The sequence below is a fragment of the Oncorhynchus gorbuscha genome, linkage group LG07, assembly GCF_021184085.1.
Source record: "Oncorhynchus gorbuscha isolate QuinsamMale2020 ecotype Even-year linkage group LG07, OgorEven_v1.0, whole genome shotgun sequence".
In the NCBI taxonomy this organism is placed as follows: Eukaryota; Metazoa; Chordata; class Actinopteri; order Salmoniformes; family Salmonidae; genus Oncorhynchus; species Oncorhynchus gorbuscha.
In genome coordinates, this window is record NC_060179.1 from 88,437,711 (window position 1) to 88,581,889 (window position 144,179).

General features: G+C 47.0%; 1 protein-coding gene and 1 pseudogene across 2 annotated transcripts in view; both read left to right on the forward strand.

Moving 5' to 3' along the window:
• Positions 1 to 251: 251 nt before the first annotated feature.
• Positions 252 to 112,427, forward strand: LOC124040459 (annotated as a pseudogene).
• Positions 112,428 to 125,791: 13,364 nt separating this feature from the next.
• LOC124039404 (zinc transporter ZIP9-like) overlaps positions 125,792 to 144,179 on the forward strand; it is an 18,769-nt gene continuing 381 nt past the window's right edge. Inside the window, exons 1-7 of one of the 2 annotated variants that reach the window (XM_046355369.1) lie at positions 125,800 to 126,317; positions 129,249 to 129,354; positions 133,115 to 133,306; positions 140,547 to 140,615; positions 141,840 to 141,925; positions 143,014 to 143,148; positions 143,478 to 144,179. The exon at positions 143,478 to 144,179 is cut by the window's right edge and continues 381 nt beyond it. In XM_046355369.1, coding sequence (XP_046211325.1) covers positions 126,222 to 126,317; positions 129,249 to 129,354; positions 133,115 to 133,306; positions 140,547 to 140,615; positions 141,840 to 141,925; positions 143,014 to 143,148; positions 143,478 to 144,179 — 1,386 coding nt within the window. In that variant the 5' untranslated portion in view covers positions 125,800 to 126,221. Of the gene's footprint in view, positions 126,318 to 129,248; positions 129,355 to 133,114; positions 133,307 to 140,546; positions 140,616 to 141,839; positions 141,926 to 143,013; positions 143,149 to 143,477 lie in introns of both variants that reach the window. The other variant, XM_046355370.1, reaches the window with a different exon arrangement.

Sequence of the window (144,179 nt, forward strand, 5' to 3'; positions counted from 1 at the left end):
TCAAAAAGCGACCCCAATGATTAGCAAACATATTTTAGGACCAAATGCGCACCGAAATGTATGCATTTAAATAAATAAAAATCTGATAAGAGCGTGTACGTTCGTTGATTGATTACTCAACTAAAAAAGGGGATATTTGTCATAAAACGGCCTGGTTTGAGAGGAACATACGTCTATGTATCTGTTCTATGTCTCCTATTTCTATGCTCTTGGTACGCCCTGTTCATTTCGACGGGTACTCCCCTCGCATCATCCGATCCGACGCCACTGCTTAGCTCCTGCTGCCCTGATTGTCTCCAGGGCTGCTTAACTCCTATTTATCCTGTTGTTTTGGGGTTTTTGTTTTGCTTTGAAGGGACTATTTCATTGTCTGGGATTTTATTCAAGACCTGGATATAATACGAAGTGTTTTTGTTCGTTTTGGATCGAGGTGTGTGTGTGTGTGTGTGGAGCTCGCCTGTCTTCTTGGTTGGCTTGGGAAAAGCCACTGCGTATCAAATAGCAGGTAAACCATCGCTATGCTACCCCAACTAGTTAGGTATCGTACTTAGCTAGTAAACAAAACGATTTAGTTAACTAACACGACGTAGCTAAACTGTCATTTAAAAAAATAAAACGTCATTTAAAAAAAATAGCTAACGTTAGCATGCTAACTGGCTAACTGCTATTGTCGGTTCAACTGGACAGACGTTAGCATGCTAACTGGCTAACTGCTATTGTCGGTTCAACTGGACAGACGTTAGCATGCTAACTGGCTAACTGCTATTGTCGGTTCAACTAGACAGACGTTAGCATGCTAACGTTTTAGTGTCTTTAGATGAACGGCTCAATTTTATCGAGAGTTACACTACTTAGCTAGCTTATTTATTATTATTATGTTCACTAACGTTACTTTTGAGAGAAATAGGCAGGACTGCTCATGATTTAATGTCATGTGCAGTAAATCGGTGTAATTTCTTTAGCTGTGCTCAACAACCCAAATCCTATAGGATTCATTTTTTTTAGTGGGGGGAAATGGATCATCCACATATTAGTGATGATGATAAGAGCTGGCTTGACCTACTCCTTATGTTCGGACATCGGTTTCATCGTGTGCTGCAACCACAATGCGTTTCATTAATCATTGCATAGGGCCTATTCTGCAGTTTTCTGTGACAGTTTCGTAAGTGTTTCCCCTACAGTGAAAGAGAAATCGCCAGGCTGCTGCTCATGCTATGGGAATGCTCTCTGGTTAAGGAGGGCTTGCTGGGGACTGGGAGTAGTTTAGTAGTACACTTCATAAATGAAACCAATGGCTCTGGTCCAGTGCGTCTTGATAATGCTGAGCATTAATTTCACTAACGCCAGAGCTACTGAAAGCACTGCTCCTTTGAAACGTCCAGTGACAATGACAGCGCTCCTTATACAGAGAGGATGAATATGAGATGGCCTCTGTCTGGGGTTTGGTGACTGGCTTTGGTCAAATATTGATGGGACACAAAAGTGCGTACACACACACACACACACACACACACACACACACACACACACACACACACACACACACACACACACACACACACACACACTGTGGCTGTTAGTGAAAGTAGATTATATACACCAAGCGTATCTTTTAAGACGGCCTAGCTTGGTCTCTAGTTGATCAAAACACTCAATTCTGTACAGAACACCGAGTTTATGGTTAATTTTCCAAATGGTGCCCAATGCAATGTTCTCCAGGGCTCTGGTGAGTAGTATTATACTAAATAGGGCCACACTGGTTGACACTAGTAGTCACTTGTTAGTTGTGGACTGTCCCTCCTGACTCCTTTACCACCAGTGGCTGCATCAGGAGCAGGCCGGCTGTTGCTAAGATACCTTTGGTGCAAAGATCCATTCATAAAGACCCAGTCGTCGTCATTTATCAACCGTTTTGGCATAACTGGAGATTGTAGGATTTGTGTGCGCCGCATATGGGATTTATCAAACTGATGTACGGAACGCGTGTGCAATGTTTTCATTGATAAATCAGGGCCATATTATATTTGTGCTCTCCTGAATGAGTGCTGCACCCCTGCTTAGTAAACAGCATCCATTCACCTTTTTATGGTAACAGAAACGCCCTCGTTTGCTGTATGATTTGGAAATGTTGAAACTGGGCTATAAAAGAGAGATGGCCCATTTGATAAGATTTCTGTAAAGGTGTGGGCGGACTCTTGTCTGCAGTGACAGCCCACCGCCTATAACGAGTGCCAAACACTGGCCGTGCATTCTGCAAGATCGATCGTCTATTGAAAAAAACATGTTGAAGTAAATGCAGTCTACAGCCCACAGTTCTATGCAAAAGACAAATGGTTTAATATTTTATCAATACAGGATTGTTTCTCGTGCCTTGGCCCTGAGGTGAAATGGGTTATGTCTAGAGCCCGACCGATTTGTGATTTTATTTTTTTGTTTATTCTGATTTTAGTGTAGAAACATTTAAATTATTTGTATTATTATAGCTGAAATTTAGAAATAATAACTTGGTGAAATAATAATTACACTCAAATGAAAGTTTCTTAGATCTTTCCAGACCTAAAAAAGAATCCCCTGATTTGTTTTAATGCATTGTTGTGAGAAAATCCAGCATTTTTTTAAAATTTATTTTAGTAGTGTGAAACCTGGGGGAAATTCAGAACTTGGAAAAACTAAACCAAAACTGAATTTTTGTGTAAAAAAAAAAAAGTAAAACGTGTAAACTGATTTTTAAATGCCCCTAACATTATTTTTGGCTGTGCATGACTGCACTATACCGTGTCATCCTGCAGCACAGCATTTTGGGGAAAGTTGAGGTCAAGTCCAATATTGACTATGCATCCAAGAGGGAAAGAGGTTGTGGCATCCTATAAATGTTTTAGTGAAATATAATACATCACATTTTAGCAGACGCTTTTATCCAAAGTGACTTAGTCATGTGTGAATGCGTTTTTAATTATGGATGGTCCTAGGATTCAAACCCCAATATCCTGGCGTTGTAATGCTCTATCAAGATGCATGATGGGTTATAAATGCTTTGTGAAGCCTCCATGTTCAATGTGATTTATAAGGCCTTTATTAAGCCACACTTGTCGCTAATAAAACACAGGTTTGTCACATTTGACATAGTCGTTTATGTCACATTTATGAACCCTTTATAAAGCATGACATACAGTTTATAGATTTGTAACACATTTATCTAGTGTTTGTGAAGCCGTTTTATAAGATGCACGTCCATTTAAAGCGAGACATTAACTTCCAAGTGCTAATCATAGTAGGCTACACTTTAGGTAAAACCTTAAAACACAAAGGTTTAGGTGAAAACACTGTTTCGGCCTATATCATTGGATCCTTTGAGGAACTTTGGTTCAGGTTATGATATGAACAAAGGAATCTCGCCCGAGAGCATATTTCTGTCCTGCCCTTTGAAGCAGGACATGTAATGTCCGAGGCCTTTTCATTGTTTGGTTATGTCCAGTCCGGGGGATGGCTTTCACCTCTCTGGGAGGAAGGACGTCAGCATTGCTCAGCAGCTGAAACCTGGTTCCATCAGAGTGAAAGCAGGGTGGTATGCTGCTGGCCTTCTCTAGAGTTGAACCAAGTGCTTAGCCTGTGATGTTAAGCCACATTATCCTGCCTCCATGCACCTAGTCTAGAGTTGAACTAAGGCTGAGCCTGTGATGTTCAGCCTCATTATCCTGCCTCCATGCACCTAGTCTAGAGTTGAACTAAGGCTTAGCCTGTGATGTTCAACCTCATTATCCTGCCTCCATGCACCTAGTCTAGAGTTGAACCAAGTGCTAAGTCTGTGATGTTCAACCTCATTATCCTGCCTCCATGCACCTAGTCTAGAGTTGAACCAAGTGCTAAGTCTGTGATGTTCAGCCTCATTATCCTGCCTCCATGCACCTAGTCTAGAGTTGAACTAAGGCTGAGCCTGTGATGTTCAGCCTCATTCCGCCTTCTGTTTGTTTTGTTTGGTGTGACGGAACCGTGGTGTCCTAGCAACCGGCTGCATCAGGGGGATAGGTGACGGTAGCTCAGTTAGTGTCCCGACCTAGCCTACAGTACAGAAACTGTTTGTATAGAGATACACTGACTGACTGACTGAAGACTGCTCATGTCTAGGAGGGTGACTGTGTTTAGTTGAGGTGAAGTAAATAGTCAGGGTGTTCATACAGAACCATTCGGAATGGGGAGGTCCGGTTCGGACAACCTGAGTGAAAACATGACACACGTAGAAGCAGTAGGCCTACATGCTATTGTAACAGTATAACTTTAGACCGTCCCCTCGCCCATACCCGGGCGCGAACCAGGGACCCTCTGCACACATCAACAACAGTCACCCTCGAAGCATCGTTACCCATCGCTCCACAAAATCCGCGGCCCTTGCAGAGCAAGGGGAACCCCTACTTCAAGGTCTCAGAGCAAAGTGACGTCACTGATTGAAACGCTATTTAGCGTGCACCACCGCTAACTAAGCTAGCCGTTTCACATCCGTCACACTATGCCTGAGCTGCATTGTGTGCCTCCTGAGTAAATCTGACCATCCTGGTGTCATAGACCAAGATGGAACGTAGTAAACGTAAATTCTGGGACACTCAAATTAGTGTGATATGTTACGTTTGGTTATATAAGACAACAAAAAAAACACATTTAAGCTGGTTGGTCGGGGTGGATGAGGACGTATTGATTTGGAACTGGGCTTACCTCCTGGGTGGATGAGGACGTATTGATTAGGAACTGGGCTTACCTCCCGGGTGGATGAGGACGTATTGATTAGGAACTGGGCTTACCTTCCGGGTGGATGAGGGCGTATTTATTTGGAACTGGGCTTACCTCCCGGGTGGATGAGGACGTATTGATTAGGAACTGGGCTTACCTCCCGGGTGGATGAGGGCGTATTGATTTGGAACTGGGCGTGCCTCCCGGGTCTGACCGTGAATTCGGCTCAAAACACAAAATGACTTAATTAAGCACGTGTATTTTTGGTCTTTATTTGGTTCCCTGTTCAGGATCAGCTACTTTTCCTGGGGTCCACACCAAACATACGTTTAAAACGACACACAGCCTGATTAGTAGGAAGACCTAGTCCTTAACCGTGTCTGAACCACACTGTCTTTGGGGCGGCAGGTAGCCTAGTGGTTAGAGGAGGCAGGTAGCCTAGTGGTTAGAGGAGGCAGGTAGCCTAGTGGTTAGAGGAGGCAGGTAGCCTAGTGGTTAGAGGAGGCAGGTAGCCTAGTGGTTAGAGGAGGCAGGTAGCCTAGTGGTTAGAGGAGGCAGGTAGCCTAGTGGTTAGAGGAGGCAGGTAGCCTAGTGGTTAGAGGAGGCAGGTAGCCTAGTGGTTAGAGGAGGCAGGTAGCCTAGTGGTTAGAGGAGGCAGGTAGCCTAGTGGTTAGAGGAGGCAGGTAGCCTAGTGGTTAGAGGAGGCAGGTAGCCTAGTGGTTAGAGGAGGCAGGTAGCCTAGTGGTTAGAGGAGGCAGGTAGCCTAGTGGTTAGAGGAGGCAGGTAGCCTAGTGGTTAGAGGAGGCAGGTAGCCTAGTGGTTAGAGGAGGCAGGTAGCCTAGTGGTTAGAGGCGGCAGGTAGCCTAGTGGTTAGAGGCGGCAGGTAGCCTAGTGGTTAGAGGCGGCAGGTAGCCTAGTGGTTAGAGGCGGCAGGTAGCCTAGTGGTTAGAGGCGGCAGGTAGCCTAGTGGTTAGAGGCGGCAGGTAGCCTAGTGGTTAGAGGCGGCAGGTAGCCTAGTGGTTAGAGGCGGCAGGTAGCCTAGTGGTTAGAGGCGGCAGGTAGCCTAGTGGTTAGAGCATTGGAATAGTAACCGAAAGGTTGCAAGATCAAATCCCAGAGCTGACAAAGGTAAAAAAAAAACAGCTTGGAAAATTCCAGAAAAGGATGTCATGGCTTTAGAAGCTTCTGATTGGCTAATTGACATCATTTGAGTCAATTGGAGGTGTACCTGTGGATGTATTTCAAGGCCTACCTTCAAACTCAGTGCCTCTTTGCTTGACATCATGGGAAAATCAAAATAAATCAGCCAAGACCTCAGAAAAACATTGTAGACCTCCACAAGTCTGGTTCATCCTTGGGAGCAATTTCTAAATGTCTGAAGGTACCACGTTCATCTGTACAAACAATAGTATGCAAGTATAAACTCCATGGGACCACGCAGCCATTATACCGCTCAGGAAGGAGACACATTCTGTCTCCTAGAGATGAACGTACTTTGGTGCAAAAAGTGCAAATCAATCCCAGAACAACAGCAAAGGACCTTGTGAAGATGCTGGAGGAAACAGGTACAAAAGTATCTATATCCACAGTAGAACGAGTCCTATATCGACATAACCTGAAAGGCCGCTCAACAAGGAAGAAGCCACTGCTCCAAAACCATCATAAAACATCCAGACTACGGTTTGCAACTGCACATGGGGACAAATATCATACTTTTTGGAGAATTGTCCTCTGGTCTGATGAAACAAAATAGAACTGTTTGGCCATAATGACCATTGTTATGTTTGGAGGAGAAAGGGGGAGGCTTGCAAGCCGAAGAACACCATCCCAACCGTGAAGCACGAGGGGTGGCAGCATCATGTTGTGGGGGTGCTTTCCTGCAGGAGGGTCTGGTGCACTTCACAAAATAGATGGCTTCATGAGGCAGGAAAATTATGTGGATATATTGAAGCAACATCTCAAGACATCAGTCAGGAAGTTAAAGCTTGGCTGCAAATGGGTTTTCCAAATGGACAATTACCCCAAGCATACTTCCAAAGTTGTGGCAAAATGGCTTACGGACAACAAAGTCAAGGTATTGGAGTGGCCATCACAAAGCCCTGACCTCAATCCTATAGAACATTTGTGGACAGAAGTGAAATAGCATGTGTGAGCAAGGAGGCCTACAAACCTGACTCCATTACACCCAACTGATTGTGGAAAGCTTTTGGAAGGCTAGCCGACACGTTTGACCCAAGTTAAACAATTTAAAGGCAACGCTACCGAATACTAATTGAGTTTATGTAAACTTCTGACCCACTGGGAATGTGATGAAAGAAATAAAACCTGAAATAAATAATTCTCTCTACTATTATTCTGACATTTCACATTCTTAAAATAAAGTGGTGATCCTAACTGACCTTAAACAGGGAATACGAGGATTACATGTCAGGAATTGTGAAACTGAGTTTTTAAACATATTTGGCTAAGTCGGAAGTTTACATAGGTGGCTGACCTTGACCGAATCCTTGGCTTGTAGGTGCTGGAACTGCTCACAGGACAGGACCCAGAGCCTGTTTCTGGAGGCTGAGGCTGTTTCTGGAGGCTGAGGCTTGTTTCTGGAGGCTGGGCCTGTTTCTGGAGGCTGAGGCTGTTTCTGGAGGCTGGGCCTGTTTCTGGAGGCTGGGCCTGTTTCTGGAGGCTGGGCCTGTTTCTGGAGGCTGGGCCTGTTTCTGGAGGCTGGGCCTGTTTCTGGAGGCTGGGCCTGTTTCTGGAGGCTGGGCCTGTTTCTGAAGGCTGGGCCTGTTTCTGAAGGCTGGGCCTGTTTCTGAAGGCTGTTTCTGAAGGCTGGGCCTGTTTCTGAAGGCTGTTTCTGAAGGCTAGAGGCTGTTTCTGAAGGCTAGAGGCTGTTTCTGAAGGCTAGAGGCTGTTTCTGAGGGCAGAGGCTGGAAGCAGAGGCTGAGGCTGTTTCTGAAGGCTGTTTCTGAAGGCTAGAGGCTGTTTCTGAAGGCTAGAGGCTGTTTCTGAAGGCAGAGGAAGAGCCAGGAGATTATGTGATGTTGCGTTATCATATTATGTATTTTATCTGTCGTTTTTGTTTCCTGTTTGGACCCCAGGAAGAGTAGTGGAGATCCCAATAAATACTACTAATGTTGCTGATCCTCAATACAACAAAAAATACTTAAATGAGTCCATTTGAATTGAAATGCTGTAGAATTCCTATGGAGGACTGCTTCTTCTGGTTAGTGCCAGTATGGCCGACCTGTGGCTTCAAAGCCTCTCATTGGCCAATACATAGCATCATCAACCCAGGGTTTCTATACATCTCTAATTACAGCTGGTACTGTCATGTAGTCAGTACAGTGCTGCCCCTGTGTTCATTTAGCATGACTACCTTTTTTGGGGGGGGGTAAATTTAACCGACTAAAACGAGATATAAAGTATGGAAAAAAGATCATGGAGATCCTCTGGAAAACTGAGTCAGTGTGGAAGTTGTGCATCCGATACTGTAGTGTAGGTTGGACAGTCGGCTGATACTGCTGTGTTTTCTCTCTGACTTAGACACAGTTTTTTTGTGTGTGTTTTTTTGACTGTTTTGAGTCAAGGTTACCACACACTAAACCCTGAGCTATGCTCTCCGTACGCTCTGTGTGTGGACTAGAGTGACAGCCATCCATTTGACGGTCGAAGTGCAGACCGAAGGTTTGTTTGTTCTAAGAAGTCCCCTAGATGGGAATATGGGAAAATCTAACCAGTCCCAAATGGGACCCTATGTCCTACATAGTGCACTACTTCTGACCAGAACCTTATGGGCCCTAGTGCACTATGTAGGGAATAGGGTGCCATTTTGGAACATCCTAGACTGATAATGACTCGTCAGTTCTGATAAGCATGTGTAAGTATGCTTGTTTTTCTTCATGTGAGTCATTGATTTCTTAGGAAAGTATGCTGTTGCTTCCATTCAGTTCTGTAGATGGGTCTGAACTTGCAGAGTTAACCTGTTCTATAGTTCAGGAGGAAGATGTAGGCTAGATGATGTGTCAAACTCAAGACTGGCCCGTTCAGACTGGCCCGTGAGCCCGTTCAGACTGGCCCGTGAGCCCGCTCAGTATGGCCCGCGGGTGGTTCGAGTTGGTTTAAAAAAAAAAAAAAAAAAACTCAAGCAACATTGAAATGATTAATAATTAAATCTAACCTGTGAAGAAATGATCTATAGTCTGTTCACCCTTTCCAGTCATCTATAGTCTGTCCAGTCATCTATAGTCTGTCCACCCTGTCCAGTCATCTATAGTCTGTCCAGTCATCTATAGTTGGTTCACCCTGTCCAGTCATCTATAGTCTGTCCAGTCATCTATAGTCTGTCCACCCTGTCCAGTCATCTATAGTCTGTCCAGTCATCTATAGTTGGTTCACCCTGTCCAGTCATCTATAGTCTGTCCAGTCATCTATAGTCTGTCCACCCTGTCCAGTCATCTATAGTTGGTTCACCCTGTCCAGACATCTATAGTCTGGCCAGTCATCTATAGTTGGTTCACCCTGTCCAGACATCTATAGTCTGTCCAGTCATCTATAGTCTGTCCAGTCATCTATAGTCTGTCCACCCTGTCCAGTCATCTATAGTCTGTCCAGTCATCTATAGTTGGTTCACCCTGTCCAGACATCTATAGTCTGTCCAGTCATCTATAGTCTGTCCAGTCATCTATAGTCTGTCCAGTCATCTATAGTCTGTCCAGTCATCTATAGTCTGTCCAGTCATCTATAGTCTGTCCAGTCATCTATAGTCTGTCCAGTCATCTATAGTCTGTCCAGTCATCTATAGTCTGTCCAGTCATCTATAGTCTGTCCAGTCATCTATAGTCTGTCCAGTCGTCTATAGTCTGTTCACCCTGTCCAGTCATCTATAGTCTGTCCAGTCATCTATAGTCTGTCCAGTCATCTATAGTCTGTCCAGTCATCTATAGTCTGTCCAGTCATCTATAGTCTGTCCAGTCATCTATAGTCTGTCCAGTCATCTATAGTCTGTCCAGTCATCTATAGTCTGTCCATCCTGTCCAGTCATCTATAGTCTGTCCAGTCATCTATAGTCTGTCCAGTCATCTATAGTCTGTCCAGTCATCTATAGTCTGTCCAGTCATCTATAGTCTGTCCAGTCATCTATAGTCTGTCCAGTCATCTATAGTCTGTCCAGTCATCTATAGTCTGTTCACCCTGTCCAGTCATCTATAGTCTGTCCAGTCATCTATAGTCTGTCCAGTCATCTATAGCCTGTCCACCCTGTCCAGTCATCTATAGTCTGTCCAGTCATCTATAGTCTGTCCACCCTGTCCAGTCATCTATAGTCTGTCCAGTCATCTATAGTCTGTCCAGTCATCTATAGTCTGTCCAGTCATCTATAGTCTGTCCAGTCATCTATAGTCTGTTCACTCTGTCCAGTCATCTATAGTCTGTCCAGTCATCTATAGTCTGTTCACTCTGTCCAGTCATCTATAGTCTGTCCACCCTTTCCAGTCATCTATAGTCTGTCCACCCTGTCCAGTCATCTATAGTCTGTCCAGTCATCTATAGTCTGTCCAGTCATCTATAGCCTGTCCACCCTGTCCAGTCATCTATAGTCTGTCCAGTCATCTATAGTCTGTCCAGTCATCTATAGTCTGTCCAGTCATCTATAGTCTGTCCAGTCATCTATAGTCTGACCACCCTGTCCAGTCATCTATAGTCTGTCCAGTCATCTATAGTCTGTCCAGTCATCTATAGTCTGTCCACCCTGTCCAGTCATCTATAGTCTGTTCACCCTGTCCAGTCATCTATAGTCTGTCCAGTCATCTATAGTCTGTCCAGTCATCTATAGTCTGTCCAGTCATCTATAGTCTGTCCACCCTGTCCAGTCATCTATAGTTGGTTCACCCTGTCCAGACATCTATAGTCTGGCCAGTCATCTATAGTTGGTTCACCCTGTCCAGACATCTATAGTCTGTCCAGTCATCTATAGTCTGTCCAGTCATCTATAGTCTGTCCAGTCATCTATAGTCTGTCCAGTCATCTATAGTCTGTCCACCCTGTCCAGTCATCTATAGTCTGTCCAGTCATCTATAGTTGGTTCACCCTGTCCAGACATCTATAGTCTGTCCAGTCATCTATAGTCTGTCCAGTCATCTATAGTCTGTCCACCCTGTCCAGTCATCTATAGTCTGTCCAGTCATCTATAGTCTGTCCAGACATCTATAGTCTGTCCAGTCATCTATAGTCTGTCCAGTCATCTATAGTCTGTCCACCCTGTCCAGTCATCTATAGTCTGTTCACCCTGTCCAGTCATCTATAGTCTGTCCAGTCATCTATAGTCTGTCCAGTCATCTATAGTCTGTCCAGTCATCTATAGTCTGTCCAGTCATCTATAGTCTGTCCACCCTGTCCAGTCATCTATAGTTGGTTCACCCTGTCCAGACATCTATAGTCTGGCCAGTCATCTATAGTTGGTTCACCCTGTCCAGACATCTATAGTCTGTCCAGTCATCTATAGTCTGTCCAGTCATCTATAGTCTGTCCAGTCATCTATAGTCTGTCCAGTCATCTATAGTCTGTCCACCCTGTCCAGTCATCTATAGTCTGTCCAGTCATCTATAGTTGGTTCACCCTGTCCAGACATCTATAGTCTGTCCAGTCATCTATAGTCTGTCCAGTCATCTATAGTCTGTCCACCCTGTCCAGTCATCTATAGTCTGTCCAGTCATCTATAGTCTGTCCAGTCATCTATAGTCTGTCCAGTCATCTATAGTCTGTCCAGACATCTATAGTCTGTCCACCCTGTCCAGTCATCTATAGTCTGTCCAGTCATCTATAGTCTGTCCACCCTGTCCAGTCATCTATAGTCTGTCCAGTCATCTATAGTCTGTCCAGTCATCTATAGTCTGTCCAGTCATCTATAGTCTGTCCAGTCATCTATAGTCTGTCCAGTCATCTATAGTTGGTTCACCCTGTCCAGACATCTATAGTCTGTCCAGTCATCTATAATCTGTCCAGTCATCTATAATCTGTCCAGTCATCTATAGTCTGTCCACCCTGTCCAGTCATCTATAGTCTGTCCAGTCATCTATAGTCTGTCCAGTCATCTATAGTTGGTTCACCCTGTCCAGACATCTATAGTCTGTCCAGTCATCTATAGTCTGTCCAGTCATCTATAGTCTGTCCAGTCATCTATAGTCTGTCCAGTCATCTATAGTCTGTCCAGTCATCTATAGTCTGTCCACCCTGTCCAGTCATCTATAGTCTGTCCAGTCATCTATAGTTGGTTCACCCTGTCCAGACATCTATAGTCTGTCCAGTCATCTATAGTCTGTCCACCCTGTCCAGTCATCTATAGTCTGTCCAGTCATCTATAGTCTGTCCAGTCATCTATAGTTGGTTCACCCTGTCCAGACATCTATAGTCTGTCCAGTCATCTATAATCTGTCCAGTCATCTATAATCTGTCCAGTCATCTATAGTCTGTCCACCCTGTCCAGTCATCTATAGTCTGTCCAGTCATCTATAGTCTGTCCAGTCATCTATAGTCTGTCCAGTCATCTATAGTCTGTCCAGTCATCTATAGTTTGTCCAGTCATCTATAGTCTGTCCAGTCATCTATAGTCTGTCCACCCTGTCCAGTCATCTATAGTCTGTCTAGTCATCTATAGTTGGTTCACCCTGTCCAGACATCTATAGTCTGTCCAGTCATCTATAGTCTGTCCAGTCATCTATAGTCTGTCCAGTCATCTATAGTCTGTCCACCCTGTCCAGTCATCTATAGTCTGTCCAGTCATCTATAGTCTGTCCAGTCATCTATAGTCTGTCCAGTCATCTATAGTCTGTCCAGTCATCTATAGTCTGTCCACCCTGTCCAGTCATCTATAGTCTGTCCAGTCATCTATAGTTGGTTCACCCTGTCCAGACATCTATAGTCTGTCCAGTCATCTATAGTCTGTCCAGTCATCTATAGTCTGTCCAGTCATCTATAGTCTGTCCAGTCATCTATAGTCTGTCCACCCTGTCCAGTCATCTATAGTCTGTCCAGTCATCTATAGTCTGTCCAGTCATCTATAGTCTGTCCAGTCATCTATAGTCTGTCCAGTCATCTATAGTTGGTTCACCCTGTCCAGACATCTATAGTCTGTCCAGACATCTATAGTCTGTCCAGACATCTATAGTCTGTCCAGACATCTATAGTCTGTCCAGTCATCTATAATCTGTCCAGTCATCTATAGTCTGTCCACCCTGTCCAGTCATCTATAGTCTGTCCAGTCATCTATAGTCTGTCCAGTCATCTATAGTCTGTCCAGTCATCTATAGTCTGTCCAGTCATCTATAGTCTGTCCAGTCATAATATATAATAATAATAATAATATATGCCATTTAGCAGACGCTTTTATCCAAAGCGACTTACAGTCATGTGTGCATACATTCTACGTATGGGTGGTCCCGGGGATCGAACGCACTACCCTGGCGTTACAAGCGCCATGCTCTACCAACTGAGCTACAGAAGGACAGTCATCTATAGTCTGTCCAGTCATCTATAGTCTGTCCAGTCATCTATAGTCTGTCCAGTCATCTATAGTCTGTCCAGTCATCTATAGTCTGTCCAGTCATCTATAGTCTGTCCAGTCATCTATAGTCTGTCCAGTCATCTATAGTCTGTCCAGTCATCTATAGTCTGTCCAGTCATCTATAGTCTGTCCAGTCATCTATAGTCTGTCCAGTCATCTATAGTCTGTCCACCCTGTCCAGTCATCTATAGCCTGTCCACCCTGTCCAGTCATCTATAGTCTGTCCAGTCATCTATAGTCTGTCCAGTCATCTATAGTCTGTTCACTCTGTCCAGTCATCTATAGTCTGTCCAGTCATCTATAGCCTGTCCACCCTGTCCAGTCATCTATAGTCTGTTCACCCTGTCCAGTCATCTATAGTCTGTCCACCCTGTCCAGTCATCTATAGTCTGTCCACCCTGTCCAGTCATCTATAGTCTGTCCAGTCATCTATAGTCTGTCCACCCTGTCCAGTCATCTATAGTCTGTCCAGTCATCTATAGTCTGTCCAGTCATCTATAGCCTGTCCACCCTGTCCAGTCATCTATAGTCTGTCCAGTCATCTATAGTCTGTCCAGTCATCTATAGTCTGTTCACTCTGTCCAGTCATCTATAGTCTGTCCAGTCATCTATAGCCTGTCCACCCTGTCCAGTCATCTATAGTCTGTCCAGTCATCTATAGTCTGTCCAGTCATCTATAGTCTGTTCACCCTGTCCACTCATCTATAGTCTGTCCAGTCATCTATAGTCTGTCCACTCATCTATAGTCTGTCCAGTCATCTATAGTCTGTCCAGTCATCTATAGTCTGTCCAGTCATCTATAGTCTGTCCAGTCATCTATAGTCTGTCCAGTCATCTATAGTCTGTCCAGTCATCTATAGTCTGTCCAGTCATCTATAGTCTGTCCAGTCATCTATAGTCTGTCCAGTCATCTATAGTCTGTCCAGTCATCTATAGTCTGTCCAGTCATCTATAGTCTGTCCAGTCATCTATAGTCTGTCCAGACATCTATAGTCTGTCCAGACATCTATAGTCGGTTCACCCTGTCCAGTCATCTATAGTCTGTCCAGTCATCTATAGTCTGTCCAGTCATCTATAGTCTGTCCAGTCATCTATAGTCTGTCCAGTCATCTATAGTCTGTCCAGACATCTATAGTCTGTTCACCCTGTCCAGTCATCTATAGTCTGTCCAGTCATCTATAGTCTGTCCAGTCATCTATAGTCTGTCCAGTCATCTATAGTCTGTCCAGTCATCTATAGTCTGTCCAGACATCTATAGTCTGTTCACCCTGTCCAGTCATCTATAGTCTGTCCAGTCATCTATAGTCTGTCCAGTCATCTATAGTCTGTCCAGTCATCTATAGTCTGTCCACCCTGTCCAGTCATCTATAGTCTGTCCAGTCACCTATAGTCTGTCCAGTCACCTATAGTCTGTCCAGTCATCTATAGTCTGTCCAGTCATCTATAGTCTGTCCAGTCATCTATAGTCTGTCCAGTCATCTATAGTCTGTCCAGTCATCTATAGTCTGTCCAGTCATCTATAGTCTGTCCAGTCATCTATAGTCTGTCCAGTCATCTATAGTCTGTCCAGACATCTATAGTCTGTTCACCCTGTCCAGTCATCTAGTCTGTCCAGTCATCTATAGTCTGTCCAGTCATCTATAGTCTGTCCAGTCATCTATAGTCTGTCCAGTCATCTATAGTCTGTCCAGTCATCTATAGTCTGTCCACCCTGTCCAGTCATCTATAGTCTGTCCAGTCACCTATAGTCTGTCCAGTCACCTATAGTCTGTCCAGTCATCTATAGTCTGTCCAGTCATCTATAGTCTGTCCAGTCATCTATAGTCTGTCCAGTCATCTATAGTCTGTCCAGACATCTATAGTCTGTTCACCCTGTCCAGTCATCTAGTCTGTCCAGTCATCTATAGTCTGTCCAGTCATCTATAGTCTGTCCAGTCATCTATAGTCTGTCCAGTCATCTATAGTCTGTCCACCCTGTCCAGTCATCTATAGTCTGTCCAGTCACCTATAGTCTGTCCAGTCACCTATAGTCTGTCCAGTCATCTATAGTCTGTCCAGTCATCTATAGTCTGTTCACCCTGTCCAGACATCTATAGTCTGTCCAGTCATCTATAGTCTGTCCAGACATCTATAGTCTGTCCAGACATCTATAGTCTGTCCAGACATCTATAGTCTGTTCACCCTGTCCAGTCATCTATAGTCTGTCCAGTCATCTATAGTCTGTCCAGTCATCTATAGTCTGTCCAGTCATCTATAGTCTGTCCACCCTGTCCAGTCATCTATAGTCTGTCCAGTCACCTATAGTCTGTCCAGTCACCTATAGTCTGTCCAGTCACCTATAGTCTGTCCAGTCATCTATAGTCTGTCCAGTCATCTATAGTCTGTCCAGTCACCTATAGTCTGTCCAGTCATCTATAGTCTGTCCAGTCATCTATAGTCTGTTCACCCTGTCCAGACATCTATAGTCTGTCCAGTCATCTATAGTCTGTTCACCCTGTCCAGTCACCTATAGTCTGTCCAGTCACCTATAGTCTGTCCAGTCACCTATAGTCTGTCCAGTCACCTATAGTCTGTCCAGTCATCTATAGTCTGTCCAGTCATCTATAGTCTGTCCAGTCATCTATAGTCTGTCCACCCTGTCCAGTCATCTATAGTTGGTTCACCCTGTCCAGACATCTATAGTCTGTCCATTCATCTATAGTCTGTCCAGTCATCTATAGTCTGTCCACCCTGTCCAGTCATCTATAGTTGGTTCACCCTGTCCAGACATCTATAGTCTGTCCAGTCATCTATAGTCTGTCCAGTCATCTATAGTCTGTCCAGTCATCTATAGTTGGTTCACCCTGTCCAGACATCTATAGTCTGTCCAGTCATCTATAGTCTGTCCAGTCATCTATAGTCTGTCCACCCTGTCCAGTCATCTATAGTTGGTTCACCCTGTCCAGACATCTATAGTCTGTCCAGTCACCTATAGTCTGTCCAGTCACCTATAGTCTGTCCAGTCACCTATAGTCTGTCCAGTCACCTATAGTCTGTCCAGTCATCTATAGTCTGTCCAGTCATCTATAGTCTGTCCAGTCATCTATAGTCTGTCCAGTCATCTATAGTCTGTCCAGTCATCTATAGTCTGTCCAGTCATCTATAGTCTGTCCAGTCATCTATAGTCTGTCCAGTCATCTATAGTCTGTCCAGTCATCTATAGTCTGTCCAGTCATCTATAGTCTGTCCAGTCATCTATAGTCTGTCCAGTCATCTATAGTCTGTTCACCCTGTCCAGACATCTATAGTCTGTCCAGTCATCTATAGTCTGTCCAGACATCTATAGTCTGTCCAGACATCTATAGTCTGTCCAGACATCTATAGTCTGTTCACCCTGTCCAGTCATCTATAGTCTGTCCAGTCATCTATAGTCTGTCCAGTCATCTATAGTCTGTCCAGTCATCTATAGTCTGTCCACCCTGTCCAGTCATCTATAGTCTGTCCAGTCACCTATAGTCTGTCCAGTCACCTATAGTCTGTCCAGTCATCTATAGTCTGTCCAGTCACCTATAGTCTGTCCAGTCACCTATAGTCTGTCCAGTCATCTATAGTCTGTCCAGTCATCTATAGTCTGTTCACCCTGTCCAGACATCTATAGTCTGTCCAGTCATCTATAGTCTGTTCACCCTGTCCAGTCACCTATAGTCTGTCCAGTCACCTATAGTCTGTCCAGTCACCTATAGTCTGTCCAGTCATCTATAGTCTGTCCAGTCATCTATAGTCTGTCCAGTCATCTATAGTCTGTCCACCCTGTCCAGTCATCTATAGTTGGTTCACCCTGTCCAGACATCTATAGTCTGTCCAGTCATCTATAGTCTGTCCAGTCATCTATAGTCTGTCCACCCTGTCCAGTCATCTATAGTTGGTTCACCCTGTCCAGACATCTATAGTCTGTCCAGTCATCTATAGTCTGTCCAGTCATCTATAGTCTGTCCAGTCATCTATAGTTGGTTCACCCTGTCCAGACATCTATAGTCTGTCCAGTCATCTATAGTCTGTCCAGTCATCTATAGTCTGTCCACCCTGTCCAGTCATCTATAGTTGGTTCACCCTGTCCAGACATCTATAGTCTGTCCAGTCACCTATAGTCTGTCCAGTCACCTATAGTCTGTCCAGTCACCTATAGTCTGTCCAGTCATCTATAGTCTGTCCAGTCATCTATAGTCTGTCCAGTCATCTATAGTCTGTCCAGTCATCTATAGTCTGTCCAGTCATCTATAGTCTGTCCAGTCATCTATAGTCTGTCCAGTCATCTATAGTCTGTCCAGTCATCTATAGTCTGTCCAGTCATCTATAGTCTGTTCACCTTCACCTTTGAATAGTAGGTTATACTGACAAATGGCTAGTTGACTTAACCATCATTTATTAGTCAAAGCAAATTTGGTATCAGTTAAGATATCTTGAAATCTAAAGTTGATGACAGTTTTTGATAAAGGCCATGCAACTTTGAGTTTTGAGAAGATTTGAAAATAGGACACTGCCTCTTTTTTTAAGACAAATGTGCCAACAGGGAGATGGACACTGCTACAGTAGGCTAGCTACGCTGAATCAACTGTCTCCGCCATATTGGTAGTATGTTCATTATTAAAGGTTGCTACAGTAGGCTAGCTACGCTGAATCAACTGTCGCCGCCATATTGGTAGTATGTTCATTATTAAAGGTTTACTTTTGTAAATCACTTTGACTTAAATAAATAAGCTCAGCGAGTAGAGTTGTGTTGCTCTGGACAGCTCGTGTGTGTTTTTACCTGCCCCCAGTGGCCATTGTTAATGTCTTACCCTGCACACAAGAGAAAATACATGTGCCCAGATAACAATAGACTGTGGATATCGACTCATCGTTACCACATTATATGGGACATTAGATTCATGCTCTCTGCCTTGGTGTAGAAATTTGACTGCAACACACACAGCAGACTGTCAAACCAGCAGTGTTTCTTGTGTCCCCTCGATTAAAAAGTTGAACAACCCCTGGGGTGGCGTAGGGGATAGTTGTGGTAATGCCCCCAGCAGGCTTGGAAGCTATTCTCAGACTAGGTTAAGAGGTGTTTCGCAAACTAGGCTACGAGGCGTTTCTCAGTCTAGGCTAAAAGGCGTTTCCCAGACTAGGCTAATGGGCTAAAAGGCGTTTCTCAGACTAGGCTAATGGGCTAAGAGGCGTTTCTCAGACTAGGCTAACGGGCTAAGAGGCGTTTCTCAGACTAGGCTAACGGGCTAAGAGGCGTTTCTCAGACTAGGCTAACGGGCCAAGAGGCGTTTCTCAGACTAGGCTAACGGGCTAAGAGGCGTTTCTCAAAATAGGCTAATGGGCTAAGAGGCGTTTCTCAGACTAGGCTAATGGGCTAAGAGGCGTTTCTCAGACTAGGCTAATGGGCTAAGAGGCGTTTCTCAGACTAGGCTAATGGGCTAAGAGGCGTTTCTCAGACTAGGCTAAGAGGCGTTTCTCAGACTAGGCTAAGAGGCGTTTCTCAGACTAGGCTAACGAGCTAAGAGGCGTTTCTCAGACTAGGTTAATGGGCTAAGAGGCGTTTCTCAGACTAGGCTAATGGGCTAAGAGGCGTTTCTCAGACTAGGCTAAGAGGCGTTTCTCAGACTAGGCTAACGAGCTAAGAGGCGTTTCTCAGACTAGGTTAATGGGCTAAGAGGCGTTTCTCAGACTAGGCTAAGAGGCGTTTCTCAGACTAGGCTAATGGGCTAAGAGGCGTTTCTCAGACTAGGCTAATGGGCTAAGAGGCGTTTCTCAGACTAGGCTAATGGGCTAAGAGGCGTTTCTCAGACTAGGCTAATGGGCTAAGAGGCGTTTCTCAGACTAGGCTAATGGGCTAAGAGGCGTTTCTCAGACTAGGCTAATGGGCTAAGAGGCGTTTCTCAGACTAGGCTAATGGGCTAAGAGGCGTTTCTCAGACTAGGCTAATGGGCTAAGAGGCGTTTCTCAGACTAGGCTAATGGGCTAAGAGGCGTTTCTCAGACTAGGCTAATGGGCTAAGAGGCGTTTCTCAGACTAGGCTAATGGGCTAAGAGGCGTTTCTCAGACTAGGCTAATGGGCTAAGAGGCGTTTCTCAGACTAGGCTAAGAGGCGTCTCTCAGACTAGGCTAACGAGCTAAGAGGCGTCTCTCAGACTAGGCTAACGAGCTAAGAGGCGTCTCTCAGACTAGGCTAACGAGCTAAGAGGCGTCTCTCAGACTAGGCTAACGAGCTAAGAGGCGTTTCTCAGACTAGGGTAACGGGCTAAGAGGCGTTTCTCAGACTAGGCTAACGGGCTAAGAGGCGTTTCTCAGACTAGGCTAACGGGCTAAGAGGCGTTTCTCAGACTAGGCTAATGGGCTAAGAGGCGTTTCTCAGACTAGGCTAATGGGCTAAGAGGCGTTTCTCAGACTAGGCTAATGGGCTAAGAGGCGTTTCTCAGACTAGGCTAATGGGCTAAGAGGCGTTTCTCAGACTAGGCTAATGGGCTAAGAGGCGTTTCTCAGACTAGGCTAATGGGCTAAGAGGCGTTTCTCAGACTAGGCTAATGGGCTAAGAGGCGTTTCTCAGACTAGGCTAATGGGCTAAGAGGCGTTTCTCAGACTAGGCTAATGGGCTAAGAGGCGTTTCTCAGACTAGGCTAATGGGCTAAGAGGCGTTTCTCAGACTAGGCTAATGGGCTAAGAGGCGTTTCTCAGACTAGGCTAAGAGGCGTCTCTCAGACTAGGCTAACGAGCTAAGAGGCGTTTCTCAGACTAGGTTAACGGGCTAAGAGGCGTTTCTCAGACTAGGTTAACGGGCTAAGAGGCGTTTCTCAGACTAGGTTAACGGGCTAAGAGGCGTTTCTCAGACTAGGCTAATGGGCGTTTCTCAGACTAGGCTAATGGGCGTTTCTCAGACTAGGCTAATGGGCGTTTCTCAGACTGGCTAATGGGCTAAGAGGCGTTTCTCAGACTAGGCTAATGGGCTAAGGGCGTTTCTCAGACTAGGCTAATGGGCTAAGAGGCGTTTCTCAGACTAGGCTAATGGGCTAAGAGGCGTTTCTCAGACTAGGCTAATGGGCTAAGAGGCGTTTCTCAGACTAGGCTAAGAGGCGTCTCTCAGACTAGGCTAACGAGCTAAGAGGCGTTTCTCAGACTAGGTTAATGGGCTAAGAGGCGTTTCTCAGACTAGGCTAATGGGCGTTTCTCAGACTAGGCTAATGGGCTAAGAGCGTTTCTCAGACTAGGCTAATGGGCTAAGGGCGTTTCTCAGACTAGGCTAATGGGCTAAGAGGCGTTTCTCAGACTAGGCTAATGGGCTAAGAGGCGTTTCTCAGACTAGGCTAATGGGCTAAGAGGCGTTTCTCAGACTAGACTAATGGGCTAAGAGGCGTTTCTCAGACTAGGCTAATGGGCTAAGAGGCGTTTCTCAGACTAGGCTAATGGGCTAAGAGGCGTTTCTCAGACTAGGCTAATGGGCTAAGAGGCGTTTCTCAGACTAGGCTAATGGGCTAAGAGGCGTTTCTCAGACTAGGCTAATGGGCTAAGGGGCGTTTCTCAGACTAGGCTAATGGGCTAAGAGGCGTTTCTCAGACTAGGCTAATGGGCTAAGAGGCGTTTCTCAGACTAGGCTAATGGGCTAAGAGGCGTTTCTCAGACTAGGCTAATGGGCTAAGAGGCGTTTCTCAGACTAGGCTAATGGGCTAAGAGGCGTTTCTCAGACTAGGCTAATGGGCTAAGAGGCGTTTCTCAGACTAGGCTAATGGGCTAAGAGGCGTTTCTCAGACTAGGCTAATGGGCTAAGAGGCGTTTCTCAGACTAGGCTAATGGGCTAAGAGGCGTTTCTCAGACTAGGCTAATGGGCTAAGAGGCGTTTCTCAGACTAGGCTAATGGGCTAAGAGGCGTTTCTCAGACTAGGCTAATGGGCTAAGAGGCGTTTCTCAGACTAGGCTAATGGGCTAAGAGGCGTTTCTCAGACTAGGCTAATGGGCTAAGAGGCGTTTCTCAGACTAGGCTAATGGGTTTCTCAGACTAGGCTAATGGGCGTTTCTCAGACTAGGCTAATGGGCTAAGAGGCGTTTCTCAGACTAGGCTAATGGGCTAAGAGGCGTTTCTCAGACTAGGCTAATGGGCTAAGAGGCGTTTCTCAGACTAGGCTAATGGGCTAAGAGGCGTTTCTCAGACTAGGCTAATGGGCTAAGAGGCGTTTCTCAGACTAGGCTAATGGGCTAAGAGGCGTTTCTCAGACTAGGCTAATGGGCTAAGAGGCGTTTCTCAGACTAGGCTAATGGGCTAAGAGGCGTTTCTCAGACTAGGCTAATGGGCTAAGAGGCGTTTCTCAGACTAGGCTAATGGGCTAAGAGGCGTTTCTCAGACTAGGCTAATGGGCTAAGAGGCGTTTCTCAGACTAGGCTAAGAGGCGTTTCTCAGACTAGGCTAATGGGCGTTTCTCAGACTAGGCTAATGGGCTAAGAGGCGTTTCTCAGACTAGGCTAATGGGCTAAGAGGCTAACAAGCAATCTGATGTGTGTACTGCAAAAAAACTGTTATTTTTCTCTGCCTCTTTGCCCTTCGACCTACTAACACCAACATTACCCCACACACACACATTACCAGCGCTGTTCTGCTCATCTGTCCCAACACTAACCCATTAATACTCCTCCTGGAATGCTGTGACATCACGCTGACAGAGAGAGTGGCCGGGAGTTGAGAGAGCAAGGAACGGAGAAGGAGGGAGAGAGGTGAAAGGTCAAGGAATGGCGAGAGGGACAGAGGACAGAGGGAGGCTGCTAGAGAACAATAGATTAATAGAGGGTATAGACACCACATTCTCAACCCTGAGACGAGACCCCACCGTCTCAACCCGGAGAGGAGACGAGACCCCACCGTCTCAACCCGGAGAGGAGACCCCACCGTCTCAACCCGGAGAGGAGACGAGACCCCACCGTCTCAACCCGGAGAGGAGACGAGACCCCACCGTCTCAACCCGGAGAGGAGACGAGACCCCACCGTCTCAACCCGGAGAGGAGACGAGACCCCACCGTCTCAACCCGGAGAGGAGACGAGACCCCACCGTCTCAACCCGGAGAGGAGACGAGACCCCACCGTCTCAACCCGGAGAGGAGACGAGACCCCACCGTCTCAACCCGGAGAGGAGACGAGACCCCACCGTCTCAACCCGGAGAGGAGACGAGACCCACGGTCTCAACCCGGAGAGGAGAGGAGTCTCAACCCGGAGAGACATCCCGAGAGGAGATTTAGACACCGTCTCAACCCGGAGAGGAGACGAGACCCCACCGTCTCAACCCGGAATGGCACCCTATTCTCAATAGAGCGAGTTTCTCACCAGAGGCCCCCACCGTCTCAACCCGGAGAGGAGACACTAGTTTTGACCCGGAGAGGAGACCCCCATGGGTCAACCCGGAGAGGAGACGAGTTTTGTCTCAGGCCTAGAGGAGACGAGTGCACTAGTTCAACCCGGAGAGGCCTATGTCTCAACCCGGAGAGGAGACGACTAGGAGAGGAGACGAGACCCCCACCGTTTGACCAGAGGAGACGAGACCCCACCGTCTCAACCCGGAGAGGAGACGAGACCCCACCGTCTCAACCCGGAGAGGAGACCCCCACCGTCTCATGGAGAGGAGACGTACCGTCTCAACCCGGAGAGGAGACGAGACCCCACCGTCTCAACCCGGAGAGGAGACGAGACCCCACCGTCTCAACCCGGAGAGGAGACGAGACCCCACCGTCTCAACCCGGAGAGGAGACAGACCCCACCGTCTCAACCCGGAGAGGCCCCCACCGTCTCAACCCGGAGAGGAGACGTGACCCCAGTTTCAACCAGAGGAGACCTCTCAACCCGGAGAGGAGTCTCACGGAGACCCCACCGTCTCAACCCGGAGAGGAGACACCCCAGTCTCAACCAGAGGCCCCCACCGTCTCAACCCGGTAGACGTAGTGCACCCCAGTCTTAACCAGAGGAGACATGTTCTCTTCTTAAGACACACCATTCACCGGAGCCTTTGACCCATTTCAACCCGGGAGAGGAGACGAGACCCCACCGTCTCACCAGAGTATAAACCCCACCGTCTCAAACAGATCTGCAAGACTGCTTGTCTCAACCCGGAGAGGAGTCTTCCCTCATCTTTTTGACCGTCTCAACCCGGAGAGGAGACGAGACCCCACCGTCTCAACCCGGAGAGGAGACGAGACCCCACCGTCTCAACCCGGAGAGGAGACGCCCCACCGTCTCAACCCGAGACGAGACCCCACCGACCTGATCCCACTGTTCAGATGAGAAGACGTCTCAACCCGGAGAGGAGACGAGACATCTCAACCCGGAGAGCTAGACCCCACCGTTCAACCCGGAGAGGAGATAACCCCACCGTCTCATAACAGAGAGACAATACCACCGTTCAACCCGGAGAGGAGACGTTCTGTCTCAACCCGGAGAGGAGACGATTCCCCACCGTCTCAACCCGGAGAGGAGACATTACCGTCTCAACCCGGAGAGGAGACGTGACCCCTGTCTCAACCCGGAGAGAGACGAAAACCGTCTCAACCCGGAGACATGCCCCACCGTCTCAACCCGGAGAGGAGACGAGACCCCACCGTCTCAACCCGGAGAGGAGACGAGACCCACCGTCTCAACCCGGAGAGGAGACGAGACCCCACCGTCTCAACCCGGAGAGGAGACGAGACCCCACCCGTCTCAACCCGGAGAGGTGTTGAGACCCCACCGTCTCAACCCGGAGAGGAGACGAGGCCCCATCTAAGTCCCGGAATGACCTGGTCTCACCCGGAGAGGCTCCCCACCGTCTCAACCCCATCCCCAGGTCTCAACCCGGAGAGGGCTGGTACCGTCTCAACCCGGAGAGGAGACTATTGTCCCCCACCGTCTCATCCCGGAGAGGAGACGAACCCCACCTGGTCAACCCGGAGGGCGAGACCCCATTGTCCCTCCGGATCAGGTCCAAATGGCCCCCACCGTCTCACCCGGAGAGGAGACGAGACCCCACCGTCTCAACCCAGAGGAGACGAGACCCCACCGTCTCAACCCGGAGAGGAGACGAGACCCCACCGTCTCAACCCGGAGAGACGGACCCCACCGTCTCAACCCGGAGAGGAGACCCCCACCGTCCATCGGAGAGGAGACCTCTCAACCGGCCTGGTCTCAACCCGGGAGGAGACGATTGTCCACCGTCTCAACCCGGAGGTCCTCAACCGAGAGGAGACCCCCACCGTCTCAGGGCCCGGAGAGGAGACGAGACCCCACCGTCTCAACCTGGGAGAGGAGACCCCCATCTCAGGTCGGAGAGGAGACGGCCTGGTCTCAACCCGGAGAGGCTCTAGACCCTCCATCAGGGAGGACCCCACCTAACCCGGAGAGGAGAGGAGACCCCACCGTCTCAACCCGGAGGGCCCTACCGTCCCTCCATCGGAGGTCCTCAACCCGGAGAGGAGAGGACCCCACCGTCTCAACCCGGAGAGGAGAGGGTCTCAACCCGGAGAGGAGACGAGACCCCACCGTCTCAACCCGGAGAGGAGACAGGTCTCAACCCGGAGAGGAGACGAGACCCCACCGTCTCAACCCGGAGAGGAGACGAGACCCCACCGTCTCAACCCGGAGAGGAGAGGTCCCCACCGTCTCAACCCGGAGAGGAGACGAGACCCCACCGTCTCAACCCGGAGAGGAGACGAGACCCCACCGTCTCAACCCGGAGAGGAGACGAGACCCTCTCAACCCGGAGGGAGACGAGACCCCACCGTCTCACCTGAGAGGAGACGGGCCCCACCGTCTCAACCCGGAGAGGAGACGAGACATCACGGTCTCAACCCGGAGAGGGGCTCACGGTCTCAACCCGGAGAGGAGACGAGACTGGGTCCCAAATGGCACCCTATTCTCTATATAGCTAGTTTTGACCAGAGGCCTATGGGTAACTCTAGTGCACTAGTTTTGACCAGAGGCCTATGGGTAACGTTTGCACTAGTTTTGACCAGAGGCCTATGGGTAACGTCAGTGCACTAGTTTTGACCAGAGGCCTATGGGTAACGTAGTGCACTAGTTTTGACCAGAGGCCTATGGGTAACGTAGTGCACTAGTTTTGACCAGAGGCCTATGGGTTTCACTGTTTTGACCAGAGGCCTATGGGTTTAGTGCTAGTTTTGACCAGAGGCCTATGGGTAACGTAGGCACTAGTTTTGACCAGAGGCCTATGGGTTTGCACTAGTTTTGACCAGAGGCCTAGGGTAACGTAGTGCACTAGTTTTGACCAGAGGTCTATGGGTGTTTGCACTAGTTTTAACCACATGTTCTCTTCTTAAACCACACCATTACCGGAGCCTTTGACCCATTTACCATGTATAAACTATCCCTCAAACAATCTGCAAGACCGCTTGTTCAGCTACTGTAGTCTTCCCTCATCTTTTTGACCCCTTCCCCAACGTTAATACAAAGGCTTTTGTTTTTAGACGACCTGATCTGACTGTTCAGATGAGAAGCGTGACGCAGACATCATAACCATGCTATTAATATAGTAATAACATCTGACTTTAATAACAGAACACAATACCATTTTAGCTCATCGTGTTCTGTACCAGATTAGATTATTCATGTTTTCAGTTTAGTATTCATTATGTTACAACAGTTGTGTCCTCTGTTAAGAGGAGTTGAAAACCTTAATGGATACATGCCTGTCTGCTGAGATGACCGTTTACCGCCACTTCTGCAGTCATGAGACATGACCACAATGTTTACGGTAATCTCATTTTATGCACCCTGGACATGTGTTGGTAGTATCCAACTAGCAAACGGTTCTAAGTCCTAATGACTTGGTACTCAGGGCTCTATTGTCCCTCCATCAGGTCCTAATGACCTGGTACTCAGGGCTGTCCCTCCATCAGGTCCTAATGGCCTGGTACTCAGGGCTCTGAGTCCCTCCATCAGGTCCTAATGACCTGGTACTCAGGGCTCTATTGTCCCTCCATCAGGTCCTAATGGGCTGGGCTACTCAGGGCTCTATTATTGTCCCTCCATCAGGTCCTAATGGGCTGGTACTCAGGTCCTAATGACTCTATTGTCCCTCCATCAGGTCCTAATGGCCTGGTACTCAGGGCTCTATTGTCCCTCCATCAGGTCCTAATGGCCTGGTACTTTATTGTCCCTCCATCAGGTCCTAATGGGCTGGTACTCAGGGCTCTATTGTCCCTCCATCAGGTCCTAATGGCCTGGTACTCAGGGCTCTATTTGTTTCTCCATCAGGTCCTAATGAGATGTTTTCAGACTGTTTCTGAGAGGAGATGTTTTCAGACTGTTTCTGAGAGCAGGTGTTTTGTTTCAGACTTTTCAGAGCAGGTGTTTTCAGAGCCAGACTGTTTCTGAGAGCAGCTGTTTTCAGACTGTTTCTGAGAGCAGGTTTTTCAGACTGTTTCTGAGAGCAGGTGTTTTCAGACTGTTTCTGAGAGCAGGTGTTTTCAGACTGTTTCTGAGAGCAGGTGTTTTCAGACTGTTTCTGAGAGCAGGTGTTTTCAGACTGTTTCTGAGAGCAGGTGTTTTCAGACTGTTTCTGAGAGCAGGTGTTTTCAGACTGTTTCTGAGAGCAGGTGTTTTCAGACTGTTTCTGAGAGGAGATGCTTTCAGACATCTATAACATAGAGCCATTCACGTCTGTTTATTTACATAGAGCCATTCACGTCTGTTTATTTACATAGAGCCATTCACGTCTGTTTATTTACATAGGAGCCATTCACGTGTTTATTTAAATAGGAGCCAATCACGTCTGTTTATTTAAATAGGAGCACAATGGGTAAAACGGGAGCTTCTTGAGGTCAGTTATTCCTGCGGCCAACTTTAGTGAGGTGGCCAAGTATGAAATTCACTCATTTTTGACAGCTATATATCTTAACTATTAAGTTAAGTTGTGGCTTATTGCATTTTCTTTAGCTGGGTTTTTGCTAATGTTAGCAAAGTGGCTTTGCAAGATCTAGCTTCTTGGTAACAGCAGCAGACACAATCCCCTGTCAGATACCTGCTGCCTAATATTTGTTTGTTTTTTGCGTGCTGCAAACTTTGTTTTCAGTTACTTGCATGTCCTAGTAATACATAATTTATCATGTGCTCCTTAGCATTTACCTAGCATTTACTATGGGAATTCCTTAGTACTTGTTAGCATTTTGTTAGCATTTTGTTAGCATTCTGTTAAGTAAACGTAATAAAAAAATTAAAATAATTGTCCCTGGATGACACAGGCATGGTATGGAAGTCTAGATAACACCCAACCGTTTTATAACCGGTGTTTCTGATACCCTCCTTAGCAGAAGCGTCCAATTATACAAGGCACTCCTGTACATGTGTGAAATTGGACTAATATCATTCCCTACCTCTGAATTGCCTAAATTCCCTGCTCTTCTCTCCTCCAGGTGGTAAAGATGCTGCAGTGAGTTCGGAGCTGAATCTTAACTGAAGCCTCAGCATGTCTATACTGCTGATGGTGGGTGTGGTGATGTGGGGGGCCCAAGGGGGGGTCCATGGGGCCATGTGTCCCGGAGGGGTCCTTGGTAACTGCCCCACCCAGCAGAGCAACACCTCTGGTGGGGGTGAGACCTCCAGGGACTACTGCTACACCGCCCGTATCCGATCCACCGTGCTCCAGGGCCTGCCCTTCGGAGGGGTGCCCACTGTGCTCGCACTCGACTTCATGTGCTTCCTGGTGAGTCAAAACGCAAGAGTTCAAAGGTCAAACAGAGATGAGTATACAGTATAACACAACTTTATTTTTCACCTGATACATCAGATAGGTTTCTTCAGCCCCACACACACACACACACACACACACACCTCACACACACACACGCACACCTCACACACACCACACGCACACCTCACACACACACACGCGCACACCTCACACACACACACACACACACGCACACCTCACACATGCATACCTCACACACACACACACACACACACACACACGCACACACACGCACACATGCATACCTCACACACAAACACACACGCATACCACACACGCACATGTCAGATGTTTTCCTCATGTACACAAAGCTGTGATTGTTAGATCTGATGTTTTCCTTCATGTAGCTGATGTGATTGGTTAGATCTGATGTTTTCCTTCATGTAGACGGAGCTGTGATTGGTTAGATCTGATGTTTTCCTTCATGTAGACGGAGCTGTGATTGGTTAGATCTGATGTTTTCCTTCATGTAGACGGAGCTGTGATTGGTTAGATCTGATGTTTTCCTTCATGTAGACGGAGCTGTGATTGGTTAGATCTGACATAAATCAACCCCTGAAGGTATTTCACTTCCCTAAAGTAACATGCTTGGGAAGGCAGCCTGCCCCCCTCTGTGTACATTGGGAAGGCAGCCTGCCCCCTCTGTGTACATTGGGAAGGCAGCCTGCCCCCCCCCTCTGTGTACATTGGGAAGGCAGCCTGCCTAATGTATGGTGAGGCTCCTACCCCCCCCCTCTGTGTACATTGGGAAGGCAGCCTGCCTAATGTATGGTGAGGCTCCTACCCCCCCTGTGTACATTGGGAAGGCAGCCTGCCTAATGTATGGTGAGGCTCCTACCCCCCCCTCTCTCTGTGTACATTGGGAAGGCAGCCCCCTCTCTCTCTCTGTGTACATTGGGAAGGCAGCCTGCCTAATGTATGGTGAGGCTCCTACCCCCCTCTCTGTGTACATTGGGAAGGCAGCCTGCCTAATGTATGGTGAGGCTCCTACACCCCCCTCTGTGTACATTGGGAAGGCAGCCTGCCTAATGTATGGTGAGGCTCCTACCCCCCCCCTGTGTCATTGGGAAGGCAGCCTGCCTGTATGGTGAAGGCAGCCCCCCCTGTCTCTCTGTGTACATTGGGAAGGCAGCCCCCCTCTCTCTGGTGTGTACATTGGGAAGGCAGCCCCCCCTCTCTCTCTGTGTACATTGGGAAGGCAGCCTGCCTAATGTATGGTGAGGCTCCTACCCCCCCTCTCTGTGTACATTGGGAAGGCAGCCTGCCTAATGTATGGTGAGGCTCCTACCCCCCCCCCCCCCCTCTGTGTACATTGGGAAGGCAGCCTGCCTAATGTATGGTGAGGCTCCTACCCCCCCCCTGTGTACATTGGGAAGGCAGCCTGCCTAATGTATGGTGAGGCTCCTACCCCCCCCCCCTCTCTCTCTGTGTACATTGGGAAGGCAGCCCCCTAATGTATGGTGAGGCTCCTCCTCTGTGTACATTGGTGAGGCAGCACCCCCCTCTGTGTACATTGGGAAGGCAGCCTGCCTAATGTATGGTGAGGCTCCTACCCCCCCTCTCTGTGTACATTGGGAAGGCAGCCTGCCTAATGTATGGTGAGGCTCCCACCCCCCCTCTCTCTGTGTACATTGGGAAGGCAGCCTGCCTAATGTATGGTGAGGCTCCCACCCCCCCCCTCTCTGTGTACATTGGGAAGGCAGCCTGCCTAATGTATGGTGAGGCTCCTACCCCCCCCTCTCTGTGTACATTGGGAAGGCAGCCTGCCTAATGTATGGTGAGGCTCCTACCCCCTGTGTACATTGGGACCTCTCCCTCCCTATGTGAAGATTGGGAAGGATGACCTTTTGACAAGTGGTGAGTTTGTGTGTTTTAACGTGGGAAGGCAGCCTTCCTAGTTATCCTGTTTTAACGTATGGTGAGGCCTCCTAGTTATCCTGTTTTAACGTGTGTGTGTGGCCTTCCTGGTTATCCTGTTTTGATGTGTGTGTGTGTGTGGCCTACCTAGTTATCCTGTTTTAACGTTGGGAAGGCAGTGGCCTACCTAGTTATCCTGTTTTAACGTGTCTGTGTGTGTTGGGAAGTTAGCCTGTTTTGATGTGTGGTGAGGCTCCTAGTTATCCTGTTTTAACTGTGTGTGTTGGGGCCTACCTAGCAGCCTGTTTTAACGTGTGTGGTGAGGCCTACCTAGTCTGTTTTAACATTGGGAATGCAACCTGGCCTACCTAATCCTGTTTTGATGGTGAGGCTCCCACCACCCCCTTTTGTGTACATTGGGAAGGCAGCCTGTTTTGATGTATGGTGAGTGTGGCCTACCTGGTTATCCTGTTTTACATTGGGAAGGCAGCCTGCCTGTGTGTGTGTGTGGCCTTCCTAGTTATCCTGTTTTGATTGGGAAGGCAGCCTGCTTTAACGTGTGTGTGTGGTGAGGCTCCTAGGTACCCCCCTCTCTGTGTTCTCCATTGGGAAGGCAGCCTGCCTGGGTATGGTGAGGCTCCTACGCCCCCCCCCTGGTCACTCTGTGTACAGGGAAGGCAGCTGCCTAATGTATGGTGAGACACCCCCTCTGTGTACATTGGGAATGTTTAGTATTTGATCCCTGTTGGTGAGGCCCCACCACCTTTGTGCCACACAGTACTCTTAGGCAGCCTGGCTGATGAGGAGGAGGAGGAGGAGGAGGAGTGTGGGAGAGTGGAACAGAAGGCAGCCAACACTGACAGAAGGATTGCTCATACCCCCCAGTTCAGTAGATTGGGAAGGCAGCCTGCCACAGTAATGGTGACTGAACAGTAGACTACCACAGTAATGGTGACTGAACAGGCAGCCTACCCAGTAATGTGACTGGTGAGTAGACTACCCCAGTAATACATTGGGGTGACTGAACAGTAGACTGCCAATGTATGGTGAGGCTGAACAGTGACTAATGTAATACATAGGTGAGGCTCCTACCACCCCCCAGTGTACATTGGGAAGACTGCAGCCTACCACAGTAATGTATGGTGAGGCTCCCACCCCCACAGTCTGTGTACATTGAAAGGCAGCCTGCCTAATGTATGGTGACTGAACAGCAGACTCTCAGTGTACATTGGGAAGGCAGCAGACTACCACAGTAATACATGGGAGGACTGAACAGTAGACTACCCCTGTACATGGGGAACAGCAGACTGCCTAATACATGGTGAGGACTGAACAGCAGACTACCACTGTAATACATTGGGACTGAACTCCCTCCCAGTAATGAAGATGAAGGATGACCTTTTGACAAGTGGTCGGTTTGTGTTTGTTTTAACGTGTAATGTGTGGCCTTCCAGTAGTTATCCTGTTTTAACGTGTGTGTGTGACTTCCTAGTTATCCTGTTTTAACGTAGGTGGTGACCTTCCTAGTTATCCTGTTTTGATGTGTGACTGTGTGTACCTACCTAGTTATCCTGTTTTAACGTGACTACCACAGTAATGGTGACCTACCTAGTTATCCTGTTTTAACGTGTGTGTGTGTGTTGTCACTACCTAGTTATCCTGTTTTGATGTGTGTGTGTTGGCCTTCCTAGTTATCCTGTTTGTGCAGTGATAACCAACAAGTAATCTAACTGACTTAAATGTAAATGTAAATGTAACTGTCTTATACACAGTGTGTGGCCTAAGGTTATCCTGTTTTAACGTATATGAATGTGTGATGGTACAGGCCTACCTAGTTATCCTGTTTTATACGTATGAGATGAGTGTGTGGACAAAGTTAACCTGTTTTGATGTTAAAGTGGCTGGATACCTGTGTTATCCTGTTTTGATGTGTGTGTGTAGGCCTACCTAGTTATCCTGTTTTGATGTGAATAATGTGTGTGTAACCTATATGGTTATCCTGTTTTAACGTGTGTGATGTGTGTGTGTGTGGCCTTCCTAGTTATCCTGTTTTGATGTGTTTACCTTCCTAGTTGTCCTGCTTTAAAATGTGTGTGTGTGTCAATGACAGTGTTTGGCAGGTACTCCTGTTTGTGTTCTCCATCTTGAGGAAGGTGGCGTGGGACTACGAAGCTGGCGCTGGTCACTGATGCAGACAGGTAACCAACTGAGACACACAGGCTGAGACACCCCGGGAAAGAACACAGACATGTTTAGTGGTTGATCCCTGTTGGAATTGAACCCACAGCTTTGATGCCACACAGTACTCTTAACGCCACCTAGGCTGAGGAGGAGGGCAGGAGGAGGAGGAGGAGGAGTGGGGGAGAGTGGAAAGGGCTTCTCTTGTAACAGAAGGAGATCAACACTGACAGAAGGATTGACATACGACCACAGTTCAGTAGAGCCTCTGGGACAGTAGACTACCACAGTAATGGTGACTGAACAGTTCAGACTCCTGAGTAATGGTGACTGAACAGTAGACTACCACGTAATGGTGACTGAACAGTAGACTACCACAGTAATACATAGGGGTGACTGAACAGTAGACTACCACAGTAATGGTGACTGAACAGTGACTACCACAGTAATACATAGGGGTGACTGACTGAACAGTAGACTACCACAGTAATACATAGGGCCCTGAACAGCAGACTACCCAGTAATACATAGGGGTGACTGAACAGTAGACTACCACTGTAATGGTGACTGAACAGTAGACTACCACAGTATTGAGTAGGGGTGACTGAACAGCAGACTAACAGTAATACATAGGGGTGACTGAACAGCAGACTACCACAGTAATACATCAGGGGTGACTGAACAGTAGACTACCACAGTAATGGTGACTGAACAGTAGACTACCACAGTAATACATAGGGGTGACTGAACAGCAGACTACCACAGTAATACATAGGGGGGTGACTGAACAGTAGACTACCACAGTAATGGTGACTGAACAGTAGACTCCACAGGTAATCCATAGGGGGACTGAACAGTAGACTACCACAGTAATGGTGACTGAACAGTAGACTACCACAGTAATACATAGGGGTGACTGAACAGCAGACTACCAGGTAATACATAGGGGTGACTGAACAGTAGACTACCACAGTAATGGTGACTGAACAGTACACTACCACAGTAATACATAGGGGTGACTGAACAGTAGACTACCAACAGGAAATGGTGACTGAACAGTAGAACTAGCAGAGTAATACATAGGGGTGACTGAACAGCAGACTACCACAGTAATACATAGGGGTGACTGAACAGTAGACTACCACAGTAATACATAGGGGTGACTGAACAGTAGACTACCACAGTAATACATAGGGGTGACTGAACAGCAGACTACCACAGTAATACATAGGGGTGACTGAACAGTAGACTACCACAGTAATGGTGACTGAACAGCAGACTACCACAGTAATACATAGGGCATTACCACTAGACCAGTCAGGGCATTACCACTAGACCAGTCAATGGGCATTACCACTAGACCAGTCAGGGCATTACCACTAGACCAGTCAGGGCATTACCACTAGACCAGTCAGGGCATTACCACTAGACCAGTCAGGGCATTACCACTAGACCAGTCAGGGCATTACCACTAGACCAGTCAGGGCATTACCACTAGACCAGTCAGGGCATTACCACTAGACCAGCCAGGGCATTAACCACTAGACCAGCCAGGGCATTACCACTAGACCAGTCAGGGCATTACCACTAGACCAGCCAGGGCATTACCACTAGACCAGCCAGGGCATTACCACTAGACCAGCCAGGGCATTACCACTAGACCAGCCAGGGCATTACCACTAGACCAGCCAGGGCATTACCACTAGACCAGCCAGGGCATTACCACTAGACCAGCCAGGGCATTACCACTAGACCAGCCAGGGCATTACCACTAGACCAGCCAGGGCATTACCACTAGACCAGCCAGGGCATTACCACTAGACCAGCCAGGGCATTACCACTAGACCAGCCAGGGCATTACCACTAGACCAGCCAGGGCATTACCACTAGACCAGCCAGGGCATTACCACTAGACCAGTCAGGGCATTACCACTAGACCAGCCAGGGCATTACCACTAGACCAGTCAGGGCATTACCACTAGACCAGTCAGGGCATTACCACTAGACCAGCCAGGGCATTACCACTAGACCAGCCAGGGCATTACCACTCGACCAGCCAGGGCATTATTACCATGTAAGTCTACGGAAGGTGGCGAGAAGCACGAGCCTCCTACGTTTTGTATTGAAGTCAATGTACCAAGAGGAGGATGGAAGCTATCTGTCCTCCGGGCTACACCATGGTGCTACAGTGTGCTGTTGAGGCTACTGTAGAGCTTCTTTGCAAAACGGTGTGTTTTTTTTTTGTCAGGTATTGTTTTGACGTGAATATATTTATAATAGTTTTATCTAAAAAAAACCTTTTTTATTTTTCTGGAATTGATTGAGTAGGAATGTCCTCCCCCGTCTTCCTCTGAGGAGCCTCCACTGGTAGATGTAGTAGCTAAGATAACTGTGCTGTATTGAGTGGCTAGGACAGAGCCAGGGTCATGGTCCATGGATAGGCACATTGTTTTCCCCTGCTGCATGCCTGTAATACTTGTAAGTCATCTCATATCCAGATAGTGATTCCCCTTTGACTTAACATCTAGGTCTACTGTAGATCTGTGTTTGATGCTTTTTTAAAAAATTCAGTATGAACCAAACATAAGCAGCCATTTTATGGATTTGTGGTCTTCAAGGTGCTGTTTATTATATAGACAATACTCAAGACTACATCATGTGTACTCTCGTCAAAGCTCGTGACCCTCTTTAGCTCAGTTTGGTAGAGCGTGACGTCTGAAACCCCGGAACGGTGGGTTCAATTCCCAGGACCACCCATACGTAGAAACTGTGTGCATGTATGAGTTGAGTGGCTTTGGTTAAAGGAATTTGCTAATGGTCTGTATATTAATCTGTTTGGAAATGTTTGTAATATATCCACTATGTATAACCCCAGCAGAGGCCCTCTGTCGCTGTAGAGACAACTGAACTGTGATTGGCCCTGAGTAACTGCATCACTAGTTTCTCCTCCAGGACTCTACCAAGCTGACCCCCTGCCACGTTGTTTCTTCTGTTTTTGTTTTCTCTCTGAAGACGGAGTCAGCGATACAGCCGTCTGGACGAACAGGAATAGTATGTAATGTTACCGCGTCACCCTGCTTCTCTTCCTCTTTCGTACCCCTCTTATCTTCTAGGAGTAACTCTCTTCCTTTCCTACCTAGGCTGGTGTGGGTTGGGTCGGCCTCTCTCTCTCTCTCTCTCTCTCTCTCTCTCTCTCTCTCTCTCTCTCTCTCTCTCTCTCTCTCTCTCTCTCTCTCTCTCTCTCTCTCTCTCTCTCTCTCTCTCTCTCTCTCTCTCTGTGGGTTGGTCTGTCTCTCTCTCTCTCTCTCTCTCTCTCTCTGTCTCTGTCTCTCTCTGTCTCTCTCTGTCTCTGTCTCTCTCTGTCTCTCTCTCTCTGTGTGGGTTGGTCTCTTTCCTTCTCTCCTCCAGGCTTTCTTCTTCTCCATGCCATCATCCTGTTTTTAAAAACTCTCCTCTGTCTGTCTGTTTCACCTCCTCTCTCTCCCTAACTAATCAGCTCTATATGCTAATCTGTTTCGTTGTTAAACTCTCTGACAAGCAGCATGCCTTTCCTGTCCTCCTGTGTGAGCGCAGCCCTTGAGGCGCCCAGCAGGCAGGATGTTTACAGGGTGGAGAGGTATGGTAACTAGTAACTACACACCTCACCTGACTGGTTACCCCTACCTACTAGCCACCTCTTCCTACCAATCAGCTGTGTGTCTGTGGTGGTTCTGTACTACCTACTAGCCACCTCTTCCTACCAATCAGCTGTGTGTCTGTGGTGGTTCTGTACTACCTACTAGCCACCTCTTCCTACCAATCAGCTGTGTTTCTGTGGTGGTTCTGTACTACCTACTAGCCACCTCTTCCTACCAATCAGCTGTGTGTCTGTGGTGGTTCTGTACTACCTACTAGCCACCTCTTCCTACCAATCAGCTGTGTGTCTGTGGTGGTTCTGTACTACCTACTAGCCACCTCTTCCTACCAATCAGCTGTGTTTCTGTGGTGGTTCTGTACTACCTACTAGCCACCTCTTCCTACCAATCAGCTGTGTGTCTGTGGTGGTTCTGTACTACCTACTAGCCACCTCTTCCTACCAATCAGCTGTGTGTCTGTGGTGGTTCTGTACTACCTACTAGCCACCTCTTCCTACCAATCAGCTGTGTGTCTGTGGTGGTTCTGTACTACCTACTAGCCACCTCTTCCTACCAATCAGCTGTGTGTCTGTGGTGGTTCTGTACTACCTACTAGCCACCTCTTCCTACCAATCAGCTGTGTGTCTGTGGTGGTTCTGTACTACCTACTAGCCACCTCTTCCTACCAATCAGCTGTGTGTCTGTGGTGGTTCTGTACTACCTACTAGCCACCTCTTCCTACCAATCAGCTGTGTGTCTGTGGTGGTTCTGTACTACCTACTAGCCACCTCTTCCTACCAATCAGCTGTGTGTCTGTGGTGGTTCTGTACTACCTACTAGCCACCTCTTCCTACCAATCAGCTGTGTGTCTGTGGTGGTTCTGTACTACCTACTAGCCACCTCTTCCTACCAATCAGCTGTGTGTTTGTGATGGTTCTGTACTACCTACTAGCCACCTCTTCCTACCAATCAGCTGTGTGTCTGTGATGGTTCTGTACTACCTACTAGCCACCTCTTCCTACCAATCAGCTGTGTGTCTGTGATGGTTCTGTACTACCTACTAGCCACCTCTTCCTACCAATCAGCTGTGTGTCTGTGGTGGTTCTGTACTACCTACTAGCCACCTCTTCCTACCAATCAGCTGTGTGTCTGTGGTTGTTCTGTATTTCTGTACTAGATATGACTCTGAGGTAATCCCCCAAGTCCCTCTGGGTGAATTCATCCTTTAATGTTGTTGTACGCTTGGCATTTAGTAGAGCAGAGGTTACCCATTTCTTCCAGTACTCTAAATCATTAAAGGGTCTGATAGCCTGGTCTCAGATCTGTTTGTGCGGACTTGTTTAACGTTTACAGCTTCTTTGGCAAGATTGTACAAACAGTTCTGTGACCAGGCTGTAATTCAGATGATTGATCCCAGTAGTAATTGAGATCCCAATATTCATTGTGATCTGAAAGGGTTCATTATCCTGGATTAACATCCCCCTGTCAGCGTTTCTGTGGTGGTTCTGGGTCATATTTGATTAGTTGCATCAGCTGTGTTAGTGCCAGGGGTCAGGGGTCAGAAATAAAAAGGGACATCCCTTTGGGTGCATAGGACCAGGATTGAGAAACACTGCTCTCAGTCTGCGTATTAATGACTACACACTGGTGTTATGTTGTCTCTGTGAATACCCTTGTCTGTGAATAACCTTCTCTCTCTAGCTAGCATCTGTCATCTTAATCAGGCCCATTTCAGTCAAAAATGAGATTTTCCTGTGTTTTCTATATATTTCCACACTGATGTTGGAATAACACTGTGAAATGGTGAACATTTTGACAATGTCCTTTTTGTGTAAGAGCTGTTTGAAAAGACCGGGTGAAATTTCTGCCTAATGTGTGTGTCTGTGGTGGTTCTGTAATGTCTTGGTGGGATGTAGTTAGGGCCTTCCATGGTGACATCACCATGCAGTCATTAAAAATAGACCAATAAGAAAGATGATTCCAAACCACTCTGCCTAACATTTTCAGTTTTCCCCACCCCGCTCTGATCACTCCATCCTTTGCATTCTGCCTTTTAACAGGCTGGGGGGCTCTGACAGAGAGAGACCGTTTGTGTATCTCTAGAATCCTCAAACTGCATGGAATGGAATGGGGCTGTAGAGGTTTGTTCTGGATCATTGTTGTCTCACTGATGGGGGGGCAAGGGTTGGGGGGGGGGGCAAACAGTTCTACCTAGATTATTTTTATGAGTGACAGAGTAAAATAATGGGTGACTTTTTCAAATTCAAGCTCCCTCTGAAGAGTGAAAGTGAGATTTTATTTGAACACAAAGTAGAACGGTTAGGCTATATCCAGATGTCCGTTTCTGTGTACGGTATTACCTGGAAGTGAATTCAAGGTCAAGGCTTTGAGTAACCTGGCCGTCGGGTCATATTTGATTAGTTGCATGGTGAAAAGGAGTCAGGCGCAGGAGAGTTGAGATGCGTGGACAAGGTATTTAATACACACAATAAACACCGGTATAGAAACAATACAACTGGTGTTAAATATACCACTGTAAATATACCCTTGTCTAAATAACCTTAAATACACCGCTACTAAATCTGTCATCTAAATACACCCATTAAATACACCGCGAAAATACATTTTCCTGTGTTTTCTAAATACACACTGATGTAAATAACACTGACTAAATACACCGTGAAAATTTTGACAAATCACCGCGACTAAATACACCGCTGACTAAATACACCGCGACTAAATACACTGCCTAAATACACCGGGACTAAATACACCGACTAAATACACCGACTAAATACACCATGACTAAATACACCGCGACTAAATACACCACTAAATACACCGACTAAATACACCGACTAAATACACCGCGACTAAATACACCGCGACTAAATACACCGCGACTAAACGGGAGTAAATATACCACGCTAAATATACCACGACCAAATATACCACGACTAAACGGGAGTAAATATACTAGAATCCTCAAACTGCCTAAATATAATGGGGCTAAATATACCACTGACCAAATATACCTCACTAAACGGGGTAAATATACCACGACTAAATATACTACAACCAAATATTTTTATGAGTAAACGGAGTAAATATAATGGGTAAATATACCAACCAAATATACCACGACCAAATATCCCTCTGAAGGGACTAAATATACCAGATTTTATATGAACACAAATATAACGGTTAGGGAGTAAATATACCAGATGTAAATATACTGTGACCAAATATACCACGACCAAATATACCAGGTCTAAACGGGACTAAATATACCACGACCAAATATACAGGACCAAATATACCATGACTAAACGGGACTAAATATACCACAACCAAATATACCACGACCATATATACCACTACTAAACGGGAGTAAATATACCACGACTAAATATACCACGACTAAACGGGACTAAATATACCACGACCAAATATACCACGACCAAATATACCACGACTAAACGGGACTAAATATACCACGACCAAATATACCACGACCAAATATACCACGACTAAACGGGACTAAATATACCACAACCAAATATACCACGACCATATATACCACGAAAAACGGGAGTAAATATACCGCGACTAAATATACCACAACCAAATATACCACGACCAAATATACCGCGACTAAACGGGACTAAATATACCACGACCAAATATACCACGACCATATATACCACGACCATATATACCACGACCAAATATACCACGACCAAATATACCACGACCAAATATACCACGACCATATATACCACGACTAATATACCACGACCATATATACCACGACCAAATATACCGACTAAATATACCACGACCAAATATACCTAACCATATATACACGACCATACCTATATACCACGACCATATATACCACGACCAAATATACCACGACCAATATACCACGACCAAATATACCACGACCAAATATACCACGACCATATATACCACGACCATATATACCACGACCAAATATACCACGACTAAATAAATATACCACGACCAAATATACCAAACGACCAAATATACCACGACTAAACGGGACTAAATATACCACAACCAAATATACCACGACCATATATACCACGACTAAACGGGAGTAAATATACCACGACTAAATATACCACAACCAAATATACCACGACCAAATATACCACGACTAAACGGGACTAAATATACCACGACCAAATATACCACGACCAATATACCACGACCATATATACCACGACCAAATATACCACGACCAAATATACCACGACCAAATATACCACGACCATATATACCACGACCATATATACCACGACCATATATACCACGACCAAATATACCACGACCAAATATACCACGACCAAATATACCACGACCATATATACCACGACCAAATATACCAAACGGGACCAAATATACCACGACCAAATATACCACGACCATATATACCACGACCAAATATACCACGACCAAATATACCACCAATATACCACAACCATATATACCACGACCATATATACCACGACCAAATATACGGGACTAAATATACCACGACCAAATATACCACAAATATACCGCCAAATATACCACGACCAAATACACCACGACTAAATACACCGGACTAAATATACCACAACTAAATACACCACGACTAAATACACCGCGACTAAACGGGAGTAAATATACCACGACTAAATAGTAAATATACCACGACCAAATATACCAAACCAAATATACCACGACCAAATATACCACGACTAAACGGGACTAAATATACCACAACCAAATATACCACGACCATATATACCACGACTAAACGGGAGTAAATATACCACGACTAAATATACCACAACCAAATATACCACGACCAAATATACCACGACTAAACGGGACTAAATATACCACGACCAAATATACCACGACCATATATACCACGACCATATATACCACGACCAAATATACCACGACCAAATATACCACGACCAAATATACCACGACCAAATATACCACGACCATATATACCACGACCATATATACCACGACCATATATACCACGACCAAATATACCACGACCAAATATACCACGACCAAATATACCACGACCATATATACCACGACCATATATACCACGACCATATATACCACGACCAAATATACCACGACCAAATATACCACGACCAAATATACCGCGACCAAATATACCGCGACCAAATATACCGCGACCAAATACACCGCGACTAAATACACCGCGACTAAATACACCGCGACTAAATACACCGCGACTAAATATACCGCGACTAAATACACCACGACTAAATATACCACGACTAAATACACCACGACTAAATACACCGCGACTAAACGGGAGTAAATATACCACGACTAAACGGGAGTAAATATACCACGACCAAATATACCACGACCAAATATACCACGACCAAATATACCACGACTAAACGGGACTAAATATACCACAACCAAATATACCACGACCATATATACCACGACTAAACGGGAGTAAATATACCACGACTAAATATACCACAACCAAATATACCACGACCAAATATACCACGACTAAACGGGACTAAATATACCACGACCAAATATACCACGACCATATATACCACGACCATATATACCACGACCAAATATACCACGACCAAATATACCACCCATATATACCACCACCATATATACCACGACCATATATACCACGACCAAATATACCACGACCAAATATACCACGAAATATACAAATATACCACGACCATATATACCACGACCATATATACCACGACCATATATACCATATATACCACGACCAAATATACCACGACCAAATATACCACGACCAAATATACCGCGACCAAATATACCGCGACCAAATACACCGCGACTAAATACACCGCGACTAAATACACCGCGACTAAATACACCGCGACTAAATATACCACGACTAAATACACCACGACTAAATACACCGCGACTAAACGGGAGTAAATATACCACGACTAAACGGGAGTAAATATACCACGACCAAATATACCACGACCAAATATACCACGACCAAATACACCGCGACTAAACGGGAGTAAATATACCACGACTAAACGCGCCTAAATATACCACGACTAAATATACAACGACCAGATATACCACGACTAAATATACAACGACCAAATATACCACGACTAAACAGGAGTAAATATACCACGACTAAACGCGCCTAAATATACCACGACTAAACGGGACTAAATATACCACGACCAAATATACCACGACTAAACGGGAGTAAATATACCACGACCAAATATACCACGACTAAACGGGAGTAAATATACCACGACCAAATATACCACGACCAAATATACCACGACTAAACGGGAGTAAATATACCACGACCAAATATACCAAAACTAAATATACCACGACTAAATATACCACGACTAAACGGGAGTAAATATACCACGACTAAATATACCACGACTAGACGGGAGTAAATATACCACGACTAGACGGGAGTAAATATACCACGACTAAATATACCACGACTAAACGGGAGTAAATATACCACGACTAGACGGGAGTAAATATACCACGACTAAACGGGAGTAAATATACCACGACTAAATATACCACGACTAAATATACCACGACTAAACGGGAGTAAATATACCACGACTAAATATACCACGACTAAATATACCACGACTAAACGGGATTAAATATACCACGACTAAACGGGAGTAAATATACCACGACTAAATATACCACGACTAAATATACCACGACTAAATATACCACGACTAAATATACCACGACTAAATATACCACGACTAAATATACCACGACTAAATATACCACGACTAAATATACCACGACTAAATATACCACGACTAAATATACCACGACTAAATATACCACGACTAAATATAACGGGACTAAATATACCACGACTAAATATACCACGACTAAATATACCACGACTAAACATACCACGACTAAACATACCACGACTAAACGGGACTAAATATACCACGACTAAATATACCACAACCAAATATACCACGACTAAATACACCACGACTAAATATACCACGACTAAACGGGAGTAAATATACCACGACTAAATATACCACGACTAAATATACCACGACTAAATATACCACGACTAAACGGGACTAAATATACCACGACTAAATATACCACGACTAAATATACCACGACTAAACGGGAGTAAATATACCACGACTAAATATACCACGACTAAACGGGAGTAAATATACCACGACCAAATATACCACGACCAAATATACCACGACCAAATATACCACGATTAAATATACCACAACTAAATATACCACGCCCCACTAAAACCTCAACTCTGTCTCCGGTCAATTACATTCAATTCTGTCAATTCAGGAAATGAACTGAAATTCCAGAATTGTAATGTAAGTGGTGCAACCGTGTGAACACAGCCCAGGACCAGCCTCTCCAGACCATTTCAGAGCCATGTGTGGCCAGTGAACTAACTACTCTGTAAATAAATACACCATTGATACTGTACTACAATGGTGATATCAAAGCCTAACTTTTTTGGTATTGTGCTATGCTAATGCTTGGCTAAAGCGATCTCCATCAGGTTTGTTTTTGGGGGAGCGCTAGGCTAATGCTAAGCTAATACTAATGGTATCCTTTTAACATTGTGTGTGTGTGTACGCAGTGTGGCGTCTGCCATAACGTCAGAGCTTCCCGATCGCTACGAACGCCTGACCTCTGTCTCCAGCTCAGTGGACTTTGAGCAGAGAGACAACGTAAGTACTACTTCCTGTTTTTACTGGGGTCATGGGGTGTGGAGCGTCTACGCTAGAGCATCGGTTTCCAACCTTGTCGGTTCCGGAGACCACCAAATCACCGTTAAAAGCTCTTGAGGAACACCATCGAAGACTCACAAACCATTTGCATTGTGAAAAGTAATGTGATCTTTAAAAAATAAAAATACATCTTTATAACCTTTATTTAACCAGGCAAGTCAGTTAATTAAGAACAAATTCTTATTTTCAATGGTGGCCTAGGAACAGTGGGTTAACTACCTTGTTCAGGGGCAGAATTAACCATTTTTACATTGTCAGTTCGGGGATTTGAACTTGCAACCTTTTCGGTTATTAATCCATCACTCCAACCACTAGGCTACCTGACGCCCCAGACCTAACCTAACCTTCTGCAGAACTAACCTAACCTTCTGCAGATCTAACCTAACCTTCTGCAGATCTAACCTAACCTTCTGCAGACCTAACCTAACCTTCTGCAGATCTAACCTAACCTTCTGCAGATCTAACTTGACCTTCTGCAGATCTAACCTAACCTTCTGCAGATCTAACCTAACCTTCTGCAGATCTAACCTAACCTTCTGCAGATCTAACCTAACCTTCTGCAGATCTAACCTAACCTTCTGCAGATCTAACCTAACCTTCTGCAGATCTAACCTAACCTTCTGCAGATCTAACCTAACCTTCTGCAGATCTAACCTAACCTACGGCAGATCTACTCTAACCTACGGCAGATCTACTCTAACCTACGGCAGATCTACTCTAACCTACGGCAGATCTACTCTAACCTACGGCAGATCTACTCTAACCTACGGCAGATCTACTCTAACCTACGGCAGATCTAACCTAACCTAACCTAACCTATGGCAGATTTAATAAATCTAATCTATGACACATCTAACCTCATCTAATCTACAGCAGGTCTAACCTAATCTCTTCTCTCTCTAGGGCTTCTGCTCCTGGTTAACAGCCATCTTCCGCATAAAGTGAGTCTCCCATACAGTGGATTGTGTGTGTGTGTGTGTGAGTGTGTGTTAGAGAGAGAACGACCGATAATCAGCTGAGCCAATATATCGGGCTGATATTGGCCATCAGCCTTTGATAGTCCCTTTACTTAGCAAAACTGCTGCTCTGCCAGCCACCACTCACTGAGGAATGTCTAGCTGGGAAAATCCACAGCAAACTAGCTCATTCTCCAACCCGAAAGATGCACTATTGAGAAACAGATTAATTGACACAGTGATCAAAATCGATCTCTTGTTGCAAATATTAGTTTAGTGTAATTAATTCACTACTAATACGGCTTGTTGTGGACGTGCTAGCTAAACAGACAGCTATGTGACCTGTTAGCAAAGATTACGATAACAAAGCCTTTCATCTGTGATGTTAGGTAGCTAGCCATATTATCTACTATGCTAGCTAGCTGGCTAGATAAACATATCAGTTAGGAGCTTATGGCCAATGTAGCTAGCCATATTATCTACTATGCTAGCTAGCTGGCTAGATAAACATATCAGTTAGGAGCTTATGGCCAATATAGCTAGCCATATTATCTACTATGCTAGCTAGCTGGCTAGATAAACATATCAGTTAGGAGCTTAAGGCCAATGTAGCTAGCTAACGTTAGCAGGTCATTATTTTGAACATGCACCATTTTGGAGCAACGAGCCATCTGATTTGCGTGTTGTAACATTAACTATTTACTGTTGTGCTGATCTGACCAGCCACAATCAAATCCGAAAAATTAACCGTTGATAGTCAGGTTAGATGATAGGAGAAATAGGAAGCGTTTTAAAAACGCAATAAAAACGCTACCTAAGATAGACCCAAGAAAGCTGAAGATCAGTGTGAGTATCACACTCCTCAAAACGACGGAAAGATTTGAGTCATTCAGACAGAACAATGTTTAAAATGATTTCCTATCCTCACTCTCCATGTTCGATATTATTATGCACATTTAAAGATTGGTAGCAAATGTCTTTGCCATTTGAGCTAGTTATCATAGTAGCAGTAAACGGTAGCAAGTATGAGCGGAGTTGCAGCCTCGCACGATCCAATCGCAGTAGTCTGATACAAGTTACAACCCTCCCATTTCTTGACAGATAGCTGAACCAGCCAATTGAGTTGTTTGGAATTTCATCCTGACAGCTGAACAATAGTTTTTTTCTCCCATCACGGAAAATGACAAATTAATATACTGAACAAAAATATAATCACAACATGCAACAATTTGAAAAGATTATATCAAATCAAATTGATTTATATAGCCCTTCGTACATCAGCTGATATCTCAAAGTGCTGTACAGAAACCCAGCCTAAAACCCCAAACAGCAAGCAATGCAGGTGTAGAAGCACGGTGGCTAGGAAAAACTCCCTAGAAAGGCCAAAACCTAGGAAGAAATCTAGAGAGGAACCAGGCTATGTGGGGTGGCCAGTCCTCTTCTGGCTGTGCCGGGTGGAGATTATAACAGAACATGGCCAAGATGTTCACATGTTCATAAATGACCAGCATGGTCAAATAATAGTAAGGCAGAACAGTTGAAACTGGAGCAGCAGCATGGCCAGGTGGACTGGGGACAGCAAGGAGTCATCATGTCAGGTAGTCCTGGGGCATGGTCCTAGGGCTCAGGTCCTCCGATTGAGAAAGAAAGAAGGAGAGAATTAGAGAACGCACACTTAGATTCCGACAGGACACCGAATAGGACAGAAGTACTCCAGATATAACAAACTGACCCTAGCCCCCCGACACATAAACTACTGCAAGCATAAATACTGGAGGCTGAGACAGGAGGGGTCAGGAGACACTGTGGCCCCATCTGATGATACCCCCGGACAGGGCCAAACAGGCAGGATATAACCCCACCCACTTTGCCAAAGCACAGCGCCCACACCACTAGAGGGATATCTTCAACCACCAACTTACCATCCTGAGACAAGGCTGAGTATAGCCCACAAAGATCTCCGCCACGGCACAACCCAAGGGGGGGGCGCCAACCCAGACAGGATGACCACAACAGTGAATCAACCCACTCAGGTGACGCATCCTACAACAGAGTTACAGTTAATCAATTAGGTCCTAATCTATGGATTACACATGACTGGGAATACAGATATACATCTATTGGTCACAGATACCTTAAATAAAAAGGTAGGGGCTTGGATCAGAACACCAGTCAGTATCTGGTGTGGATCAGAGAACCAGTCAGTATCTGGTGTGGATCAGAAAACCAGTCAGTATCTGGTGTGGATCAGAAAACCAGTCAGTATCTGGTGTGGATCAGAAAACCAGTCAGTATCTGGTGTGGATCAGAAAACCAGTCAGTATCTGGTGTGGATCAGAAAACCAGTCAGTATCTGGTGTGGATCAGAAAACCAGTCAGTATCTGGTGTGGATCAGAAAACCAGTCAGTATCTGGTGTGGATCAGAAAACCAGTCAGTATCTGGTGTGGATCAGAAAACCAGTCAGTATCTGGCGTGGATCAGAAAACCAGTCAGTATCTGGCGGGATCAGAAAACCAGTCAGAAAACCAGTCAGTATCTGGCGTGGATCAGAGAACCAGTCAAGTATCTGGCGTGGATCAGAGAACCAGTCAGTATCTGGCGTGGATCAGAGAAATCCAGTCAGTATCTGGCGTGGATCAGATCAGATCTGGCGTGGAACCAGTCAGTATCTGGCGTGGATCAGAGAACCAGTCAGTATCTGGTGTGGATCAGAAAACCAGTCAGTATCTGGTGTGGATCAGAGAACCAGTCAGTATCAGTATCTGGCGTGGATCAGAGAACCAGTCAGTATCTGGCGTGGATCAGAGAACCAGTCAGTATCTGGCGTGGATCAGAGAACCAGTCAGTATCTGGCGTGGATCAGAGAACCAGTCAGTATCTGGCGTGGATCAGAGAACCAGTCAGTATCTCAGTATCTGGCGTGGATCAGAGAACCAGTCAGTATCTGGCGTGGATCAGAGAACCAGTCAGTATCTGGCGTGGATCAGAGAACCAGTCAGTATCTGGCGTGGATCAGAGAACCAGTCAGTATCTGGTGTGACCATTTACCTCATGCAGCACAACACATCTCTTTCACATAGAGTTGATCAGGCTGTTGATTGTGGCCTGTTGTCCCACTCCTCTTCAATGGCTGTGTGAAGTTGCTGGATATTGGCGGGAACTGGAACACGCTGCCGTACACGTCGATCCAGAGCATCCCAAACATGCTCAATGGGTGACATGTCTGGTGAGTATGCAGGCCATGGAAGAACTGGGACATTTTCAGCTTCCAGGAATTGTGTACAGGTCCTTGCGACATGGGGTTGTGCATTATCATGCTGAAACATGAGGTGGTGGTGGTGGATGAATGACACAACAATGGTCCTCAGGGTCTCGTAATTGTCTCTGTGCATTCAAATTGCCATCGATAAAATCAATTGTGTTCATTGTCCGATGCCTGCCCAAACCATAACCCCACCTCCACCATGGGGCCCTCTGTTCATAACCCCCCCACCATGGGGCTCTCTGTTCACAACGTTGACATCAGTAAACACCATACCATAACCCCCCCACCATGGGGCCCTCTGTTCACAACGTTGACATCAGTAAACACCATACCATAACCCCCCCACCATGGGGCCCTCTGTTCACAACGTTGACATCAGTAAACACCATACCATAACCCCCCCACCATGGGGCCCTCTGTTCACAACACCATTGACATCAGTAAACACCATACCATAACCCCCCACCATGGGGCCCTCTGTTCACAACGTTGACATCAGTAAACACCATCCAGCAAACACCATACCATACCATAAACCCCCCCACCATGGGGCCCTCTGTTCACAACGTTGACATCAGTAAACACCATACCATAACCCCCCCCACCATGGGGCCCTCTGTTCACAACGTTGACATCAGTAAACACCATACCATAACCCCCCCCCTCTCTGTTCATAACCCCCCCCCCACCATGGGGCCCTCTGTTCACAACGTTGACATCAGTAAACACCATACCATAACCCCACCTCCACCATGGGGCACTCTGTTTACAACGTTGACATCAGCAAACCGCTCCCCCACGCAACGCAATACACGTGGTCTGCTGTTGTGAGGCCGGTTGGACGTACTGCCAATTTATCTAATACAACCTTGGAGGCGGCTTATGGTAGAGAAATTAACATTTAATTCTCTGGCAACAGCTCTGGCGGACCTTCCTGCAGTCAGCATGCCAATTGCTGCTCCCTCAACTTGAGACATCTGTGACAACTGCACATTTTAGAACGGCCTTTTATTGTCCCCAGCACAAGGTGCACCTATGTAATGACAATGCTGTTTAATCAGCTTCTTGATATGCCACACCTCTCAGGTAGATGGATTATCTTGGCAGAGGAGAAATTCTCACTAACAGGGATGTAAACATATTTGAGAGAAATGAGCTTTTTGTGCGTATGAAACATTTCTGGGATCTTTTATTTCAGCTCATAGACCAATGGGACCAACACTTTACATGTTGCATTTATATTTTTGTTCAGTTTTGTTCCCTGGATCACAAAATCGTGACGTTACGTTGAACCTATGTGCATTGGATAGATGTTATTTTATATTCTCTTAACAGCAGTGAATATTTGAAAAACGGCCATTGATTTGACGATTGCTGCGTTAATGCAGACATTACTGTCTTTGGGAAATGGTGGCATCAACATTTACATATTGAATATCGGCCTAAAATATCATGACCATCGATCCGCCTCCTTGACCCCCCAAAATCATTATATCAGTCGTTCTCAAGGTTGTGTGTGTGTGGGGTGTGGGGGGGGGGGGGGGGGTCAGCAAGAGTTAAAATTAGTCTTTTGTGAGTTTAACTGTCAGTGACTGTGTTCACTGCACGGCTGGACCCTGGTTAGTATCTCTGACTGTGTTCACTGCACGGCTGGACCCTGGTTAGTATCTCTGACTGTGTTCACTGCACGGCTGGACCCTGGTTAGTATCTCTGACTGTGTTCACTGCACGGCTGGACCCTGGTTAGTATCTCTGACTGTGTTCACTGCACGGCTGGACCCTGGTTAGTATCTCTGACTGTGTTCACTGCACGGCTGGACCCTGGTTAGTATCTCTGACTGTGTTCACTGCACGGCTGGACCCTGGTTAGTATCTCTGACTGTGTTCACTGCACGGCTGGACCCTGGTTAGTATCTCTGACTGTGTTCTTGTATAACACTACATTTAAGTCATTTAGCAGACGCTCTTATCCAGAGCGACTTACAAATTGGTGCATTCACCTTATGACATCCAGTGGAACAGTCACTTTACAATAGTGCAACTAAATCTTAAAGGGGGGGGGGTGAGAGGGATTACTTATCCTATCCTAGGTATTCCTTATAAAATACTCTGTCTCAGTGACTCATGGTTAAATAAAGATTAAATTAAAAAAAAAATACATGCTCTGTCTCTCTCTGTCTCTGTCTCTCTCTGTCTCTGTCTCTCTCTGTCTCTCTGTCTCTGTCTCTCTGTCTCTCTCTCTCTCTGTCTCTCTGTCTCTTTCTCTCTCTCTCTCTCTCTGTCTCTGTCTCTCTCTCTCTCTGTCTCTCTGTCTCTCTGTCTCTTTCTCTGTCTCTCTCTGTCTCTGTCTCTCTGTCTCTGTCTCTCTCTGTCTCTCTGTCTCTCTGTCTCTGTCTGTCTCTGTCTCTCTCTCTGTCTCTCTCTGTGTCTCTCTCTGTGTCGCTCTCTCTGTCTGTCTCTCTCTGTCTCTGTCTGTCTCTCTCTCTCTGTCTCTCTCTGTCTCTGTCGCTCTCTCTCTAGGGATGAGGAGATCAGGGAGAAGTGTGGGGAGGATGCTGTGCACTACCTCTCCTTCCAGAGGCACATCATTGGTCTGCTGGTGGTGGTGGGCGTGCTCTCAGTGGCCATTGTGCTGCCCGTCAACTTCTCAGGAAATCTATTGGGTGAGTGGGATTTAGGGGACGGGACTTCAGGAAAGACTTGAGAGACAAAACACTGGGATGGTGACCATGGCGACATCATAAATAAAAAACTTGAGAAGTTGTTTAGTTCAGATCTGTTGGGTGTACAGGACTTTGAGGTTGTAGTTATAGTTTGAATTGTATCTATTTATTGTTGTACTTTCCATCTACAAGCATTTCGCTACACTCACATTAAACATCTGCTAACCGTGTGTATGTGACCAATAACATTTGATTTGATCTTGTCAAGTCGAAGTGAGTCAGACTCCTGTCCTGTGGGCTCACATATCTCCTGTTTCTGTAGTGGGACAGCTTGATGTACAGGACACCCCCTGGACAGGACGCCCCCTGGACAGGACACTAGTCTAGGTCCTCAGTACACCCCCTGGACAGGACACTAGTCTAGCTCCTCAGTACACCCCCTGGACAGGACACTAGTCTAGCTCCTGTTTCTGTAGTGGGACAGCTTGATGTACAGGACACCCCCTGGACAGGACACTAGTCTAGCTCCTGTTTCTGTAGTGGGACAGCTTGATGTACAGGACACCCCCTGGACAGGACACTAGTCTAGCTCCTCAGTACACCCCCTGGACAGGACACTAGTCTAGCTCCTCAGTACGCCCCCTGGACAGGACACTAGTCTAGCTCCTCAGTACACCCCCTGGACAGGACACTAGAATAGCTCCTCAGTACGCCCCCTGGACAGGACACTAGTCTAGCTCCTCAGTACGCCCCCTGGACAGGACACTAGAATATCTCCTCAGTACACCCCCTGGACAGGACACTATAATAGCTCCTCAGTACACCCCCTGGACAGGACACTAGTCTAGCTCCTCAGTACACCCCCTGGACAGGACACTAGTCTATCTTAGGGCCGTACCCCCAATCCATCTCCTTTCATGCCAAGCAGAGGAGCATCGGGTCCCATTTGTCTTTTTTTCAGTCTTTGTTAAGACTCGACCGGGGATTGAACCCCCAACCTTCCAATCTCAGGGTGGACACTAACCACAAGGCCCTTGTGTTAATAAGATAAAGACCTAGAGGTAATTCTAGAAGTGGTGTTATTAGATTATAGACAAGCCACCATTAATTACTATCAATGTTCTCCTGTGGTCATGCAGGGTAGATTGGACTGAAGCCATTTTAGATACACAGAATATATCACATGAATTGAATCAGCTCCTTGTGGATTCATTTCCTCACTTTCATATAAAAATCAGACCACCACCTCATCTGAAGACAAAGATAGAAATATAATGAACTAGAACGTACAGTACATTCAATAACCCACCCATAGAAATATAATGAACTAGAACGTACATTCACATTCAATAACCCACCCATAGAAATATAATGAACTAGAACGTACATTCACATTCAATAACCCACCCATAGAAATATAATGAACTAGAACGTACATTCACATTCAATAACCCACCCATAGAAATATAATGAACTAGAACGTACATTCACATTCAATAACCCACCCATAGAAATATAATGAACTAGAACGTACATTCACATTCAATAACCCACCCATAGAAATATAATGAACTAGAACGTACAGTACATTCAATAACCCACCCATAGAAATATAATGAACTAGAACATACAGTACATTCCCATTCAATAACCCACCCATAGAAATATAATGAACTAGAACGTACAGTACATTCAATAACCCACCCATAGAAATATAATGAACTAGAACGTACATTCCCATTTAATAACCCACCCATAGAAATATAATGAACTAGAACGTACAGTACATTCACATTCAATAACCCACCCATAGAAATATAATGAACTAGAACCTACATTCCCATTTAATAACCCACCCATAGAAATATAATGAACTAGAACGTACATTCCCATTTAATAACCCACCCATAGAAATATAATGAACTAGAACGTACATTCAACAGCGTAATGTCCCGTTATTCTCCTGTTTCTACGCGTAATGTCCCGTTATTCTCCTGTTTCTACGCGTAATGTCCCGTTATTCTCCTGTTTCTACGCGTAATGTCCCGTTATTCTCCTGTTTCTACGCGTAATGTCCCGTTATTCTCCTGTTTCTACGCGTAATGTCCCGTTATTCTCCTGTTTCTACGCGTAATGTCTCGTTATTCTCCTGTTTCTACGCGTAATGTCTCGTTATTCTCCTGTTTCTACGCGTAATGTCCCGTTATTCTCCTGTTTCTATGCGTAATGTCCCGTTATTCTCCTGTTTCTACGCGTAATGTCCCGTTATTCTCCTGTTTCTACGCGTAATGTCCCGTTATTCTCCTGTTTCTACGCGTAATGTCTCGTTATTCTCCTGTTTCTACGCGTAATGTCCCGTTATTCTCCTGTTTCTACGCGTAATGTCCCGTTATTCTCCTGTTTCTACGCGTAATGTCCCGTTATTCTCCTGTTTCTACGCGTAATGTCCCGTTATTCTCCTGTTTCTACGCGTAATGTCCCGTTATTCTCCTGTTTCTACGCGTAATGTCCCGTTATTCTCCTGTTACTACGCGTAATGTCCCGTTATTCCCGTTATTCTCCTGTTTCTACGCGTAATGTCCCGTTATTCTCCTGTTTCTACGCGTAATGTCCCGTTATTCTCCTGTTTCTACGCGTAATGTCCCGTTATTCTCCTGTTTCTACGCGTAATGTCCCGTTATTCTCCTGTTTCTACGCGTAATGTCCCGTTATTCTCCTGTTTCTACGCGTAATGTCCCGTTATTCTCCTGTTTCTACGCGTAATGTCCCGTTATTCTCCTGTTTCTACCCTCTGACCTCACCATTTTCCCCACACAGAGAATGATGCCTACAGTTTTGTTTCTACGCGTAATGTCACTTTAGCCAATCTGGATGCCAAGTGAGTGATTCTCCATTAGTGCTTTGTCTCGGTTCCAATTACAGAAGGAATGGTTGGTGTCTGTCTTTCTGCCTGCCTGTCTGTCTGTCTGTCTTTCTGCCTGCCTGTCTGTCTCTGTCTGTCTGACTGACTGCCTAACTGTCTGACTGTCTGACTGTCTGTCTGTCTGTCTGCTTGCCTGTCTGACTGTCTGTCTGACTGCCTAACTGTCTGTCTGACTGTCTGTCTGTCTGACTGCCTAACTGTCTGTCTGACTGTCTGTCTGACTGCCTAACTGTCTGTCTGACTGTCTGTCTGACTGCCTGTCTGACTAACTGTCTGTCTTTCTGCTTGCCTGACTGACTAACTGTCTGTGTGTCTGTTTCTGCCCCCCCCCCTCACAGTAACATGCTCCTGTGGCTCCACACCACCTTTGCGTTCCTCTACCTGTTGCTGACCGTGTACAGCATGAGACGACACACCTCCAAGATGCACTACAGAGAGGACGATCTGGTGGGTGATATGAACACACACACACACACACACACACACACACACACACACACACACACACACACACACACACACACACACACACACACACACACACACACTGTTTCACACACACACACCACACACACACACCTGTTTCACACACACACACTCCAAGATGCACTACAGAGAGGATGATCTGGTGGGTGGTATGAACACTACACACACACACACACACACACACACACACACACACACACACACACACACACACACACACACACACACACACACACACACACACACACACACACACACACACACACACACATCACCATTTCCTAAATATCCCTCCGGGCTGTAGATGTACCAGGTCGATGTGAAACACTATCTTCATTTGTTTGCTCTTTTTGTCTTTTTAGGTGAAACTGTCTTTATTTGTCAACGGGATCTCCAAGTATGCAGAGGAGAAGCACATCAAGCAACACTTTGAGTAAGTGCTGTCTGTTCCCTGTATCTGGCAACACTGAGTAAGTGCTGTCTGTTCCTGTATCTGGCAACACTTTGAGTAAGTGCTGTCTGTTCCCTGTATCTGGCAACACTGACTAAGTGCTGTCTTTTCCCTGTATCTGGCAACACTGACTAAGTGCTGTCTGTTCCCTGTATCTGGCAACACTGAGTAAGTGCTGTCTGTTCCCTGTATCTGGCAACACTGAGTAAGTGCTGTCTGTTCCCTGTATCTGGCAACACTGAGTAAGTGCTGTCTGTTCCTGTATCTGGCAACACTGAGTAAGTGCTGTCTGTTCCCTGTATCTGGCAACACTGAGTAAGTGCTGTCTGTTCCCTGTATCTGGCAACACTGAGTAAGTGCTGTCTGTTCCCTGTATCTGGCAACACTGAGTAAGTGCTGTCTGTTCCCTGTATCTGGCAACACTGAGTAAGTGCTGTCTGTTCCCCGTATCTGGCAACACTGAGTAAGTGCTGTCTGTTCCCTGTATCTGGCAACACTGAGTAAGTGCTGTCTGTTCCTGTATCTGGCAACACTTTGAGTAAGTGCTGTCTGTTCCCTGTATCTGGCAACACTGAGTAAGTGCTGTCTGTTCCTGTATCTGGCAACACTTTGAGTAAGTGCTGTCTGTTCCCTGTATCTGGCAACACTGAGTAAGTGCTGTCTGTTCCTGTATCTGGCAACACTTTGAGTAAGTGCTGTCTGTTCCCTGTATCTGGCAACACTGAGTAAGTGCTGTCTGTTCCTGTATCTGGCAACACTTTGAGTAAGTGCTGTCTGTTCCCTGTATCTGGCAACACTGAGTAAGTGCTGTCTGTTCCCTGTATCTGGCAACACTGAGTAAGTGCTGTCTGTTCCCTGTATCTGGCAACACTGAGTAAGTGCTGTCTGTTCCCTGTATCTGGCAACACTGAGTAAGTGCTGTCTGTTCCCTGTATCTGGCAACACTGAGTAAGTGCTGTCTGTTCCCTGTATCTGGCAACACTGAGTAAGTGCTGTCTGTTCCCTGTATCTGGCAACACTGAGTAAGTGCTGTCTGTTCCCTGTATCTGGCAACACTGAGTAAGTGCTGTCTGTTCCCTGTATCTGGCAACACTGAGTAAGTGCTGTCTGTTCCCTGTATCTGGCAACACTGAGTAAGTGCTGTCTGTTCCCCGTATCTGGCAACACTGAGTAAGTGCTGTCTGTTCCCTGTATCTGGCAACACTGAGTAAGTGCTGTCTGTTCCCTGTATCTGGCAACACTGAGTAAGTGCTGTCTGTTCCCTGTATCTGGCAACACTGATTTCACGTCTTAAGTTTCAGAATGATTTCTTTCAGAATTTATCCCTTGGGGAAAAAAACTATACTAATTACATTAATGTAGTCTCTGAGAGTAGTCTGTCAACAGGGCTACATTAATGTAGTCTCAGAGTAGTCTGTCAACAGGGCTACATTAATGTAGTCTCAGAGTAGTCTGTCAACAGGGCTACATTAATGTAGTCTCTCTGAGTGTAGTCTGTCAACAGGGCTACATTAATGTAGTCTCTCTGAGAGTAGTCTGTCAACAGGGCTACATTAATGTAGTCTCTCAACAGGGCTACATTAATGTAGTCTCTCAACAGGGCTACATTAATGTAGTCTCTGAGAGTAGTCTGTCAACAGGGCTACATTAATGTAGTCTCTCAACAGGGCTACATTAATGTAGTCTCTGAGAGTAGTCTGTCAATAGGGCTACATTAATGTAGTCTCAGAGTAGTCTGTCAACAGGGCTACATTAATGTAGTCTGTTCTGAGTGTAGTCTGTCAACAGGGCTACATTAATGTAGTCTCTTCTGAGTGTAGTCTGTCAACAGGGCTACATTAATGTAGTCTCTGAGAGTAGTCTGTCAACAGGGCTACATTAATGTAGTCTCTGAGAGTAGTCTGTCAACAGGGCTACATTAATGTAGTCTGTTCTGAGAGTAGTCTGTCAACAGGGCTACATTAATGTAGTCTCTCTGTATCTGGGCTACATTAATGTAGTCTCTCTCAACAGGGCTACATTAATGTAGTCTCTCTGGCAACAGGGCTACATTAATGTAGTCTCTCTCAACAGGGCTACATTAATGTAGTCTCTCTCAACAGGGCTACATTAATGTAGTCTCTCTCAACAGGGCTACATTAATGTAGTCTCTCTGAGGGCTACATTAATGTAGTCTCTCAACAGGGCTACATTAATGTAGTCTCTCTCAACAGGGCTACATTAATGTAGTCTCTCTCTCTCAACAGGGCTACATTAATGTAGTCTCTCTCAACAGGGCTACATTAATGTAGTCTCTCTCAACAGGGCTACATTAATGTAGTCTCTCTCAACAGGGCTACATTAATGTAGTCTCTCTGAGGTAGTCTGTCAACAGGGCTACATTAATGTAGTCTCTCTGAGGTAGTGTCAACAGGGTCCATGAGTCCCGTCCTCAGCAGGCTATCTGTGTGATTGCTCCTCAAAAAAGCCTAGGGCTGAATCATTAGTGTGTTAGGCTGTAGGAGGGTCTGGGGGACAACAGGAACTGGGTCATTAGGCTGTAGGAGGGGCTGGGGGACACACACTGGGAGGAACTGGGTTAATGTGTTAGGCTGTAGGAGGGGCTGGGGGACACACACTGGGAGGAACTGGAGTAGTCTGTGTTAGGCTGTAGGAGGGCTGGGGACACACACTGGGAGGAACTGGGTCGTGTGTTAGGCTGTCAGGAGGGCTGGGGGACATTACACTGGGAGGATCTGGGTCGTGTGTTAGGCTGTAGGAGGGCTGGGGGACATTAATGGGAGGAACTGGGTGTGTGTTAGGCTGTAGGAGGGGCTGGGGGACATTAATGGGAGTCTGGGTCGTGTGTTAGGCTGTAGGAGGGCTGGGGGACACACACTGGGAGGAACTGGGTCGTGTGTTAGGCTGTCAGGAGGGCTGGGGGACACACACTGGGAGGAACTGGGTAGTCTGTTAGGCTGTAGGAGGGCTGGGGGACACACACTGGGAGGAACTGGGTAGTGTGTTAGGCTGTAGGAGGGCTGGGGGACACACACTGGGAGGAACTGGGTCTGTGTTAGGCTGTAGGAGGGGCTGGGGGACAACACTGGGAGGAACTGGGTAATGTGTTAGGCTGTAGGAGGGCTGGGGGACACACACTGGGAGGATCTCTCTCAACAGGCTGTGTTAGGCTGTAGGAGGGGCTGGGGGACACACACTGGGAGGAACTGGGTCGTGTGTTAGGCTGTAGGAGGGCTGGGGGACACACACTGGGAGGAACTGGGCTACATTAGGCTGTAGTCTCTGGGGGACAACACTGGGAGGAACTGGGTAATGTGTTAGGCTGTAGGAGGGGCTGGGGGACACACACTGGGAGGAACTGGGTTAATGTTAGGCTGTAGGAGGGGCTGGGGGACACACACTGGGAGGAACTGGGTCATTGTTATGTAGGAGGGGCTGGGGGACACAACAGGAACTGGGTCATTGTTAGGCTGTAGGAGGGGCTGGGGGACACACACTGGGAGGAACTGGGTCGTGTGTTAGGCTGTCAACAGGGCTGGGGGACAATGGGAGGAACTGGGTCGTGTGTTAGTGTGTAGGAGGGGCTGGGGGACACACACTGGGAGGATCTGGGTCGTGTGTTAGGCTGTAGGAGGGGCTGGGGACACACACTGGGAGGAACTGGGTCGTGTGTTAGGCTGTAGGAGCTGGGGGACACACACTGGGAGGAACTGGGTCGTGTGTTAGGCTGTAGGAGGGGCTGGGGGACACACACTGGGAGGAACTGGGTAGTGTGTTAGGCTGTAGGAGGGGCTGGGGGACACACACTGGGAGGAACTGGGTCGTGTGTTAGGCTGTAGGAGGGGCTGGGGGACACACACTGGGAGGAACTGGGTCGTGTGTTAGGCTGTAGGAGGGGCTGGGGGACACACACTGGGAGGAACTGGGTCGTGTGTTAGGCTGTAGGAGGGGCTGGGGGACACACACTGGGAGGAACTGGGTCGTGTGTTAGGCTGTAGGAGGGGCTGGGGGACACACACTGGGAGGAACTGGGTCGTGTGTTAGGCTGTAGGAGGGGCTGGGGGACACACACTGGGAGGAACTGGGTCGTGTGTTAGGCTGTAGGAGGGGCTGGGGGACACACACTGGGAGGAACTGGGTCATGGCCTGATCACCAAATAGTATTACACAAAATCTAATGTTGTTCACCACTGGCAGACGACCGGCTCTTCCGGTGTTCCAGAAATACCTCTTTCTCCTGCAGCCTCGTCTGTCTCTTCACATTTAAAGGAGTGAAGACCCATACTTGTGAGACAGAGAAATGTCAGAGAGAGACTTCAGCCAGTGGGTGGGTGGGAGGGAGGGGGACAGGCTTCAGCCGGTGGGAGAGAGAGGGTGAGAGAGAGAGGGTGAGAGAGAGAGAGGGTGAGAGAGAGGGGGTGAGAGAGAGAGGGTGAGAGAGAGAGAGGGTGAGAGAGAGAGAGGGTGAGAGAGAGAGAGGGTGAGAGAGAGCGAGGGTGAGAGAGAGCGAGGGTGAGAGAGAGAGAGGGTGAGAGAGAGGGAGGGTGAGAGAGAGGGAGGGTGAGAGAGAGGGAGGGTGTGAGAGAGGGAGGGTGAGAGAGAGGGAGGGTGAGAGAGAGGGAGGGTGTGAGAGAGGGAGGGTGTGAGAGAGGGAGGGTGTGAGGGGGAGGGTGTGAGAGAGGGAGGGTGTGAGAGGGGAGGGTGAGAGAGGGAGGGTGTGAGAGAGGGAGGGTGTGAGAGAGGGAGGGTGTGAGAGAGGGAGGGTGTGAGAGAGGGAGGGTGGAGGGGAGGGTGTGAGAGAGGGAGGGTGTGAGAGAGGGAGGGTGTGAGAGAGGGAGGGTGTGAGAGAGGGAGGGTGTGAGAGGGGAGGGTGTGAGAGAGGGAGGGTGTGAGAGAGGGAGGGTGTGAGAGAGGGAGGGTGTGAGGAGGGAGGGTGTGAGAGAGGGAGGGTGTGAGGGTGGGAGAGAGGGAGGGTGGGAGAGAGGGAGGGTGGGAGAGAGGGAGGGTGGGAGAGAGGGAGGGTGGGAGAGAGGGGGGGTGTGGAGAGAGAGGGAGGGTGGGAGAGAGGGGAGGGTGGGAGAGAGAGGGGAGGGTGTGAGAGAGAGGGAGGGTGGGAGAGAGGGAGGGTGGGAGAGAGGGAGGGTGGGAGAGAGGGAGGGTGGAGAGAGAGGGAGGGTGGGAGAGAGAGAGGGAGGGAGAGAGAGAGAGAGGAGGGTGGGAGAGAGAGAGAGAGGAGGGAGGGAGAGAGAGAGAGAGAGAGAGAGAGAGAGAGAGAGAGAGACTTCAGCCAGTGAGAGAGAGAGAGAGACTTCAGCCAGTGAGAGAGAGAGAGAGACTTCAGCCAGTGAGAGAGAGAGAGAGACTTCAGCCAGTGAGAGAGAGAGAGAGACTTCAGCCAGTGAGAGAGAGAGAGAGACTTCAGCCAGTGAGAGAGAGAGAGAGAGAGAGACCATGATTATCATTGAGAGAGAGAGAGAGAGAGAGAGAGAGAGACTTCAGCCAGTGAGAGAGAGAGAGAGAGAGAGAGAGAGACTTCAGCCAGTGAGAGAGAGAGAGAGAGAGAGAGAGAGACTTCAGCCAGTGAGAGAGAGAGAGAGAGACTTCAGCCAGTGAGAGAGAGAGAGAGACTTCAGCCAGTGAGAGAGAGAGAGAGAGAGCCAGTGAGAGAGAGAGAGAGAGAGAGAGACTTCAGCCAGTGAGAGAGAGAGAGAGAGAGAGAGAGAGATGATTATCATTGAGAGAGAGAGAGAGAGAGAGAGAGAGAGAGAGACTTCAGCCAGTGAGAGAGAGAGAGAGAGAGAGAGAGAGAGAGAGAGACTTCAGCCAGTGAGAGAGAGAGAGAGAGAGAGAGACCATGATTATCATTGAGAGACTTCAGCCAGTGAGAGAGAGAGAGAGAGACTTCAGCCAGTGAGAGAGAGAGAGAGACTTCAGCCAGTGAGAGAGAGAGAGAGAGAGAGAGAGACTTCAGCCAGTGAGAGAGAGAGAGAGAGAGAGAGAGAGACTTCAGCCAGTGAGAGAGAGAGAGACTTCAGCCAGTGAGAGAGAGAGAGAGAGAGAGAGAGAGACTTCAGCCAGTGAGAGAGAGAGAGAGAGAGACCATGATTATCATTGAGAGAGAGAGAGAGAGAGAGAGAGAGAGAGAGAGAGAGACTTCAGCCAGTGAGAGAGAGAGAGAGAGAGACGAGAGAGACTTCAGCCAGTGAGAGAGAGAGAGAGAGAGAGAGAGAGACTTCAGCCAGTGAGAGAGAGAGAGAGACCAGCCAGTGAGGTTTGGCCGGTAGCCAGTGAGAGAGAGAGAGAGAGAGAGAGAGAGAGAGAGACCAGCCAGTGAGGTTTGGCCGAGAGTCTAGAGAGAGAGACCCACGTGAGGTTTGGCCGGTAGTTCAGCCAGTGGGAGAGAGAGAGACCCACGTGAGGTTTGGCCGGTAGTCTAGAGAGAGAGACCCACGTGAGGTTTGGCCGGTAGTCTAGAGAGAGAGACCCACGTGAGGTTTGGCCGGTAGTCTAGAGAGAGAGAGACCCACGTGAGGTTTGGCCGGTAGTCTAGAGAGACCCACGTGTAATTCATCATATTGAATGACTTCAGCCAGTGGGAATAGAATGTCATTGAGGTTTGGCAGTCCTGTAATAGTGAAGATGAGGAAGCCCATCATTTGTCCTCAATTTGACAGAGCCATGTGAGACATGTGAATCTAATCCACTTCTCTGTCATCCTGTACAGTTTAGTGGCTGTGGTCACTGTGACCATAGAAACAGAATGACTAGAACAGACATCGCCTTTCACATTAAAGGGCAACTCCACCACTTCTCAACCTCCTGTCTCATTATCTCAGCACCAAACCAGAGTCTATATATGAACACAGGGTGGGATTAAGCATTTCAAAAACTGATTTTTCAAAACCAGCAACGGATTTCTAGTCCAAGGGAGGGTATTTCCTGTCTCTCCCCACGGTACTGCCAATCTCATGGTGTGTTTAACTTCTAGTCCAAGGTTTCCTGTCTCTCCCCACGGTACTGCCAATCTCATGGTGTGTTTAACTTCTTGTCCAAGGTTTCCTGTCTCTCCCCACGGTACTGCCAATCTCATGGTGTGTTTAACTTCTAGTCCAAGGGAGGGTATTTCCTGTCTCTCCCCACGGTACTGCCAATCTCATGGTGTGTTTAACTTCTAGTCCAAGGGAGGGTATTTCCTGTCTCTCCCCACGGTACTGCCAATCTCATGGTGTGTTTAACTTCTAGTCCAAGGGAGGGTATTTCCTGTCTCTCCCCACGGTACTGCCAATCTCATGGTGTGTTTAACTTCTAGTCCAAGGGAGGGTATTTCCTGTCTCTCCCCACAGTACTGCCAATCTCATGGTGTGTTTAACTTCTAGTCCAAGATTTCCTGTCTCTCCCCACGGTACTGCCAATCTCATGGTGTGTTTAACTTCTAGTCCAAGGTTTCCTGTCTCTCCCCACAGTACTGCCAATCTCATGGTGTGTTTAACTTCTAGTCCAAGGGAGGGTATTTCCTGTCTCTCCCCACGGTACTGCCAATCTCATGGTGTGTTTAACTTCTAGTCCAAGGGAGGGTATTTCCTGTCTCTCCCCAACTGCCAATCTCATGGTGTGTTTAACTTCTAGTCCAAGGTTTCCTGTCTCTCCCCACAGTACTGCCAATCTCATGGTGTGTTTAACTTCTAGTCCAAGGGAGGGTAACTTTCCAAGGTTTCCTGTCTCTCCCCACGGTACTGCCAATCTCATGGTGTGTTTAACTTCTAGTCCAAGGGAGGGTATTTCCTGTCTCTCCCCACGGTACTGCCAATCTCATGGTGTGTTTAACTTCTAGTCCAAGGGAGGGTATTTCCTGTCTCTCCCCACGGTACTGCCAATCTCATGGTGTGTTTAACTTCTAGTCCAAGGTTTCCTGTCTCTCCCCACGGTACTGCCAATCTCATGGTGTGTTTAACTTCTAGTCCAAGGTTTCCTGTCTCTCCCCACGGTACTGCCAATCTCATGGTGTGTTTAACTTTTTGCCGATGTCATCAGGTAGAGATTTTGAACTTCATATTTGTTTCCCTACAAAACATAGAAATGTTCCGTTTCTGTTGACACTGTTGGAGATAATGAGGTTGGAAAGTGGTGGAGTTTAACCTTTAACCTCCAGTGCTGGGCGGCCCTGTGTCCGAATTGAGTGTGCCTATGCGCGTACTCTCTAAATTCAGTGGTCTGAGACCTCTGGGTTATGGGCTAGAGGTTGGACACCTCCTCCATTCTAGTCATTCTATTTCTACTGCGTCTGTGATACACGTGTTCCTCAGTTGGTAGAGCATGGTGCTTGCAAACGTCAAGGGTCGTGGGTTCAATTCCGCAGGCGCAAACCACATGGGGGGGGAGATTATTGACGTGTGAGTAAGGTGCTTTGGATAAAAGCGTCTGTTCAATGGCAATATATTATAGTACTGAGACATCAGAGAGACTTTAGCCAGCGAGGGCTCCGAAAGACCTGCTGTCGACTTCTACATACAGATTTCTCCGTTTCTATAACTTTAATCTTTCCCGTCTCTTCTGTGTCTCTTCCGTCTGTCTTTCTCTCTCTCTCTCTCCGTACAGACAGGCCTATGAAAACTGCTGTGTTCTCGAGGCTCGTATCTGCTACGATGTGGCCAAGCTGATGTCGCTCAACTCAGAAAGGTAAGTCGTTTCTCTGCTTGACTGTGTCACTGTCTGTAGCAATACCATATAATATAGTAATATAATAATAATATAATATATAGGACTCAACTTGGATATAACCTGTTTTTTTTTGCATGGGCATTGTCATTTGAGGGATTCCACCATTTTAAAGTAGTCAACTTGGGTGGGGATTCCTATAGGTTGGGAACGGTCAGCCAATGATCAGATATTCTTTTGTTTTTCAAATTGGGTACTATGGTTTGTAAATGGCTTTAAGCCTTATCGCTGCCATCTAGTGGCCACAATATATAAATGACACAAGATTTGTTTCAGCACTTCAGCACTGCAAGTGGTGGTAAATCATCAATGGTAACGTTACACTTTTATAGACCAAAGAACAATACAAAAATGGACTACTTTAAAATGGAGATGCCCGTGCTGTGTCACCGACGCCATAATGGCACAGATTCAAAGATGAGACAATCTTGTGTATTTGGTCATGTGATATGATCATTGCGTGCTGTCATGTGACATGTGTTCTGTAAACAGGAAGAAGACCGCGCGTAGCAAGAAGTTCTTTACAGACCTACAGTCCAAGGAGCACATCCCCACCATGATCAACCCCAAACCTTGTGGTCATCTCTGCTGTTGCATCATCAAGGGCTGTGAGCAGGTGGGACGTCTCATGATATGTGTCCAACCCCTAGCCCATACCCCAGAGATCTGAGAGTCTATATGTGTCCAACCCCTAGCCCATACCCCAGAGATCTGAGAGTCTATATGTGTCCAACCCCTAGCCCATACCCCAGAGATCTGAGAGTCTATATGTGTCCAACCCCTAACCCATACCCCAGAGATCTGAGAGTCTATATGTGTCCAACCCCTAACCCATACCCCAGAGATCTGAGAGTCTATGTGTCCAACCCCTAGCCCATACCCCAGAGATCTGAGAGTCTATATGTGTCCAACCCCTAACCCATACCCCAGAGATCTGAGAGTCTATATGTGTCCAACCCCTAACCCATACCCCAGAGATCTGAGAGTCTATATGTGTCCAACCCCTAACCCATACCCCAGAGATCTGAGAGTCTATATGTGTCCAACCCCTAACCCATACCCCAGAGATCTGAGAGTCTATATGTGTCCAACCCCTAACCCATACCCCAGAGATCTGAGAGTCTATATGTGTCCAACCCCTAACCCATACCCCAGAGATCTGAGAGTCTATATGTGTCCAACCCCTAACCCATACCCCAGAGATCTGAGAGTCTATATGTGTCCAACCCCTAACCCATACCCCAGAGATCTGAGAGTCTATATGTGCCCAACCCCTGAGATCTGAGAGTCATATGTGTCCAACCCCTAACCCATACCCCCGAGATCTGAGACTTTATATGTGTCCAACCCCTAGCCCATACCCCAGAGATCTGAGAGTCTATATGTGTCCAACCCCTAACCCATACCCCCGAGATCTGAGACTTTATATGTGTCCAACCCCTAGCCCATACCCCAGAGATCTGAGAGTCTAGAACCCCTAGCCCATACCCCAGAGATCTGAGAGTCTATATGTCCAACCCCTAACCCATACCCCAGAGATCTGAGAGTCTATATGTGCCCAACCCCTACCCCATACCCCAGAGATCTGAGAGTCTATATGTGTCCAACCCCTAACCCATAACCCAGACGTCTAGGTGTCCAGCCCGTAACCCAGAGGTCTAGGTGTCCAGCCCGTAACCCAGAGGTCTAGGTGTCCAGCCCGTAACCCAGAGGTCTAGGTGTCCAGCCCGTAACCCAGAGGTCTAGGTGTCCAGCCCGTAACCCAGAGGTCTAGGTGTCCAGCCCGTAACCCAGAGGTCTAGGTGTCCAGCCCGTAACCCAGAGGTCTAGGTGTCCAGCCCGTAACCCAGAGGTCTAGGTGTCCAGCCCGTAACCCAGGTGTCCAGGTCTAGAGGTCTAGGTGTCCAGCCCGTAACCCAGAGGTCTAGGTGTCCAGCCCGTAACCCAGAGGTCTAGGTGTCCAGCCCGTAACCCAGAGGTCTAGGTGTCCAGCCCGTAACCCAGAGGTCTAGGTGTCCAGCCCGTAACCCAGAGGTCTAGGTGTCCAGCCCGTAACCCAGAGGTCTAGGTGTCCAGCCCGTAACCCAGAGGTCTAGGTGTCCAGCCCGTAACCCAGAGGTCTAGGTGTCCAGCCCGTAACCCAGAGGTCTAGGTGTCCAGCCCGTAACCCAGAGGTCTAGGTGTCCAGCCCGTAACCCAGAGGTCTAGGTGTCCAGCCCGTAACCCAGAGGTCTAGGTGTCCAGCCCGTAACCCAGAGGTCTAGGTGTCCAGCCCGTAACCCAGAGGTCTAGGTGTCCAGCCCGTAACCCAGAGGTCTAGGTGTCCAGCCCGTAACTCATATTCTACAGGAGGAGGCAGTGAGTTACTACACCAAGCTAGAAGCCCCCAAACTAACCGTCTCTATTCTACAGGAGGAGGCAGTGAGTTACTACACCAAGTGAGTTATTCTACAGGAGGAGGCAGTGAGTTACTACACCAAGCTAGAAGCCCCCAAACTAACTGTCTCTATTCTATAGGAGGAGGCAGTGAGTTACTACACCAAGCTGGAGTCCAAGCTGAAGGAGGAGTACAGGAAGGAGAAAGAGAAGGTCAACAGTAAACCGCTGGGAATGGCCTTCGTTACCTTCCAGAACGAAGCCATGACTGCCATGTAAGAGAGAGTGTTAGTGGGAATGGGAGTGTTAGTGGGAATGGGAGTGTTGGTGGGAATGGGAGTGTTGGTGGGAATGGGAGTGTTGGTGGGAATGGGAGTGTTGGTGGGAATGGGAGTGTTGGTGGGAATGGGAATGGGAGTGTTGGTGGGAATGGGAGTGTTGGTGGGAATGGGAGTGTTGGTGGGAATGGGAGTGTTGGTGGGAATGGGAGTGTTGGTGGGAATGGGAGTGTTGGTGGGAATGGGAGTGTTGGTGGGAATGGGAGTGTTAGTGGGAATGGGAGTGTTAGTGGGAATGGGAGTGTTAGTGGGAATGGGAGTGTTGGTGGGAATGGGAGTGTTGGTGGGAATGGGAGTGTTGGTGGGAATGGGAGTGTTGGTGGGAATGGGAGTGTTGGTGGGAATGGGAGTGTTGGTGGGAATGGGAGTGGTAGTGGGAATGGGAGTGGGAATGGGAATGGGAATGGTTAGTGGGAATGGTAGTGGGAGTGTTAGTGTTATTGGGAATTGCGTTTTGTTACCATTGATCAAGGCATCTTTGTAAATGTTTCCCTGTTCAGTATCCTGAAGGACTACAATGCGTGTAAGTGTCAGGGCTGCCACTGTCGGAGGGAACCCAGGTCTTCGTCCTTCAGCCAGCACCTTCACACATATTCCTGGACGGTCGGCTACGCACCAGACCCACAGAACGTCTACTGGTGAGAACACACAGAGGATGGGATCCTCCCAAATCATTCTGGTTCCTGGATCCTTTCACAGCAATATAAGGCTGCGTTGAGACAATGACTTATCAATGACCCAGGTCCAGCTCAGTTAAACCCTACCGTCGTCTTAATGCTTCAGTACATCTACATTATCCCAGGGGGGCGTTGGTAGACACAATGTAAGTAACCTCATTTATGGCCCTGAATGCCTCTGCTGATCCTACAGCTGTTGTCTGCAGTCATCATGTGCCTATGAACCAGAGTTATACTGTTAGCACTGAGGGGGTGTGTCCTAGTAGGAAGACCACTGAGGGGGTGTGTCCTAGTAGGAAGACCACTGAGGGGGTGTGTCCTAGTAGGAAGACCACTGAGGGGGTGTGTCCTAGTAGGAAGACCACTGAGGGGGTGTGTCCTAGTAGGAAGACCACTGAGGGGGTGTGTCCTAGTAGGAAGACCACTGAGGGGTGTGTCCTAGTAGGAAGACCACTGAGGGGTGTGTCCTAGTAGGAAGACCACTGAGGGGGTGTGTCCTAGTAGGAAGACCACTGAGGGGGTGTGTCCTAGTAGGAAGACCACTGAGGGGTGTGTCCTAGTAGGAAGACCACTGAGGGGGTGTGTCCTAGTAGGAAGACCACTGAGGGGTGTGTCCTAGTAGGAAGACCACTGAGGGGGTGTGTCCTAGTAGGAAGACCACTGAGGGGGTGTGTCCTAGTAGGAAGACCACTGAGGGGGTGTGTCCTAGTAGGAAGACCACTGAGGGGGTGTGTCCTAGTAGGAAGACCACTGAGGGGGTGTGTCCTAGTAGGAAGACCACTGAGGGGGTGTGTCCTAGTAGGAAGACCACTGAGGGGGTGTGTCCTAGTAGGAAGACCACTGAGGGGGTGTGTCCTAGTAGGAAGACCACTGAGGGGGTGTGTCCTAGTAGGAAGACCACTGAGGGGGTGTGTCCTAGTAGGAAGACCACTGAGGGGGTGTGTCCTAGTAGGAAGACCACATCTACTACTGAAAACAATCAAGCATCCCAGAAAAGTGCTAGAAATGGCCCACATTAACATATGTAGCTTAAACAAGGTTCATGAAGGCAATAACTTGCTTGTAACAGATGACATTCATTTGCTGATCTCTGAAACTCACTTAGATAATACCTTTGATACAGTGGTAGCAATACAAGGTTATAACATCCACAGAAAGGTAGAGAGATGTTGCCATTTATATTCCTGTGAAGCTTGGAGACGATCTCGTGTTAAATACTGTTGAAGTAATATGGCTACAGGTTCATCTGTATATAGCAGTCAGTATCTGGGTAACGTGTGAAATGCTTGATAATTTTTTATTTTATTTTACCTTTATTTAACTAGGCAAGTCAGTTAACAAATTCTTATTTTCAATGGCGGCCTAGGAACAGTGGGTTAACTGCCTGTTCAGGAGCAGAACAACAAATTTTGACCTTGTCAGCTCAGGGATTCGATCTTGCAACCTTCCGGTTACTAGACCAACGTTCTAACCACTAGGCTACCTGCCCCCACTCTAACCACTAGGCTACCTGCCATATGTAGCTCTAACCACTAGGCTACCCTGCCCCTCAATAACTCTAACCACTGGCTACCTTTGCCCCCCTCTAAACCACTAGGCTACCTGCCAGTGGTCTACAAGGTTATAAACCACAGAAAGGCTACCTGCCTCCTTATATTCTAACCACTTGGCTACCCTGCCCCTTAAATACTGTAACCAATAGGCTACCCTTCCTCTGTACACTCTAACCACTCTGGGCTACCCTGCCTCCTCTAATGCTTGAAACTTTTTATTTTATTTTACCTCCTTATTCTAACCACTAGGCTACCTGCAAATCTACAATCTAACCACTTAACTACCTGCCACCTCTACAAATCTAACCACTAGGCTACCTGCCACCTCTACAATCTAACCACTAGGCTACCTGCCACCTCTACAATCTAACCACTAGGCTACCTGCCACCTCTACAATCTAACCACTAGGCTACCTGCCACCTCTACAATCTAACCACTAGGCTACCTGCCACCTCTACACTCTAACCACTAGGCTACCTGCCTCCCCTCTAACCACTAGGCTACCTGCCACCTCTACACTCTAACCACTAGGCTACCTGCCACCTCTACACTCTAACCACTAGGCTACCCTGCCTCCTCTACACTCTAACCACTAGGCTACCTGCCACCTCTACACTCTAACCACTAGGCTACCTGCCACCTCTACACTCTAACCACTAGGCTACCCTGCCGCCTCTACACTCTAACCACTAGGCTACCCTGCCACCTCTACACTCTAACCACTAGGCTACCTGCCACCTCTACACTCTAACCACTAGGCTACCCTGCCACCTCTACAATCTAACCACTAGGCTACCCTGCCACCTCTACACTCTAACCACTAGGCTACCTGCCTCCCCCTCTAACCACTAGGCTACCTGCCACCTCTACACTCTAACCACTAGGCTACCTGCCACCTCTACACTCTAACCACTAGGCTACCCTGCCTCCTCTACACTCTAACCACTAGGCTACCTGCCACCTCTACACTCTAACCACTAGGCTACCTGCCTCCTCTACACTCTAACCACTAGGCTACCCTGCCCCTCTACACTCTAACCACTAGGCTACCCTGCCTCCTCTACACTCTAACCACTAGGCTACCCTGCCTCCTCTACACTCTAACCACTAGGCTCCCTGCCTCCTCTACACTCTAACCACTAGGCTACCTGCCACCTCTACAATCTAACCACTAGGCTACCTGCCACCTCTACAATCTAACCACTAGGCTACCTGCCACCTCTACAATCTAACCACTAGGCTACCTGCCACCTCTACAATCTAACCACTAGGCTACCTGCCACCTCTACAATCTAACCACTAGGCTACCTGCCACCTCTACAATCTAACCACTAGGCTACCTGCCACCTCTACACTCTAACCACTAGGCTACCTGCCTCCCCTCTAACCACTAGGCTACCTGCCACCTCTACACTCTAACCACTAGGCTACCTGCCACCTCTACACTCTAACCACTAGGCTACCATACCAACCACTACTACCTGCCACCTAACCACTACCTCTACCCTAACCACCTCCCTACACTCTAACCACTAGGCTACCTGCCACCTCTACACTCTAACCACTAGGCTACCTGCCACCTCTACACTCTAACCACTAGGCTACCCTGCCTCCTCTACACTCTAACCACTAGACTACCTACCACCTCTACACAATCTAACCACTAGGCTACCTGCCTCCCCAAATGGGTAATATATGTGGTGTCAACAGAAAGGTATATTTTCTGGGTGATTTAAATATTCATCAAGCCGCCCACTCTAGAGAAGCTTCAAACTGTAACCAGTGCCTTCAACCTGGCTCAGGTTATCAGCCAACCTACCAGGGTCGTTACAAACAGCACAGGAATGACATCATCAACATGTATTGGTCACATCTTTACTAATGCTGCAGACATCTGCTCTAAAGCCGTATCCAGATCCATAGGATGAAGTGATCAGTATATAATATCCATATCGAGGAAAACCACAGTTCCAAAGGATGGGCTGAATATAGTGTATAAGAGGTCAGGCTGGGCTGAATATAGTGTATAAGAGGTCAGGCTGGGCTGAATATAGTGTATAAGAGGTCAGGCTGGGCTGAATATAGTGTATAAGAGGTCAGGCTGGGCTGAATATAGTGTATAAGAGGTCAGGCTGGGCTGAATATAGTGTATAAGAGGTCAGGCTGGGCTGAATATAGTGTATAAGAGGTCAGGCTGGGCCGAATATAGTGTATAAGAGGTCAGGCTGGGCCGAATATAGTGTATAAGAGGTCAGGCTGGGCCGAATATAGTGTATAAGAGGTCAGGCTGGGCCGAATATAGTGTATAAGAGGTCAGGCTGGGCCGAATATAGTGTATAAGAGGTCAGGCTGGGCCGAATATAGTGTATAAGAGGTCAGGCTGGGCCGAATATAGTGTATAAGAGGTCAGGCTGGGCCGAATATAGTGTATAAGAGGTCAGGCTGGGCCGAATATAGTGTATAAGAGGTCAGGCTGGGCCGAATATAGTGTATAAGAGGTCAGGCTGGGCCGAATATAGTGTATAAGAGGTCAGGCTGGGCCGAATATAGTGTATAAGAGGTCAGGCTGGGCCGAATATAGTGTATAAGAGGTCAGGCTGGGCCGAATATAGTGTATAAGAGGTCAGGCTGGGCCTAATATAGTGTATAAGAGGTCATACAGTAAGTTTTGTAGTGATTCCTATGTTGATGATGTAAAGCATGCCAGATGCCAACCAGACGCTGCTGGTCTGTGGTGTGTAATGAGAACCAACCAGACGCTGCTGTTCTGTGGTGAGTAATGAGGAGCAGCCAGACGCTGCTGGTCTGTGGTGAGTAATGAGGAGCAGCCAGACGCTGCTTGTCTGTGGTGTGTGTAATGAGGAGCAACCAGACGCTGCTGGTCTGTGGTGAGTAATGAGGAGCAGCCAGACGCTGCTGGTCCGTGGTGTCATTGAAAATAAGAATTTGTTCTTAACTGACTTGCCTAGTAAAATAGGTAAAATAAAATATAAGGTATCACATGATAGCAACGAACGCTGACACGACACATCCAAGTATATCTGAAATGTATTTTTAAAAGACAAGCATTGTAGTTTTGAATACCGTAAAGTGAGTGTAGAAGAGGTTGTCTATCGTTAATGACAAGCCACCAGGGTCTGACAATCTGGATGGTAAATTACTGAGGATGAGAGCACACAATATTGCCACTCCTATTTGCCATATTGTCAATTTAAGCCTACGAGAAAGTGTGTTCCCTCAGGTCTGGAGGGAAGCTAAAGTCATTATGCTACCTAAGAATAGTAAAGCCCCCTTTACTGGCTCAAATAGCCGACCAATCAGCCTGTTACCAATTCTTAGTAAACTTCTGGGAGAAAAATTGATGTTTGACCAGATATGGTTATTTCACAGTAAACAAATTGACAACAGACTTTCAGCACACTTATAGAGAAGGACATTCAACAAGCACAGCACTTACACACATGACTGATGATTGGCTGAGAGAAATGCATGATAGAAATATTTTCACGCCTACTTTATTAGACTTTAATGTGGCTTTAGACATTATCGCTTATAGTCTGCTGCTGGAAAAACATATGTGTTATGGCTTTACACCCTCTGCTATATTGTGGATAGAGAGTGACCTGTCTAACAGAACACAGAGGGTGTTATGGCTTTACACCCCCTGCTATACTATGGATAAAGAGTTACCCGTCTAACAGACCACAGAGGGTGTTCTTTAATGGAAGCCTCTCCAACATAATCCAGTTAGAATCTGGAATTCCCCAGGGCAGCTGTCTAGGCCCCTTACTTTTTTCAATCTTTACTAACGACATGCCACTGGCTTTCAGTAAAGCCAGTGTGTCTATGTATGCAGATGACTCAACACTATACACGTCAGCTACCACAGCGACTGAAATGACTGCAACACTTAAACAAAGAGCTGCAGTTGGTTTCGTAATGGGTGGCAAGGATTAAGTTAGTCCTAAATATTTTAAAAGCTGTTTTTGGGACAAATCATTCACTAAACCCTAAACCTCAACAAATTGTGTAATGAATAATGTGGACATTGAGCAAATTGAGGTGACTAAAACTGCATGGAGTAACCCTGGATTGTAAACTGTCCTGGTCTAAACATATCGATACAACAGTAGCTAAGATGGGGAGAAGTCTGTCCATAATAAAGCGCTGCTCTGCCTTCTTAATAGCACTATCTACACGGCAGGTTCTACAGGTCCTAGTTTTGTTGCACCTGGACTACTGTTCAGTCGTGTGGTCAGGTGCCAGAGGGGGACTTAGGAAAATTGCAATCGGCTCAGAACAGGGCAGCACGGCTGGCCCTTGGATGTACACAGGTCCCATGACTGGAACTCATCCACGCAGTAAAATTTGATTCAAAAAACAGATACAAATACACCCTATTGAACATCGGGGATAGAGACACAAACACAGGCCCAGACCCATGCATACACACACTAGACACACGTACACATGGATTTTATATTGTAGCTTAGTGGTGGAGTGGCCTGTATAGTAATGTTTTAAAATTCTATAACTGCCTTCATTTTGCTGCAACCCAGGAAGAGTAGCTGCTGCCTTGGCAGGAACTTTTTTATTTTTTAAAATTTTATTTCACCTTTATTTAGGCTAGTTGAGAACAGGTTCTCATTTGCAACTGCGACCTGGCCAAGATAAAGCATAGCAGTGTGAACAGACAACACAGAGTTACACATGGAGTAAATAATTAACAAGTCAGTAACACAGAGAAAAAAGGGGAGTCTATATACAATGTGTGCAAAAGGCATGAGGAGGTAGGCGAATAATTACAATATTGCAGATTAACACTGGAGTGATAAATGATCAGATGATCATGTACAGGTAGAGATATTGGTGTGCAAAAGAGCAGAAAAGTAAATAAATAAAAACTGTGGGGATGAGGTAGGTGAAAATGGGTGGGCTATTTACCAATAGATTATGTACAGCTGCTGCTCAGATAGCAGATGTTTGAAGTTGGTGAGGGAGATAAGTCTCCAACTTCAGCGATTTTTGCAATTCGTTCCAGTCACAGGCAGCAGAGTACTGGAACGAAAGGCAGCCAAATGAGGTGTTGGCTTTAGGGATGATCAGTGAGATACACCTGCTGGAGCACGTGCTACGGATGGGTGTTGCCATCGTGACCAGTGAGCTGAGATAAGGCGGAGCTTTGCCTAGCATGGACTTGTAGATGACCTGGAGCCAGTGGGTCTGGCGGCGAATATGTAGCGAGGGCCAGCCGACTAGAGCATACAAGTCGCAGTGGTGGGTGGTATAAGGTGCTTTAGTGACAAAACGGATGGCACTGTGATAAACTGCATCCAGTTTGCTGAGTAGAGTGTTGGAAGCAATTTTGTAGATGACATCGCCGAAGTCGAGGATCGGTAGGATAGTCAGTTTTACGAGGGTATGTTTGGCAGCATGAGTGAGGGTTGCTTTGTTGCGGAATAGAAAGCCGATTCTTGATTTGATTATCGATTGGAGATGTTTGATATGGGTCTGGAAGGAGAGTTTGCAGTCTAGCCAGACACCTAGGTACTTATAGGTGTCCACATATCCAAGGTCGGAACCATCCAGTGTGGTGATGCTAGTCGGGCATGCGGGTGCAGGCAGCGATCGGTTGAAAAGCATGCATTTGGTTTTACTAGCGTTTAAGAACTAATGGGGATCCATAATAAACCCCAGGAAGAGTAGCTGCTGCCTTGACAGGAACTAATGGGGATCCATAATAAACCCCAGGAAGAGTAGCTGCTGCCTTGGCAGGAACTAATGGGGATCCATAATAAACCCCAGGAAGAGTAGCTGCTGCCTTGGCAGGAACTAATGGAGATCCATAATAAACCCCAGGAAGAGTAGCTGCTGCCTTGGCAGGAACTAATGGAGATCCATAACAAATGCAGATAACAGCACAGATTATTGTACTCAGTTTCCTCTATGGGGAGTTCAGTGTGTAATGATGTCACCACCAGACTGTGGACTGTGTAATGATGTCACCACCAGACTGTGGACTGTGTAATGATGTCACCACCAGACTGTGGAGTGTGTAATGATGTCACCACCAGACTGTGGAGTGTGCAATGATGTCACCACCAGACTGTGGACTGTGTAATGATGTCACCACCGGACTGCGGAGTGTGTCATGATGTCACCACCAGACTGTGGACTGTGTAATGATGTCACCACCAGACTGTGGAGTGTGTCATGATGTCACCACCAGACTGTGGAGTGTGTCATGATGTCACCACCAGACTGTGGAGTGTGTCATGATGTCACCACCAGACTGTGGAGTGTGTAATGATGTCACCACCAGACTGTGGAGTGTGTAATGATGTCACCACCAGACTGTGGAGTGTGTAATGATGTCACCACCAGACTGTGGACTGTGTAATGATGTCACCACCAGATTGTGGACTGTGTAATGATGTCACCACCAGACTGTGGACTGTGTAATGATGTCACCACCAGACTGTGGAGTGTGTAATGATGTCACCACCAGACTGTGGAGTGTGTAATGATGTCACCACCAGACTGTGTAATGATGTCACCACCAGACTGTGTAATGATGTCACCACCAGACTGTGTAATGATGTCACCACCAGACTGTGTAATGATGTCACCACCAGACTGTGTAATGATGTCACCACCAGACTGTGGAGTGTGTAATGATGTCACCACCAGACTGTGGAGTGTGTAATGATGTCACCACCGGACTGTGGAGTGTGTAATGATGTCACCACCAGACTGTGGACTGTGATGTCAATGATGTCACTACCAGACTGTGGAGTGTGTAATGATGTCACCACCAGACTGTGTAATGATGTCACCACCAGACTGTGGAGTGTGTAATGATGTCACCACCAGACTGTGGAGTGTGTAATGATGTCACCACCAGACTGTGGAGTGTGTAATGATGTCACCACCAGACTGTGGAGTGTGTAATGATGTCACCACCAGACTGTGTAATGATGTCACTACCAGACTGTGGAGTGTGTAATGATGTCACTACCAGACTGTGGAGTGTGTAATAATGTCACCACCAGACTGTGGAGTGTGTAATGATGTCACTACCAGACTGTGGAGTGTGTAATGATGTCACTACCAGACTGTGGAGTGTGTAATGATGTCACTACCAGACTGTGGAGTGTGTAATGATGTCACCACCAGACTGTGTAATGATGTCACCACCAGACTGTGTAATGATGTCACTACCAGACTGTGGAGTGTGTAATGATGTCACTACCAGACTGTGGACTGTGTTCTGGTTGGAACAGCTCTTAACTCAGTGAGTGTGTCAGGATGACATCACCTATGCCAGATGTTAATAGTTTACCCGTGGGAATCTATTTGACTTTGATACATGTAGAGAATAACTCTAAGAGCTAAGGGGTAATTCAATTTCCATCCACTTTAGAGCAACCGTCTCGCTCTCCCCTCTCGATGATTATCTAACTGCTGAGTGCCGGTATCAAGTTACCTCACAGGCTGAGGCGGTAATCTGGCACCATCACCAGGTGGCAGTCCTGAATGTATGTGAAGTATTGTTGGGCGATATATCACATTTAATATGATTTTCCAAAGGCCTTTATTGGAAGAATGGTTTTAGTTTTTAGGTTTTATGTCCGTTTGTTCTCGTGTTGTCGTTTTGGGTCTCGTCTCCCTTTGTCTTAATGTGCTGCGTGCTTCTTCCCATTTTATGTCCGTTTGTTCTCGTGTTGTCGTTTTGGGTCTAGTCTCCCTTTGTCTTTATGTGCTGCGTGCTTCTTCCCATTTACACCAGAGATCTGTTTATTACCGCGCAGAAAGTATTCAGACCCCTTGACTTGTTTCCACATTTTGTTAGGTTACAGCATTATTCTAAGATTTATTAAATAAAAACAATTTCTCGTCAATCTACACAATATCCCTTAATGTCAAAGTGAAAACAGGTTTTTAGACATTTTTGCAAATGTATACAAAAATTCAATACAGAAATACATTATTTACATAAGTATTCAGACTCTTTGCAATGAGACTCGATATTGAGGTCAGGTGCTTCCTGTTTCCATTGATCATCCTTGAGAAGTTTCTACAACTTGATTGGAGTCCACCTGTGGTAAATTCAATTGATCGGACATGATTTGGAAAGGCACACACCGGTCTATACAAGGTCCCACAGTTGACAGTGCATGTCAGAGCAAAAACCAAGCCACGAGGTCAAAGGAATTGTCCATAGAGCTCCGAGACTGGATTGAGTCGAGGCACAGATCTGGGGAAGTGTACCAAAACATTTCTGCAGCATTGAAGGTCCCCAAGAACACAGTGACCTCCATCATTTTTAAATGTAAGAAGTTTGTAATCACCAAGACTCTTCCTAGAGCTGGCCGCCCTGCCAAACTGAGCAATCGAGGGAGAAGGGCCGTGGTCAGGGAGGTGACCAAGAACCCGATGGTCACTCTGACAGAGCTCCAGAATTCCTCTGTGGAGATGGGAGAGCCCTCCAGAAGGAAACTCCACCAATCAGGCCTTCATGGTAGAGTGGCCACTCCTCCGTAAAAGGTGCATGACAACCCAATCTAACGTCTCTGGAGAGACCTGAAAATGACTGTGCAGCAACGCTCCCCATCCAACCTGACAGAGCTTGAGAGGATCTGCAGAGAAGAATGGGACAAACTCCCCAAATACAGGTGTGCCAAACTTGTAGCGTCATACCCAAGAAGACTTGAGACTGTAATTTCTGCCAAAGGCTTCAACAAAGTACTGAGTAAAGGTTCTGAATACTTATGTAAAATTGTGATTTTTTAAAATATTTTTTTATATAACTTTGCAGCCCACCTATATAACTTGTTATGTGTTGATTGATGAAAAAAAAAATATATAATACAGTTTAGAATAATGCTGTAATTTAGAACAAAATGTGGAAAAAGTCAAGTGGTCTGAATAGTTTCCTAAATGCACTGTATGACGAGATGCTCATGTGTCCACCATGGGAGTTGTTGGAAAAGCATTCCAGGTGACTACGTCATGAAGCTGGTTGACAGAATGCCAAGAGTGTGCAAAGCTGTCATCAAGGCAAAGTGTGGCTACTTTGAAGAATCTCAAATATAAAATATTTGTTTCACACTTTTTTGGTTTCTACATGATTCCATATGTGCTATTTCATAGTTTTGATGTTGGGGTGTAGAAAATAGTTTTAAAAAAGAATGAAAAACCCTTGAATGAGCAGGTGTGTCTTAAGTTTTGAATGGTAGATGTGGTCAGATGTTACTATGGATACTGAAGTATAATCACAAGCATTTCATAAGTGTCAAAGGCTTTTATTGACAATTACATGAAGTTGGTGCAAAGAGTCAATATTTGCAGTGTTGACCCTTCTTTTTCAAGACCTCTCTAATCCGCCCTGGCACGCTGTCAATTAACTCCTGGGACACATCCTGACTGATGGCATGCTGTCAATTAACTCCTGGGACACATCCTGACTGATGGCATGCTGTCAATTAACTCCTGGGACACATCCTGACTGATGGCATGCTGTCAATTAACTCCTGGGACACATCCTGACTGATGGCATGCTGTCAATTAACTCCTGATGGCATGCTGTCAATGGGACACATCCTGACTGATGGCATGCTGTCAATTAACTCCTGGGACACATCCTGACTGATGGCATGCTGTCAATTAACTCCTGGGACACATCCTGACTGATGGCATGCTGTCAATTAACTCCTGGGACACATCCTGACTGATGGCATGCTGTCAATTAACTCCTGGGACACATCCTGACTGATGGCATGCTGTCAATTAACTCCTGGGACACATCCTGACTGATGGCATGCTGTCAATTAACTCCTGGGACACATCCTGACTGATGGCATGCTGTCAATTAACTCCTGGGACACATCCTGACTGATGGCATGCTGTCAATTAACTCCTGGGACACATCCTGACTGATGGCATGCTGTCAATTAACTCCTGGGACACATCCTGACTGATGGCATGCTGTCAATTAACTCCTGGGACACATCCTGACTGATGGCATGCTGTCAATTAACTCCTGGACCACTGATGGCAGCCCATTCTATTCTTGCATAATCAGAATTTGTGAGGTGCTGTTTGTCCCACCCGCCTCTTGAGGATTGACCATAACTTCTCCATTAGATTAAGGTCTGGGGAGTTTCCTGGCCATGGACCCAAAATATTTATCTTTTGTTCCCTGTGCCACTTAGTTATCACTTTTGCCTTTTGGCAAGGTGCTCCATCATGCTGGAAAAGGCATTGTTCGTCATCAAAGGAGAAGTGGCTCTCTGAGGATGAGTTGGTACCATTCTTTATTCATGGCTGTGTTCTTAGGCAAAATTGTGAGTGAGCCCACTCCCTTGGCTGAGAAGCAACCCAACACATGAATGTTCTCAGGATGCTTTACTGTTGGCATGACACAGGACTGATGGTAGCGCTCACCTTGTCTTCTCCGGACAAGCTTTTTTCCGGATGCCTCAAACAATCGGAAAGGGGATTCATCAGAGAAAATTACTTTTCCCCAATCCTCAGCAGTCCAATCCCTGTACCTTTTGCAGAATATCAGTCTGTCCCTGATAGTTTTCCTGGAGAGAAGTGGCTTCTTTGCTGCCCTTCTTGACACCAGGCCATCCTCCAAAAGTCTTCGCCTCACTGTGCGTGCAGATGCACTCACACCTGCCTGCTGCCATTCCTGAGCAAGCTCTGTACTGGTGGTGCCCCGATCCCGCAGCTGAATTAACTTTAGGAGACGGTCCTGACGCTTGCTGGACTTTTTTGGGCACCCTGAAGCCTTCTTCACAACAATTGAACCGCTCTCCTTGAAGTTCTTGATGAGCCGATATGTGGTTGATTTAGGTGCAATCTTACTGGCAGCAATATCCTTGTCTGTGAAGCCCTTTTTGTGCAAAGCAATGACGGCACGTGTTTCCTTGCAGGTAACCATGGTTGACAGAGGAAGAACAATGATTCCAAGCACCACCTTCCTTTTGAAGCTTCCAGTCTGTTATTGGAACTCAATCAGCATGACAGAGTGATCTCCAGCCTTGTCCTCATCAACACTCACACCTGTGTTAACGAGAGAATCACGAGAGAATCACTGACATGTCAGCTGGTCCTTTTGTGGCAGGGCTGAAATGCAGTGGAAATGTTTTTGGGGAATCAGTTAATTGCATGGCAAAGAGGGACTTTCAATTAATTCCAATTCCTCTGATCACTCTTTATAACATTCTGGAGTACATGCAAATTGCCATCATACAAACTGAGGCAGCAGACTTTGAAAATTAATATTTGTGTCATTCTCAAAACATTTGGTCACGACTGTATACTTCTCCAACTATTAAGATCGCAGTATTTGGAGAGATACGTTTCTCTGCCTCCACAAAGCCCAGGAATGATATTCTGACACTATTGTATAGTTCACTGTCATCTAAATGCACTGTGTCAGCTAGAACAACATCTTCACCTAGCTGTCAATACACTGTGTCAGCCAGAACAACATCTAACATCTTCACCTAGCTGTCAATACACTGTGTCAGCCAGAACAACATCTAACATCTTCACCTAGCTGTCAATACACTGTGTCAGCTAGAACAACATCTTCACCTAGCTGTCAATACACTGTGTCAGCCAGAACAACATCTAACATCTTCACCTAGCTGTCAATACACTGTGTCAGCTAGAACAACATCTTCACCTAGCTGTCAATACACTGTGTCAGCCAGAACAACATCTTCACCTAGCTGTCAATACACTGTGTCAGCCAGAACAACATCTTCACCTAGCTGTCAATACACTGTGTCAGCTAGAACAACATCTTCACCTAGCTGTCAATACACTGTGTCAGCCAGAACATCATCTTCACCTAGCTGTCAATACACTGTGTCAGCTAGAACATCATCTTCACCTAGCTGTCCTACAACATAAGAAGAACACATTGGTCTTGTGTCAGTGGATTTGTCTGTTATTATGGAGTTATTTAGTCTTTTACCATTTTTTACATGTTTGTGAATGAATGCCTGCATTTTGGGATTGTCAACTTTTTCCGGAGGTATGTTGGCGCTTGCAAAAGCCAGATCCTGTATATTTTTACATTTTATTTCCATAGTGAAATGAAAATAGCTACTTTTTTTTGTTCGGAAATAGACTACATTTTTGTAGATAAAAAGCCTATTATTCCCATATAATGTTGATAAGACCATGAATAAGTGAAAGGTGTATGTTGATAATGTCCCGGGGCTAACAGTTTGATGCATTAGGCTGAAGCGTTGGCTGCTGGTGAGCGTAAGTGTTGGCAAACATGTTCATTTTAAGTCGGTCCACATGGTTGGGAATTTATTTGAGACTAATTGGATAATTCAATTAGATGGGCAACTGGAGGCCTGCAGCCCCTCCTTTTGTAGACCTGGGAACCAATCACAGCTGGAGGCCTGCAGCCCCTCCTTTTGTAGACCTGGGGACCAATCACAGCTGGAGGCCTGCAGCCCCTCCTTTTGTAGACCTGGGAACCAATTACAACTGGAGGCCTGCAGCCCCTCCTTTTGGAGACCTGGGAACCAATTACAACTGGAGGCCTGCAGCCCCTCCTTTTGTAGACCTGGGGACCAATCACAGCTGGAGGCCTGCAGCCCCTCCTTTTGTAGACCTGGGGACCAATCACAGCTGGAGGCCTGCAGCCCCTCCTTTTGTAGACCTGGGAACCAATTACAACTGGAGGCCTGCAGCCCCTCCTTTTGTAGACCTGGGAACCAATCACAGCTGGAGGCCTGCAGCCCCTCCTTTTGTAGACCTGGGAACCAATCACAGCTGGAGGCCTGCAGCCCCTCCTTTTGTAGACCTGGGAACCAATCACAGCTGGAGGCCTGCAGCCCCTCCTTTTGTAGACCTGGGAACCAATCACAGCTGGAGGCCTGCAGCCCCTAATTTTGTAGACCTGGGGACCAATCACAGCTGGAGGCCTGCAGCCCCTCCTTTTGTAGACCTGGGGACCAATCACAGCTGGAGCCTGCAGCCCCTAATTTTGTAGACCTGGGGACCAATCACAGCTGGAGGCCTGCAGTCCCTCCTTTTGTAGACCTGGTGACCAATCACAGCTGGAGGCCTGCAGCCCCTCCTTTTGTAGACCTGGGGACCAATCACAGCTGGAGGCCTGCAGCCCCTCCTTTTGTAGACCTGGGAACCAATCACAGCTGGAGGCCTGCAGCCCCTAATTTTGTAGACCTGGGGACCAATCACAGCTGGAGGCCTGCAGTCCCTCCTTTTGTAGACCTGGTGACCAATCACAGCTGGAGGCCTGCAGCCCCTCCTTTTGTAGACCTGGGGACCAATCACAGCTGGAGGCCTGCAGTCCCTCCTTTTGTAGACCTGGTGACCAATCACAGCTGGAGGCCTGCAGCCCCTCCTTTTGTAGACCTGGGGACCAATCACAGCTGGAGGCCTGCAGTCCCTCCTTTTGTAGACCTGGTGACCAATCACAGCTGGAGGCCTGCAGCCCCTCCTTTTGTAGACCTGGGGACCAATCACAGCTGGAGGCCTGCAGTCCCTCCTTTTGTAGACCTGGGGACCAATCACAGTTGGAGGCCTGCAGCCCCTCCTTTTGTAGACCTGGGGACCAATCACAGCTGGAGGCCTGCAGTCCCTCCTTTTGTAGACCTGGGGACCAATCACAGCTGGAGGCCTAATCGGTTATCTTATTAAAAACAGCAAATATTTCCCTCAACTCTATGGTAAAATGTGTATAATTGCAGGAAATTAACGTCATTTAAAAAATCTTTGCTGTCATGACGGAGGCCACTTAAATGTTTTCTTGCTGGGGGGGGGTGGGTAATGGATGTGGTTCAGTGATTATGGTATTAATTGACAGAAGGTGCTGAGAAGGTGATTTTTTAGTCTCTTGAGGTCGAATGATGGAAATGCAGGGTATTAAAACCAACTTAAACACCTGGCCCAATCGAATACCCTGGCCCAACCAAAATACCTGGCCCAACCAAACCCAACCAAAAAACCTGGCCCAACCAATACACCTGGCCCAATCAAACACCCTGGCCCAACCAAACCCAACCAAACACCTGGCCTAACCAAACACCTGGCCCAACCAAACCCAAACAAAACACCTGGCCCAACCAAACCTAACCAAACACCTGGCCCAACCAAACCCAGCCAAACACCTGGCCCAACCAAACACCTGGCCCAACCAAACCCAAACAAAACACCTGGCCCAACCAAACCTAACCAAACACCTGGCCCAACCAAACCCAGCCAAACACCTGGCCCAACCAAACCCAGCCAAACACCTGGCCCAACCAAACCCAGCCAAACACCTGGCCCAACCAAACCCAGCCAAACACCTGGCCCAACCAATCCCAGCCATACACCTGGCCCAACCAAACCCAGCCAAACACATGGCCCAACCAAACCCAGCCAAACACCTGGCCCAACCAAACCCAGCCAAACACCTGGCCCAACCAATCCCAGCCATACACCTGGCCCAACCAAACCTAACCAAAACACCTGGCCCAACCAATACATCTGGCCCAACCAAACCCAGCCAAACACCTGGCCCAACCAAACCCAGCCAAACACCTGGCCCAACCAATCCCAGCCATACACCTGGCCCAACCAAACCCAGCCAAACACCTGGCCCAACCAAACCCAGCCAAACACCTGGCCCAACCAAACCCAGCCAAACACCTGGCCCAACCAAACCCGGCCAAACACCTGGCCCAACCAAACCCAGCCATACACCTGGCCCAACCAAACCCGGCCAAACACCTGGCCCAACCAAACCCAGCCAAACACCTGGCCCAACAAACCCGACAGCAAACACCTGGCCCAATTGAACCCAGCCATTCACCTGGCCCAACCAAACCCAGCCATACACCTGGCCTTCAACCAAACCCAGCCATACACCTGGCCCAACCAAACCCAGCCATACACTCCACCATGGCCAAGTTCAACCAAACCCAGCCATACACCTGGCCCAACCAAACCCAGCCATACACCTGGCCCAACCAAACCCAGCCATACACCTGGCCCAACCAAACCCAGCCATACACCTGGCCCAACCAAACCCAGCCAAACACCTGGCCCAACCAAACCCAGCCAAACACCTGGCCCAACCAAACCCAGCCATACACCTGGCCCAACCAAACCCAGCCATACACCTGGCCCAACCAAACCCAGCCATACACCTGGCCCAACCAAACCCAACCAAACACCTGGCCCAACCAAACCCAGCCATACACCTGGCCCAACATACAGACAGCAAAGTTATATTCTATTCTTGGATTGATTGATTGACCTGTCCTCTTCATGTTTCTCCCAGGGAGCATCTGTCAGTCGGAGGGTTCCCCTGGTGGCTGAGATGCTTCATCATCAACTGTATCCTCTTCCTCCTCCTCTTCTTCCTCACAACCCCCGCCATCATCATCTCCACCATGGACAAGTTCAACGTCACCAAGCCTGTCGAGTACCTCAACGTGAGTCACCTTTGACCTCTCTTAGTGAAGCTCAGGAGGTCGACCATAAGACGGCGTCCCAAATGGCACCCTATTCCTTATTTTGGCACCCTATTCCCTATTTTGGCACCCTATTCCCTATTATGGCACCCTATTCCCTATTTTGGCACCCTATTCCCTATTTATAGCACCCTATTCCCTATTTATAGCACCCTATTCCCTATTTTGGCACCCTATTCCCTATTTAGTGCACTATATAAAGAAATAAAGTCCTATTTGGGAGGCAGCCTCAGTTTGACCCTTTTCAAGCCACACTGTACTGCACTGGCCTGGTTACACAACCACTGTGCTGGAACTATCAGAGCCAGCAGACTACAGTTTGATTGACACTATAGTGGGAAAAGGCCATTCATCTGTGTACTATTCCTAACCTTAACTGTTCACCTTTATCTTCAATTTTTCCCTCCTCCCCTTCTACCTCTCCTTCTCTTCTCCTCCTCCTCTTACTTCCTCTCCATCTTCTTCCTCCTCACTCCTCCCTCTTCCTCTCCTCCTCCAGAACCCCATCGTGACTCAGTTCTTCCCCACCCTGCTGCTGTGGGCCTTCTCCGCCCTGCTACCCACCATCGTGTACTACTCTGCCTTCTTCGAGGCCCACTGGACACGGTACCACTCACACACACACTGGACATGGTACCACTCACACACACACTGGACACGGTACCACTCACACTGGACATGGTACCACTCACACACACACTGGACACGGTACCACTCACACACACACTGGACACGGTACCACTCACACACACACTGGACATGGTACCACTCACACACACACTGGACACGGTACCACTCACACACACACTGGACACGGTACCACTCACACACACACTGGACACGGTACCACTCACACACACACTGGACACGGTACCACTCACACTGGACACGGTACCACTCATACTGGACACGGTACCACTCATACTGGACACGGTACCACTCACACACACACTGGACACGGTACCACTCACACTGGACACGGTACCACTCACACACACACTGGACACGGTACCACTCACACACACACTGGACACGGTACCACTCACACACACACTGGACACGGTACCACTCACACACACACTGGACACGGTACCACTCACACACACACTGGACACGGTACCACTCACACTGGACACGGTACCACACACACTGGACACGGTACCACTCACACACACACTGGACACGGTACCACTCACACTGGACACGGTACCACTCACACTGGACACGGTACCACTCATACTGGACACGGTACCACTCATACTGGACACGGTACCACACACACTGGACACGGTACCACTCACACTGGACACGGTACCACACACACTGGACACGGTACCACTCATACTGGACACGGTACCACTCATACTGGACACGGTACCACACACACTGGACACGGTACCACTCACACTGGACACGGTACCACTCACACTGGACACGGTACCACTCACACACACACTGGACACGGTACCACTCACACACACACTGGACACGGTACCACTCACACACACACTGGACACGGTACCACTCACACTGGACACGGTACCACTCATACTGGACACGGTACCATTCACACACACACAGTAAATGTTGATCTTTTCTACTGTGTATCTGGTCCCAGATCTGTTTGTCACTATGTAGGGGTTGGCAAAATCAGCACAAACTGATCTGGGACCTGGCTAACCTACTTAGACCGGATAGCTCTTGTATTCTGTATTTGCCAATGTGTAATGTGGATAATGTTGATTTTTTTCCATGTATTCTAATTAGGTCTGGAGAGAACAGGACCACAATGCATAAATGTTACACCTTCCTCATCTTCATGGTCTTACTGCTGCCCTCTCTAGGACTCAGCAGGTACTACACGTCTTCATTATTGTCCATGAACATTTTTAAATTGGGATATCAATTTGATTGGAGGTGCACAACACACTCCCCCGCAACACACTCCCCCGCAACACACTCCCCCGCAACACACTCCCCCGCATCACACTCCCCCGCATCACACTCCCCCGCATCACACTCCCCCGCATCACACTCCCCCGCAACACACTCCCCCGCAACACACTCCCCCGCAACACACTCCCCCGCAACACACTCCCCCACAACACACTCCCCCACATCTCGTCATGATCCGTCCAGCCGTTACCGAGAACCCCCATAACAGATTTTTGGACAGGGTCGTTAGCATTAGGTTTGTCAGACAAAGTGTTTTGCCCTAACCTTGCTTAAAGACGTCGTATTAAAACGAAGCTACAGAGTCCGAGGCTACAGAGTCCGAGGCTACAGAGTCCGAGGCTACAGAGTCCGAGGCTACAGAGTCCGTAATGTGACATTTAGATCCATTTGGACTGAATAAGTTTGTAGGTGCAGCAGTTTTTATTAAATGTATAATTAATAATCAGACACATTTCCCTCCATTAAGTACCAACCCTGTGTTACCTTTTTATACTGTATATACAGTGGGGCAAAAAAAAGTATTTAGTCAGCCACCAATTGTGCAAGTTTTCCCACTTAGAAAGATGAGGCCTGTAATTTTCATCATAGGTACACTTCAACTATGAGAAAACAAAATGGAAAAAAAAATCCAGAAAATCACATTGTAGGATTTTTAATTAATTTATTTGCAAATTATGGTGGAAAATAAGTTTTTGGTCAATAACAAAAGTTTATCTCAATACTTTGTTATATATCCTTTGTTGGCAATGACAGAGGTCAAACGTTTTCTGTAAGTCTTCACAAGGTTTTCAACAACACGGACTTTCAACTCCCTCCAAAGATTTTCTATGGGGTTGAGATCTGGAGACTGGCTAGGCCACTCCAGGACCTTGAAATGCTTCTTACGAAGCCACTCCTTCGTTGCCCGGGCGGTGTGTTTGGGATCATTGTCATGCTGAAAGACCCCGCCACGTTTCATCTTCAATGCCCTTGCTGATGGAAGGAGGTTTTCACTCAAAATCTCACGATACATGGCCCCATTCATTCTTTCCTTTACACGGATCAGTCGTCCTGGTCCCTTTGCAGAAAAACAGCCCCAAAGCATGATGTTTCCACCCCCATGCTTCACAGTAGGTTTGGTGTTCTTTGGATGCAACTCAGCATTCTGTGTCCTCCAAACACGACGAGTTGAGTTTTTACCAAAAAGTTATATTTTGGTTTCATCTGACATTCTCCCAATCTTCTTCTGGATCATCCAAATGCTCTCTAGCAAACTTCAGACGGGCCTGGACATGTACTGGCTTAAGCAGGGGGACACGTCTGGCACTGCAGGATTTGAGTCCCTGGCGGGGTAGTGTGTTACTGATGTTACTTTGGTCCCAGCACTCTGCAGGTCATTCACTAGGTCCCCCCGTGTGGTTCTAGGATTTTTGCTCACCGTTCTTGTGATCATTTTGACCCCACGGGGTGAGATCTTGCGTGGAGCCCCAGATCGAGGGAGATTATCAGTGGTCTTGTATGTCTTCCATTTCCAAATAATTGCTCCCACAATTGATTTCTTCAAACCAAGCTGCTTACCTATTGTAGATTCAGTCTTCCCAGCCTGGTACAGGTCTACAATTTCTGGTTTCTGGTGTCCTTTGACAGCTCTTTGGTCTTGGCCATAGTGGAGTTTGGAGTGTGAATGTTTGAGGTTGTGGACAGGTGTCTTTTATACTGATAACAAGTTCAAACAGGTGCCATTAATACATGTAACGAGTGGAGGACAAAGGAGCCTCTTAAAGAAGTTACAGGTCTGTGAGAGCCAGAAATCTTGCTTGTTTGTAGGTGACCAAATACTTATTTTCCACCATAATTTGCAAATAAATTCATAAAAAATCCTACAATGTGATTTTCTGGATGTTTTAAACGTATTTGGCTAAGGTGTATGTAAACTTCTGACTTCAACTGTATACATATATTTTTAAATTGTCTTTGGTATGACTCTGCCAGGGATCGAACTCCCAACCTTCCATTCTGAGGGCGGACACCCCACTGAATGCGGACATTCTCAATGGAGCCCATCACTAGCCTTAATCTGGGTTCACTGGCCTTAATCTGGGTATACTATTCTTAATCTGGGTTCGCTCGCCTTAATGTGGGTTCACTGGCCTTAATCTGGGTTCACTAGCCTTAATCTGGGTTCACTAGCCTTAATCTGGGTTCACTAGCCTTAATCTGGGTTCACTAGCCTTAATCTGGGTTCACTATTCTTAATCTGGGTTCACTGGCCTTAATCTGGGTATACTATTCTTAATCTGGGTTCGCTCGCCTTAATCTGGGTTCACTGGCCTTAATCTGGGTTCACTGGCCTTAATCTGGGTTCACTAGCCTTAATCTGGGTTCACTAGCCTTAATCTGGGTTCACTATTCTTAATCTGGGTTCACTAGCCTTAATCTGGGTGCAGGAAACTGTCCCTTTATGTTCCCATTCTCAGTCATGGAGTCTCTAATCCCATCGTCAACCACCTCTCCTATCACTCTGAGAATATGATCCCATTCTCAGTCATCGAGTCTCTAATCCCATCGTCAACCACCTCTCCTATCACTCTGAGAATATGATCCCATTCTCAGTCATGGAGTCTCTAATCCCATCGTCTCCTATCACTCTGAGAACTGTTTCCTTCTTCCTTCCAGTCTGGACGTTTTCTTCCGATGGCTGTTTGACAAGCGCTTCCTGGCTGACGCTGCCGTGAGGTTTGAGTAAGTAGCAGTTCCTAGTTCCTCTGCAAATGTCTTCCTAGGTTCCTGGCGTCTAGAGAGTTTTTGTTTTCCCTAGCCACCGTACCCTCTACATCTGCATTGCTTGCTGTTTGGCGTTTTAGGCCGGATGTCTGTATAAGCACATTGTGACATCGTCTGATGTATATAAAACATTTTTTTAAAGGGCTTTAATAAAAATACAGTTGATGGATTTGACCACACTGTCAGTCACAAGACATTACTTTGGATGAATGAGACTTGCCTATCAGCCTCAGAATGATATTTTCTAAACCTTATGTAATTGTTGTTGAACATTACATGGGTACGTCCTTACAATACTCATCAGCAGCAGTAACTCAATCTTTATGGTACGTCTGGTTGCTCTCAACCATAGAACCTTGTGCGCCGTGGTCCCCGCTGGCCTTGTTTCTGGCTCATAATGTAAAAGTTGTCAGTCATATCTTAGTGCTGCTTGTCTTTCAATTTACATACAGTCAGAACAGCCTTCATATTCTCTGATGTGTCCCTTATGGAACTAGCTGTTAGTTTAGTGTCGTCTTTAGGAAGGGCTGAATCCCTAGCGGTCTAGCCAGGGGTATTTTAATCTGTTAGTTTAGTGTCTTCTTTAGGAAGGGCAGAGCCCCTAGCGGTCTAGCCAGGGGTATTTTAATCTGTTAGTTTAGTGTCTTCTTTAAGAAGGGCAGAGCCCCTAGCGGTCTAGCCAGGGGTATTTTAATCTGTTTAGTATCGTCTTTTAAGAAGGGCAGAGCCCCTAGCAGCCGAGCCAGTGGTATTTTAATCTGTTAGTTTAGTGTCGTCTTTAGGAAGGGCTGAATCCCTAGCGGTCTAGCCAGGGGTATTTTAATCTGTTTAGTATCGTCTTTTAGGAAGGGCTGAACCCCTAGCGGTCTAGCCAGGGGTATTTTAATCTGTTTAGTATCGTCTTTTAGGAAGGGCTGAATCCCTAGCGGTCTAGCCAGGGGTATTTTAATCTGTTTAGTATCGTCTTTTAGGAAGGGCTGAACCCCTAGCAGCCGAGCCAGGGGTATTTTAATCTGTTAGTTTAGTGTTGTCTTTAGGAAGGGCTGAACCCCTAGCAGCCGAGCCAGGGGTATTTTAATCTGTTAGTTTAGTGTTGTCTTTAGGAAGGGCTGAACCCCTAGCAGCCGAGCCAGGGGTATTTTAATCTGTTAGTTTAGTGTTGTCTTTAGGAAGGGCTGAACCCCTAGCAGCCGAGCCAGGGGTATTTTAATCTGTTAGTTTAGTGTCTTCTTTTAAGAAGGGCAGAGCCCCTAGCAGCCGAGCCAGGGGTATTTTAATCTGTTAGTTTAGTGTCTTCTTTTAAGAAGGGCAGAGCCCCTAGCAGCCGAGCCAGGGGTATTTTAATCTGTTAGTTTAGTGTCTTCTTTTAAGAAGGGCAGAGCCCCCAGCGGTCGAGCCAGGGGTATTTTAATCTGTTAGTTTAGTGTCTTCTTTTAAGAAGGGCAGAGCCCCTAGCAGCCGAGCCAGGGGTATTTTAATCTGTTAGTTTAGTGTCTTCTTTTAAGAAGGGCAGAGCCCCTAGCAGCCGAGCCAGGGGTATTTTAATCTGTTAGTTTAGTGTCTTCTTTTAAGAAGGGCAGAGCCCCTAGCAGCCGAGCCAGGGGTATTTTAATCTGTTTAGTATCGTCTTTTAGGAAGGGCTGAACCCCTAGCGGTCTAGCCAGGGGTATTTTAATCTGTTAGTTTAGTATCGTCTTTAGGAAGGGCTGAACCCCTAGCGGTCTAGCCAGGGGTATTTTAATCTGTTAGTTTAGTGTTGTCTTTAGGAAGGGCTGAACCCCTAGCGGCCTAGCCAGGGGTATTTTAATCTGTTAGTTTAGTGTTGTCTTTAGGAAGGGCTGAACCCCTAGCGGTCTAGCCAGGGTATTTTAATCTTACCCCACGAGGTCCGGAATGCTGCTGGTTTCCAGTAGGATTAGAATGAATTACTACACCTGGCCAGCAGGGTTAGAATGAGTTACCACACCTGGCCAGCAGGGGTAGAATGAGTTACCACACCGGGCCAGCAGAGATAGAATGAGTTACCACACCGGGCCAGCAGAGATAGAATGAGTTACCACACCGGGCCAGCAGAGATAGAATGAGTTACCACACCTGGCCAGCAGGGTTAGAATGAATTACCACACCGGGCCAGCAGGGTTAGAATGAGTTACCACACCTGGCCAGCAGGGTTAGAATGAGTTACCACACCGGGCCAGCAGGGTTAGAATGAGTTACCACACCTATTCAATCTTCTCAGATCCAGAGTGAATAGGGTCTGAGATTCAGTGAGTAATATTGTTGTTGTGATGTAATATCCTGTCTATACCCCACCTCATAGTCTAACGTAGTGGTTCTTATCTTAGCCCTACCTTGTCAGGTAACAATGATCTCCTCTGGACCAATCAGAACAGCTTCCATGTTTTCTCATCATATTGTGTCCTTATGGAACTGGCTGTTTGATTTGGGTTTAGTATTGTCATTTAGGAGGGAGTAAGTCTGTCATATCCCCTTTCACACTGTTGTCCCGACCCGTAGTGGGCCGGGCCTGGTTACGTGTCCCACGTCGCTTCAGAAACCATGCTGCAATGAGAACAGAACGAATCCAACGTAGTGTGGTTCTGGTTGGCACTGTAGTGTGAAAAAAGGTATGTTATTGTTGCGATGTCATTTCCTGTCTCCCCACCCACCCCAGGTGTGTGTTTCTGCCTGACAACGGGGCGTTCTTTGTGAACTATGTCATCGCGTCGGCGTTCATTGGTAACGCCATGGATCTGCTGAGGATCCCTGGTCTGCTCATGTATATGACCCGGCTGTGTCTGGCTCGCTCTGCTGCCGAGAGACGCAACGTCAAGAGGGTGAGTAGAGGAGCGCCACCTGGTGGTCAGGAAGACCTCAGTTATTCAATCTCATAAACTACATCACTTGTTATGTAGTTATATCAAAGATTATCAATGGACTGACAAGATAGTCGACTGACCGCTCTAATAATGGGAATAAATGTCCGGCATAAAACACAAAATATTTTTTGTCAAAGTTGCCAGAATGCCACATTCGTCCACTTAAATCAGTACATTCGTAACAACCTAAACATCACACAACTTCTATTCGATCAAATAAGCCTCACGTTGCAAATTAGCAATTACATTTTATGTTGACCAAATACGACACTCAATGACCTCCACACATAAAATCCCCACTTCCACTGGTTAACGCTGTATTTTCATGTGGACAGATTTTGGGGGCGGAGTCAATTCTTTCACTTCGCCTCTTCCTCTCTGGTTATATGTTACTGCAGTGTTCCCCAACCCTGGTCCTCCGGGTTGTACTGTTGGGTCTCCTGGAGAACCAGGGTTGGGAAACACTGTGCTACTGGGTCAGGGTCAAATACATTTAAAACCAGTCAATTCAGGAAGAAAACGGACATTTCAATGAGCAGAGCAATGAGGAAATTTCAATTTACTTCCTGAATTGACTGTGTTGAAATGGAATGAACCCCAACCCAGACAAGCTATGCTTTTGTTGAACTTAAGCTTCCCTTAGGACATATAATAATATCCTCCTGTTAATGTGAGTTCCAGTTCTATAACTCTATTTCTATGCTCTGTATCACCAGGCGTATGAGTTCCAGTTCTATAACTCTATTTCTATGCTCTGTAGCACCAGGCGTATGAGTTCCAGTTCTATAACTCTATTTCTATGCTCTGTAGCACCAGGCGTATGAGTTCCAGTTCTATAACTCTATTTCTATGCTCTGCAGCACCAGACGTATCAGTTCCAGTTCTATAACTCTATTTCTATGCTCTGCAGCACCAGGCGTATGAGTTCCAGTTCTATAACTCTATTTCTATGCTCTGCAGCACCAGGCCTATGAGTTCCAGTTCGGGGCGGCCTATGCCTGGATGATGTGCGTCTTCACTGTGGTCATGACATACAGCATCACCTGTCCAATCATCGTCCCCTTCGGTGAGCTGAGATCCACGGTTACTAACTGCACACTGGGCACAGAGGGGTTTAAATCAACGTGGAAGAAAATATAATGGATTTGCACAAAGTCATCAACTATTGATTTGAAGATGACATTTCAACCACGGGGGTTAAGTCATCATGGTAATCCATTTTCAACATAGACAAACCTTGTATAAAATATGTTGAATTTGTACCTTTGAAACAATATCAGATCTTCACCGTAATATCCACTATAAGAAGAACAAAACTCTAAGCTGTTACCAATGTGCTATGTTGAGATATGTTGAGGAATCTCCACTTAACAGATTCACTGTTGCTATCAACGTTATTCCAAAGGGTAGGTTCAAGAGAGCACATTAAATATACCCATACTTTATCAATTATATCATCAATAATGCTATTTAGGCCTATATATGAGTTTAGGGAGTCATAAACAGCTGTTGTTAAAAATTGGACCCAGGATTGATCTAAAATACACCATACATAAAGAATATGACTCAATCAAATCAAAATGGATTCAAACTGGATTTAAAGTTTGATTGAATTGAGTCCTGTCCTTTAACTTGAAATGGCAGAAGTGGATCCAACATAGCAATCATTCATTTGTAGACAGACTGGAATTCAAGGCAGACTCAGTAGCACAGATGGAACCAGCCAATCAGTAGATGGGATCTCCTTTAAATGTTGATGACTGGTTGCGTTGTCAATCAAACACTATTCAATATAAATTTTGTAACACAGCAGAGAGCCTAAACGTTAAGGCTCTCTTACAAACTAATGTGACATTCAACCTTGTGTTGTTATTGTCACCTCAACATTCTATGTTCTCTTATGACATCACAGAGAGCGTACGTGTTCAACGGTCTCTTGTCTGTGGGGATCTTCACCATTGATTTAATCATCTGTGCAGAATCTTGATCTTCACTTTGCGCTATAATTAAATCTCAGTTGCAATCCAGGTCATTGGGTTGTGCTATGAGATGAAGCACAGTGATAACACGTTAGGTTTCGTTGTATAAATATCTGACAATCACATTTCAATTTGGTTATGCTTTTTTTTAAACGGTTCAAAGCGCAGTGATAAAATAATAATAATAATATATGCCATTTAGCAGACGCTTTTATCCAAAGCGACTTAGTCATGTGTGCATACATTCTACGTATGGGTGGGTGACAACTAAACCACAAATCAGACATTGATTTTCCGTTGGAATACATAGTAAACATTAGTGGGAACACATTGGGATATCGACCAACTTTTGGCTGTCTTTTTGAATGTTTGATCATAGGTTGTAATCTCATTCACCAATGTATCAACCAAATCAAACCCAATTATCCACATTGAAACCGACGTAGTGTACCCACTGGGTGGCTTTATGCACTGGGCTGGCTTTCCCAAAGCTTTGGTAGCTAAAATATGTGTGTGTCCCGGGAATATTTCTTGCCATTACCTGGCTGTGGTAGGTTATATATCACCTGACTAGCAGGTTATATATCACCTGACTAGCAGGTTATATATCACCTGACTAGCAGGTTATATATCACCTGACTAGCAGGTTATATATCACCTGACTAGTAGGTTATTTATCACCTGCCTAGTAGGTTATATATCACCTGACCAGTAGGTTATATATCACCTGACCAGTAGGTTATTTATCACCTGACTAGTAGGTTATTTATATTGACTAGTAGGTTATTTATATTGACTAGCAGGTTATTTATCACCTGACTAGCAGGTTATATATCACCTGACTAGCAGGTTATATATCACCTGCCTAGTAGGTTATTTATCACCTGACTAGTAGGTTATATATCACCTGACTAGTAGGTTATATATCACCTGACTAGTAGGTTATATATCACCTGACTAGTAGGTTATTTATCACCTGACTAGTAGGTTATTTATCACCTGACTAGTAGGTTATTTATCACCTGACTAGCAGGTTATTTATCACCTGACTAGCAGGTTATTTATCACCTGACTAGCAGGTTATTTATATTGACTAGTAGGTTATATATCACCTGACTAGCAGGTTATTTATCACCTGACTAGTAGGTTATTTATCACCTGACTAGCAGGTTATATATCACCTGACTAGCAGGTTATATATCACCTGACTAGCAGGTTATATATCACCTGACTAGCAGGTTATATATCACCTGACTAGCAGGTTATATATCACCTGACTAGCAGGTTATATATCACCTGACTAGCAGGTTATATATCACCTGACTAGTAGGTTATATATCACCTGACTAGTAGGTTATTTATCACCTGACTAGTAGGTTATTTATCACCTGACTAGCAGGTTAGTAGGTTATTTATATTGACTAGCACACTGACTAGCAGGTTATATATCACCTGACTAGCAGGTTATATATCACCTGACTAGCAGGTTATATATCACCTGACTAGCAGGTTATATATCACCTGACTAGTAGGTTATTTATCACCTGACTAGTAGGTTATTTATCACCTGACTAGCAGGTTATTTATCACCTGACTAGCAGGTTATTTATCACCTGACTAGCAGGTTATATATCACCTGACCAGTAGGTTATTTATCACCTGACTAGTAAATCAAATCAAATCAAATTTTATTTGTCACATACACATGGTTAGCAGATGTTAATGCGAGTGTAGCGAAATGCTTGTGCTTCTAGTTCCGACAATGCAGTGATAACCAACAAGTAATCTAACTAACAATTCCAAAACTACTGTCTTATACACAGTGTAAGGGGATAAGGAACATGTACATAAGGATATATGAATGAGTGATGGTACAGAGCAGCATACAGTAGATGGTATCGAGTACAGTATATACATATGAGATGAGTGTGTAGACAAAGTAAACAAAGTGGCATAGTTAAAGTGGCTAGTGATACATGTGTTACATAAGGATGCAGTCGATGTTGTAGAGTACAGTATATACATATGCATATGAGATGAATAATGTAGGGTAAGTAACATTATATAAGGTAGCATTGTTTAAAGTGGCTAGTGATATATATATATATATATATTTTACATCATTTCCATCAATTCCCATTATTAAAATGGCTGGAGTTGGGTCAGTGTCAATGACAGTGTGTTGGCAGCAGCCACTCAATGTTAGTGGTGGCTATTTAACAGTCTGATGGCCTTGAGATAGAAGCTGTTTTTCAGTCTCTCGGTCCCAGCTTTGATGCACCTGTACTGACCTCGCCTTCTGGATGATAGCGGGGTGAACAGGCAGTGGTTCGGTGGTTGATGTCCTTGATGATCTTTATGGCCTTCCTGTAACAACGGGTGGTGTAGGTGTCCTGGAGGGCAGGTAGTTTGCCCCCGGTGATGCGTTGTGTAGTCCTCACTACCCTCTGGAGAGCCTTACGGTTGAGGGCGGAGCAGTTGCCGTACCAGGCGGTGATACAGCCCGCCAGGATGCTCTCGATTGTGCATCTGTAGAAGTTTGTGAGTGCTTTTGGTGACAAGCCAAATTTTTCAGCCTCCTGAGGTTGAATAGGCGCTGCTGCGCCTTCTTCACGACGCTGTCAGTGTGAGTGGACCAATTCAGTTTGTCTGTGATGTGTATGCCGAGGAACTTAAAACTAGCTACCCTCTCCACTACTGTTCCATCGATGTGGATAGGGGGTGTTCCCTCTGCTGTTTCCTGAAGTCCACAATCATCTCCTTAGTTTTGTTGACGTTGAGTGTGAGGTTATTTTCCTGACACCACACTCCGAGGGCCCTCACCTCCTCCCTGTAGGCCGTCTCGTCGTTGTTGGTAATCAAGCCTACCACTGTTGTGTCGTCCGCAAACTTGATGATTGAGTTGGAGGCGTGCGTGGCCACGCAGTCGTGGGTGAACAGGGAGTACAGGAGAGGGCTCAGAACGCACCCTTGTGGGGCCCCCGTGTTGAGGATCAGCGGGGAGGAGATGTTGTTGCCTACCCTCACCACCTGGGGCGGCCCGTCAGGAAGTCCAGTACCCAGTTGCACAGGGCGGGGTCGAGACCCAGGGTCTCGAGCTTGATGACGAGCTTGGAGGGTACTATGGTGTTGAATGCCGAGCTGTAGTCGATGAACAGCATTCTCACATAGGTATTCCTCTTGTCCAGGTGGGTTAGGGCAGTGTGCAGTGTGGTTGAGATTGCATCGTCTGTGGACCTATTTGGGCGGTAAGCAAATTGGAGTGGGTCTAGTGTGTCAGGTAGGGTGGAGGTGATATGGTCCTTGACTAGTCACTCAAAGCACTTCATGATGACGGAAGTGAGTGCTACGGGGCGGTAGTCGTTTAGCTCAGTTACCTTAGCTTTCTTGGGAACAGGAACAATGGTGGCCCTCTTGAAGCATGTGGGAACAGCAGACTGGTATAGGGATTGATTGAATATGTCCGTAAACACACCGGCCAGCTGGTCTGCGCATGCTCGGAGGGCGCGGCTGGGGATGCCGTCTGGGCCTGCAGCCTTGCGAGGGTTAACACGTTTAAATGTCTTACTCACCTCGGCTGCAGTGAAGGAGAGACTGCAGAGTAGGTTATTTATATTGACTAGTAGGTTATTTATATTGACTAGCAGGTTATTTATCACCTGACTAGCAGGTTATTTATCACCTGACTAGTAGGTTATATCACCTGACTAGTAGGTTATATCACCTGACTAGTAGGTTATATATCACCTGACTAGTAGGTTATATATCACCTGACTAGTAGGTTATATATCACCTGACTAGTAGGTTATTTATCACCTGACTAGTAGGTTATATATCACCTGACTAGTAGGTTATATATCACCTGACTAGTAGGTTATTTATCACCTGACTAGTAGGTTATTTATCACCTGACTATATATCACCCCCCCTCTTTCTCTCCGCTCCCCCTCCCTCTCCGCTCCCCTCCCTCTCCTCCCCCCTCCCTCTCCTCCCTCCCCCCCCCTCCCTCCCTCTCCTCTCCCCCCTCCCTCCCTCCCTCTCCTCCCCCCTCCCTCCCTCCCTCTCCCCTCCCTCTCCTCTCCCCCTCCCTCCCTCTCCCTCCCCCCTCCCTCTCCTCTCCCCCTCCCTCCCTCTACTCTCCCCCATCTACTCTCCCCCTCCCTCCCTCTACTCTCCCCCTCTACTCTCCCCCCCTCCCTCCTCTCCCCCCTCTACTCTCCCCCTCCCTCCCTCCACTCTCCCCCTCCCTCTCCCTCCCCCCCCTCCCTCTCCTCCCCCTTCCCTCTCCCTCCCCCTTCCCTCTCCTCTCCCCCTTCCCTCTCCTCTCCCTCTCCCCCTCCCTCTCCTCTCTCTCCCTCCCCCCTCCCTCCCTCTACTCTCCCCCCCCCTCCCCCTCCCTCCCTCTACTCTCCCCCTCCTCTCCCTCCCTCCACTCTCCCCTCCCTCCCTCCACTCCCCCCTCCCTCCCTCCCTCTCCTCCCCCTTCCCTCCCTCTCCTCCCCCTTCCCTCTCCTCTCCCCCTCCCTCTCCTCTCCCCCTTCCCTCTCCTCTCTCTCTCTCCCCCTCCCCTCTCCTCCTCTCCTCCCCCCCTCCCTCCCTCTCTCTCTCCCCTCTCCCTCCCCCTCCTCTCCCTCCTCCCTCCCCCCCTCTCCTCTCCTCCCTCCCTCTCCTCTCCCCCCCCTCTCCTCCCTCTCCTCTCCCCCTCCTCTCCTCTCTCCCCTCCCTCTCCTCTCTCTCCCTCCCCCTCCTCTCCTCTCCCCCCTCCCTCCCTCTCTCTCCCCTCCCTCCCTCTCCTCTCCCCCTCCCTCTCCTCTCTCCCTCTCCCCTCCCTCTCCTCTCTCTCCTCTCTCCTCCCTCTCCTCTCCCCCCTCTCTCTCCGCTCCCCCTCCCTCTCCTCTCTCCAGGTCTGATGTACATGCTGTTGAAGCACTTGGCAGATCGCTACAACATGTACTATGCCTACCTTCCCTCCAAGCTGGACAAGAAGATCCACTCTGGGGCCGTCAACCAGGTGGTGGCAGCACCTATCCTCTGTCTCTTCTGGCTCCTGTTCTTCTCCACTCTCCGCACAGGTAAGAGGTCGCCACCTAGTGGCCGTTCTGGGCCATAACAGTTTCAAATACAGGGCTTCAGAAAGTTAAACTTGGAACATTGTTATACTCAGAAGTAGGAACTTTAGTTACAAAAGAGACATAATGAAGCTTGGGAAGTGCAACAACACATGACAGGACTGATAAGGACACATGACAGGACTGTTAAGGACACATGACAGGACTGTTAAGGACACATGACAGGACTGTTAAGGACACATGACAGGACTGTTAAGGACACATGACAGGACTGTTAAGGACACATGACAGGACTGTTAAGGACACATGACAGGACTGTTAAGGACACATGACAGGACTGTTAAGGACACATGACAGGACTGTTAAGGACACATGACAGGACTGTTAAGGACACATGACAGGACTGTTAAGGACACATGACAGGACTGTTAAGGACACATGACGGGACTGTTAAGGACACATGACGGGACTGTTAAGGACACATGACGGGACTGATAAGGACACATGACGGGACTGATAAGGACACATGACAGGACTGATAAGGACACATGACAGGACTGATAAGGACACATGACAGGACTGATAAGGACACATGACAGGACTGATAAGGAAAACACATGACATTACCGATAAGGGGATAAACCATTGAAGGCCCATATCACTGAGTTCCCTCCTTAGCAAGAATGATGCGATGTTTAGAGCTACGGGGGAGACCCCACCCAAAGTGGGGTATGAATACCAGGTGGGTTATGAATACCAGGTGGGTTATGAATACCAGGTGGGTTATGAATACCAGGTGGGTTATGAATACCAGGTGGGTTATGAATACCAGGTGGGTTATGAATACCAGGTGGGGTATGAATACCAGGAATGGGGTTCTCTATGAATTACCAGGTGGGGCCTAACCATACAGAGGTTTGGGTTATTACTGAATACCAGGTGGGGTATGAATACCAGGTTACTGGTATGAATACCAGGTGGGAGTACCACTGAATACCACATTACTGGTAACTCTCCACAACACATTACTGAGTGTCTTCAGCTGTATCGACAAGAAGAATTCAACTTGGTTAAGGTTCTCTAGTGTCCGTGAATTATTTAATCAAAATTAGAGCCTAACCATACAGACTTTTCTGTTTGAGGCAAATCCAATACAACACATTACTGAGTACCACTCACCAATACAACACATTACTGAGTACCACTCACCAATACAACACATTATTGAGTACCACTCTCCAATACAACACATTACTGAGTACCACTCTCCAATACAACACATTACTGAGTACCACTCTCCAATACAACACATTACTGAGTACCACTCTCCAATACAACACATTACTGAGTACCACTCTCCAATACAACACATTACTGAGTACCACTCTCCAATACAACACATTACTGAGTACCACTATCCAATACAACACATTTTTGAGTACCACTCTTCAATACAACACATTACTGAGTACCACTCTCCAATACAACACATTACTGAGTACCACTCTCCAATACAACACATTACTGAGTACCACTCTCCAATACAACACATTACTGAATACCACTCTCCAATACAACACATTACTGAGTACCACTCTCCAATACAACACATTACTGAGTACCACTCTCCAATACAACACATTACTGAGTACCACTCTCCAACACATTACTGAGTACCACTCTCCAATACAACACATTACTGAGTACCACTCTCCAACACATTACTGAGTACCACTCTCCAATACAACACATTACTGAGTACCACTCTCCAATACAACACATTACTGAGTACCACTCTACAACACATTACTGAGTACCACTCTCCAATACAACACATTACTGAGTACCACTCTGCATATTTTCAAGCATACAGGGCATTCAGAACGTATTCAAACCCTTTCCCCTTTTCCACATGTTGTTACTTTACAGCCTTATTCTAAAATGGATTAAATTACTTATTTTGTTTTCATCAGTCTACACACAATACCCCATAATGACAAGACATTTTTGCAAATGTGTGTAGTTGACAGTACATGTCAAGAGAAAAAAACAGGCCGTGAGGTCGAAGGAATTGTCCATAGAGCTCAGTGACTGGATTGTGTCGAGTCACAGATCTGAGGAAGGGTACCAAGACATTTCTGCAACATTGAAGGTCCCCAAGAACACAGTGACCTCCATCATTCTTAAGTGGAAGAAGTTTGGAACCACCAAGACTCTTCCTAGAACTGACCGCCCGGCCAAACTGACCAATCAGGGGAGAAGGGCCTTGGTCAGGGAGGTGACCAAGAACCTGATGGTCACTCAGACAGAGCTCCAGAGTTCCTCTGTGGAGATGGTTGTCCTTCTGCAGCACTCCACCAATCAGGCCTTTATGGTAGAGTGGCCAGACGTAAGCCACTCCTCAGCAACAGGCACATGACAGCCCGCTTGGAGTTTGCCAAAAAAGCACCGAAGACTCAGACCATGAAAAACAGGATTCTCTGGTCTGATGAAACCAAGATTGATTTCTTTGACCTAAATTCCAAGTGTCTGGAGGAAACCTGGCACCATCCCTACGAGGATGCATGGTGGTGGCAGTATCATGCTGTGGGGATGTTTTTCAGAGGCAGGGACTGGGAGACTAGTCAGGATCGAGGGGAAAGATGAATGGATCAAAGAATCTTGATGAAAACCTGCTCCAGAGCGCTCAGGACCTCAGACTGGGGTGAAGGTTCACCTTCTAACAGGATGTTACGCACGCCTCTATGAAGAGGGAACGCCACACCCTGCTACAACTAAACTCTCCGTGAAGTGAAAAGGGTCTGGACTGTAGGTGCAAGTAAGAATGACAACAGGCAGAATGTGATACCGTTTACAAGGACTTTATTTCTTCACACGGTAATATGGGGAAAAGGGGCAGGACGGAACCAAAGCAAAGAAAGTAAATCTCAAAGCCCCCCCCCCCTCTCCTATCTTACCTGCCTACCCACTACTTACCTAATTTAGCACCACCTGGTGCCCTAACCAAAATACAGGGGGTGTCCGCCCAGGTCTTACCTAGTGTGCCTAGACAGTGAATATACTACGGGTATATGTATGCCCGCGGGCCTCTTGCCTAAGCACTCCCTAGGTGCCTTCCCCCCTGGGAACAAATGAAACAGAATATTAAACAATTTCACAAACAAAGAAACAAAGGACATCAAATAAGAACATACCAGCTCTCACAGACATCAAATAAGCTCTATCTGAGCAACAAACTCACAGAACATACCAACTCACAGAACATACCAACTCACAGAACATACCAACTCACAGAACATACCAACTCACAGAACATACCAACTCACAGAACATACCAACTCTCTGCAATGAACTCCCAGAAAATCTCTAGCAAATCTGTCCTGAACAGAACACTGGCTTTTATATAGTTTCAGATTGAATGGGTAATTGGAAACTGCTGCGTTTTGACGAGGGGGCGGTTCAGCTCTCCAATTAGCCATGGAGTCGACCAATCAGCTGCTTGAGGGATTTCAGGAAGCCATTTCCTGAAATAAACACATGCAAATACAAACACATGCAAATGCACAAACTACAACACAAACTGGGGAACGTAACACAGGACAACGACCCTAGAGCACTCAGCCAAGACAACGCAGGAGTGGCTTCAGGACAAATCTCTGAATGTCCTTGAGTGGCCCAGCCAGAGACCGGACTTGAACCCGATTGAACATCTCTGGAGAGACCTGAAAATAGCTGTGCAGCAACGCTCCCCATCCAACCTGACAGAGCTTGAGACAATCTGCAGAGAAGAATGGGAGAAACTCCCCAAATACAGGTGTGCCAAGAATGTAGTGTCATACCCAAGAAGACTCAAGTCTTTAATCACTGTCAAAGGTGCTTCAACAAAGTACTGAGTAAAGGGTCTGAATACTTCAGTAAATGTAATAATAATAATATATATATAAATATAAGTAAGTAAAATATGATATTACCAGTTTTTATTTGTAATAAATAAACATGTAAAAACAGTTTTAACTTTTTATTTTGTGTAGATTGAAGAGGGACATGTGTTTTCTTTTGAGTGTAACAAAAAGTAGGAAGTCAAGGGGTCTGAATACTTTACGAATGCGTTTAACCTTGAATAAGGGCTTCAGATTTGGGGAATTTACACTCTTAATTGTTTTATATTTTTGACATTTTGTCAGTAAATGCAGCTCCGTCTCAGGTTCTGCTGTTGTACAGTGTTTGCACAGCCTTTCCTCTACAGGGAGCCAGGTTTTCCTGTGTCTACCCTTCGCTCGCTCTCAATTTAAGGACTTTATCGGCATGGGAAACATATGTTAACATGAATTTAATTTAATTTGCCAAAGCAAATGAAAAGGATAATAAATAGAAGTGAAATAAACAATCAAATGTAACAGTAAACATTACACATACAGAACAATAAAGACACTACAAATATATTATATATATATATATTCACTCACAGAAGTTACTAAACAATAAAGACATTACAAATATCATATATATATTCACTCATTGTACATTTCTAATGTCATGTTATGTATATACGATGTGCAAATAGTTAAAGTACACAAAGGAAAATAAATCACATAAATATGGGTTGTATTTACAATGGTGTTTGTTCTTCACTGGTTGCCCTTTTCTTGTGACAACAGGTCACAAATCTTGCTGCTGTGATGTCACACTGTGGAATTTCACCCAGTAGATATGGGAGTTTATCAAAATGGGGTTTGTTTTCAAATTCTTTTGTGTGTCTGTGTAATCTGAGGGAAATATGTGTCTCTAATATGGTCATATATTTGGCAGGAGGTTAGGAAGTGCAGCTCAGTTTCCACCTCATTTTGTGGGCAGTGAGCACATAGCCTGTCTTCTCTTGAGAGCCATGTCTGCCTACGGCGGCCTTTCTCAATACCAAGGCTATGCTCACTGTGTATTCTCTGTTTAGGGCCAAAATAGCATTCTAGTTTGCTCTGTTTTTTAGTTAATTCTTTCCAATGTATCAAGTAATTATCTTTTTGTTTTCTCATGAATTCGTTGGGTCTAATTGTGTTGCTGTCCTGAGGCTCTGTGGGGTGTGTTTGTGAACAGAGCCCCAGGACCAGCTTGCTTAGGGGACTCTTTTCCGGGTTCATCTCTCTGTAGGTGATGTTTTGGGAATCGCTTCCTTTTTTGTGGTTGTGGAATTTAAATGTTATTTTCTGGATTTTGATCATTAGTGGGTATCGGCCTAATTATGTTCTTTTGCTCTCTCCTCTCCTGTCTCTCTCTCCTCTCCTGTCTCTCTCTCCTCTCCTGTCTCTCTCTCTCTCTCTCCTGTCTCTCTCTCTCTCTCCTCTGTCTCTCTCTCTCTCTCTCCTCTCTCCTCTCTCTCTCTCTCTCTCTCTCTCCTCTCCTGTCTCTCTCTCCTCTCCTGTCTCTCTCTCTCCTCTCCTGTCTCTCTCTCTCCTCTCCTGTCTCTCTCTCTTCTCCTGTCTCTCTCTCTCCTCTCCTGTCTCTCTCTCTCCTGTCTCTCTCTCTCTCCTCTCCTGTCTCTCTCTCGTCTCTCTCCTGTCTCTCTCTCCTCTCCTGTCTCTCTCTCTCTCTCCTGTCTCTCTCTCGTCTCCTGTCTCTCTCTCGTCTCCTGTCTCTCTCTCCTCTCCTGTCTCTCTCTTTCTCTTCTCTCATTTTCTCAGGTTTCTCAGCCCCTACCTCTATGTTTACCTTCAGCGTCCTGATCATCACCATCATCGTCTGCTTGTCTCATGTCTGCTTTGGACACTTCAAATATCTCAGCGCTCACAACTACAAGGTAAAAAAACAAACACACCCACCAGAGAAATGTTGAAGTGTTCAGTGGATTTAATTTAATTCTGTCTTTATTTAACCAGGAAAATCATTGACTATCTTGTGTCATATCGATCCTGCAATATGAGACACGTTTAAGCAATAAGGCCCGAGTTGGTGTGGTATATGGCCAATATACCACGGCTAAGGGCTGTTCTTAGGCACGACGCAACGCGGAGTACATCGGCCATGTACCACAAACCCCCGAGGTGCCTTATTGCTGTTATAAACTGGATACCAACGTAAAATGAGTGGAGTAAAAATGAGTGTTTTGTCATACCCGTGGTATACTGGTCTGACGTACCACGGCGGTCAGCCAATCAGCATTCAGGGCTCGAACCACCCCGTTTCTACCATTTATAAACACGTCTACATGGTTATAATCTTAGAGCAGTAGTACATCTCACGTGGAACACTCTTAGGATGATCAGAAGTATTCAACTCTTACACAGCTAAGTCCGGAGCCCATTGGTTTTCTGTTAATTAACCTGATAATTAATTGAACCCACCTGGTGTCCCTGGTCTAAATCAGGCCCTGATTAGAGGGGAATCACCCACCTGGTGTCCCAGGTCTAAACCAGTCCCTGGTTAGAGGGGAATCACCCACCTGGTGTCCCAGGTCTAAACCAGTCCCTGGTTAGAGGGGAATCACCCACCTGGTGTCCCAGGTCTAAACCAGTCCCTGGTTAGAGGGGAATGGAAGTGGAACTGGCTTCGAGGTCCAGAGTTGAGTTTGAGGGTGATATAGTATAAAAGTCATCACTGTGAATGTTCTACAGTGGAATTATATATTATATTGTAATTATTATTATTATTATGAGGATATTTTCACCCATCTCTTTGCCCCCCCAGATTGACGTGGAGAATGTGGATGGGGTGGAGAACGGGCATCCAGCACGAACCTCTCCCTCCAATAAGTCAGCAGTAAGTACCACGGAACCGTTCCTATATCATCACCACGTTTTGTGACGTTCTTATTCTTTTTTGGACACAACATTTATTTTTCTGGCGGCAAACTGAAGTTTCTAAGTCTGTGTCCCTTCGTCGGTGATTGGTCAACAGTTGGGATACTTGTAGTCATTCAACGAGTGACGACTCGTTTTCATGCACATTTTTTTCATTGTAAAATACTGCACCAAACATCTTAGTTAGGTGTAAAATACTGCACCAAACATCTTAGTTAGGTGTAAAATTCCGTGACTCTCTTTGGCAACAACTTTTAAATGAATGACAGTTATCTTACATTAGTATTTCGGACTATTTTGAGGAAGTGTATACTGGCTACGGCGTCTCAAAATGGACAAACATTAGTATTGCTGCTTTTTTTCTCGTTTTTCAAGCCAAGGTCTTTTAAGGGAGTATGCGAGTGTTTAGTTAACCTGAACTGAAGAATGCTGACACCTTTACATAGCCTTTACTACGTCTCCCTCCAATAAGTCAGCAGAAACTACCATTTACTCAGCCAGCCTCCATGCTACCATTTACTCAGCCAGCCTCCATGCTACCATCTACTCAGCCAGCCTCCATGCTACCATTTACTCAGCCAGCCTCCATGCTACCATCTACTCAGCCAGCCTCCATGCTACCATTTACTCAGCCAGTCTCCTACCATTTACTCAGCCAGCCTCCATGCTACCATTTACTCAGCCAGCCTCCATGCTACCATTTACTCAGCCAGCCTCCATGCTACCATTTACTCAGCCAGCCTCCATGCTACCATCTACTCAGCCAGCCTCCATGCTACCATTTACTCAGCCAGTCTCCATGCTACCATCTACTCAGCCAGCCTCCATGCTACCATTTACTCAGCCAGCCTCCATGCTACCATCTACTCAGCCAGTCTCCTACCATTTACTCAGCCAGCCTCCATGCTACCATCTACTCAGCCAGTCTCCTACCATTTACTCAGCCAGCCTCCATGCTACCATTTACTCAGCCAGCCTCCATGCTACCATCTACTCAGTCAGTCTCCTACCATTTACTCAGCCAGCCTCCATGCTACCATCTACTCAGCCAGTCTCCTACCATTTACTCAGCCAGCCTCCATGCTACCATTTACTCAGCCAGCCTCCATGCTACCATCTACTCAGCCAGTCTCCTACCATTTACTCAGCCAGCCTCCATGCTACCATCTACTCAGCCAGCCTCCATGCTACCATCTACTCAGCCAGCCTCCATGCTACCATCTACTCAGCCAGCCTCCATGCTACCATTTACTCAGCCAGCCTCCATGCTACCATTTACTCAGCCAGCCTCCATGCTACCATCTACTCAGCCAGCCTCCATGCTACCATTTACTCAGCCAGTCTCCTACCATTTACTCAGCCAGCCTCCATGCTACCATCTACTCAGCCAGTCTCCTACCATTTACTCAGCCAGCCTCCATGCTACCATCTACTCAGCCAGCCTCCATGCTACCATCTACTCAGCCAGCCTCCATGCTACCATTTACTCAGCCAGCCTCCATGCTACCATTTACTCAGCCAGCCTCCATGCTACCATCTACTCAGCCAGCCTCCATGCTACCATTTACTCAGCCAGTCTCCTACCATTTACTCAGCCAGCCTCCATGCTACCATCTACTCAGCCAGTCTCCTACCATTTACTCAGCCAGCCTCCATGCTACCATCTACTCAGCCAGCCTCCATGCTACCATCTACTCAGCCAGCCTCCATGCTACCATCTACTCAGCCAGCCTCCATGCTACCATCTACTCAGCCAGCCTCCATGCTACCATCTACTCAGCCAGCCTCCATGCTACCATTTACTCAGCCAGTCTCCTACCATTTACTCAGCCAGCCTCCATGCTACCATCTACTCAGCCAGTCTCCTACCATTTACTCAGCCAGCCTCCATGCTACCATCTACTCAGCCAGTCTCCATGCTACCATCTACTCAGCCAGTCTCCATGCTACCATCTACTCAGCCAGTCTCCTACCATTTACTCAGCCAGCCTCCATGCTACCATCTACTCAGCCAGTCTCCTACCATTTACTCAGCCAGCCTCCATGCTACCATCTACTCAGCCAGCCTCCATGCTACCATTTACTCAGCCAGCCTCCATGCTACCATTTACTCAGCCAGCCTCCATGCTACCATTTACTCAGCCAGCCTCCATGCTACCATTTACTCAGCCAGCCTCCATGCTACCATTTACTCAGCCAGCCTCCATGCTACCATCTACTCAGCCAGCCTCCATGCTACCATTTACTCAGCCAGCCTCCATGCTACCATTTACTCAGCCAGCCTCCATGCTACCATCTACTCAGCCAGTCACCATGCTACCATCTACTCAGCCTGTCTCCATGCTACCATCTACTCAGCCAGCCTCCATGCTACCATTTACTCAGCCAGCCTCCATGCTACCATTTACTCAGCCAGCCTCCATGCTACCATTTACTCAGCCAGCCTCCATGCTACCATCTACTCAGCGAGCCTCCATGCTACCATTTACTCAGCCAGCCTCCATGCTACCATTTACTCAGCCAGCCTCCATGCTACCATCTACTCAGCCAGTCTCCATGCTACCATTTACTCAGCCAGCCTCCATGCTACCATTTACTCAGCCAGCCTCCATGCTACCATTTACTCAGCCAGCCTCCATGCTACCATTTACTCAGCCAGCCTCCATGCTACCATTTACTCAGCCAGCCTCCTACCATTTACTCAGCCAGTCTCCTACCATTTACTCAGCCAGCCTCCATGCTACCATTTACTCAGCCAGCCTCCATGCTACCATCTACTCAGCCAGCCTCCATGCTACCATCTACTCAGCCAGCCTCCATGCTACCATCTACTCAGCCAGCCTCCATGCTACCATTTACTCAGCCAGCCTCCATGCTGCCATTTACTCAGCCAGCCTCCTACCATTTACTCAGCCAGTCTCCTACCATTTACTCAGCCAGTCTCCATGCTACCATTTACTCAGCCAGTCTCCTACCATCTACTCAGCCAGCCTCCATGCTGCCATTTACTCAGCCAGCCTCCATGCTACCCTTTACTCAGCCAGCCTCCATGCTACCATTTACTCAGCCAGCCTCCATGCTGCCATTTACTCAGCCAGCCTCCATGCTACCATTTACTCAGCCAGCCTCCATGCTACCATTTACTCAGCCAGCCTCCATGCTGCCATTTACTCCCCCACTTGGTTACAACATCCACACTAGCACACCCAGTATGAATGTTAAAGTAGCTGTCCACTCATACCCAAATAATGCTGTTGGCTCATCTATACTCGTATTTGTGGCCAAAGCAGAAATGAAAGAGAAACGCTTCACTTTAATCTATTTCCAGATCACACAATGACCTGTCTCCTTCTCCATTCTTCCCCTCCCCCTCTCTACTCCTCCCTCATGTCGTCCCTCTCTACTCCTCCCTCATGTTGTCCCCTCTCTATTCCTCCCTCATGTCGTCCCCTCTCTCCTCTCTACTCCTCCGTCATGTCGTCCCCTCTCTCCTCTCTACTCCTCCCTCATGTCGTCTCCTCTCTACTCCTCCCTCATGTCGTCCCCTCTCTCCTCTCTACTCCTCCCTCATGTTGTCCCCTCTCTCCTCTCTATTCCTCCCTCATGTCGTCCCCTATCTATTCCACTTATTGTCGTCTCCTCTCTACTCCTCCCTCATGTCGTCCCCTCTCTCCTCTACTCCCTCATGTCGTCCCCTCTCTCCTCTCTATTCCTCCCTCATGTCGTCCCCTCTCTCCTCTCTATTCCTCCCTCATGTCGTCCCCTCTCTCCTCTCTATTCCTCCCTCATGTCGTCCCCTATCTATTCCACTTATTGTCGTCTCCTCTCTACTCCTCCCTCATGTCGTCCCCTCTCTCCTCTACTCCCTCATGTCGTCCCCTCTCTCCTCTCTACTCCTCCCTCATGTCGTCCCCTCTCCTCTCTACTCCTCCCTCATGTCGTCCCCTCTCTCCTCTCTACTCCTCCCTCATGTCGTCTCCTCTCTACTCCTCCCTCATGTCGTCCCCTCTCTACTCCTCCCTCATGTCGTCTCCTCTCTACTCCTCCCTCATGTCGTCTCCTCTCTACTCCTCCCTCATGTCGTCCCCTCTCTCCTCTACTCCTCCCTCATGTCGTCCCCTCTCTCCTCTCTACTCCTCCCTCATGTCGTCCCCTCTCTCCTCTCTACTCCTCCCTCATGTCGTCCCCTCTCTCCTCAATACTCCTCCCTCATGTCGTCCCCTCTCTCCTCTCTACTCCTCCCTCATGTCGTCCCCTCTCTCCTCTCTACTCCTCCCTCATGTCGTCTCCTCTCTCCTCTCTACTCCTCCCTCATGTCGTCTCCTCTCTACTCCTCCCTCATGTTGTCCCTCTCTCCTCTCTACTCCTCCCTCATGTCATCCCCTCTCTCCTCTCTACTCCTCCCTCATGTCGTCCCCTCTCTCCTCTCTACTCCTCCCTCATGTCGTCCCTCTCTCCTCTCTACTCCTCCCTCATGTCGTCCCCTCTCTCCTCTCTATTCCTCCCTCATGTCGTCCCCTCTCTCCTCTCTATTCCTCCATCATGTCGTCCCCTATCTATTCCACTTATTGTCGTCCCCTCTCTACTTCTCCCTCATGTCATCCCCTCTCTCCTCTACTCCTCCCTCATGTCGTCCCCTCTCTCCTCTCTACTCCTCCCTCATGTCGTCCCCTCTCTCCTCTCTACTTCTCCCTCATGTCGTCCCCTCTCTCCTCTCTACTCCTCCCTCATGTTGTCCCTCTCTCCTCTCTACTTCTCCCTCATGTCGTCCCCTCTCTCCTCTCTACTCCTCCCTCATGTTGTCCCTCTCTCCTCTCTACTTCTCCCTCATGTCGTCCCCTCTCTCCTCTCTACTCCTCCCTCATGTCGTCCCCTCTCTCCTCTCTATTCCTCCCTCATGTCGTCCCTCTCTACTCCTCCCTCATGTTGTCCCCTCTCTCCTCTCTACTCCTCCCTCATGTTGTCCCTCTCTCCTCTCTACTTCTCCCTCATGTCGTCCCCTCTCTCCTCTCTACTCCTCCCTCATGTCGTCCCCTCTCTCCTCTCTATTCCTCCCTCATGTCGTCCCTCTCTCCTCTCTACTCCTCCCTCATGTCGTCTCCTCTCTTCTTTCTCATCAACAGCAGATGTACATTGCCTCGGTGCTCCAGGATCCCAGCTTAGACGAGCTGGGTTCGGCTGGCAGCGGGGTCAGCGAGGGTTCGCAGGACGAGGAGATCATCCAAGTGGGGAACAGCCTCAATGAGGCCGACTTCCAGGTAGCCTAGTGGTTTTAAGAAGCGGGCCAGCAACTGGAGGGTTGCTGGTTTGAATCCCAGCTCTAACTGGAAAGATCTGATGCGGTGTGAGCCAGAGGGCGATCGTAGTATAGATGCAGTAGCATTGCCTGCCGTTGTACTCTTGAGTCCTGCAGCTTCTAACTCCTCTGTCCTCGAGCAGTTCTCTGCAAGTTAATGGACAGTGCGGTATTCTGCTCTCCCTTTTGTCCTTCCAGAGTGGTGAGGACAGTCTTCTCGCTAACGAGGTGCGGCACTGACGTGAGGGGATGCCGGAGACCGAGGACGGGGAGAGAGAAGAAGAGACTAAGGTGTAATGTGACTGACGTGATGGATGCGCTGGTCTAGTGAATGAAGCTACGGAGCTGAAACGGACTGACAGACGGCTCTATAAGACATGAAGAGAGACCACTAAACCTTAAACACCTTGAGTCAAGAGAGAGGGACTATTTCTCTGTCTACACTAACGAACAAAGCAACACAAATAGCTTTCTCATGCCTTTCACTCCTCTTCAGCTTAGGCCATGGACCACAGTTCTCCAGCATATCCCCCCCCCCCCCCAGAGAGGCTACACTAACACCAACATGCAAAGATGAGAGAGAGAGAGCGGTGGACTACTGTCTACATTAACTAACAAAGGAAGACTACTTACTAAAGACCTCTATCAACAACTGCTTCTCTAGGATCCTCTTGCTAGGACTCTACTCCGGCACTAGGACTCTACTGTAGGACTCTACCCTGGCGCTAGGACTCTACTGTAGGACTCTACCCTGGCGCTAGGACTCTACTGTAGGACTCTACCCTGGCGCTAGGACTCTACTGTAGGACTCTACCCTGGCGCTAGGACTCTACTGTAGGACTCTACCCTGGCGCTAGGACTCTACTGTAGGACTCTACCCTGGCGCTAGGACTCTACTGTAGGACTCTACCCTGGCGCTAGGACTCTACTGTAGGACTCTACCCTGGCGCTAGGACTCTACTGTAGGACTCTACCCTGGCGCTAGGACTCTACTGTAGGACTCTACCCTGGCGCTAGGACTCTACTGTAGGACTCTACCCTGGCGCTAGGACTCTACTGTAGGACTCTACCCTGGCGCTAGGACTCTACTGTAGGACTCTACCCTGGCGCTAGGACTCTACTGTAGGACTCTACCCTGGCGCTAGGACTCTACTGTAGGACTCTACCCTGGCGCTAGGACTCTACTGTAGGACTCTACCCTGGCGCTAGGACTCTACTGTAGGACTCTACTCCGGCGCTAGGACTCTACTGTAGGACTCTACCCTGGCGCTAGGACTCTACTGTAGGACTCTACCCTGGCGCTAGGACTCTACTGTAGGACTCTACCCTGGCGCTAGGACTCTACTGTAGGACTCTACCCTGGCGCTAGGACTCTACTGTAGGACTCTACCCTGGCGCTAGGACTCTACTGTAGGACTCTACCCTGGCGCTAGGACTCTACTGTAGGACTCTACCCCGGCGCTAGGACTCTACTGTAGGACTCTACCCCGGCGCTAGGACTCTACTGTAGGACTCTACCCCGGCGCTAGGACTCTACTGTAGGACTCTACCCCGGCGCTAGGACTCTACTGTAGGACTCTACCCCGGCGCTAGGACTCTACTGTAGGACTCTACCCTGGCGCTAGGACTCTACTGTAGGACTCTACCCTGGCGCTAGGACTCTACTGTAGGACTCTACTGTAGGACTCTACTCCGGCGCTAGGACTCTACTGTAGGACTCTACCCTGGCGCTAGGACTCTACTGTAGGACTCTACCCTGGCGCTAGGACTCTACTGTAGGACTCTACCCTGGCGCTAGGACTCTACTGTAGGACTCTACTCCGGCGCTAGGACTCTACTGTAGGACTCTATCCTGGCGCTAGGACTCTACTGTAGGACTCTACCCTGGCGCTAGGACTCTACTGTAGGACTCTACCCTGGCGCTAGGACTCTACTGTAGGACTCTACTCCGGCGCTAGGACTCTACTGTAGGACTCTACCCTGGCGCTAGGACTCTACTGTAGGACTCTACCCTGGCGCTAGGACTCTACTGTAGGACTCTACCCTGGCGCTAGGACTCTACTGTAGGACTCTACCCTGGCGCTAGGACTCTACTGTAGGACTCTACCCTGGCGCTAGGACTCTACTGTAGGATTCTACCCTGGCGCTAGGACTCTACTGTAGGACTCTACTGTAGGACTCTACCCTGGCGCTAGGACTCTACTGTAGGACTCTACTGTAGGACTCTACTGTAGGACTCTACCCTGGCGCTAGGACTCTACTGTAGGACTCTACCCCGGCGCTAGGACTCTACTAGGACTCTGTAGGACTCTACTGTAGGACTCTACTCCGGCGCTAGGACTAGCTAGGACTCTACTATAGGACTCTACTCCGGCGCTAGGACTCTACTATAGGACTCTACTGTAGGACTCTACTATAGGACTCTACTCCGGCGCTAGGACTCTACTATAGGACTCTACTATAGGACTCTAGTCTGGCGCTAGGACTAGCTATGACTCTACTGTCGGACTCTACCCCGGCGCTAGGACTCTACTGTAGGACTCTACCCCGGCGCTAGGACTCTACTGTAGGACTCTACCCCGGCGCTAGGACTAGCTAGGACTCTACCCCGGCGCTAGGACTCTACTGTAGGACTCTACCCCGGCGCTAGGACTCTACTGTAGGACTCTACCCCGGCGCTAGGACTCTACTGTAGGACTCTACCCCGGCGCTAGGACTAGCTAGGACTCTACCCCGGCGCTAGGACTCTACTGTAGGACTCTACCCCGGCGCTAGGACTCTACTGTAGGACTCTACCCCGGCGCTAGGACTCTACTGTAGGACTCTACCCCGGCGCTAGGACTAGCTAGGACTCTACCCCGGCGCTAGGACTCTACTGTAGGACTCTACCCCGGCGCTAGGACTCTACTGTAGGACTCTACCCCGGCGCTAGGACTCTACTGTAGGACTCTACCCCGGCGCTAGGACTCTACTCTCTCTGATATCTTCCTTCATGACGAATCTATCTTTTCTGATGGCAGGGACACTTAGCAGTAGTTAACTCCCTCTTCCAACTGTTGATCTAGAGCTGCCTCTGAACTGAGGCTCGGGACTGTGAAGTGAGAACAGCCACTCTCTAAGAAAAACTGCACTGGGAGCCCCGCACACTCACAACTGAGATGGGAAGAAGATTCCTTTTTTTGGCCTTGTCATGCAGTGCAGACTGGGGGGGGGGGGACTAGCTTTCTGTCTAGATTTCCTTAAAACTACGACTATTGCACTTGAAAGAGAAGTTTGGTGTGTGTTTGTGCCCTACACTGGCTCGGCTTAGTGGGGTGATGTGGCTTTGGCTCGCATGTGTTTTCCTCCTCACAGAACCGTGGGTCTGGTTTGCTAGGGGTCTAGAATAGCCTCGGACTTCAGAGGGGCTGGGGGGGGGGATCTTTAGTTCCCCTAATCCTTTGCCTGTTCTGCCTGCATCCTTAATAGTCTCTGCACGAGAGGCTGCTTCACAACAAGCAGCTTTATATGAGAAGACGGAGATTAAATGTCTGTCAGCGTCACAATGTTAGCCTGCTCTGGTCTCCTTCTACTCTGTCCCGACCGTCTCCGGGAGTCTCTGGGTGGTTCCAGCCCTGTGTAAAAAGGAAGGTGGTCGCTATGACGACGACCACTCTGTAACAAACTGAACTAACACTCCCTCATTGCTGTTTACTTTTATGTTTAGCTTTTTTCGATGTTGTTCAGCAACAAAAACTCGGGATTTGTAAAATAGCCTCTTTTTATTTTATTTTGTATTTATTTTTTTAGGCATGGTTATTTTAAGTTGGTCTGAGAACTTTAATTACTTAACTACTGTTTCGACGTTAAAATGACGTAACTGGATGAATGGATCATGTAACATGGATACTGTACCTCGTAAACAACACGGTTTCTCTGTCTTCTGGCCGGTTCTGGCCAGAGAAGTGGGACTGCGGCTCCAGACTGAGCCCTAACTGAGCCCTAATGGAGCCCTAATGGAGCCCTAATGGAGCCCTAACATAACTGAAGGAGGAAGACAGCGGAGAACCCCTAGATGATGCCCCCGGGAAGCACATATGAAGTGGATATGACAGCCCACCCTGTACCCTGTTTTGTGTCCCACAACTGTGGTTGCAAAATTCACAAAATTGTCCCAGAGTTCCTAGGTTTTTCACATCTTGGTTAGAAGTTTCTTGGAATAAGGGATTTCTGGGGAAAAACCGAGGAACTTTGAAAGTTTCCGTAATTTTGCAACCTCAGCCAGTCCTCCTCTCCCAGCCAGGACTCTGTGGGACAACGTTCCTCTGTAGAGGGAGAACTCGACCCTTGAACTCTTGGTCTGTGACCTGTTCATGTAGTTCCCCCAGGACTCCCTGGGGTCGCGTTCAGCAAGGGTCGGGGCACAACGTGGTTGAACGTTCAGATATATGTTATGTCGAACAAAATATGCCTCTGAAATGTAGAATAAGGAATCATGGCAACTCTATTCATGACATTTCTATCTGCAACGTTCCACAACGTTTGCCTACTGAATGTGACCTTTTGACTGGTCTGTGTTCACTAGTTCTATCTATCTCATCGAACTGCTCTCATATCATACAAGTTCTTATACAAGACAAGCCTCTTTATTTTGGTGTTTTACTTCACTGTACTAAAGATTTCACTGTTGGTTTGAACATTTTGTTTTTTTGTGTGGGGGGGATAACGAGCTTTTAAAAGATAGTCTACCGAGTTCTGCCGACTCTAGATGGGCTCTGATTGGTTTAAGGATGCCTAGCGTCATCCAATGACAACATGAATTGTGACATCAGCGAGATACTCAATATTGCAAAATTAAAATAAATTTAAAAAAGTTAAAATGATCATTGAGCATTGATAGAAATGACAATGCCCCTAACTGCCATCACCCAGCTCCAGTGCTGTATCGTACGCAGTGTTGTCAATATGGTGAAGTCTTCTAGAAAACAGGACAGACAGGCGCTATGTGGGACGCAGACAACGAGTCTTAACGCAGGAAGACGTGATCAGTGGGTTTTTAAGATGCTGGTGTTTTGTTTACGTTGTTTCACTTCAACACACCATCCCGCTTTATCAGCGGAAAAACAAAATGGATGACACCAACTTTGTTGTTTTTTTATATTTTTCCTTCTCTGTACTTCTCTGTACTCTTTCAAGTAATTCCGCCGCCATAACTTACGATGTCATGTTGCTCTCTTCAAGTCGTTGCAATATTCCACTGACAGAATCAATGCTTAGTTTTCCTTCCAACGTGTTGCCTTGAGGCAGAACAGATCCTGGTTGAACCTCAGGGGTCTACTATAACCAAGCAGAATCAATGACTTAGCCAACTATTAGATATAATAATGATTTGATTTTTCTGAGGTAATTTAATTAAGAAAGCTAAACTCAGAGATGTGCGTTTTGGTTGTTGAGTCATCGAGAACATTCCCATTTCAACCTCGTCTTTCTTAACAAAAAGTTATTTCAGAATATTTAAGGCAAATTAGCTGGCTAACTCATTGATCTTGCTTTGTGGTTATACCCTTCTGTCTGGTTTAGCCTGGCTATGTGCATATCTCCTATATAACTGTCATTTCAAAAACATTTCACCTGTCCTGTTTAAAGTCTTGGTTCCACATTGTGGAAAAGCATCAATAAATATGAAACAAATGTCCTTTTGAAATGTTTTCGTAGCACTAATTTGAGCAGTCAGTCAGTCAGTCAATGGGCTGAACCATACATGCTGTGCAGCTTTCCTATTATATGCATAAACCAAGTAACAAATCTAGTGTCTAGTACACATTTAATGTACTCTGTAGTACCTCTATATAACTAGTCCAATGTAGTGTCTGATTCTGTACAGTAAAATGATGCACTCAGGATTTATCAAACGTGTTCTTTTTTTAAAAAGTGTAACGTTTATCAGTTGGTCTCTGAGAAATAGTGTCATTATAAACTCAGCAACAAACAAAAAAGAAACGTCCCTTTTTCAGGACTCTGTCTTTTCAAAGATAATTGAAAATAAATCCAAATAATTTCACAGATCTTCATTGTAAAGGGTTTAAACACTGTTTCCCCATGCTTGTTGTAAAGGGTTTAAACACTGTTTCCCCATGCTTGTTCAATGAACCATAAACAATTAATAAACATGCACCTGTGGAACGGAGTTAAGACACTAACAGCTTACAGACGGTAGGCAATTAAGGTCACAATTATGAAAACGTAGGACACGAAAGAGGCCTTTCTACTGACTCTGGAAAAACACCAAAAGAAAGATGCCCAGAGTCCCTGCTCATCTGCGTGAACGTGCCTTAGGCATGCTGCAAGGAGGCATGACTGCAGATGTGGCCAGGGAAATAAATTGCAATGTCCGTACTGTGAGACGCCTAAGACAGCGCTACAGGGAGACAGGACGGACAGCTGATCGTTCTCGCAGTGGCAGACCACGTGTAACAACACCTGCACAGGATCGGTACAACCGAACATCACACCTGCGGGACAGGTACAGGATGGCAACAACAACTGCCTGAGTTACACCAGGAACGCACAATCCCTCCATCAGTGCTCAGACTGTATGCAATAGGCTGAGAGAGGCTGGACTGAGGGCTTGTAGGCCTGTAGTAAGGCAGGTCCTCACCAGACATCACCGGCAACAACTCCCCCTATGGGCACAAACACAACGTCGCTGGACCAGACAGGACTGGCAAGAAGTGCTCTTCACTGACGAGTCACAGTTTTGTCTCACCAGGGGTGGTGGTCGGATTCTCGTTTATCGTCGAAGGAATGAGCGTTACACCGAGGCCTGTACTCTGGAGCGGGATCGATTTGGAGGTGGAGGGTCCATCATGGTCTGGGGCGGTGTGTCACAGCATCATCGGACTGAGCTTGTTGTCATTGCAGGCAATCTCAACGCTGTGCGTTACAGGGAAGACATCCTCCTCCCTCATGTGGTACCCTTCCTGCAGGCTCATCCTGACATGACCCTCCAGCATGACAATGTCACCAGCCATACTGCTCGTTCTGTGAGTGATTTCCTGCAGACAGGAATGTCTGGGACCTGTTGGATCGGAGGTTGAGGGCTATGGCCATTCCCCCCAGAAATGTCCAGGAACTTGCAGGTGCCTTGGTGGAAGAGTGGGGTAACATCTCACAGCAATAACTGGCCAATCTGGTGCAGTCCATGAGGAGGAGATGCACTGCAGTACTTGATGCAGCTGGTGGCCACACCAGATACTGACTGTTACTTTTGATTTTGACCCCCCCCCCCTCCTTTGTTCAGTGACACATTATTCAATTTCGGTTAGTCACATGTCTGTGGAACTTGTTTATAGTTTATAAACGCTAAATGGAATATATTATCTTTTTGGCACAGACAGCCCTGTGACTAGGGCCCATGTGAACACAATCAGACAGCCCTGTGACTAGGGCCCATGTGAACACAATCAGACAGCCCTGTGACTAGGGCCCATGTGAACACAATCAGACAGCCCTGTGACTACTAGAGCCCATGTGAACACAATCAGACAGTCCTGTGACTACTAGAACACAATCAGACAGTCCTGTGACTACTAGAGCCCATGTGAACACAATCAGACAGTCCTGTGACTACTAGAGCCCATGTGAACACAATCAGACAACCCTGTGACTACTAGGGCCCATGTGAACACAATCAGACAGCCCTGTGACTACTAGGGCCCATGTGAACACAATCAGACAGCCCTGTGACTACTAGGGCCCATGTGAACACAATTACAGACATCCATATTGCAACAGCATCAAGTACAATAATTTATATTTTCATTTGAGTCACTAAGCAGCTGCTCTTACCCAGAGCGACTTTCCCCTAGTGAGTGCATACGTTTTTCTACGTTCCAGTTATAACAGTCTATCGTATAAAACATTTATAATAACGATACATAATGTGAAGGATCAGTTTTTAAGCTGCTCTGAAAACCACTGTGGGATATCCCGGTAACTGCCACAGTAAACACTTAACATAAAGTGTTTTAATAGGGCGTTGGGCAACCAATCAGAACAGCTTCGATGCACCTTGGCATGGATACATACGCCAAGGTGTCTGGAACTCTATTGGAGGGATGCGACAATGTTCTTTTGCGAGAAATTACATAATTTGGTGTTTTGTTGATGGTGGTGGAAAACGCTGTCTCAGGCGCCGATCCAGAATAAGTGTTCAATGTGGTTGAGATCTGGTGACTGAGAGGCCATGGTATGTTGGGTTGAGATCTGGTGACTGAGACGACCATGGTATATTGGGTTGAGATCTGGTGACTGAGGCCATGGTATATTGGGTTGAGATCTGGTGACTGAGACGACCATGGTATATTGGGTTGAGATCTGGTGACTGAGGCCATGGTATATTGGGTTGAGATCTGGTGACTGAGACGACCATGGTATATTGGGTTGAGATCTGGTGACTGAGACGACCATGGTATATTGGGTTGAGATCTGGTGACTGAGACGACCATGGTATATTGGGTTGAGATCTGGTGACTGAGGCCATGGTATATTGGGTTGAGATCTGGTGACTGAGAGGCCATGGTATATTGGGTTGAGATCTGGTGACTGAGGCCATGGTATATTGGGTTGAGATCTGGTGACTGAGACGACCATGGTATATTGGGTTGAGATCTGGTGACTGAGACGACCATGGTATATTGGGTTGAGATCTGGTGACTGAGATCTGGTGACTGAGACCATGGTATATTGGGTTGAGATCTGGTGACTGAGACAACCATGGTATATTGGGTTGAGATCTGGTGACTGAGACGACCATGGTATATTGGGTTGAGATCTGGTGACTGAGACGACCATGGTATATTGGGTTGAGATCTGGTGACTGAGACGACCATGGTATATTGGGTTGAGATCTGGTGACTGAGACGACCATGGTATATTGGGTTGAGATCTGGTGACTGAGACGACCATGGTATATTGGGTTGAGATCTGGTGACTGAGACGACCATGGTATATTGGGTTGAGATCTGGTGACTGAGACGACCATGGTATATGGTTTACATCATTTTCATGTTCATCAAAACCATTCATCGGCCGCTCGTGCCCTGTGGATGGGGGCATTGTCATCCTATGGGGGCGTAGCCATGGTATCCAAGATAATGGACAAAATAACAGCCTGCATGATGGGATGTTAGTTGCTTAATTAACTCAGGAACCACACCTGCTTTCAGCTTAATTCACTCAGGAACCACACCTGCTTTCAGCTTAATTCACTCAGGAACCACACCTGCTTTCAGCTTAATTCACTCAGGAACCACACCTGCTTTCAGCTTAATTCACTCAGGAACCACACCTGCTTTCAGCTTAATTCACTCAGGAACCACACCTGCTTTCAGCTTAATTCACTCAGGAACCACACCTGCTTTCAGCTTAATTCACTCAGGAACCACACCTGCTTTCAGCTTAATTCACTCAGGAACCACACCTGCTTTCAGCTTAATTCACTCAGGAACCACACCTGCTTTCAGCTTAATTCACTCAGGAACCACACCTGCTTTCAGCTTAATTCACTCAGGAACCACACCTGCTTTCAGCTTAATTCACTCAGGAACCACACCTGCTTTCAGCTTAATTCACTCAGGAACCACACCTGCTTTCAGCTTAATTCACTCAGAAACCACACCTGCTTTCAGCTTAATTCACTCAGGAACCACACCTGCTTTCAGCTTAATTCACTCAGGAACCACACCTGCTTTCAGCTTAATTCACTCAGGAACCACACCTGCTTTCAGCTTAATTAACTCAGGAACCACACCTGGTTTCAGCTTAATTCACTCAGGAACCACACCTGCTTTCAGCTTAATTAACTCAGGAACCACACCTGCTTTCAGATTAATTCACTCAGGAACCACACCTGGTTTCAGCTTAATTCACTCAGGAACCACACCTGCTTTCAGCTTAATTCACTCAGGAACCACACCTGCTTTCAGCTTAATTCACTCAGGAACCACACCTGCTTTCAGCTTAATTCACTCAGGAACCACACCTGGTTTCAGCTTAATTCACTCAGGAACCACACCTGCTTTCAGCTTAATTCACTCAGGAACCACACCTGCTTTCAGCTTAATTCACTCAGGAACCACACCTGCTTTCAGCTTAATTCACTCAGGAACCACACCTGCTTTCAGCTTAATTCACTCAGGAACCACACCTGCTTTCAGCTTAATTAACTCAGGAACCACACCTGGTTTCAGCTTAATTCACTCAGGAACCACACCTGCTTTCAGCTTAATTAACCCAGGAACCACACCTGCTTTCAGCTTAATTCACTCAGGAACCACACCTGCTTTCAGCTTAATTCACTCAGGAACCACACCTGCTTTCAGTTTAATTAACTCAGGAACCACACCTGCTTTCAGCTTAATTCACTCAGGAACCACACCTGCTTTCAGCTTAATTCACTCAGGAACCACACCTGCTTTCAGCTTAATTCACTCAGGAACCACACCTGCTTTCAGCTTAATTCACTCAGGAACCACACCTGCTTTCAGCTTAATTAACTCAGGAACCACACCTGGTTTCAGCTTAATTCACTCAGGAACCACACCTGCTTTCAGCTTAATTAACTCAGGAACCACACCTGCTTTCAGCTTAATTAACTCAGGAACCACACCTGCTTTCAGCTTAATTAACTCAGGAACCACACCTGCTTTCAGCTTAATTAACTCAGGAACCACACCTGCTTTCAGCTTAATTAACTCAGGAACCACACCTGCTTTCAGCTTAATTAACTCAGGAACCACACCTGCTTTCAGCTTAATTAACTCAGGAACCACACCTGCTTTCAGCTTAATTAACTCAGGAACCACACCTGCTTTCAGCTTAATTAACTCAGGAACCACACCTGCTTTCAGCTTAATTCACTCAGGAACCACACCTGCTTTCAGCTTAATTAACTCAGGAACCACACCTGCTTTCAGCTTAATTCACTCAGGAACCACACCTGCTTTCAGCTTAATTCACTCAGGAACCACACCTGCTTTCAGCTTAATTAACTCAGGAACCACACCTGCTTTCAGCTTAATTAACTCAGGAACCACACCTGCTTTCAGCTTAATTCACTCAGGAACCACACCTGCTTTCAGCTTAATTCACTCAGGAACCACACCTGCTTTCAGCTTAATTCACTCAGGAACCACACCTGCTTTCAGCTTAATTCACTCAGGAACCACACCTGCTTTCAGCTTAATTCACTCAGGAACCACACCTGCTTTCAGCTTAATTCACTCAGGAACCACACCTGCTTTCAGCTTAATTCACTCAGGAACCACACCTGCTTTCAGCTTAATTCACTCAGGAACCACACCTGCTTTCAGCTTAATTAACTCAGGAACCACACCTGCTTTCAGCTTAATTCACTCAGGAACCACACCTGCTTTCAGCTTAATTCACTCAGGAACCACACCTGCTTTCAGCTTTGTATCATTTCAATGTTTTGACAGTTACCTGTTCTAATATTTTTGGGGTTTATTAATTAATTGAAACACTGATATACAGTGACTTTTTCCACATTTTGTGACGTTACAGCCTTAACCTAAAATGGATTAAATACATTTATTTTAAAATCAGCAATCTACAAACAAACAATACCCCATAATAACAAAAGTGAAAACAGGTTTTTAGACATTTGCATTAAAAAAATATAGAATTGAAATAATACCTTATTTACATAAGTATTCAGACACTTTGCTATGAGACTCGAAATTGAGTTCAGGTGCATCCTGTTTCCATTGATCATCCTTGAGATGTTTCTTCAACTTCATTGGAGTCCACCTGTGTTTAATTAAATTGATTGGACATGATTTGGAAAATCTTTCTATATTAAGGTCCCACAGTTGACAGAGCAAAAATCAAGCCATGAGGTCGAATGTTCCTCTGTGGAGATGGAAGAACCTTCCAGAAGGACAACCATCTCTGCAGCACTCCAACAATCAGGCCTTTATGGTAGAGTGGCTAGACTGAAGCCTCCTCAGTAAAAGGCACATGACAGCCCACGTGGAGTTTGCCAAAAGGCACCTAAAGACTCTCAGACCATGAGAAACAAGATTCTCTGGTCTGATGAAAACAATGTTAAACTCTGGCCTGAATGCCAAACGTCACGTCTGGAGGAAACCTTTCATCATCCCTACGGTGAAGCATGGTGGTGGCAGCATCATGATGTGGGGATGTTTTTCAGTGGCAGGGACTGGGAGACTAGTCAGGATCGAGGCAAAGATGAACGGAGTAAAGTACAGAGAGATCCTTGATGAAAACCTGCTCCAGAGCGCTCAGGACCTCAGACTGGGGTGAAGGTTCACCTTCCAACAGGACAACGATCCTCACTCAGCCAAGACAACGCAGGTGTTGCTTCAGGACAAGTCTCGGAATGTCCTTGAGTGGCACAGTCAGAGCCCAGACTTGAACCCGATCGAACATCTCTGGAGAGACCTGAAAATAACTGTGAAGCAACACTCCCCCCATCCAACCTGACAGAGCTTGAGAGGATCTGCAGAGAAGAATGGGAGAAACTCCCCAAATACAGGTGTGCCAAGAATGTAGCGTCATACCCAAGACTCAAGTCTTTAATCACTGTCAAAGGTGCTTCAACAAAGTACTGAGTAAAGGGTCTGAATACTTATGTAATAAATATATATATTAAAAAATATATATATATATTTTAATATATAAATTAGCAAAATATAGATTAATGGGTTGAAAAAACAATTGTATCAATTTTATAATGAGGCTGTAAGTAACAAAATGTGGAAAAGGTCAAGGGGTCTGAATACTTTCCGAATTCATACTGGCTGTGAAAGAAACTTGGGTCATATTCATTAGGCACCAAACGTAAGATGTCGGACCGAAACGGGAAAGAACAGGGGTGTATTCATTATGAATAAGAACCAAACGGAAGCAAACTGAATGAACCTGGGAGGGACCTACCTGAAGTTATCCAATAGAAACTCTTGTTTTGTTTGCAAAACATTTTCCGTTTGGAGTAAACGGTTTCTGTTTCAAAAAACATTTTTCTACGGTGTACACTAATGAATACGACCCTGGTGATACTGAATCTCATTGTTAGATTGTACATTAGTCTATACTATCCAAGCAAGGCATTGATTTGAAATGGATTGACACACACACACACCACACACCATCCTCTAATGGTTTGACTCACACACACCACACACACACACACACCATCCCCTAACCGTTTGACTCACACACACTACACACACACACACCATCCCCTAACCCTTTGACTCACACACACCACACCACACACACACACACCATCCCCTAATCGTTTGACTCACACACACCACACACACACACACACACATCCCCTAACCGTTTGACTCACACACACCACACCACACACACACACACACCATCCCCTAACAGTTTGACTCACACACACCACACCACACACACACACACACCATCCCCTAACCGTTTGACTCACACACACCACACCACACACACACACACACCATCCCCTAACCGTTTGACTCACACACACCACACCACACACACACACACACACATCCCCTAACGGTTTGACTCACACACAGTACACACACACACACCACACACCACACACACACCATCCCCTAACAGTTTGACTCACACACACCACACCACACACACACACACACCATCCCCTAACGGTTTGACTCACACACAGTACACACACACACACACACACACACACACACACACCATCCCCTAACCGTTTGACTCACACCACACCACACACACACACACACATCCCCTAACCGTTTGACTCACACACACCACACCACACACACACACACACCATCCTCTAACGGTTTGACTCACACCACACCACACCACACCACACACACACACACACACACACACCATCCCCTAACCGTTTGACTCACACACACCACACCACACACACACACACACCATCCCCTAACAGTTTGACTCACACACACCACACACACACCATCCCCTAACGGTTTGACTCACACACACCACACACACACACACACCATCCCCTAACCGTTTGACTCACACACACCACACCACACACACACACACACCATCCCCTAACGGTTTGACTCACACACAGTACACACCACACACACACCATCCGCTAACGGTTTGACTCACACACACCACACACACACACACACACCATCCCCTAACGGTTTGACTCACACACACCACACACCACACCACACACACACACACACACCATCCCCTAACCGTTTGACTCCATTGAGCCTGTGTTCTGTAAGTCATGGCTTTCCTAACATTGAGTGTATAGCTCATGCCTCTGAAACAAATGATGTCTTAAACTCTGAATGTTTCTAGGTAAAGAGTAGTAACATTGCATCTCATACTGAAGGTCCATTCCTGAATAAAGTCAAATGTATGGTTTTCCAGATATTTAATTTTCAGAAATTAAATAGCATCAATGGATTTAATTTCTATCAAAAAAACACACTGAGAAGGGGATCCCCCCCCCCCCGTACCACTTTAGACCAGGGCCCTATTCCCTATATAGTGCACTACTTTAGACCAGAGCCCTACTCCCTATATAGTGCACTACTTTAGACCAGGGCCCTATTCCCTATATAGTGCACTACTTTAGACCAGGGCCCTACTCCCTATATAGTGCACTACTTTAGACCAGGGCCCTATTCCCTATATAGTGCACTACTTTACACCAGGACCCTATTCCCTATATAGTGCACTACTTTACACCAGGACCCTATTCCCTATATAGTGCACTACTTTAGACCAGAGCCCTATTCCCTATATAGTGCACTACTTTACACCAGGACCCTATTCCCTATATAGTGCACTACTTTAGACCAGGGCCCTATTCCCTATATAGTGCACTACTTTAGACCAGAGCCCTATTCCCTATATTCCCTATATAGTGCACTACTAGTGCACTACTTTACACCAGGACCCTATTCCCTATATAGTGCACTACTATAGACCAGGGCCCTATTCCCTATATAGTGCACTACTATAGACCAGAGCCCTATTCCCTATATAGTGCACTACTTTACACCAGGACCCTATTCCCTATATAGTACACTACTTTAGATTAGGGCCCTATGGAACCCTATTCCCTATATAGTGCACTACTTTAGACCAGAGCCCTATGGGCCGTATGGTCTTGGTCTAAAGTAGTGCACTTAATGTAATAGCATTTGGGAGGCATTATGTCTCTTTCTCCCCTATTCCTCTAAGGGCTGTCTGTAGAACAGATTGGTCTGTAATATTCCTCCAGGTCTTTGAACAATAAAATCCGTATTTAATCAGTCTGTCTTATTGTTGAGCTGTTGGTTACAGTTGTTTTGTCCCTGTGAGTGATTTACATTCCGCCGAGTTTCACAATGAGCCGAAATGAATTCATAAAAACCTTTAACACGTTGATATTCCAGACCTTTTATGAGGATTGGTCCTTGTGTTTTATTCAGTTCAATGTTCATATTGCTGTCCTTTACAAGTCTACGACGTGAAGAATCAAAGGTACCACATGACCGTCCCAGAAGGACCTCAGCAGACATGTTGGGATGAGACCATTTAAATAGTTTTAGTGCTGCCTTGTCTCCTTCTGCACTGAAGTGAAGGGAAAAAACTCCCGAACAAGTAACATATATTCCCAACGCATTATTCCCATCAGATGACGGTTCAGGAGAGGAAACTAGTTTATGCAAAGCATCACAAGTTCAGGGAGTCGACCGTGGTTTTCTACTTGGTCTGCAGTTGGTGTTTTGTACCGCCAGGCGTTGTTTTGAGAAGGGCGGTTACGACACAAACCGGGCGACGTGGAAGCGTGGCGAGAATGTCATGTACGCGCGTCTCGCTTGTGATCAACGGGGCTTTTCCCAATAGTTTTTAAAAACGGATTTTCAGTATAGATAAAGGTGTATTTTAAATAGTAGAGAGGATAAAAAAACAACTGACATTCTTAATATCGTGCATACATTTAGATCTATAGCCATGGATGAGGCAATAGCGATTATTTTAATATCCGTTGCGATGTTTTTGGGATGTTTTCTATTAGGTTTGATTCCACTTCTGATGAAACTTTCGGAGGTAAGTCATTTAATTCTTAACCTTGTATTCCCTCCGTTCCCCTCCTGTCTGTAACTTGCGCCGTACCTTCCTTTATGGTCTCTTCTCCCGATGCCAGATATGGTTTTTCAGACCTGTCTCATACTGGTCCCTGCTATGGGATCCACTCCATACAATATTTTGTGAACATTCAATATATAGCTACTGTACCCCCCCTTCATTCCATATATAGCTACTGTACCCCCCCTTCATTCCATAAATAGCTACTGTACCCCCCTTCATTCCATATATAGCTACTGTACCCCCCCCTTCATTCCATATATAGCTACTGTACCCCCCCCTTCATTCCATATATAGCTACTGTACCCCCCCATTCCATTCATTCCATAGATAGCTACTGTACCCCCCCCTTCATCCTACATTCAATAAATAGCTACTGTATTCCATAGATAGCTACCCCTTCATTCAATAAATAGCTACTGTACCCCCCTTCACCCCCTCCATTCAATAAATAGCTACTGTACCCCCCCCCCCTTCATTCAATAAATAGCTACTGTACCCCCCCCTCATTCAATAAATAGCTACTGTACCCCCCCATTCCATAGATAGCTACTTCATTCAATAAATAGCTACTGTACCCCCCTACTGTACCCCCCTTCATTCAATAAATAGCTACTGTACCCCCATATATAGCTACTGTACCCCCCCTTCATTCAATAAATAGCTACTGTACCCCCCTTCATTCAATAAATAGCTACTGTACCCCCCTTCATTCAATAAATAGCTACTGTACCCCCCCATAGATAGCTACTGTACCCCCCCTTCATTCAATAAATAGCTACTGTACCCCCCTTCATTCAATAAATAGCTACTGTACCCCCCCCTTCATTCAATAAATAGCTACTGTACCCCCCTTCATTCAATAAATAGCTACTAAATAGCTACCCCCCTTCATTCAATAAATAGCTACTGTACCCCCCCCTTCATTCAATAAATAGCTACTGTACCCCCCATTCCCCTTCATTCAATAAATAGCTACTGTACCCCCCTTCATTCAATAAATAGCTACTGTACCCCCCCTTCATTCAATAAATAGCTACTGTACCCCCCTTCATTCAATAAATAGCTACTGTACCCCCCTTCATTCAATAAATAGCTACTGTACCCCCCTTCATTCAATAAATAGCTACTGTACCCCCCTTCATTCAATAAATAGCTACTGTACCCCCCTTCATTCAATAAATAGCTACTGTACCCCCCTTCATTCAATAAATAGCTACTACTGTACCCCCCCATTCATTCAATAAATAGCTACTGTACCCCCCCCATTCATTCAATAAATAGCTACTGTACCCCCCTCATTCAATAAATAGCTTCACTACTGTACCCCCCCCTTCATTCAATAAATAGCTACTGTACCCCCCTTCATTCAATAAATAGCTACTGTACCCCCCTCATTCAATAAATAGCTATTCAATAAATAGCTACTAGTACCCCCCTTCATTCCCCCCTTCATTCAATAAATAGCTACTGTACCCCCCTTCATTCAATAAATAGCTACTGTACCCCCCTTCATTCAATAAATAGCTACTGTACCCCCCTTCATTCAATAAATAGCTACTGTACCCCCCTTCATTCAATAAATAGCTACTGTACCCCCCTTCATTCAATAAATAGCTACTGTACCCCCCTTCATTCAATAAATAGCTACTGTACCCCTACTGTACCCCCCTTCATTCAATAAATAGCTACTGTACCCCCCTTCATTCAATAAATAGCTACTGTACCCCCCTCCATTCAATAAATAGCTACTGTACCCCCCTCCATTCAATAAATAGCTACTGTACCCCCCTTCATTCAATAAATAGCTACTGTACCCCCTACTGTACCCCCCTCATTCAATAAATAGCTACTGTACCCCCCTTCATTCAATAAATAGCTACTGTACCCCCCCCCCCCCTTCATTCAATAAATAGCTACTGTACCCCCCTTCATTCAATAAATAGCTACTGTACCCCCCTCATTCAATAAATAGCTACTGTACCCCCTTCATTCAATAAATAGCTACTGTACCCCCCTCATTCAATAAATAGCTACTGTACTACAATAAATAGCTACTGTACCCCCCTCATTCAATAAATAGCTACTGTACCCCCCTCATTCAATAAATAGCTACTGTACCCCCCCCCATTCAATAAATAGCTACTGTACCCCCCTTCATTCAATAAATAGCTACTGTACCCCCCTTCATTCAATAAATAGCTACTGTACCCCCCTCCATTCAATAAATAGCTACTGTACCCCCCTTCATTCAATAAATAGCTACTGTACCCCCCCCCCTTCATTCAATAAATAGCTACTGTACCCCCTCCATTCAATAAATAGCTACTGTACCCCCCTTCATTCAATAAATAGCTACTGTACCCCCCCTTCATTCAATAAATAGCTACTGTACCCCCCTTCATTCAATAAATAGCTACTGTACCCCCCTTCATTCAATAAATAGCTACTGTACCCCCCCCTTCATTCAATATATAAAAATGTAATTCTAAATGTATCACCATCAGAAGTTATGGGGCACTGAGGAAGGTTTGATATTTGTCACGGGTGTGATTGGTACATTTTGACCTCTTGTTGTTACCGTAATAGAGGAGAGGAAATGACCTTTGGAACCAAACAGACACATGTTTGAGTTCTTGACTTTGTAAAATAATAATAATAATAATATTGATAATGCATAATTGAACACTGTTATTATACCGTGACATGTGTATTTACCCCACTCCTTCCTAGAACAAACAACCGTTGGTGTGTAGGTATAATAATGTGTGTGTGTGTGTGTGTGTGTGTGTGTGTGTGTGTGTGTGTGTGTGTGTGTGTGTGTGTGTGTGTGTGTGTGTGTGTGTGTGTGTGTGTGTGTGTGTGTGTGTGTGTCCCTTTCTCTCCCAACAGAAAAGCCTACAGTTTATTAGTGTATTCGGGGCAGGCCTGCTCTGTGGTACAGCTCTAGCTATCGTCCTCCCAGAAGGGGTGGAACTACTGGAAGAGTCATGGAGAGGTGAGGGGTACCAGACATGTAACGTAACAGCCACGGGATTCCAACTTCTCTAAGACCTCAACAGACAGATGTAGCAACAACTCACTGTAGGATACATCGTTGTTGTTAAGTTTGTACGGGCAAAACAGTCCCTCGATTGCAGCTACACTGATGCTATAAGTAGTCTGTAGTCCTCTAAGGGTTATCTCGCCAAACTGTTTATCATTTCAGTGATGCGTCTTTTCAACTGTATCTATAATGGACCTTCAGCCTGCCCAGCCCTTTTAATTCATGTTTGGGTACACCCAGTTCACCGTCAGACCAAGCCGCAGAGCCTGGGGGTACTTCAGGATACATGGGCAATGAAGTGACCTCATTTACATGAAAATCAACTTGGTGACCTAATTTAAGGGTCCTTGGTTAAAGCTCGGCTGGGGCAGACAGGAAGCTGTACTGTTACGTCAGGGCGATGCCATGGTAACGGAATTACGCTTTGACTCAGGTTTTTCACTTTCAAATGTACAAAAAACAAACATTGATTTCAACGTTTAACAAACCATACAACTCTATGCACAATAACTACTTTGAACAATTTACACTAAACATTTAATCAAAAACATGTACTGAATGAACTGTGCGCTGTTCAGAATGACATTTAAATGTCCTTCAGTTTTTTATACGACCACTTTTTCCCCCCAAAAATTCCCTGTCTTGGGTCAGTTTAGACCACTTTATTTTAAGAATGTGAAATGTCAGAATAATAGTAGAGATAATGATTTATTTCAGCTTTTATTTCTTTCATCACATTCCCAGTGGGTCAGAAGTTTACATACACTCAATTAGTATTTGGTAGCATTGCCTTTAAATTGTTTAACTTGGGTCAAATGTTTCGGTTGGCCTTCCACAAGCTTCCCACAATAAGTTGGGTTAATTTTGGCCCATTCCTCCTGACAGAGCTGGTGTAACTGAGTCAGGTTTGTAGGCCTCCTTGCTTGCACACGCTTTTTCAGTTCTGCTCACAAATTTTCTATAGGATTGAGGTCAGGGCATTGTGATGGCCACTCTAATACCTTGACTTTGTTGTCCTTAAACCATTTTGCCACAACTTTGGAAGTATACTTGGGGTCATTGTCCATTTGGAAGACTAATTTGTGACCAAGCTTTAACTTCCTAACATATGTCTTGAGATGTTGCTTCAATATATCCACATAATTTTCCTGCCTCATGATGCCATCTATTTTGTGAAGTGCACCAGTCCCTCCAGCAGCAAAGCACCCCCACAACATGATGCTGCCACCCCCATGCTTCACGGTTGGGATGGTGTTCTTCGGCTTGCAAGCATCTTCCTTTTCACTCCAAACATAACGATGGTCATTATGGCCAAACAGTTCTATTTTTGTTTCATCAGACCAGAGGACATTTCTCCAAAAAGTACAATCTTTGTCCCCATGTGCATTTCAAACCCTAGTCTGGATTTTTTATGACGGTTTTGGACCATTGGCTTCTTCCTTGCTGAGCGACCTTTCAGGTTATGTCGATATAGGACTCGTTTTACTGTGGATATAGATATTTTTGTACCTGTTTCCTCCAGCATCTTCACAAGGTCCTTTGCTGTTGTTCTGGGATTGATTTGCACTTTTCACACCAAAGTACGTTCATCTCTAGGAGACAGAACGCATCTCCTTCCTGAGCGGTATGACGGCTGCGTGGTCCCATGGTGTTTATACTTGTTCATCTGGAGGAGACAGAACGCGTCTCCTTCCTGAGCGGTATGACGGCTGCGTGGTCCCATGGTGTTTATACTTGCATACTATTGTTGGTACAGATGAACTTGGTACCTTCAGGCGTTTGGAAATTCCTCCCAAGGATGAACCAGACTTGTGGAGGTCTACAATTTTTTTGGCTGATTTCTTTTGATTTTCCCATGATGTCAAGCAAAGAGGCACTGAATTTGAAGGTAGGCCTTGAAATACATCCACAGGTAAACCTCCAATTGACTCAAATGATGTCAATTAGCCTATCAGAAGCTTCTTAAGCCATGACATCATTTTCTGAAATTTTCCAAGCAGTTTAAAGGCACAGTCAACTTAGTGTATGTAAACTTCTTACTCACTGGAATTGTGATACAGTGAATTATAAGTGAAATAATCTGTCTGTAAACAATTGTTGGAAAAATGACTTGTGTCATGCACAAACTAGATGTCCTAACCGACTTGCCAAAATTATAGTTTGTTAACAAGACATTTGTGTAGTGGTTGAAAAACGAGGTTTAATGACTCCAACCTAAGTGTATGTAAAGTTCCGACTTCAACTGTATGTTCAGTACAGTACATTATACTGTACTCTACGCTATTTTACTATCCTGTACTGAATTCTACTGCACTGTGGGGCACGCAAGGGTCCGGCTTTTAAAGAAACTCAGTCCGACTTTAAACTTTAAAAGTAGAATGCACAATGGTGTAATGTCTAAATTAGGTACTACATCAAATCAAATGTATTTATATAGCCCTTCGTACATCAGCTGATATCTCAAAGTGCTGTACAGAAACCCAGCCTAAAACCCCAAACAGCAAGCAATGCAGGTGTAAAAGAAGTAGATGTACATCATCGGTTCCTCTTGTCATTGCAGATCTTAAAGAGATGTCCAGATCAACTAGCTCATGTTATTTCTGTTTTTATAGCCCATACATATTATTGTCATATTTTTTCTCTCCCTCAAATATCACATGAATACACAATTGAAGTGGCTATAAAACTGTAAAATGTTATTTTTCACCCCATGACAAAATGTGTAGAATTGCAGTAAATATGCTTTAAACCAGCAAATTCCTCTCCATCAAGAAGAGGGGTGTTTGTTGTTGCTGGAGGATGGGCCCCAGTTTGTTGCTGCTGGAGGATGGGCCCCAGTTTGTTGCTGCTGGAGGATGGGCCCCAGTTTGTTGCTGCTGGAGGATGGGCCCCAGTTTGTTGCTGCTGGAGGATGGGCCCCAGTTTGTTGCTGCTGGAGGATGGGCCCCAGTTTGTTGTTGCTGGAGGATGGGCCCCAGTTTGTTGTTGCTGGAGGATGGGCCCCAGTTTGTTGCTGCTAGAGGATGGGCCCCAGTTTGTTGCTGCTAGAGGATGGGCCCCAGTTTGTTGCTGCTAGAGGATGGGCCCCAGTTTGTTGTTGCTGGAGGATGGGCCCCAGTTTGTTGTTGCTGGAGGATGGGCCCCAGTTTGTTGCTGCTGGAGGATGGGCCCTGAGTGAAAACGTTTGGGGAAACCCTCCTCTACTGTACTCTACTGTACTCTACTTTTCTGTACTCTACATTTCTGTACTATTCTCTACTGTCCTCTACATTTCCGATGTTTTCAGACTGTTTCTGAGATGTTTTCAGACTGTTTCTGAGAGGAGATGTTTTCAGACTGTTTCTGAGAGGAGATGTTTTCAGACTGTTTCTGAGAGGAGGTGTTTTCAGACTGTTTCTGATAGATGTTTTCAGACTGTTTCTGAGAGGAGATGTTTTCAGACTGTTTCTGAGAGGAGATGTTTTCAGACTGTTTCTGAGAGGAGATGTTTTCAGACTGTTTCTGAGAGGAGATGTTTTCAGACTGTTTCTGATCTATGAATTGGTACTGTGGAATCTGGATACTGCACACAGGGATACACAACGTGTTTTATTTGAGGATGTTGACTCCATATCTGACTCTGATATCTGACTCTGATATCTGGTTGAGTGTGCCTGTTGCTAAAACGTCTGTGTTTGTTAAGAATGCACACCTCTCGTTAATCTTTCCGCAGTCTCCTCCTGCTCTGTCGCCCCAGCAGCAGCCAATCAGAATGCCAGTGATGTTGGGGTCGGGCAGCAGCTCCAGGAGGAGGACCCCCCCTCTAAAGGTCTCCCAGCACGGTTCTTCATCGGAGTCTCCCTGGTCGTAGGGTTCATCCTCATGTTCCTGGTGGACCAGATCAGTAGCTACTGCTCCGGACACGGTCAGTCATGCTCCGAGGTGAAGACGTAGCTCCTCACTCTATTAGCATTAGCCTGTCCGATTGAAAACACACTGTGAAGACGCTAACTTCCCTAGCGTTCATTTGGGCTAGTATCGTAAGCATTATCCCGACCCATTGGAAACCTGATCTAGGATCAGTTTCCTCTCTCCCTCAATCATTACCTTCACCATTAGTGGGGAAATGCTAAACTGATTCTGATTCACCCTTCTCAGAGTTACTACTTCATATAGCATCATTACGCAACATTACCAAAAGTATGTGGACACCTGCTGGTCGAACATCTCATTCCAAAATCATGGTCGTTAATATGGAGTTGGTCCCCCTTTTTAGACCTCGTTTTGTGCACTGGGGGCGTTGTCATATTGAAACAGGAAAGGGCTTTCCCCAAACTGTTGGTCCTCCTTTTTAGACCTCGTTTTGTGCACTGGGGGCGTTGTCATATTGAAACAGGGAAAGGGTTTCCCCAAACTGTTGCCACAAAGTTGGAAGTACAGAATCATCTAGAATGACATTGTATGCAGTAGCGTTAAGTAACTAAGGGGCCTAGCTTGAACCATGGAAAACAGACTCCAGACCATTATTCCTCCTTCACCAAACTTTAAAGTTGGCACTATGCATTCGGGCAGGTAGCGTTCTCCTGGCTTCCGCCAAACCCAGATTTGTCTGTTGGACTGCCAGATGGTGAAGCGTGATTCATCACTCCAGAGAACCTGTTTCCGCTGCTCCAGAGTCCAATGGTGGAGAGTTTTACACCACTCCAGCCGACGCTTGGCAATGCGTATGGTGATCTTAGGCTTGTGTGCAGCTGCTCGGCCATGGAAACCCATTTCATGCAGCTCCCGAACAGTTCTTGTGCTGACGTTGCTTCCAGAGGCAGTTTGTAACGCTTCAGCACTCGGTGGTCCCATTCTGTGAGCTTGTGTGGCCCACCACTTCAGAGCTGAGCCGTTGTTGTGTTGCGCCTAGCACTTACAGTTGACCGGGGCAGCTCTAGCAGGGAAGACATTTGACAAACTGACTTGTTGGAAAGGTGGCATCCTATGACGATGCCATGTTGAAAGTCACTGAGCTCTTCAGTAAGGCCATTCTATTGCCAATGTTTGTCTATGGAGATTGCATGGCCGTGTGCTCGATTTTATACACCTGTCAGCAACTGGTGTGGCTGAAATAGCAGAATCCACTAATTTGAAGGGATGTCCACATACTTTTGTATATATAGTGTATCTCTAGCTTGCTCCACAGTTTGTCCATATGAAAAAATGAAAACTCTGTAGTCATCAAATGATAGACTTTCTTGCGTTGGTGGTGTGTTGTCGTCACTAAAAGTAATCCGTTATAAAGAAAATAAGGAAGTTCTGCACTCAGGAATTTGCAGTAGAATTCAAACTCAGGTCAAGTTACTTCATATAACATACTTCTTCTAGCCTGGTTTCTGATCTCTTTGTGCTGGGTTGCATAGCCAATGTCTATGGTCGTTGTTTGGGATGCCAATGACCTTACGAGTTGACAAGATCTGGAAGCACCAGGTTTCCATGTTCTAAATGTTTCAACCCATTCTCCAAACCTCTTCTCCAAACCTCCTCTCCAAACCTCCTCTCCAAACCTCCTCTCCAAATCTCCTCTCCAAACCACTTCTCCAAACCTCCTCTCCAAACCACTTCTCCAAACCCCCTCTCCAAACCTCCTCTCCAAACCACTTCTCCAAACCTCCTCGCCAAACCACTTCTCCAAACCTCCTCTCCAAACCTCCTCTCCAAACCACTTCTCCAAACCCCCTCTCCAAACCTCCTCTCCAAACCCCCTCTCCAAACCCCCTCTCCAAATCTCCTCTCCAAACCTCCTCTCCAAACCACTTCTCCAAACCTCCTCTCCAAACCACTTCTCCAAACCTCCTCTCCAAACCTCCTCTCCAAACCTCCTCTCCAAACCACTTCTCCAAACCACTTCTCAAAACCTCCTCTCCAAACCACTTCTCCAAACCTCCTCTCCAAACCACTTCTCCAAACCACTTCCCCAAACCTCCTCTCCAAATCTCCTCTCCAACCCCCCTCTCCAAACCTCCTCTTCAAACCTCCTCTCCAAACCTCCTCTCCAAACCTCCTCTCCAAACCTCCTCTCCAAACCTCCTCTCCAACCCCCTCTCCAAACCTCCTCTCCAAACCTCCTCTCCAAACCCCTCTCCAAACCTCCTCTCCAAACCTCCTCTCCAAACCCCCTCTCCAAACCCCCTCTCCAAACCCCATTCTCCAAACCCCATTCTCCAAACCCCTTTCTCCAAACCCCCTTTCCAAACCCCTTTCTCCAAATCTCCTCTCCAAACCTCCTCGCCAAACCACTTCTTCAAACCTCCTCTCCAAACCTCCTCTCCAAACCACTTCTCCAAACCCCCTCTCCAAACCTCCTCTCCAAACCTCCTCTCCAAACCCCCTCTCCAAACCTCCTCTCCAAACCTCCTCTCCAAACCACTTCTCCAAACCTCCTCTCCAAACCTCCTCTCCAAACCTCCTCTCCAAACCACTTCTCCAAACCACTTCTCCAAACCACTTCTCCAAACCACTTCTCCAAACCTCCTCTCCAAACCTCCTCTCCAAACCACTTCTCCAAACCACTTCCCCAAACCTCCTCTCCAAACCTCCTCTCCAACCCCCCTCTCCAAACCTCCTCTCCAAACCTCCTCTCCAAACCCCCTCTCCAAACCTCCTCTCCAAACCTCCTCTGAAAACCTCCTCTCCAAACCCCCTCTCCAAACCCCATTCTCCAAACCCCTTTCTCCAAACCCCCTTTCCAAACCCCTTTCTCCAAGCCTCCTCTCCAAACCATTTACATTTACATTTAAGTCATTTAGCAGACGCTCTTATCCAGAGCGACTTACAAATTGGTGCATTCACCTTATGACATCCAGTGGAACAGTCACTTTACAATAGTGCATCTAAATCTTAAAGGGGGGGGGTGAGAGGGATTACTTATCCTATCCTAGGTATTCCTTAAAGAGGTGGGGTTTCAGGTGTCTCCGGAAGGTGGTGATTGACTCCGCTGTCCTGGCGTCGTGAGGGCGTTTGTTCCACCATTGGGGGGCCAGAGCAGCGAACAGTTTAGACTGGGCTGCCCTTTCATCAAACCCCCATTCTCCAAACCTCCTCTCCAAACCTCCTCTCCAAACCTCCTCTCCAAACCCCCTCTCCAAACCTCCTCTCCAAACCCTCTCTCCAAACCCCCTCTCCAAACCCCCTATCCAAACCCCATTCTCCAAACCCCATTCTCCAAACTTCCTCTCCAAACTTCCTCTCCAAACTTCCTCTCCAAACCACATTCTCCAAACCTCCTCTCCAAACCTCCTCTCCAAACTTCCTCTCCAAATCCCCTCTCCAAACTTCCTCTCCAAACCCCATTCTCCAAAACTTCCTCTCCAAACTTCCTCTCCAAACTTCCTCTCCAAACCACATTCTCCAAACCTCCTCTCCAAACCTCCTCTCCAAACTTCCTCTCCAAATCCCCTCTCCAAACTTCCTCTCCAAACCCCATTCTCCAAACCCCATTCTCCAAACTTTCTCTCCAAACCCCCCCTCTCCAAATCTCCTCTCCAAACCCCCTTTCTCCAAACCTCCTCTCCAAACCCCATTCTCCAAACCTCCTCTCCAAACCCAATTCTCCAAACCCCATTCTCCAAACCCCATTCTGCAAACCCCCTCTCCAAACCCCTTTCTCCAAACCCCTTTCTCCAAACCCCCTCTCCAACCCCCACTCCAAACCCCTCTCCAAACCCCTTGCTCCAAACCCCTTGCTCCAAACCCCTTTCTCCAACCCCTTTCTCCAAACCCCCTCTCCAAACCCCCTCTCCAAACCCCCTTTCCAAACCCCTTTCTCCAAACCCCTTTCTCCAAACCCCCTCTCCAAACCACTTCTTCAAACTCTCCAAACCCCTCTCCAAACCACTTCTTCAAACTCCCTCTCCAAACCCCTCTCCAAACCCCCTCTCCAAACCACTTCTTCAAACTCCCTCTCCAAACCCCCTCTCCAAAACACTTCTTCAAACTCCCTCTCCAAACCTCCTCTCCAAACCCCCTCTCCAAACCACTTTTTCAAACTCCCTCTCCAAACCCCCTCTCCAAACCCCCTCTCCAAACCTCCTCTCCAAACCTCCTCTCCAAACCCCATTCTCCAAACCTCCTCTCCAAACTTACTCTCCAAATCCCCTCTCCAAACCTCCTCTCCAAACCCCATTCTCCAAACTTCCTCTCCAAACCCCATTCTCCAAACCCCATTCTCCAAACTTTCTCTCCAAACCCCCTCTCTCCAAATCCCCTCTCCAAACTTCCTCTCCAAACCCCATTCTCCAAACCCCATTCTCCAAACTTTCTCTCCAAACCCCCTCTCTCCAAATGTCCTCTCCAAACCCCCTTTCTCCAAACCTCCTCTCCAAACCCCATTCTCCAAATCTCCACTCCAAACCCCATTCTGCAAACCCCTCTCCAAACCCCTTTCTCCAAACCCCCTCTCCAAACCCCTTTCTCCAAACCCCTCTCCAAACCCCCTCTCCAAACCACTTCTCCAAACTCCCTCTCCAAACCCCCTCTCCAAACCACTTCTTCAAACTCCCTCTCCAAACCCCTCTCCAAACCACTTCTTCAAACTCCCTCTCCAAACCCCCTCTCCAAACCCCTCTCCAAACCACTTCTTCAAACTCCCTCTCCAAACCCCATCTCCAAACCTCTCCAAACCTCCTCTCCAAACCCCCTCTCCAAACCCCCTCTCCAAACCTCCTCTCCAAACCTCCTCTCCAAACCCCCTCTCCAAACCCCATTCTCCAAATGTCCTCTCCAAACCCCCTTTCTCCAAACCTCCTCTCCAAACCCCATTCTCCAAATCTCCACTCCAAACCCCATTCTGCAAACCCCCTCTCCAAACCCCTTTCTCCAAACCCCCTCTCCAAACCCCTTTCTCCAAACCCCCTCTCCAAACCCCCTCTCCAAACCCCTTACTCCAACCCCCTTTCTCCAACCCCCTTTCTCCAACCCCCTTTCTCCAAACCCCTCTCCAAACCCCCTCTCCAAACCCCCTTTCCAAACCCCTTTCTCCAAACCCCCTTTCCAAACCCCTTTCTCCAAACCCCCTCTCCAAACCACTTCTCCAAACTCCCTCTCCAAACCCCCTCTCCAAACCACTTCTTCAAACTCCCTCTCCAAACCCCCTCTCCAAACCACTTCTTCAAACTCCCTCTCCAAACCCCCTCTCCAAACCCCCTCTCCAAACCACTTCTTCAAACTCCCTCTCCAAACCCCTCTCCAAACCTCCTCTCCAAACCTCCTCTCCAAACCCCCTCTCCAAACCCCCTCTCCAAACCTCCTCTCCAAACCTCCTCTCCAAACCCCATTCTCCAAACCTCCTCTCCAAACCCCAGTCTCCAAACCTCCTCTCCAAACCCCATTCTCTAAACCTCCTCTCCAAACCCCATTCTTCAAACCTCCTCTCCAAACCTCCTCTCCAAACCTCCTCTCCAAACCTCCTCTCCAAACCTCCTCTCCAAACCCCATTCTCCAAACCTCCTCTCCAAACCCCATTCTCCAAACCTCCTCTCCAAACCTCCTCTCCAAACCTCCTCTCCAAACCTCCTCTCCAAACCCCATTCTCCAAACCTCCTCTCAAACCTCCTCTCCAAACCTCCTCTCCAAACCTCCTCTCCAAACCTCCTCTCCAAACCCCCTCTCCAAACCCCCTCTCCAAACCACTTCTCCAAACTCCCTCTCCAAACCCCCTCTCCAAACCACTTCTTCAAACTCCCTCTCCAAACCCCTCTCCAAACCACTTCTTCAAACTCCCTCTCCAAACCCCCTCCTCAAACCCCCTCTCCAAACCACTTCTTCAAACTCCCTCTCCAAACCCCCTCTCCAAACCTCCTCTCCAAACCTCCTCTCCAAACCCCCTCTCCAAACCCCTCTCCAAACCTCCTCTCAAACCTCCTCTCCAAACCCCTCTCCAAACCCCATTCTCCAAACCTCCTCTCCAAACCCCAGTCTCCAAACCTCCTCTCCAAACCCCATTCTCTAAACCTCCTCTCCAAACCCCATTCTTCAAACCTCCTCTCCAAACCTCCTCTCCAAACCTCCTCTCCAAACCTCCTCTCCAAACCTCCTCTCCAAACCCCATTCTCCAAACCTCCTCTCCAAACCCCATTCTCCAAACCTCCTCTCCAAACCTCCTCTCCAAACCTCCTCTCCAAACCTCCTCTCCAAACCCCATTCTCCAAACCTCCTCTCCAAACCTCCTCTCCAAACCTCCTCTCCAAACCTCCTCTCCAAACCTCCTCTCCAAACCCCTCTCCAAACCCCCTCTCCAAACCCCCTCTCCAAACCCCTCTCCAAACCTCCTCTCCAAACCTCCTCTCCAAACCTCCTCTCCAAACCCCATTCTCCAAACCTCCTCTCCAAACCTCCTCTCCAAACCTCCTCTCCAAACCCCTCTCCAAACCCCTCTCCAAACCTCCTCTCCAAACCTCCTCTCCAAACCTCCTCTCCAAACCCCATTCTCCAAACCCCATTCTCCAAACCTCCTCTCCAAACCTCCACTCCAAACCCCATTCTCCAAACCTCCTCTCCAAACCTCCTCTTCAAACCTCCTCTCCAAACCTCCTCTTCAAACCACCTCTCCAAACCCCATTCTCCAAACCTCCTCTCCAAACCTCCTCTCCAAACCTCCTCTCCAAACCCCTCTCCAAACCCCCTCTCCAAACCTCCTCTCCAAACCCCATTCTCCAAACCTCCTCTCCAAACCTCCTCTCCAAACCTCCTCTCCAAACCTCCTCTCCAAACCTCCTCTCCAAACCCCCTCTCCAAACCCCCTCTCCAAACCTCCTCTCCAAACCCCATTCTCCAAACCTCCTCTCCAAACCTCCTCTCCAAACCCCATTCTCCAAACCTCCTCTCCAAACCTCCTCTCCAAACCTCCTCTCCAAACCCCCTCTCCAAACCCCCTCTCCAAACCTCCTCTCCAAACCTCCTCTCCAAACCTCCTCTCCAAACCCCATTCTCCAAACCCCATTCTCCAAACCTCCTCTCCAAACCTCCACTCCAAACCCCATTCTCCAAACCTCCTCTCCAAACCTCCTCTTCAAACCTCCTCTCCAAACCTCCTCTTCAAACCACCTCTCCAAACTTTAGTCATTGTGGTTCGTTCATTATGTTCAGCTCATGTTGCTATCAGTTAGTTGATTGTGTTGTTCCAGATCCACGGACTGGGATGTCGAACAGGACCAGTATCACAGCTACACTGGGACTGGTTATCCATGCTGCTGGTAGGTACTATACACACTACTCATACACACTACACACACACACACACACACACACACACTACACACACACACACTACACACACAGCTACACTGGGACTGGTTATCCATGCTGCTGGTAGGTACTATACACACTACTCATACACACTACACACACTACTCATACACACTACACACACTACTCATACACACTACACACACACACACTACTCATACACACTACACACACACACACTACTCATACACACTACACACACACTACTCATACACACTACACACACACTACTCATACACACTACACACACACACACTACTCATACACACTACACACACACACTACTCATACACACTACACACACACACACTACTCATACACACTACACACACACACACTACTCATACACACTACACACACACTACTCATACACACTACACACACACACACTACACACACACTACACACACACTACTCACACACACACACTACACACACACTACTCATACACACTACACACACACACACACACACACTACTCATACACACTACACACACACTACTCATACACACTACACACACACACACACTACACACACACACTACTCATACACACTACACACACACACACACACTACTCATACACACTACACACACACACACACACACACACTACACACACACACACACTACACACACACACTACTCATACACACTACACACACTACACACTGGTCTGGTCTGCCTGTAGCTGATGGTCTGTCTGTCTGTCTTTCTGTATAGTGATCATTGTCTCTCTCCTCTGCCTGTCTGTCTGTCTGGTCTGGTCTGGTCTGGTCTGGTCTGCCTGTAGCTGACGGTGTGTCTGTCTGTCGGTATAGTGATCATTGTCTCTCTCCTCTGCCTGTCTGTCTGGTCTGGTCTGGTCTGGTCTGGTCTGGTCTGCCTGGTCTGGTCTGGTCTGGTCTGGTCTGGTCTGGTCTGGTCTGCCTGTAGCTGACGGTGTGTCTGTCTGTCGGTATAGTGATCATTGTCTCTCTCCTCTGCCTGTCTGTCTGGTCTGGTCTGGTCTGGTCTGGTCTGGTCTGGTCTGGTCTGGTCTGGTCTGGTCTGGTCTGGTCTGCCTGTAGCTGATGGTGTGTCTGTCTGTCGGTATAGTGATCATTGTCTCTCTCCTCTGCCTGTCTGTAGCTGCCAGGTGTGTTGTAATAACATTGTTCCTCTCTCCCCAGCTGACGGTGTAGCGTTAGGTACAGCCGTGGCTTCCTCCCAGGTCACAGTTCAAGTCGTGGTGTTCCTAGCTGTGATTCTGCACAAGGTGAGAGTCCACTGCATTAATCAGATCTACTATGGAGGTGATATCACAAGCAACTCAGGACATCAGGACATCAGGACAAACCAATCAATGGTTGATTGTTCTTGCAAACTCCTTAAGCCCTCTCTCAATTCAATGTACTTGAATTGATTTAATCCCCCCCCTCCCTCCCTCCCTCCCTCAATTCAATTCAAGGGGCTTTATTGTCATGGGAAACATGTGTTAACATTGCCAAAGCTAGTGAGGTAGATAATATACAAAAGTGAAATAAACGATACAAATGAACAGTAAACATCACACATACAGAAGTTTCAAAACAATAAAGACATTACAAATGTCATATTATATATATACAGTGTTTTAACAATGTACAAATGGTTAAAGTACACAAGGGAAAATAAATAAGCATAAATATGGGTTGTATTTACAATGGTGTTTGTTCTTCACTGGTTGACCTTTTCTCGTGGCAACAGGTCACAAATCTTGCTGCTGTTTCTCTTTCTCTCCCTCTCTCACTCTCTCTCTCTCTCTCTCTCTTTCCTTCCCACCTCCTTCCTCTCCCTCTCTCTCCCTCTCTCTCCCCCTCTCCCTCTCCCTCTCACTCCCTCCCTCTTTCTCTCTCTCCCTCTCACTCCTTCTCTCCCTCCTTCCCACCTCCTTCCTCTCCCTCTCTCTCTCTCTCTCTCTCTCTCTCTCTCTCTCTCTCTCTCTCTCTCTCTCTCTCTCTTTCTCTCTTCTCTCTTCTCTCTCTCTCTCTCTCTCTCTCTCTCTCTCTCTCTCTCTCTCTCTCTCTCTCTCTCTCTCTCTCTCTCTCTCTCTCTCTCTCTCTCTCTGTCTCCCTCTCTCTCTCTCTCTCTCTCTCTCTGTCTCTCTTCCTCATCTCTCCCTCTCTCTCTCTCTCTCTCTCTCTCTCTCTCTCTCTCTCTCTCTCTCTCTCTCTCTCTCTCTCTCTCTCTCTCTCTCTCTCTCTCTCTCTCTCTCTCTCTCTCTCTCTCTCTCTCTCTCTCTCTCTCTCTCTCTCTTTCCTTCCCACCTCCTTCCTCTCTCTCTCTCTCTCTCTCTCTCTCTCTCTCTCTCTCTGTCTCTCTCAGGCTCCTACAGCGTTTGGTCTGGTCACCTTTCTGATGCAGGCAGGTGTAGAGAAGAAGCAGATTCAGAAGCATCTCTTGGTGTTCTCTGCGGCAGCACCTGTACTCTCCATCGGTACATACTTTATCCTGAACGCGGTGAGAACAAGCAACAGACTGCTGTTTAGTGGCGTAGAACAACGTGCTTTCATAATGACGAGAAAGGTGGTTTATCTCACGGGAAGCTTTTCTATGAAACTAGTAAGTGATTGGAGATCGCTAGAGGCGGGAACTCAGCCTGGTTCTGGGAATGCATGTATGCTGTTTTGCCAACTGCTGACCACAGTAGTTGGTGAGACGGCAACAACATCTCTGGAACCAGGCTAGAGGGAACTACTTCCAACAGTGAAAATGATTTGATAACGCTAATATGTGGTGGTTCGCCCCAGAACCGTCTGAGTGCTGTGTGTTTCTCCCTCTTACTACAGAGTGGTGGTTCGCCCCAGAACCGTCTGAGTGCTGTGTGTTTCTCCCTCCTACTGCAGAGTGGTGGTTCGCCCCAGAACCGTCTGAGTGCTGTGTGTTTCTCCCTCCTACTGCAGAGTGGTGGTTCGCCCCAGAACCGTCTGAGTGCTGTGTGTTTCTCCCTCCTACTGCAGAGTGGTGGTTCGCCCCAGAACCGTCTGAGTGCTGTGTGTTTCTCCCTCCTACTGCAGAGTGGTGGTTCGCCCCAGAACCGTCTGAGTGCTGTGTGTTTCTCCCTCCTACTGCAGAGTGGTGGTTCGCCCCAGAACCGTCTGAGTGCTGTGTGTTTCTCCCTCCTACTGCAGAGTGGTGGTTCGCCCCAGAACCGTCTGAGTGCTGTGTGTTTCTCCCTCCTACTGCAGAGTGGTGGTTCGCCCCAGAACCGTCTGAGTGCTGTGTGTTTCTCCCTCCTACTGCAGAGTGGTGGTTCGCCCCAGAACCGTCTGAGTGCTGTGTGTTTCTCCCTCCTACTGCAGAGTGGTGGTTCGCCCCAGAACCGTCTGAGTGCTGTGTGTTTCTCCCTCCTACTGCAGAGTGGTGGTTCGCCCCAGAACCGTCTGAGTGCTACAGGTGTTGGGATGCTCTTCTCCGCCGGGACGTTCCTCTACGTAGCTACGGTTCATGTACTACCAGAGATCAGCTCCAGGGGGCAGCAGAGCTCTCCC